The sequence below is a fragment of the Miniopterus schreibersii genome, assembly GCF_964146895.1.
Source record: "Miniopterus schreibersii genome assembly, chromosome: 1".
NCBI classification, from domain to species: domain Eukaryota; kingdom Metazoa; phylum Chordata; class Mammalia; order Chiroptera; family Miniopteridae; genus Miniopterus; species Miniopterus schreibersii.
In genome coordinates this window covers 150,226,519-150,370,697 of record NC_138101.1, presented here as the reverse complement: position 1 = coordinate 150,370,697, position 144,179 = coordinate 150,226,519, and the positions used below count along the sequence as shown (strand labels likewise).

The 144,179-nt window shown below is 37.9% G+C and overlaps 3 protein-coding genes across 10 annotated transcripts in view; 2 read left to right on the top strand and 1 right to left on the bottom strand.

Moving 5' to 3' along the window:
• The window catches only part of TRPM7 (transient receptor potential cation channel subfamily M member 7), a 97,827-nt gene extending 76,907 nt beyond the window's left edge, over positions 1-20,920 (top strand). For 2 of the 3 annotated variants that reach the window (XM_081146996.1, XM_081146997.1), the window contains 11 exons: positions 914-984; positions 2,883-2,917; positions 4,916-4,941; positions 7,178-7,228; positions 7,308-7,373; positions 7,985-8,268; positions 8,399-8,481; positions 8,641-8,846; positions 11,704-11,755; positions 11,852-11,958; positions 19,415-20,920. In XM_081146996.1, the coding sequence (XP_081003122.1) occupies positions 914-984; positions 2,883-2,917; positions 4,916-4,941; positions 7,178-7,228; positions 7,308-7,373; positions 7,985-8,268; positions 8,399-8,481; positions 8,641-8,846; positions 11,704-11,755; positions 11,852-11,958; positions 19,415-19,545 (1,112 nt within the window). In that variant the 3' untranslated portion in view covers positions 19,546-20,920. Of the gene's footprint in view, positions 1-913; positions 985-2,882; positions 2,918-4,915; positions 4,942-7,177; positions 7,229-7,307; positions 7,374-7,984; positions 8,269-8,398; positions 8,482-8,640; positions 8,847-11,703; positions 11,756-11,851; positions 11,959-19,414 lie in introns of those variants that run through there. The other variant, XM_081146998.1, reaches the window with a different exon arrangement.
• Positions 20,921-33,366: 12,446 nt separating this feature from the next.
• USP50 (ubiquitin specific peptidase 50) lies at positions 33,367-76,060 on the top strand (the record flags this gene model as incomplete). The annotated part of the gene is made up of 7 exons (XM_081137755.1): positions 33,367-33,424; positions 33,761-33,955; positions 34,228-34,423; positions 38,283-38,492; positions 39,938-40,080; positions 43,662-43,794; positions 75,869-76,060. The coding sequence occupies exons 2-7, from the start codon at positions 33,870-33,872 to the stop codon at positions 76,058-76,060; spliced, it is 960 nt and encodes a 319-aa protein (XP_080993881.1). The 5' UTR covers positions 33,367-33,424; positions 33,761-33,869.
• Positions 76,061-76,786: 726 nt separating this feature from the next.
• On the bottom strand, positions 76,787-130,113 carry USP8 (ubiquitin specific peptidase 8). Of its 6 annotated transcripts, XM_081134409.1 has the most exons (21): positions 129,947-130,101; positions 121,573-121,618; positions 116,460-116,628; positions 114,159-114,303; positions 106,964-107,049; positions 105,501-105,663; positions 103,890-103,932; positions 101,315-101,459; positions 97,365-97,527; positions 95,035-95,179; positions 94,289-94,512; positions 88,912-89,493; positions 86,874-86,960; positions 85,592-85,669; positions 84,919-85,181; positions 82,505-82,717; positions 81,877-82,087; positions 80,272-80,508; positions 79,437-79,579; positions 77,850-77,982; positions 76,787-77,685 (listed from the first exon to the last, which is right to left on the bottom strand). In XM_081134409.1, the coding sequence occupies exons 3-21, from the start codon at positions 116,561-116,563 to the stop codon at positions 77,500-77,502; spliced, it is 3,351 nt and encodes a 1,116-aa protein (XP_080990535.1). In that variant the 5' UTR covers positions 116,564-116,628; positions 121,573-121,618; positions 129,947-130,101; the 3' UTR covers positions 76,787-77,499. The 6 variants fall into 6 exon arrangements, 4 of the variants coding, with proteins under 4 accessions (XP_080990535.1, XP_080990534.1, XP_080990537.1 ...); XM_081134408.1 differs by lacking the exon at positions 121,573-121,618 and having other exon boundaries at positions 129,947-130,113; XM_081134411.1 differs by lacking the exon at positions 88,912-89,493 and having other exon boundaries at positions 76,789-77,685.
• Positions 130,114-144,179: the final 14,066 nt, after the last annotated feature.

Here is a 144,179-nt window from a genome sequence, read left to right as displayed (position 1 = left end):
CCAGAATTACAAGTTGGTTTAACATTCAAAAATGTAATTAATACATGATAGGAACAAACTAAAAGAGGAAAATCATGTGATTATCTCAGTAGCTTCAGAAAAGGCATATGAAGAAAATCAACATTCTTATTCATGATTAAAACACTTAGAAAAGTAAAAATAAAATGGAGTTTCCTTAATCTCAGTAAAAGATATCTACAAAAAGTTATCACAAATATTATACTTCATAATGAAATATTGAAAGCCCTAAATGAGGGACAAGACAAGAATTCTGGCTAGAGCAATCAGGGAAGAAAAAGAAATGGTAGAAAGACTAGAAGGGAAGAAAATAAAACATTATTTTCAGATAACATGGATGTTATTTCTAAAGTTAACATGCTTATAATTTTACATCCTCATATTTCACTTCTAGGTAATAACTATTCACCATTCACTAAAGAAGGCAAGGCTTGAACTCCTTTTTTCCCCCCCAGCTCTCTGTTTGCCAAAACATTCACACTCCCTTGCCCTTTTCCACCAATATAGTTATATCATAATTTGAGTTAGATGAACACACGATTCTCTGCTATTTGACTAAATTTCTTCAAGGTATTCTGTCAGCTTCATCATCTTGAAAAACTTTTGCCCATAGTCTTCTAATATATTTCAGTCTGGTCTTTTTGCCCTTGGAATACAACTTTTATTCTAAGATTTCCCATCATCATTTATCCAGGTGTTTTCATTTATTGTATCATAAAGTTGTCAATTCTCTCTAAATTAATTTATAACTTAACATCCTGACTGTTCAGCAGAGTTAGGGAGAGGATAAGTTCTCCAATGAAAGTTATATTATGCCTAGAAACACTTTAGGTTTGGTTAGTTGGTATTTAAAAAATTTTAGTTGTATAACTTTTGTTTTCCAATTTTATTTAAGTGGAAAGTAGCAGTAGAAGGCCATCTACAGAAGAAATTCATGAAGTAGATTCCAAAGCAGCTTTACTACCGGTTTGTACATTTCTTTCTTTTCTTTTTTTTTAAATCCTCACTTGAGGGCATTTTTTCCAATGCTTTTGAGAAACAGTGGAAGGGAGAAAGAGACACACACATTGATTGGTTGCCTCCTGCACATGCTCTGACCAGGGCCAGGGATTGAGCCTGCAACCGAGGCACGTGCCCCCAGCTGGAATCGAACCTGGAACCCTTCAGTCCATAGGCTGACACTCTAACCACTGAGCCAAGCCAGCTAGGCCTGGTTTGTGCATTTCAGTTAAACAGTGCATATTTTTAAATATACACATATTAGAGAAGAGCTAAAAGATGGTGATACTTTAGATTATATCTGGCTTTCAGAAGAATTTTTATCTGAGAAAACTGACATCTGCATGGTAGTTTTAGAAAAGAGTTTCTTCCTGTAGTGAATAGCCAGGAATTTTTTAAGAAAAATTTATGCAGAAGAAAGTTAGGAACCTCTCTTTGAATTGAAACTTATTATATGAAGTCATTCCCAGCCAGTTGAGGTAATACTTGGTTTTACAAATCCTCTTTAAAAGCAGTCTCTGATAGAAAGCAGAAAAATTGTGTCTTTATAGTTAAGTATAGAAATCAATGCTCTTAATTATGATCCTGGATTGTCAAGAATATTATTAACTTTCTGCTGTAAGGAGATAGATTGTATTATTAAAATTCATGTTACTGAAAAAAATTACATCAATGGGGAAAGGGGTTTAGGTGAACACAATTTCACAGTCATGATTACTCTTCTCTGGAAGGACCCATCTTGAACTTAAGCAGCACAGTATTGCCCCAGTTACAGTGAAAATGACCTCACAATGCCAAATTAAAAAGCTCATGGGAGTCAGCCCTGGCTGGGTAACTCAGTTGGTTAGAGAGTGGTCCCAATATGCCAGGGTTGTGGGTTTGATCTGTCAGGGCACATACAAGAAGCAACTTAATAAATGCATAAGTAAATGGAACAGCAAAGCTCTTAGGAGTCAATTTATACGGATAGTATTAGAATTTTAATAACTGAAGATAGAATTATTGGTTATAGGTTATAAAGCAATTAAAGCCATAAAAGAAAGTGTTACAAATATGAAAAAAAGAAAAAAACTACTCGAAAGACTGGAAAGTTTGAAAAAATCTAGAAATAACTCATTGGGGGTGAAAATAATAGATCAGGCACAACAGAACAGAGAATTGATAAATTGGACCAGAATGTAATGTAAAATTATAATTAGGTGGAAAGTGTATTAAACAAAGAGACATGGAAAACACCTCTAAATTGGCCTTGAAAGAATAGACAGAATTTGTAGAGATTATAAATGGCCTAGAATTTTGAAAAATGCTGGAATATGTGAAGATTTGAATTCAGGAAGCATAGCCCAAACTGGGGACGTAAAAATAAATCCACAGCTAGAAATATCATTATAAAACTGCAGAATAAAAACTATATGCACATATACATGCAGAAAAAGACTTCAGTGAAAAGTGTCTAAATGTTACTAGTGATTTCTTTGTTCACAGTTTGCATGATTTTAATTTTTCTCTTAATACTTTGATTTTTTGATTTTTTTTTTTTTTTTTAGGCAAGGGGCACATCTTATCTTTGAAGTCACAGAAACAAATGCATATTTAAAGAAAATAAAATAGTTATCAAAAACTAGACTATATGTTATAGGGTATAACACTCATGAAATTCTTTATTCCACCTGAGGAATGACATTATGGTAGTTATATCCATTTATTATTTTATTAATTCAGTTGTATGAAACAAGGACTTTATATTATTTTTCAGCCCTTCATTCTTAAAACATATTATGGGAAACAAAACAGTACTAAACATTTATGCTTCATCTAGAGATACTTTTCTTTAACTTTTTGTTTATGTTTGTTTTTGACTACAGGATTGGTTGCAAGATAGACCATCAAACAGAGAAATGTAAGTAAGCCTTTTCTTATCATTAGCCTATAAAATATCATAGTCTTTTTTCTGTTCTTTGCATCATCCATGTAACACTCTTATAAATGGGTAATGATTATGGTAGCATCTCCTGTCTTTACATAGAAGAGTTGGGGTAACTCATTCATTATGAGTTAATGTATTAATTTAAATTTATAATTTTTATATAATTACACTATAATTATAGTTATAATATAATTACAACTCTACTAAAATCATCCTTATGATACAATTATGATTTTATTATTTAGTATTGTTTTCAACTTAATCTTGAATAAATTTGTTCAAAGACCTCATTTGACACTTCAGTTTTGCATTTGCATAATTAGTGTGCCCATCATTTTAATCAACAAACCTTGCACCGGTTTTGGAAGGCACTTCAGTAATTAAGAGCAGTAATACACAGTGTGCATTAGAAAGCCTCCATACTAGATCCACTAGAGAGCTAATGTTGTAATTCAGAACCAATAGTGGAAACAAAAGGCAATCTGACAGGCAGTCATCCCCAGAAAGGAAAAATTTTTAGTATAGATTACACATAAAGATAAAGAAGAATCAAAGATAAATTCTGTGTTTCCAGCCTGGGAATTAGTATTTTAGGACTGCAAAGAACATTTTAAAAGTCTTTTGACATCCATTTGATACTGGAAGTATGTTAGAGTTACACTCTGATATGGACTACTTGAGAAGGGAAGCCAGTTTGATGGAAATTATTATATATTCCACAGTGTTTTTCTCATTTCCTTCTGTGCATTAGAAATAGATGTGAATATATACAGAAGAAAATAAACCAAATGCCACATGGATATGCAGTTGAAATTCTTTGGGTATTCTGGTCCTGAATGGCATTTGGAAAACCTATCTATATCAGATCGCCTCAAAGAATACTATCTTTTATAACCAAAACCATAGAATGTGAATACAGAATAGGCACTTAAAGTTGATTTATTATTATTTTTAATCCTCACTCAAAGATATGCTTATTGATTTTAGAGAGGGGAAGAGAGAGAGAAATACCAATGTGAGAGAGAGCATTGATCACCTTCCATATGTGTCCTGATAGGGAATTGAACCCACAACCTTTCAGATATGGGACAATGCTCCTACCATCTTAGCCACACTAGCCAGAGCAAAGTTGATTTTAATTTAGCTAACAAGAGAACATTGTCTTACAGATGTTGACCCTTAGAAGTACCCAGAAAGGTGGAGCTGGTCAGCACTGTTTGGGTGCTGAGAAAAGAGTGGTTTATCAGCAGCAGACAAAGAAGATGCTAGGGTCAAAATACTTCTTATAAAAACTGTTTATGTTATTACGGTGAAAATCAACAGGAAACATCAGGATCAGATAGACTGGAAAAGACTGCAAAGGTCCTCTACTCTGGCATTCCTTTCTGGTCTAGTTCTTTCAGTCCTCACCAAGGCACATAGCTGTATAATGGGAGAGCTAAGCCTCCAACCCATTTTTCTTTATTTCCATTTCACTCCTTTACACCGATTTCTCTAATTTGCACTGGAAATTGCAATAATTGATATGAATAATACATTTGATATTGGAAAAATTTTGTTCAGCATTAGAAATTGAGTTTTGCAAAATGACATCTATTTGCTTTTCTCTCAGTTCTTTGCCCATCAATTCTACTGAAGTGTTTTTAGAATCCAACAAAGTCATTTCAAGGCATTGTTGTATTGGAATGAGTCTCTACAAATAGAGACGTCATGGAATATTGTAATCTATTAGTATTGAACTATCAGTTTGGCATAAATTGGAGGTGCAAGTTGTTGATAAAGCATATGCATATGTATATATACATATTATGTATGAATTTGGCTTTGGCTTAAGGAAAATGGCAAATATTTAAACAGAAGTGAATCTGAACCTCAGAATTCCTTAGTAACGTATTTAATCATAATAACTTCATAAAATAAAAAATTATGGGTAGTTAAAGTTATAACTTATATTTTTTGGTATTTCTTTAGACCATCTGAAGAAGGAACATTAAATGGTGAGTCCATGTGGTAGATTTAATGTGAAAAAAGTGAGGATCATGTATGATTTATTATAGCAAATACTACATTATCCTAGAAATTTTATACTTTATGTTTTAAAAAACCAATGTATTACAAAATTTTCCCCTCAGTTAGTTTTTCTTCATTGTAGATGTTTCAGAAACACATGAAGTCACCATGTGAATGATGATCTCTTTACTACCACCCTTTCCCCTTCATCCCTGCAACCCACCTGCTCCTTTTCTTATATTCCCTGTTTTAGTGAATGATGCTGTTTCAGTTAGCTAAAACCTGAGAGGGAGCTGTACTTCACCCCCTTGACCTTGCACTCACAAAGGCCTGTTTTAGTTACCTCCTAAATATCTCTAGAATTCATCTTCCGCTGTTGCTTTCAGCCTACTGCTGCTTTCAGTTTATAACTTCATCATTTTTTAAACCTTTTATTGAAATGTATAATATGTATTACAGAATACTGCTGATAAACCTCCATGTCAGTGAATTCTCACTAAGTGAGCATACCTACCTATGTAATGGGCCCCCAGATCCCAAAACAGAATATTGCCATATTCCAGCCTCTTGTGTCCTCTTCTTGTTAGAACCCCTGCCCCAAAATAACACAGTAAGTTAGTTCATGCGTGTGCGTGTGTGTGTAGTCTGTAAATGGAATCATACAATACGTATTCTTTTGTGTCTGGCATCCTCCTAGTATATGTTTTATGAGATTCATCAGCACTGCTGTGTGTAGTGGTATTTTATGCATTCTTACTACTATATACAGTTTTCTTGTGTGAAAGGACTGAATTTACTTTTCCATACTACTATTTGATGGGCATTTCAGTAGCTTCCAGTGTGTGGCTGTTATGAATAGTGCTGTTAGGAGCATTCTTGTTCATGTTGTTTGGGAAATATATGTAGGAGTGGAATTGCTAGGTAGTAGGGGATGCATATATTCACATTTAGTAGTTGCTGCCAAATAGGTTTCCAAAGTGGTTGTGCCAATTTGTCCTCCCTTCTAGTCTGTCTTCTATTCTGCCTCCAAAATGATTCTTCCAAAAGACCTGATCTTGTCACCCCTCTACTTTATATTTTCCCCACTGTCATTGCACAAAACCCAGTGTCCTTTCTTAGCATGGCATATTTGGCCCTTAACAATTTACTTTCTTTGTTTCTGTAGCTTTACCTTCTATAGGTATGCCCATAGTCTTGCTCATTAATTTGCAATCTTGTTTGCATATCCAAATACTTGTAAGGAATCATTTGTATGATGATACATAGCTACAGCATTAGAATAATTTTGAGTGAGATCTGAGTAAGTGTATGTTGCAAAATCCCCACAGGTGATTCTTATATTAGCTTTCAACTTCTTGTGGTTGGTATAGAGGAGGTATTTGGTACCCCCCTCCTCTATAGTCCTACACTGTTTGTGTGTGTATGTATGTGTACATATGTATATACACGTTATGCTTATCACACAGCATTAAAACTTTTGACTAACTTCCTTCTGCAAGACAATAGGTTCTTTTTCATTTATATTCTAGAAGCTTAACACATAGCATATTCCACTTATTCTCCATCTTTCTCACTACTGTTAAAAGGTAAAGTCCTCAATTATATTTAGAGATGGAGGAGGGTTTTTTTTCATGCTTCACATTCCAGAAGTTTATCTTTTCATGGTCAACCCACTAAAATAGTTACATGACTACAGGCCCCAGCCCCCAAAGATCCTAAACTAAAAGATATTTCTCTCTCTTTTTTTAATGTTCTTACTGATTTCAGAAGAAGGGAGAGATAGAAACATCAATGATGAGAGAGAGTCATTGATCGGCTGCCTCCTACACACCCGCTACTGGGGATTGAGCCCACAACCCGGGTGTGTGCCCTGACTGGGAATCGAACCGTGACCTCCGGCTTCATAGGTCGACGCTCAACCACTGAGCAGTGCCAGCCAGGCTATCTTTCTCTTTTTGAGTAGGAAGCATGCATTTATGACAGGATAGTGTGAAACCTGCTTTTTTCCTCTTCGAGGTGTCTGAGTGCTCACTTACCACTAATCTGGCATAATGAAGTGGGGTAATATGGCACAGGATGGCCATGTTTTATGATTTTTTCTGTTTTTTGTGAAGAGAGCTTACATGAAGGAAACTTAAGATGACTGTATGAGAATGTCTGAGCAGAAATTTATGCTGCATTAGTGCCTTTAAAAGGGTCTCATTTGTTTACTTGATATTTTAGGTCTTGCTTCTCCATTTAAGGCAGTTATGGATACAAATTACTATTACTCAGGTCAGTAATATTAAAAACAAAATTTAATGATATTTTTAGCCTTTAGGGATTTCATTATTTCTCTCTCATTTTTATGCAGCTGTGGAAAGAAATAACTTGATGAGATTATCCCAGAGCATTCCATTTACACCTGTGCCTCCAAGAGGTAAATCCAAAAAATAAAGAAAAGTGAAAATAAATCTTTTATTAATATATGATTTTTGGGTGTAATATAGAACAGGGGTGTTGACAGAAAAAGAATGGCATTAAGAAGCATTGATTTCATATAAATTTAATTAGCCTGACTACTACAAGAGGGGTATGTTTGTAGAAGAAGGAAGTATCAGAAGTATTGAATTTCTCTGTTTCTTGAATATCCAGAAGCAGTAGTGTACTCGAATTCAGAAAAACTCTTAATCCATTGTGTAGTAGTGAAAGCATAGGTGAATCAGCATCGCAGGGTTTGTGGAATAGAGATTTCTAACCTCCTGCCTAAAGAAGTGTATAGAAATCTAGTCGCTTTCTAAAAATTTTTCTTGGAAATTTTTACAATTTTAAAAATGCTTATCATTACTAAATACACACGAATTTAGAGATATCAGTAGATTGTTGGTTTCTGAGCAATTTGTTGCCCTTTAACTTCTTTTATAAAACTACAACTTGGCTTATTTCTTCTATTCCTTACTTAATCTTAACCAAAGATACCTTTCAGTTTTTATTCTACATTTTCATTTTTAAAGTGTCATAATTTGACCTTAATATGTATTCATGTTGCAGGTGAGCCTGTCACAGTGTATCGCTTGGAAGAGAGTTCGCCCAGCATATTGAATAACAGCATGTCTTCTTGGTCACAGTTAGGCCTCTGTGCCAAAATAGAGTTTTTAAGTAAAGAGGAGATGGGAGGAGGTTTACGGAGAGCTGTCAAAGTACAGTGTACCTGGTCAGAACATGATATCCTCAAGTCAGGGCATCTTTATATCATCAAATCTTTTCTTCCTGAGGTCGTTAACACATGGTCAAGTATTTACAAAGAAGATACAGTTCTACATCTCTGTCTCAGAGTAAGTGCTAGTGAATGCTTAACAGTAGAACATTATTTAAGCTTCATGTTTTCACCTCTAAAGTATCATAAACCAAATAAAAATCTTAGTTTTAGTGATGAACAAGGGTTTGTTTTTTTCTGTTCTGTAGGAAATTCAGCAACAGAGAGCAGCACAAAAACTCACATTTGCCTTCAACCAAATGAAACCGAAATCCATACCATATTCTCCAAGGTAAATCTTTAAATTTTTCTGGGATCTATTAGTATTATGTGGATAACATTCTCTTTTAACCTTATTGATGCTGAATATGTAATTATTTACTAATTTTAAAGATCAGTTAGAATTTTATTAACAAAACTGCTAGTAATATCTATAACTATTTTTCATAAGGTTCCTTGAAGTTTTCCTGCTGTATTGCCATTCAGCAGGACAGTGGTTTGCTGTGGAAGAATGTATGACTGGAGAATTTAGAAAGTACAATAATAATAACGGTGATGAGATTATTCCAACTAATACACTGGAAGAGATCATGCTAGCCTTTAGCCACTGGACTTACGAATATACAAGAGGGGAATTACTGGTACTTGATTTACAAGGTAAATTTATTAAAATATTGTTAAAATGAAATTGTGCAGTAGGTTCTCACCAATCATGGGCTATGAATAATGTACAGAAACCTGTTAATTTATAGGTAGGTAAAATCTTAGGTCAGTAGAATCTATTTTAAAAACAAGTCAATAACAGCCATAGCATATAACCATCCAGGCCCTGAGTCGTGGGATATGTCTATCTTAATTGTTATTTAGGTAATGCAGATGTTTTGATAAAAATACCCTATTCTACTCTTACATGTGTAACCTTAGTCTTTTAAAGGTATGAAGACCATTTCTCTAAAACCCAAGTATCTCTGCTGTTCATAGTGTTTATGTTTTATCTCTTACTGTGAACCTAAACCAGCTAAATATTTAATGAATTAAACTAATCATTTTATTTGCTTATAGTTCTTTGGTTGGGGAATTTGGATGGAGCCTAGTGGGGATTGCTTATCTCTGCTGTTCCCTTAGAAGATTTAACTGGCTGGATACTAGCTTGCACAGCTTCACTGGAGTCAAATGTCTGATGTCTCTGTTCACTGACAGCTGAATTCCTTAGTTCTCCATCAAGTAACTAGCTAGCTTTTGCTTTCTCATAGCATCAGAGTTTCAGGTAGCTAGACTTCTTACATGGTAGCTGGCTTCTTCCAGAGAGAAAGCAGAAACTCCTAGAGCCAGGCCCTGAACTGGCTCAGATCCCTTCTGCCACATTTTACTGGTCTGGGCAAGTAATAAGGACAGCCCAGATTCAAAAGGTAGGGAGGGAATAGATTCCAGCACTTGGTGCTGCATGTTACAAAGAGCAGCATGTTACAAAGGAGGGGAAAACTGATCATAGCCATTTTTGTAGACAGAGTGTGTCATTCATATAAAATAAAAATAAAAAAGATTGCGGCTGGGAGAGGGCAGATTTGCTTAGCCTAATGTCGGTGCCGCTTCATGGCATCATCAGAGAAAAGTAAAATTGAGCAAGTTGCCAGCTCTGCCTGGATGATACTTTTACATTATAGCTTTCATAACTTTTTCCTTAAAGAGCAGTCTTAATTTCAAAAGTCAACACAGACCAGATTTCAAAGTCACATAAGAACAATTACTCAGAATGTTTATCACTTGATGACTTCTTTCCTTATATAGATACAAATATAAAATACTTGTTGAAAAGCAAACAGTTGGTATTGATTTAGCTTACGAATGAAAATCTGTGTAAAAATAACTATTCTTTTTTCAGTAATTCATCATTTTACATAAATGATTAAATGGTGTACATATGTAGTGAAAAGCTGGTGTATATTATTAGCCCAATCTAGTTAAGTAGAAAGGATCTTAAAGCATATTCTTAAATATGTGTCATTTCATTATCTCCAAACATGTAGGAAGTAAGGCTAAACAGATTTTGTCTGAACCATTAATTAGAAAGATGTCAATTATTTTCAGTAATTGAAGTAGTTGTGATGTTCTGTACATAATTAACATGTTCATGGAGCCATTTTTTTCATAGAAATATTTTAGATGATTACTACAAACAAGTTAAACAGTGGAGAAAAATACAAAGAACAGAATGTTATCATCTTTACTTTTTTTTTAACCTCTGTGCAAACAAATATACAAATGGAGGCACGATTTTTCTTTAATCGTTTTGTGTTGTGATTTTTCTTCAACTAAGAGCATGGGTGTGTGTGTATGAGAGAGAATTTTAGGGGAGGGCTAAGAAATTGTATTTTTTTTAGTTACTCTTTTTAATAGCTGCATGATAGTCTCTAGTATGGAGCTATGTATAGCATGATTTATAGCATCTGTTGAGAGACATTCACCCTATTTTTAGTCGTCTTGATTTGGGTGGTTGTAGGGCTATTACAAAGAGGGCTGTAACAAACATACTCATGTACTGCCTCTTTTATTTCCATAGATTCCTAAATTGTCTTAGCAAGAAAAGATAAGTGCAATTTTAATAGGTACTGCCAGGTTACTTTCCAAAGGTTCTAGGAATTCATATTAAACACTGTGTGTGAATACCTATTTCTCCCCAATCTCTCCAATCTGATGAGTAGAAAGTAGAATCATGTTTTAATTCTGGCCTTTTTAAATTGTAAAATGTAACCATTTTATTAGATTTCATTCTAATGGGCTAAATATTTGTGATTATACATGTCAGTTGATGTTTTTTATTTATTTCCTTAAATGGAGAGATGAGAGAGACTGAAAAGATTTTACCACATTTTAAACACCTCCAGGGAGGGCTGGAGGTAAAGGAAGTTGTTCACAATCTTATCCTTGGTGTCATCTGTGTCTTTTTAAAGAAGATATATTCGTACAGGGTAGGCAAAAGTAGGTTTACAGTCATGAGGACACAAAACAGAGTTTATTCCTACATCATTATTTATTAATTATAGTATTTTCCATACAAACAACTGTAAACCTACTTTTGCCTCACTCTGTTATGTTTTTAAAAAATCCAAAACACTTATTAAATGGCCTATAGATTATGCCTTTATGAACCTAGTTGTTCTTTGCTAACTGAGGTGAGACAATGGCAGATTGTGTAGACCTTTTACATAAGCAGATATTTGCTTGCAACCTTGGCCTTGTTGCATCAGAAGCTAGTGCCTTTAGGAGCTCACATGCATACCTACCAACTCTGACATTTAACTGAGTCATATTGCAGGAGCTGTGTTCCTGATGCAGCCTTGAAGTCATAAGTCAAGTTGTGAAATATCAAGAGAGAAAAAGTACACTCTTGAATAATTTAACATTATGTAAATGTTGATGCTGTTATAAAATTTCTCATGACTTGTTATTATGTAAATGTCAATGTTTACATCAATCATAATACAAATTATCTTTTTTACATATACATATAAAGGTGTGGGTGAAAATTTGACTGACCCATCTGTGATAAAAGCGGAAGAAAACAGGTAATAAGTTTTAATAATTTTATTAAGATAATTTCAGATTCTACATTTCTACTTGCATAAACTAACTTTTTTTAATTTAAATTACCAATGCCATAGATCCTGTGATATGGTTTTTGGCCCAGCAAATCTAGGAGAAGATGCAATAAAAAACTTTAGAGCCAAACATCACTGTAATTCTTGCTGTAGAAAGCTTAAACTTCCAGGTAAGCATTTTCTTAATCAGTGTAATGAATAAATTGTTACTAAAGTTTGTTACTGCAATACTCTGTAAGGCCAGGGACACAAATACATATTGTTGTTATAAATGGATCTATGCTTTCTCTCATTACTTACAAAAACACAAAGCTCACTCATTTAATATATATTATGTGTCTGCTAGATGTTGAGAATACAGTAGGGAACTAGTCAAACATGATCCCTGCCCTCAATGGAGTTCAGTCAAGTCTTGAAAACTGACAAGATTAACAGAATTAGTTATAGGACTATCATTAATGCCAAGCAAAAAAAAAAAAAAAAATAGAACAAGTAGATCACTTAACACAAACTAAGAGGTCGAGGAATGCTCCCTGGGGAACTGACAGCTTTGCCTAAAACTGAAGGATGAATAGTCTTTCAGCCTGTCAAAGAGTTAGAAAAAGAGTATTCCATGAAGCAGGAATAGGAACTACAGATACTTTCTCTCATGATAGTAACTTCATCTTTGTATTTGAAGAATTACAAGTTACAATTGAATTGTAAGTTACAGCATAAACCAGTGGTTCTCACCTTTTGGTGTGCATCACAATTTCCTGTGGAACTTTTTAAAATCACAGATTGCTGCCCTGGCTGGTGTGACTCAGTGGTTAGAGTGTCATCCCTCACACCAAAGGGTCGCCGGTTCCATTCAGGTCAAGGGCACGTACCTGGCTTGCAAGTTCGCTCCCCAGCCCTGGTCAGTCGAGTGGGAGGCAACCAATTGATGTGTCTCTGTCACATATCTCTCTCTCTCTCCCTCTCTCTGTCTCTTTCTTCTTTGCCCCCTTCCCCTCCCTTCCACTCTCTCCAAAAATCAGTGGAAAAAATATCCTCAGGTGAGGATTAAAAAAAGAATTACAGATTCCTGGGATTCATCCTTGAGCTGTATTTTTATTTTTATTTTTTATTTTTTTAATCCTCACTTGAGGATATTTTTGCCATTGCTTTTCAGAGAGAGTGGACGAGAGAGAGAGAAACATCAAAGTGAGAAAGGCACATCAATTGGTTGCCTCCCCCACTCACCCCAGCTGGGGCTGGGGATCAAGCCTGCAACTGAGGTACATGCCCTTGACTGGAATAAAACCCAGGACCCTTCAGTCCGCAGGCCAACACTCCAACAACTAAGCCAAACTGACTAGGGCTTGAACTGTATTTTTAAAAGTTCCTCTCATTATAAGCAATAATGTAGTAGTTAAGAGCTTGGACTTAGGAGCCAGACTGCATGGCTCCAGAAAATACCTATATCATAGAAGCTTTTTTTTTTTTTTTTTGGTATGCTGACCTTGTATCCTGCAATCCTACAGCCTTGCTAAACTCACTTAGTTCTTTTCAGGAGGTTGTTTTCGTTTTGTAAGCTTTTGGGAATTTTCTATGTAGATACTGCGATATCATTTTATTACTTCCTTTCCAACCAGTACTCCTTTTACTTTATTTAAATAGGAATAGTGAGAACAAAATTGCTTTTGTTCCTGATCATAACGGGAAAGCATTCAGTCCTTACCATTAAGATAATGTTAGCTGTAAGGATTTTGTAGATGCACTTTATTAGGTTGAGGAAGTATTCTTCTAATCCTTGTTTCTTGAAAATGCTTATCCTGAATGGATATTGAATTTTGTCAAATATTTGACCATATTTGTCAAATGGTCCACTTATGTGACCATTTGGTTTTTCTTCTTTAATTGGTTAATATTACTTGGTATTACATGGATTGATTTTTGAAATGTTGAACCAGTTTTGCATTCCCAGGACACACACTACTTTGTCATAATTCCTTTTTTATGTACTGCCAATTCAGTTTGCTAATATTTTCTTGAGGATTTTTAAAAAATATATATCTTTATTGATTTCAGAGAGAGGAAGGGAGAGAGAGAGGGAGAGAGAGAGAGAGGAACATCAGTGATTTGAGAGTCATCATTGATCAGCTGCCTCTTGCACATCCCCAACTGGGGATCCAGCCTGCCACCCAGGCATGTGCCCTGACCAGGAATCAAACCACAATCTCCTGGATCCTTGGTCTTTGCTCAACCACTGAGCCACTCCCGGCTGGGCTCTTGAGGATTTTTGTGTCTTTGTTCATGAATAATATTGATCTGTGGCTTTTTTATTTTCTTGTACTGTCTTTGTCTTGTTTTGGTATCAGAATAATACTAACCCTAAAAATAAGTTGGAAATGTTCACACCTCTTCTGTTTTGGGGAATAGGTTGTATAGAATTGATTTTATCCCCACTTTAAATGTTTGGTAGAATTGTCTAGTAAAATCATCTTAGTCTGAAGTTTTCTTTGTCAGATGGGTTTTAACTAAGATTTTATTTTTTTCATAAATGTAGGACTGATGGGGCTATCAGTTTGTTTTTTAGTGAATTTTAGTAGTTTGTGTCTTTCAAAGAATTGGTTATTTAAATTGTCAGATTTCTGGACATAGAGTTGTTTATATTAATATCTTTTTTTTTAAATATCTGTGGGGTCTGTGGTGAATTATCTCTTTCATTATGGTAATGCTTTTGTTTCTTGGTCAGTCTGGCCTAAGGTGTATCAATTTTATGATATTTCAGAGTACCAGCTTTTGTTTTCATTGTTCTACTGTATTTTCTGTTTTCAATTTCATTGATTTATTCTTTTTATTATTTCCATCTTTCTGCTTGCTCTGTTTACTTTGCTTTTCTCTAGTTTTGTTAAGGTTGATTATTGTTTTGAATGGGCTTGGCTTGGATTATTGGTTTGAGACCTTCTTTTTTTAACAAAACATTTAGTGCTATAAATTTTCCTCTAAGTGTTGTGTTAGCTGTATCCCATAAATTTTGGTATGTTTTATTTACTTTAAAATATTTATTTCTCCTGAGGTTTCCTCTTTGACCTATGGGTTATTTAAAAGTGTCTTTTTTAGTTTTCAAATATTTGTGAATTTTCTAGTTATCTTTCTTTTACTTACTTCTTGTTTAATTTCATTATAAGAGAACATACTTTATATGATTGTAGTTAAAAAATCCTTAACCAAAGATAGCCTCTCTGGTGAACATTGCATGTGCACTTGCAGAGAATATTTTATTGTTGGATGGTGTATCTATAAATGTTAATTAAGGAGCCCTGGTTGGGTAGTTCAGTTGCTTAGAGCTTTGTCCCAATACTTCAAGGTTATGGATTCTCAATCCCCTATCAGGACACATACAAAAAACCACCAATAAATGCATAAATAAGTGAAACAACAAATCATTGTGTCTGTCTGTCCCCCACCTTCTCTCTCAATCACTAATTTTTTTTTTAAATGATAATTAAGGAAAGTTTTGGGGGTTTTTTTGCCAGTGTTCAGATTTTTTATATCCTTGTTGATTTTCTGTCTAGTTGCTCTATTGATTACTTAGAAATGAGGTATCTAAGTATAATTGTGGATTAATCTGTTTTGCCATTCAGTTCTATTAGTTTTTCCTTCTTGTATTTTGAAGCTTTGTTCTTAGCTGCATACACATTTATAGTTCTTATCTCTTCTTGGTGAGTTGTTTCTTTTTATCATTATGTAATGCCGTGGTAATTTTTCTTGTTCTTAAGTTTACTGTGTTTGATATTAACATAACTATTCTAGCTATCTCTTGATTAGTGGTTTCATCAAATGTCTTTTCCCATTCTTTTACCTATATATATTAATCATATTTAAAGTGGGTTTCTTGTAAACAGCATATAGGTTCTATGTTTAATTTGTTTTTTGAAATCTGAAAATTTCCATCTTTTAATTGGTGTTTTAGAACCTTTATATTTAATGTAATTGTTGATGTGGTTAGTTTTAGACCTTCTGTGGTTTTTTTTTCTGATTGATATCTGGTTTGTGTTTTGGGGGTTGGGGTCTGCTTCTCTTAGTATTCTATTTTACCTTTACATTTAGTTTTTTACTGGCTGCTTTTATTTTCCTTATCTAAAAATGTGTGTATTTTTTGCCTTCATTCCTATAGGTTATTTTTACTGGATCTAGAATTTTAGGTTGGCACTTCTTTCTTTTTAAGCACTTAAAAAATATTCTGCTGTATTCTGGTGTCTGTTATTTCTGATGAAAACTTCAGTCACTTGAATTGTTCTTTCCTTATATGTGATGTGTCATAATCTAGCTCCTTTCAAGATTAGTTTTGGTCTTTGGTTTTCAGCAGTTAGATTCTGATACATACTGTTGTAGCTTTCTATGTGCTTGTTCTGTTTTAGGTTTATTTAGCTTCTTGAATTTGCATATTTATGACCTTTATTAAATTTGGGGAGTTTTTAGCTGTTCTTCAAATACTTGTCCTTTTTTTAATTTAATTTTTAAAATTTTTGTTCAAAATATTACAGATGTCCCTTTTTCTCCCCAATGACCTATTTCAACCTGCCTCACCCCCCTCCCCAGTCCCTCTCCACACCATTGTTCATGTCCTTGGGTTGTACATATATGCGTATAAGTTCTTTGGTTAATATCTCCCCATCCACCCACCGCCCCCCTCCATCCCTCTGAGATTCGTCAGTCTGATCCATGCTTCCATGTCATTGAATCATTTCTGTTCATCATTTTATTAAGTTCTTTAGATTCCACATATGAGTGAGGTCAGGTGATGTTTGTCTTTGTCTGCCTGGCTTATTTCACTTAGCATAATATTCTCCAGGTCCTTCCATACTATTCCAAACAATATGAGATCCTTCTTCTTTACAGCTGCATAGTATTCCCTGGTGTAAATGTCCCACAGCTTTTTTATCCACTCATCTACTGATGGGCACTTGGGCTGTTTCCAGATCTTAGCTATTGTAAACTGCGCTGCTGTGAGCATAGGGGTACATATATTCCTTCTGATTAGTGTTTCAGGATTCTTAGGATATATTCCTAAGAGTGGAATCACTGGGTCAAAAGGCAGCTTCATTTTTAATTTTTTGAGGAAACTCCGTGCTGTTTTCCATAGTGGCTGTACCAGTCTACATTCCCACCAGCAGTGTACTAGGGTTCCCCTTTCTCTACACCCTCGCCAGCACTTGTCATTTGTTGATTTGTTGATGGCAGCCATTCTGACAGGTGTGAAGTGATACCTCATTGTAGTATTAATTTGCATCTTTCTGATGATTAGCAGCGTTGAGCATTTTTTCATATGTCTCTTGGCCATCTAAATATTTGTTCTTCATCAGTCTCTTTCCATGTTTTTTCAGGGTCCCATACTAAGAACATTAGACCTTTTGATATTGTCCCCCAGAAACTTGAGACTTTTATTTGCCCACATTTATATTATTAATTAACATTATCAGGGCTTGAATTATAATTGTGTTTTTCTCCACTGTTCTTTGTGTATAGTACAGCTACAAATACCTTCACATTCCCTAAGTCCATACTAATATAGTCTTGATTGCAAAAATTATTCATGCAGTAGCAAATATATACTTAGATTATTGAATATAGTCTGTTACTCAAATTAAAATTAACAATTCATATTCTAAATGTCAGTTCTATTTTATATGGAGAAAAAAGTATAGGGTATATTTATGACTATGATTAGTTTAAATTATAAATTTGATATTATTGCATTCAATTTTCCAGTTCTACAACTGTTGTATTATGTGTCTATAACTTCCTAAGTGATTTCATCCTATCCCAGAGCTATAAATGCAGTCTGCATACTGATAGTATCAAACTTAACTGAAGCCTTAACCTCTTTCTTGAGCTTTTGTTTCTATATTCATTTTCCTACATTTTTAATTTTTAAAAAAATATATCTGTATTGATTTCAGAGAGAGGAAGGGAGAGGGAGAGAGAGAGAGATAAAAACATCAATGATGAGCCCGGCCAGGCGTCTCAGTGGTTGAGCGTCGACCTAGGATCCAGGCGATTGGGGTTTGATTCCCGGTCAGGGCACATGCCCTGGTTATGGGCTTGATCAATGACTCTTTCATCATTGATGTTTCTCTCTCTCTTTCTCCCCCTCTCCTTCCCTCTCTGTGAAATCAATGAAGATATATTTAAAAAACAAAACAAAACATCAATGATGAGAGAGTCCTTGATCGGCTATCTCCTGCACACCCCCTATACTGAGGATCGAGCCCGCAACCTGGGCATGTGCCCTGACTGGGAATCAAACCACAATCTCTTGGATCATAGGTTGATGCTCAACCACTGAGCCACGCCCAGCTGGACAGTTTCCTACATTTTTAGTTGGATACCCTAAAGCATCTTTATAAGCAACATGTTCGTTCCAGAACTTTTAACTTTTATTTCCCACCCTTACTTACAAAACTCTGCTTCTACATTTAATTAATGGTAACCCAAATTGCTCAGGCTCAAAACCTAAAAATTAGCCAATTCCTTTTTTTTTCTCACCTTTCATAGCCAACCTGTCAAATTCTGTCTACTCTAATTCTGAAATCTCCATTGAAATTATCAGTTTCTCTTCATCTTCATTTGCCACCATTTGTTTCCTGGATTCTTGCCATTTGCCCCCTAACAAGACTTCACATGACAATCAGAATAGTCATTTGAAATAAATCTGATTATGTTTCTCCCATAAGACTGCTTAATATCTTCCAGTGGATCTTCATTGTAATGTCTACTCCTTACCATAGTTTGTATCCCATAAATCTAGAGTCAGGAAACTTCTCTGTGAAAGGCAAGCTAGCAAACATTTTAGGCTTTGTGGGACATGTGGCCTGTGTCACAGCTACCTGGCTCTACCATTGTAGTGCAGAAATAGACAGTCTATAAACAAATGATTGTGGCTTTATTGCAATAAAACTATTTACAAAAAATAGTCAACCAGATTTGGTCCTCACACTATAGTTTTATAACCCTTGGCCATTAACTGCTGCTTGACCTCATTTTGTACTAGTCTTCTCCTCATTCACTACATGCAAGCCATACTGTTTTCTTGCCATTCTTTGAACACACCAAGTTCACTTCCTTCTTACAGTCTACAGTTACCTTCCCTCTGCCTAGAACACTCCTCCTAGAGCTTTGATAGTCACTTCTCAATATTCAGGTCTTCACTCAACTGTTACCTCCTATGGCGTTTCTGCCCAGCCCTGTCTAAAAAAATTGCCTCATCTCTCACCTGGCCCTCATCACACTGTTTTCTTCAAAGCATCTGTAACTACTTATAATTCTGTCATTTTTCTATTTCTTTTTCTTGACTCACTAGAATATAAACTCCATGAGAACAGAAACCTTGTCTGCCTTGTTCATTGCTGTGTCTCCACCCTCAGATGAGTTATTGACTCATGATCAGAGCATAACAATTATTTGATGAATGAATGAATGAATGAATGATTTTATTTTTATGTGTATAAATTTTGTGACTTTTGCATTTATAACAACCTGGTAGGAAATAGACCTGGCATGTTTAGATGAAAACTGATGTAGACATGTTCTTAATTTTCCATTTCTAAGAAATACTGACTTTTTTCTTTCTTTTTTTTGTTGGGGTGGTGAATATAGACCTGAAGAGGAATGACTATACACCTGATAAAATTATATTTCCTCAGGATGAGCCTTCAGATTTGACTCTTCAGCCTGGAGATTCCACCAAAGAATCAGAATCAACTAATTCTATTCGTCTGATGTTATAACTTAATCATTGGTTTTGCCTACACCTCACAACAATGTTACTGTGTCACTTTTCGTTCAGGAGGAGATTGTTTGGTGATATAGAAAAGTGTCTGCAAATTGAATATGCTAGCTCTGGAACAGTTAAAAGGTCAAATCATTTTTTTGTTTTTTTTTACCTGATTAGTCAGTCAGGAACTCCCTATAAGATACAGCTAGTAGCTGTTAAAATTTAAAGGTAAAGGAAAATTAGTATTTGTAACTTCTTAAAGGGCTCTTTTTAGCAGAGGACTTCATTTGACTTTGTTCTGATGAGGGTGGTAACTCTCTCATGTGGTGCAATACCATTAACCAAAGCTAGGTGTCAGTGCAGATGTCATTGGCAGCTACTTGACTGCCATCCAGCTAGCGCAATGAAGCAATCACCCAACCTTTGGGTTAATTGGCAGTCAGACATCTTCCTCAGTGTGTTTTAGTGTGTTCAGTGACGGTGTCACTAGTCCCAGCTAGATGCTTGTTGGCCACGGGGAAGGTGATGACTTGTTATAATTCTAGATTCACAGGGATAGATAAGAAACCTGAGCTGAAAAGCATTTTCTAAGAGGGACTTTATGAATCAGGGTTAGGCTCCATATTTAAAAATAGAGCCAGTTTTTTGTTAAATAGAGCCCAAATTGTGCAAAAGTATTAGTGGATTTTTTTAAACATTGTTTTATCAAGTCATTCTAAGTAGAAGAAAGCCATGGTAGACTTATATAACCTAAATATATCAAAGAAGAAACTTAACTCATTGTTCAAGAGAGGTTACCTTGTGAGAAAAGTTAAAGTACTTTTTTCCTATCTATCTTTAGTTGTAGTGACAACCTGGAAGTTACATATTTCTCCAAAGATTATGTTGACCAGTATATAAAATCAGAATGTAAACATGAACTCTTGCATATATTTAAAACTGTGTAGGAACATCTGAACATGAATTTTGTTTGTGGTACTTATTTAAGAAATTGAGTTGAATTATCATGTCGGGATATTGCAATGCAGCTTTATATAATAAAATGTAATTTAACTGCCCCAGATATTGTTGAATACTCAACAAGAAAAGCTTTTCCTCTAAAGTTTTATGCTTTGATTTTTTTTTTTTTTCATTTTTGTTTGTTTTCCTAGGTACTAATTTTTATTTGGGAGGGAGCAGTGTAAATCTTACTTGTATTCAGTAGTGTATCTCATAGATACAGATGAGGCAAGAAGAGAGAGAAACTGTTTAAATAGTGTTTAATATTGATGAGAAGAAAAATGTATTAAAGATATTATACTATATACATTTTGTATATCATTAAATCTTTAAAAGAAATTAAATAAATTTATTCTTGTTTACAGATGTTTAGTGAGTTTAATCATTCTGAAAAATTATCAGTTTTCAGTGTTAATTTGTTTTCAGAGTATGATTTTTTTTTTAATGAACCGTTTGTACACCTGTGCTTTTTGATCCCTGTCCTGTACAATGTTTAAGGTGTTCTTGGTTTCCTACGGTGGTGGTGGTGGTGGTGTTTTAATTTGCTTCTTGTTTTGTCAAAAAACAGGGATATGGGTTATCTATTGATTAACATTATGCTGATTATTTTTACAAGATAACTGTAATAGTGAACATTTATTTAGTACTTAATATGTGCCAGGCATATATTAACTCATTTAATCCTTATAATAATCTTCTGAAGTAGGAGTAGTTATTATCCAATGTTGTCAATTAGAAAATCAAGGCATTAGGTAACTTTCCTACGATTCTTACAGTTAGTAGCAGCACTAGGATTCAAACCCAACTGGCTTTTATCTGTGATCTTAAGCCCCAGGCTGTATTGACTTAGAACATACAAAAAAGGTTTTAAAATGCAAGGAAAAACATAAAAACTACCCTCCTTTCCCACCTTTAAGTTGAACTGTGTTGCTTTCTGACTTTTTACCCCGCTAGACTACACGCTTTGCGGAGGAAAGGACCCTTAGGATATTTCGCCACTGTAACACCAGACACCTTGCATAGTACATGGTTTATGATAGGCATACCGTAAAAAAAAAAAAAAAAAAATGATTTTTAAAATGTTTTATCTGAAAAAAATAATAAACATATCCTCGGGTGAGGGTGAGCAAAAGTAGATTTACAGTTATAATTCAAATAAGTAGCACAGTAATAGAAGAATAAACTGTTTTGTGTCCTCACAACTGTAAATCTACTTTTGCCCAACCCTGTATGTCTACACCAAATCTTGTACATGAATATTCACAACAGCATTATTGATAATAGCCAAAAAGTAGAAACAAATATCCAACAGATGAATAAGGGGTTAAGTAAAATATGATATATTCACACAATAGAGTATTATCTGGCAATAAAAAGTACTGATGATACATATATTCTACAGCATCTTATGTGCCTTTCAATTCTGTAGTTAATCCAAATACACTGCAATGCAGAGTGAAGCTGGATAGACTTGGACTCTCTTTCTTGCCCTGCCACTTATTCCATGAGTGACCGGCGAATCAACGAAGTCTCTCGGACTATACTACATACTGTGAAGGTGCAGTGCAGTAAGTGTTAAGCACATAAAGGCACTCAAATCATAGGTGTCTGTTACCTTTTTTCCTTAGAAGTTTCAGTGAAGAGAGGGGAGCATGATAGAGAACATTCTGAGTAATTTTTCTCTTTGCAAAGGAATTTATGATCTTGTAGCTTCTTCCATGAGCACAAGCTTAAGAAATAGGTAGGTGTGTATAATGTGTGTCAAATTGTGCAAGTCTGCTCCATATTTATCTCAACATTTGAGGGCACTTTTAAGTTACCCTTTAAGTGTGAAATTTGGGGGATGGAGTGTAAAAAGTAACCACAAGCACAAATATAAAACTAAAACATCAACCAAAGTGACCGTACAGTGCTCAATCATATTACAAGTGCACGTGTAAAAAAGTCAAAATAATGGAAAAAATGTGGGAAGAGTTGGAAGGGAATAAGTCCAAGTAATCAGTAGGGTATAAGCTATACGAAGGTAAAGACTTGTATTTTAATCACTGTTCAATGTCTAGCACAGTGAAATGTACAAAGTAGATACACAACATTTTCTGGATTAATGAATGGGGTAGGAGTTCCAAAATGAAAGCCCTAGAAAGAGAGAAATTTGAAAAAGAAAAAAAAAGACCTACTTAATGGCACAATTTGACTACTGCTAATAAAGAGCAAAAAAAAAGTTGACAGAGGAAAAAATCAGATTGGCTTAAGAATTCTCACCTATTGTATAGCATCTAGGAGGCAGCAAAGCAATATTGTTAAGAAGAGGAGTTTGATGAGATATCACTTCACCTGTCAGAATGGCTGCATAAATCAAACAAGTGTTGGCAAGATTGTGGAGAAAAGGGAGCCCTTGTGCACTGTTGCTGGGAATGTAAATTGGTGCAGTCACTATGGAAAACAGTCTGAAGATTCCTCAAAACATTAAAAACAAACCTAACATATAACCCAACAATGCTACTTCCGGGAATTTATCTGAAGAAATCCAAAATACTAATTTAAAAAGACATTTGCACTCCTCTGTTCATTGCAGCAGCATTTACAATAACCAAGATACAGAAACAACCTAAGTATCCTTCAATAGGTGATTGGATAAAGAAGATGTGATACAGATATACAATGGAATATTACTCGGCTATAAAAAAAGAATGCAGTCTTGCCATTTGCGACTACATAGACCTAGAGGGTATTATGCTAAGTGAAATCATACAGAGAAAGATAAATACCATATGATCTCATATGTGGAATCTAGTAAAAAAATAAAATAGAAACAAAACTCAGATACAGAGAAGAAATTGATGGTTGCCAGATGGGAGAGATGTTGAAGGGGGTGGTGAAAAAGGGGAAAGGATTAAGATGTACAAATTGCCAATTATAAAAAAGTCATGGGGATGTAAAATTCAGCATATGGAATATAGTTAATAATATTGTAATAACTATGTATGGTGCCAGATGGATACTAGACTTTATAAGGGGATCACTTCTTAAGTTAAATGTCTAACCACTATGCTGTACACCTAATATAATACTAATATGATATTGAATGTCAACTGTAATTGAAAAAAATTAATGAAAAGGAAAGAGTTCAGATGCTATGTGATGGGATTCTCTGAAAGTTTGTCATTTTCTTGGAAAATATTAAGGATATACTAGAGCAAAGAGAAAGATAGGATTTAAACAGGAAGACATGAGATAAAAGATAGGTGAGCACAAGTTTGTGAAATATACAAATTTAAATATTTGCTGACAAATAATTATACATGTTGTAATTTTTTAAGTATTTTGGAATAAAATAAATAAATATGAAAAAGGGATTCAGGGGAACCTGGTAGTAAAGCATACTAGCAGTGTTATCTACTTGGGTAAAGTCATAGGTACTGATTCTTGACATTGATTGTAATGTCAAGACATTGATTGTAATGTGCAAATACGCTGACTTGCACTATGTGACCTTAGTAGCTAAATAAATTAAAATTTCATGCAAACTCATTACAAGCAGTCCAGAACTTAGAAACCAAATAGGTTGAGATAATGTGGTATCCCTTGCTATCCAAACCTTGGAACTAAGTAGCTGCTTGTATATTTGTTGAAATATTTAGAACAGAAGAATACAGGTGGGACAAAAGTAGGTTTACAGTTTTGAGTACTCGAAACAGTTTATTCTTGTATTATTTAAATTTTTAAAAAATTTATTGATTTTAGAGAGAGAAACATTGATTTGTTGTTCCACTTATTTATGCATTCATTGGTTGATTCTTTTAAGATTTTTATTTTTATTTTTTTTAGTTTTAAATATATTTTTATTGATTTCAGAGAGAGGAAAGGAGAGGGAGAGAGAGAGAGAAACATCAATGATGAGAGAGTCATTGATCGGCTGCCTAGCCTGCAACCCGGGCACATGCCCTGACCGGGAATCGAACCCCGATTGCCTGGATCCTAGGTCGAAGCTCAACCCTTGAGCCACACCTGGCCGGGCTTTTTTAAGATTTTTAAAAATTGATTTCTAGAGAGAGAGAGGAAGGGAGAGGGAAGAGAGAGAAACATTGATGTGAGAGAACATCGATCTGCTGCCTCCTGCATGCCCCCCACCAGGGATCAAGCTCACAACCTGAGCCTGGGCCTGGGCCCTGATGGGGAATCGAACCAGAAACCTTTTGGTGCATGAGATGATGCACAACCAACTGAGCCACACTGGCCAGGGCTGTTGGTTGATTCTTGTATGTGCTCTGACCAGGGATCAAACCCACAACCTTGGTGCATCAGGACAACACTAACCAACTGAGCTACCTGTCCAGGGTGTATTATTATTTGTTAATTATTGTATTACTTTTCATATGAACAACTGTAAACCTACTTTTGCCAACCCCTGTATTAAAAAACAACATACAACTTCTAGACAATGAAAGAAAGGGTCTGGGGGAGGAGAGGGGAAGTCTAAAAAATAATAATCCACTGAAGAGAGAAGCAAAAAGTTAACAAGGAGAGCCAGATTCCTTTCTTCTTTTCGTTCATTCACAATGTAAGCCAAAAGCCTTTAGTCGAAACATCTGGGTAGGCCTCAGATCGCTGTGCAGCAGTGACCTGGCAAGCGGTGTCAGAGAAGCAAGGTGAGGCTGGGGTCTGCGTGGTGCGATGGGGTGGGCTTTGGGTGGCAGCAACAGATTAGTTACATGCATGATCAAGTAAGGAAACCTTGAGCATAAGGGGACACTGACACTAACAGGATGAGTGCACCTACCTACCTGCCAGAGCTTTGTTGCTAAATACTGTTCTCCTAAAACGAACCAGGGCTCTAGAGAAATGGCTGACTGCAGGACTTGGGCAGGGGTGGTACAGGGTGAGCCTGGAAGATCTTGCTGTGCCCAAAAGTAAGGAAGTCCTGAAAGAATGATGGAGACATGCCAAACGGGTACAGAGAACATGCTGAAGACAATTTGTGCATCAAAAATAACATTATAATCCATTGAATAAAGTAGGCATCCATGGGTCCACCCAGATTAAAATAAAAGAATAAGTAAGTGGGGGAAAGAGAAAACTCTTTCTAGGAGAGTACCAGCTGATGAATGTGGTCGGAACAATGGCATTAGAAAGTTATCACGTAGCAACGGGTGTGTGAAAGTTTGATCAGGAACAGGCCGTTTGCATGGTCTCAGCATCCTCCCTACAAAATGCTGACTACAAAAGGGAAAGGTCACTGCAATGCAGGAGCTGGGCTGAACCCGCTTTATTTTAGTGATTACAATTAGCATCACCATGGTAGGGACAGATCAAAATTGTGTAGCACCTAACACAATCCAGTATGAAAACACAGGGCACATCACACAAATCCAAATTGAGGTATATTCTTTGAAATAACTGGCCAGTAATCTTCAAACGTGTCAAGTCCTCGAAAGTCTAGGAGATACGTAGAACTGTTTCAGGTTGAAGGGCACTATGGAGACGTGACAACTAAGTGCAACATGTGATCCCAGCTAAGCCGCACCTGGACTCTGACCTACAAAAACTATTAGGTAATAAATGTGTGTTGTTTTAAACCACTAAGTGTGTGGTAATGTGTTACACAGTTCAGAGCATTAATACTTAGGTCATCTGACTCATGATCATATATATGAAAATCCTAAACAAAAGATTAACATATAGAATCCAGCAATTCTTGAAAACCTACATCGTAAACAAGAGAGGTTTATCCAAGGAATTGAAGGCTGGTTTAATATATGGCCATCATCAGTAATTAAGAATAAAGAAAAAATCTCATGGTTATCTCAAAAGACAGAAAAACCTGATCACACTTGAGATCCACTCATGATTACAACTCTCAAAAAACAAAACTGTCTTTAGCAAGCTTTCTACTTGGTGGTGAATTATTCAAAACATTTCCTCTTCTTCCAGGAATGTGCCAAGGATACCTACCACTCCCACTCCTATTCATTTTTTTTCTGAAGATGCTAGCTGGTTCAAAAGGGAAGAAATAATTCACACGGATTGGAAAGGAAAAATAAGACTGATATTTTTGTAGCTGATTTAAATGTGTTTGTAGAAAATTTAAAAACTATATAAAAATTAGACAAGTTTAGGAAGTTTTCTAGACACAAGATAAATACATGAATTGTGTTTTTACCTACTAGTATCAAACCTAAAATGAAATTTTAACAAGTTTCCATTGATTAGGAGAAACTGAAGGCCTTGGGAGAACTTCACTGACAGAAGGAGCAGGATGAGTCTGGCCGGGCGTGGCTCAGCAGTTCGATTCCCAGTCAGGGCACATGCCCCGGTTGGGGCTCTACCCCCTCGGGCATGCAGGAGGCAGCCAATCAATAGCGACTCTCTCATCATTGATGTTTCTCTCTCTCTCTCCCCCTTTCCCTTCTTCTCAAAAAAAAAAAAAAAGGCAGGATGATAGGATTCAAGTCCTGCAGAACCACCCCTGAGGTGACTCCAAAAAACACCTTTGTAAATAGACCACAAACACCAAATATCAAACAGCTGCAAGAGTCAGCACCTCTAGTTGCCAGGACCCCTTGTCCAGGTGTCAAAGAATGACTGTTCTTAATGTCTGTGTAGCCTGAGCGTACATGTGTGTTTTAAAACCATTTGGACATAAATGGAGTGCACACTATAGGCAAACTCTCCAGCACCTTGATTTTTGGACTTACCAGTAATGTAGTCAGAGGTAAATCCATATTAACAAGTATGTCAACTACATTCTTGTTTTTTTAAGTTTTTTGTTTGAGATCATTTCAAACTGACCGAATAGTACAAAGAACTCCAATATACTTTCACCCAGGTTCACCAATTGCTAACGTGGCTGTATTTGCTTCATACTTCTTTATCACTCCCCATTCCTTCCTTTCCTTAGGTGTGTCTGTGTCTGTCTGTGGGGATCCTGAACCATTTGAGAGCAGGCTGCATATATCATGACTCTAAATCCATCAGTGTGAATTTCCTAAGAACAAGGACATTCTCTTTCTTAAACAGTACAATTTTATAAAATTTATAAGATTCACTATTGGTATAAAACTATTCATATGTAATCCATATTCAGATTTCATCAATTGTATCAATAATGTCCTTTTATAGTATATTTTTTCCTGATCCAGAATCCCATCCAGGATTGGGTATTTGTCTTGTTTCTCTAGTTCTATTTGATCTGGAATAGTTATCAGCCTTCTTTATCTTTCCTGACACTGATATTTTTGAAGTCTTTTTTTTATTACCTCCTTCATTTTACTTGCTTCAGAGTTGAGAAAAGACAAATTGGATTGGCCTTAAAGCCAGTTTCTTTATCTACTCCCTACAGCAAGGATTTTTAACCAGTGTGCCACAAGAATTTTTTTTTTTTAATGTATCTTTATTGATTTCAGGGAGAGGAAAGGAGGGGGAGAGAGAGAGATAGAAACATCAATGATGAGAGTCATTGATAGAGCCCGCAACCTGGGGCATGTGTCCCGACCGGGAATCGAACCCCTATCACCTGGATCCTAGGCTGATGCTCAACCGCTGAGCCATGCCCGGCCGGGCCACAAGAATTTTTAAAACATGCAATACCTGACTATTTTAGTCAGGGGCACTGACCTCTTTTCCCTTAGACTGTCAAATAAAAAAATGATAACAGCCAACAATAGTCATTCAGTGGGAAGGATCAAAATTATACCTATTCTTTTGTCAGATCGGCAAAGAATATATTATTTAATGTGTCGCAGAATTTTAGTAATTAGTGTGTGTGCCATGAGATGACAAAGGTTGAAAATTGCTGCCGTACAGGTTCTGAGTTAGTGGGAAGGAAGAACAGGGTGGAATCAGTTATGGAGCTTCGGAGGCTCCCTGTTCTAACAAGACCACTTCCTCGCCCAGGCTGCTTTCATGCCACAGGACTGCATACGTCCTCTGACCCCTTTCCACCTGCACAGAGCATTGGAGCGGGCGTGGGGGGTCCCTCTCTACTGAAGCGCTTTCTTGAGCAGTTCTCTATGAAGAAACTGAGCACTCAGGAGATCGTTGTGTACTCCGCTGTTTTTCAGCTTATAAATTCTATTATGATAAACCCTTTATATTTTCCCTTTGTGGCACTCATGGGATTATGTGTGTGTGCGCGCGCGTGTGTTTGCGTCATTTTTGGAAGCAGCAAAATCCAACTGCCTCCCTCCCCAGGGCAAGAAACAGTCCCTCCGGGTGGAGTGAGTCATGGGGAGGGTGGATGAATGGCCCTAGCGGGCAGCGTCACCATGGTGCCCACAACTCAGTGAGGGTAAATCTTCTCTGTGCGTATAATTTAATAAAAATACACAGGAGAAACTGAGTGATAGAGGAAGAGATGTTATATATTTAGTTCATTCTTTAAAACCTAATCTGCTAAAAGTTTTTAAGCAACTGAGTACCAGTATCTCACGGCAACGTACTAGAATACTGAAGATGAATGTAAAGGATTATGATGCGTAGAAAATCCAAGTTGGAATGTACCTGAAGTACAGATAAAAATCAGTTTGCAGCTACTGAAAGGTGGGGGAGGAACCTATAGATTGTTTATTACAGACAAAAAGAGCCAGGGTAGCAAGCTCGGAGAAATGAAGTTGAAAGGATTAGGTGTGGCTCCTGAATGGAAGTGAGAAGTCCAAGGTGGTTTCACTAAAATGACTTCAGAGCGGCCCTATTCCACAGATGACTTCGGCATATACTATGTCCTGTGAGCCTCTGTCTACTACAGCTTTCTAGATTAGCTGACTGGGGGTGGGCGGGAAGGGGGAGGCCATGCTAAAGCAGTTATGGTATGTGCCACCTTTAGAAGGGTTTCCCCAGACTTGACCCATTGGAGGTCCCCAAGAAGGAAGGGAAGATCTACTTAATATTTAGGCAATTGATATCCCTAAGGGTGACTGTCCAGAGCCTCCCATGACATCGGTAAATAAAAGTGAGAACGACCCTCCACATAACAGTGAGCCCTTTTCAGACCGGCAGCAGGGTAAGCAGAGGAACTGAAGCGAGGTAGCCATCTCATAGACACTCAGTTTTAAGTACCGTAGATGGAAAAGACAAACCAAAGAGGACAAAGATGCCGGGCTGCCTGGCACAACAGGCAAATTACAGAAGGAAGCTGTGTGGAGGGAGGAGGACTCCTTTGAGCCCACAGATACCCTCCCCTGTGCAGGTCTGGCCGCTTAACATGGATGCTTTAATTCTATGGCTTGTTGTTAAGGATAGTCCAGATCAGTCTCTTCTTTAAAAATACCTTAGGTTACCACTTATTAACTATGTAGTCTGTGCCACATGCCTGCAATCATTTAATCTAATCCTCACAACAAACCTATAAGGTGAGTAGCAGGGCTCCTATTTCATAGATGAGGAACCCACATGAGAGTCCCAGACTGTGTAAATAGTAAGTAGCAGATCAGGATGTAAAGTTAGCTCTATTTCTTACAGAGTCTATACCCTAACTCCCTTTCCCTCTATGTATACATATGTGTGTTTTTATATGTATATATACATATATAATATGCACATACATATGTGCTTTTAATATATGTATATAATATGCTCTCAATATGTATATATGTCATATATATGTATGTGTGTACACACACCCACTCTTAATATATGACATATAAATCCAAATAACTCTCTTTTTTAATTTATCTTTATTGTTGAAAGTATTTCAGGTGTCCCATTTTTCCCCCCATTGATCCCCGCCACCTCACTCCCACCCCCTCCCAAGGCCTTCACCCCATTATTGTCTGTGTCTATGGGTTATGCATACGTACATATAACTTCTTTGGTTAATCTCTTCCCACCCTCCACCCTCCTACCCTCTTCCCTCTGAAATATGAAATTCTGTTGCATGCTTCAGTGTTTCCGGATCTATTTAACTTGTCAGATTCTTTTGTTCATTAGCTTCTTCTTAAAGGAGACTCTTCTACATTTCCTGTAGTGCTGGTCTGGTGGTGATGAACTCCTTTAGCTTTTTCTTATCTGTGAAGCTCTTTATCTGACCTTCAGTTCTAAATGATTGCTTTGCTGGGTAGAGCAATCTTGGTTGTAGTTCCATGTTTTTCATCACTTTAAATATTTCTTGCCACTCCCTTCTGGCCTGCAAAGTTTCTGTTGAGAAATCAGCTGACAGTCATATGGGTGCTCCCTTGTAGGTAACTAACTGCTTTTCTCTTGCTGCTTTTAAGATTCTCTCTTTGTCTTTAACCTTTGGCATTTTAATTAGGATGTCTTGGTGTGGATTTCTTTGGGTTTCTCTTGTTTGTGACTCTAAATGATTGGAATTGTAAGTCTATTTCTTTCCCCAGGTAGGGGAACTTTTCTGTCATTATTTTTTCAAATAGGTTTTCAATTTCTTACTCTTTTTCCTCTCCTTCTGGCACCCCAATAATAAGAATGTTGGGCCTCTCGAAGTTGTCCCAGAGGCTCCTTATGTTATCTTCATATTTCTGGATTCTTTTTTCTTATGTTCCAAATTGCTGATTTGATTCTCAGCGTCCTCTACTGTTGATTCCCTGTAAATTATTCTTTTTTTTTTTTTTTTAAATATATCTTTATTGATTTCAGAGAGAGGAAAGGAGAGGGAGAGAGAGAGACAGGAACATCAATGATGAGAGAGTCATTGATTGGCTGCAGCCTGCAACCCAGGCATGTGCCCTGACCGGGAATCGAACCGCGATTGCCTGGATCCTAGGTCGACGCTCAACCGCTGAGCCATGCCCGGCTGGGCAAATTATTCTTCATTTCAGTTCGTGTAGCCTTCATTTCAAATTGGTACTTTATTACGTCATCAATGATCTCACTAGTTTCCTTAATAGTCTTACTAAGATCCTTGAGCATCCTTATAACCATTATTCTGAACTCTGTGTCTAGCAGCTTGCTTGGTTCTATTTCATTTAGTTCCTTTTCTGGAGATTTCTTCTGTTTTTTCCTTTTTGACATGTTTCTTTGCCTCCACATTTTGGCTGCTTCCAGGTGTTTGTTTCTATGTATTAGGTAGAGCTGCTATGTCTCCTGGAATTTGTATGAGTGGCTTTGTGTAGTAGGTGTCCTGTAGGGTCCAGTGGCTCAGCCTCCCCAGTCACCTGAGCTGGGCCTTCTAAATGCTTCCCTGTGTGGGCTGTGTGCACTGTCCTGTTGTAGTTGAGCCTTGGTTGCTGTTGGCATCACTGGGAGGAACTGACCCCCCCAGAGGACCAGCTGCAACTACAGCCAGAGAGCTGCTGTGCTGGAGACACCCCTATGGATCAGGATTTACTTCAGTGGAGCTTTGTGTTCACCAAGTGTGCCCCTTGAGTATGTCACTCGTGGATGTGGTAGGGTTGTAATCCAGCGTGGTCAAGTCTGACCACCAGGTGCACTGTCTCTGGGGCCTCCCTGGAGATGCAAAGTCAGCCTGTGCCAGTGCCTTGCTCAGGACCACCCAGCATGAGCTACACAGCAAACCTTAGTTGGCTGCTACTTGTGCTGGGCTTTGCATTGTCCAGGAGAGGCCAAGCTATGAGCCAATGCAGGCTGCCGCTAGTGCCAGGCCTGGGGCCGCTTATCAAGCTGTATGGGGCCCGCTGCTGCTTGTTTGAGAGATTTTAGGAAAGTCCTAAGCGTGAAGCTCGAGAGGCCACTTGCATAGAAAAGCCCCTGGAAATGGCCTGGATGAGCTGCAGGTGGGGAGGGGCGGGGCCTCCGGGAATCACGGGGCGGGGCCAAAGGTGTGAGTCAGGCGCTGGCGATTCAGGTGCTGGCTGTGTGCCGGGAGGACTCGCCAAAGGAGCCATGGCCTCTGCCAGCCCTTCTGCCTGGGAGGAAGCCGCCCCTCCACCTCTCGCCCGGATCTCAGGCAGGTTAGTTCCTCCCCGAGTGTCCCGGGTCCTTTCAGGCTGCTGCCCGGCGCTGGGCTCAGAGGGAGCGTCCGAGTGAGTCCGTGCCGGGCCCTTTAGAGGAGCTGCTGGGGCTCCGGCAGCCTCCGAGACCCTCAGGGACAGTCCGGCTGGTTTCACAGCCCGAAGTTGTGGGGACATCTCTTCCTGGCCCTGGAGCCCTGGGCTGGGGGCCTGCTGTGGGGCTGGGACCCCTCCCTCCTCCGGGAAACCTCCACCACCAAGATTCCCACCCGGGTTTCACCGCGGCACCGGGTGTGGGCCTGTGGCCGTGGCTCTGGGATTTAGCCCCCATTTGCCCGCGTCTCCGCCCCTCCTCCCGCTCTTGGTGCTCCTTCAGTTCCCTGGTTGTAGGGCTTCTGTTCAGCCAGATTTCAGGAGGCTCTGAGTGACGGTGGTTCTGTATTTTAGTTGTGATTTTGATGTGGTTGCGGGAGGCGGCGGGTGCAGCTGTTCCCTACCCCGCCGCCTTGTTGTCCAACTCCAAATAACTCTTGGTAGACACATGGTAGGTAGGTAGGTAGGTAGGTAAGCGTCCCTTCTCTCTACATATCACTGCACATCCCTCAATATACTGCCATGGGCAAATGACTAAGCCCCTTAAACATGATACCTCATCTATAACACAGAATTTTAAAATAACTGTGCCTACTCTATAGAAATGTTGAAAGAATTAAATGGGAAAATACGTGTTGAGTACTTAACATAGTGCCAGGCTCAATTCATGATAGCTATTGCTATTATTAAATACTATATTATATCACTACTAATAATAAATTACTTGCCCCACAAAAAAGGGCAACATTTTGATATTTAGAGGGATAATGTTCATTTTTAGCCAAGCAATTCTAGGATTCTGAAAGGACAATATGTTCTGTCCTCCTGCTTTGGTTATAGGGAGAAATTTTGTCTGCTTATTTATCTGCAGGCACTGTTCAAAGAGTTCTGGACTAAGCAATGCAATTTTAGACTCCAAGTTTGAATACTTCTGTCCTTGTGAGGGAATTTATTTGACAGAAGCTTTTTTAAGATCTCTTCTTGCCCTGGCCGGGTGTCTCAGCTGGTTGGAGCATCAGCCTGTACACCGAAAGGCTGCAGGTTCAATTCCTGGTCTGGGCATACAGGAGGCAACCGGCCGATGTTTCTCCCTCACATTGATGTTTTTCTCTCACTCCCTCTCTCTCCAGAGGGAGTGACTTACCCTTATTGAGGGTAAGTCAATAAACTTACCTCAGGTGAGGATTAAAAAATAGTTCATCTTTGAGTCATGAGGTCGAGAGAGACTTATTGTCATTTGTACGTATTTTGTTTCTTTCCACGTGGCACCAACAGTGCCGAGTGTGCAGATCACTGTGGCGCCTGTCCGGCTAACAGGGCTGACGAGAACCAGCCCCATTTTCAGGGTGTGACTGGCCTGCGGAACCTGGGCAACACATGCTACATGAATGCCATCTTACAGTGTCTCTGCAGCATCTCGCCGCTGGTGGAATACTTTCTCTCCGGAAAGTACATCACCGCTCTTCAAAAGTAAGACTATTTGTGTTCCCTGCAGTCCAGTCCCTTCTCCCTGCTCCCCCCAAGGCGAAGTTAGGGAAGGAACCTTCTGGAATCCCTACTAAGGGCTAAACAAGTCAGGAGAAGCTGCAGCGCCCCACATACCATTTCTAGGGTGAGTAAAGTGGGAAGGTCAACCAAGAAATTAATGAGGCTTCGTTTGTGGTCTAGTGGCCACATGCTTGAGTGTTTAGGTGCCCTCTTTTATTAAAGCAGCCAGAAACATTCCCCTTCCTTCTTCCCAGGGACTGCAGTAAGGTGGCCACCGCTTTTGCCTACGTGATGACAGACATGTGGCTTGGAGACTCAGACTGTGTGTCACCAGAAATATTTCGGTCAGCTCTTGGCAACCTCTACCCAGCGTTTATGAAAAAGACACAACAGGATGCTCAGGAATTCTTGATTTATGTCCTGAATGAACTTCATGAATCTCTGAAAAAGGTAAGTAGAATGAACAGCCTTGAAATAGGATAGACCTTCAGCCCCATCAGGAACTTTCATTTTTCATTTCTTTGTCCAGTCAATATTGCCTACTCTGTGCCAAGCACAGGTGCTAGCAGAACATTCAAATTAGTATTAGAATATGTCTGTATTTACCAAACTTAGCCAATCATCAGAATCACCTAGGAAGATTTTTTTCTTAGTACTATATTGATAATGTTTTATATTCTTTTGCTGATTAATACATTTAGTTGTAAGGCAAGAATTCCTGAGTTCTAACTTCTCTTTCTACATTTTTAAAAATTTATCTTTATTGTCGAAAGTATTACAGATGTCCCCTTTATTGACCCCCTTCACCCCGCTCAGCTCCCCCCCCCAGGCCTTCTCCACACTATTGTCTGTGTCCATGGGTTATGCATATATGCATATAAGTTCTTTGATTAATCTCTCCCCTCCACTTCTCACCCTATCCCCACCCCTGCCTTCTCTCTCAGATTCATCAGTCTGTTACATGCTTCTGTTTCTCTGGATCTCTTTTGTTCATCAGTTTATTTTATTCATTATATACCTAGGAAGATTTTCATGACAGCAATTCCAAGGCCCCCACTCCAGTGTTATTGAGTTAGAATGTCTGGAGCTGTCTTCTGGGAAAGACCAGTTGGTATTTCTAGTGATCAGAACATGTGGGAACCACTAAAATAGTTTCCTTTTCAAATTACATCCGCATGGACTATTTTTTAAAAGTGAAAATCACATTTTTTATGAAAATATATTATTCCTCATGAGATATATTGAACTTTACAACTTACAAACCCAAGAAACGATTAAGTTCAGTATTAGATTACAGGACAGGTCTATATACTGCAAAATTTCATCTTCATACCAAATGTGCCTAACCTGAGTTCTTCATTCAGTTAGGACATGCATGTAATAAAACATGAAATCACCACTTACTAAGAGTTTTTGCCTTTATTACAAGACTCACTGTCTTTGGCCTTGATCGGAAACCCACAATCCCCAAAGATATGTCCTTGACTTTAGGAGATGTCCTTGTGATGCCAGCTTATCTCATGGCTAACATCCAAGAAATACTTAGCATAAAAGATCACACTATAGCCATTGACCATTCTCATCTGCAGTCCTCGGTTCCATTTTTCATTTTTACTCCTAATAATGTTACTGAACAGCCCCCTGAGTCAGAGGGGGAGAACTCTCCCCTCCTCGGTTCTTGCCAGTCTCACAAGAAAGATTTCAGACAAGTGACAGACAGCAGGGTTGAAGCAAAGCAAGTGAATTTATTAATGAAGCAAGGCAAACAAATTTATTAAAAACACACTTGGCATGTAGGACAAGCGGGCACCCAGCTAGTCTGAGCATGTGCCTGGTGGGGATTCAAGGGGTTTTATACCCTTCCCCCTATGGGTTTCAAAGCTCCCCTGTGGGATATCTTGGGTAACAGACTAGATTTCAAAGTCCCCTGCTACAATGTTGTGGCTTATCTTGGGATGTTTGTACATACATCTGGTCATCTTGTTTGGCAAGTCCTAAGACAGCTGACTTCTTTGTTTATTGGGTGAGATAAACTTCCCTGTTTTTCTCCCCCTTTCCCCATTCCTGCCTTAGCAGTTCCAGGGTAATTTAAGCTATGTATTCTCTGGTTAGGGAGGAGAGGTATTAACCATTTTCTCTCAAGTGTCCTTTGTTGGGGACGACAAAGTTTTGTGATTCACAAGCTGGCTACAAGCTGCCTAAATTGTTTGGCCTTGTTTAATTTTTTTCTCAGTTCCTCTATTCCATTTCCCCAGGAATTTTCCTAGCTTCTTATTATCCAACAACAATAAAATATTCATGGTAGGACTTTTTTAGCCAGAGGGGAGGGTAGTGGTCTGTAAAATCATGTAGGTCCTCACTGTCAGCCAGTCTGAAATAAAGAACGTTCTGGTTTCCAAGACCAAACTTGGAATTAGGGGCATTAAATTCCTGTCAGGGTAGCAGACCTGAGAAGCAGGGTATGATGAAAGAAGGAAGCCAAGGTGGAGTGGTGTGCACAGCTGCAAAGTGGAGCTCACTGGAGCTAATGCATCTTCCAAGTGTGTAAAGTCCCTGGCAAGTCAGGGCGTGCTCCCAGCCATGCTGCTCCTGAGCATGAGCTAGGTTCAAGTCAGGCTCGAGGCCAGTTAAATCAGGCTGCCTTAGAGATTTAAGATTTGCTCTTTTTAGGAAGTATTTTCTCTGAATAGACACTTTTCCAAAGCGGATATACGGATGGCCAATAGACATATGAAAAGATGCTCAATGTCACTAATTATCAGAGAGATGCAAATGAAAACCACAATGAGATATCACCTCGCACCTGTCAGAATGGCTTCATCAACAAGTCAACTAACGACATGTGCTGACAAGGGTGTGGAGAATAGCGAACCCTAGTGCACTGTTGGTGGGAATGCAGATCGGTGCAGCCACTATGGAAAACAGTATGAAGTTATCTCAAAAAATCAAAAATGGAGCTGCCTTATGACCCAGAAATTCCACTCCTAGGTTTATATCTGAAAGAAACCAAAACACTAATTCAAAAGAATATATGCACCCCTATGTTTATTGCAGCATTATTTACAGTAGCCAAGCTGTGGGACCAACCCAAATGCCCATCGATAAACAAGTGTATGAGAAAGCTGTGGCACATATATACAATGGAATATTACTCAGCTATAAAAAAGAGTGAAATCTTCCCATTTGCAACAGCATGGATGAGCCTAGAGTGTATTATGCTAAGTGAAATAAGTAAGTCAGAGAAGGACAGACACCATGTAATTTCACTTATCTGTAGAATCTAAAGAACAAGATAAACGAACAAGCAAAATAGATAGACTCATAGATACAGAGAACAGACTAACCGTTGCCAGAGGGAAGGGGGGGGGTTGGAGGACAGGGTGAAAAAGGTGAAGAAACTGAGAAGTACAGACTGGCAGTTACAAAGTAGTCACGGGGGTATAAAGTCCAGCCTAGGGAATACAGTCAGTAATATTGTAATAATTATGTAAGGTGCCAGGTGGGTACTGGAAATATCAGGGGGAATACTTTGTGAAGTATATGATTGTCTAATCATTATTCTGTACACCTGAAACTAACACAAAATAATATTGAATGAATACTGTAATTTTTAAAAGTTTTTAAATTAAGAAATAAAAATAATTTAAAAAATAAAAATAAAAAGTGTTTTTGAACAAAAGGAGAAGTAGCTAGGAGCATAACCTGAAGGCACTGGCGGAGAGATAACGTTCCTTGGTTTTACCTCTAGATGGGCCGGCATGGCTGAAAGCTCGTTGGACAGCTAAACTAGGAACTCTTCCCAGGGAAATTGCCTCCGGGACCCAAGGTCACATTAGCATTAGGCTGTCAACTTATGGAGCCATGGCCGTGTGTTTTACCAGGTCAGGGTATTGCCTTTCCTCAGCTTCACTTAAGGAGGGAAATAACTGAATTATCAGAAGTCACACATGCCCTGGCTGGGTAGCTCAGTTGGTTGGAGTGTGGTCCCCATGTGCCAAGGTTGCAGGTTCAATCTCTGGTCAGGGCATATGCAAGAAACAGCCAATGCTGCATAAATAAGTGAAACAGCAAACTGATGTCTCTCTCTCGCTCTCTCCCCCCTTCATCTCTCTCTCTCGAATCAATACATTTAGAAAAAAGTTACAAATAATAAATGCTTTTAAGAAGATTGTACTCTATTTATTGACTGAATCCACCATATGGTTTCTGGCAGCAATGTCTCATTCTGATAGAAAAAAAATCAAGTCATTCTATTTAAAAACTATGATAGCCACTAGCTGATTTGGGGCCAATTTGTCCCTTGATTTAGTGCCACCGAAGAAGATCCTGTGAGAAACGGCCTATCCCCAGATGCTGCAGGAAGACAGTTGCCAGTGAGTCCTCCATTGTCACCCGGCTGTTTGAGGGGCAGCTCAATTACAGCATCATGTGTTTGAAGTGTGAGAACTGCACCTACAGGAATGAAGTCTTCACGGTCCTCCCCCTCCCCATCCCATCAGAATGCAAGTGCTCTCTCCAGGTAGGGACTCTTACTCCTGCATTATCTGGTTCTCTCCCAGCCCTGGATTTTCTTAGGGCGGTTTCCTATATTTTCTAATCTGAAAGGGGCTGAGTTATAACTTTTAAAAGTTTGGAAGCCATGATGACAATATTTTATAAAAAAGCAACAGCCAGCCCGGCCGGGCGTGGCTCAGCGGTTGAGCGTCGACCTAGGATCCAGGCGATTGGGGTTCGATTCCCGGTCAGGGCACATGCCCAGGTTGCAGGCTCGATCAATGACTCTCTCATCATTGATGTTCTATCTCTCTCTCCCTCTCCCTTCCTCTCTCTTATATCAATAAAGATATATATTTAAAAAAAAGAAAAAAAAGAAAAGCGACAGGCAGCCAAAAGTTACTGTAAATTCAGTTGTATTTCTATGTACTCAATAAAGCAGTCTTGTTGTAAAATTGAAAAGATAAATGAGGCTTATTTGAGCTATTATCATAGTTTGGTGCATATAAGGAATTTATACTTTCTTACAAAAATTTTATGGCCCTTTTCTACCTCAGAGGTCTGTAGGTCCATTTTGGGAACCAGATGAGCTCTTGTATTTTAGACAAAAGCTGGGGAATGTGCTGGGAAAATAGAATGGAATCTAGTGCCTTAGTTTACCTCTTGAATTTTCTTCACCATGATACCAAGAGTTAATGTGTAAACAGAGGGGGCTGGTGGTAGAAGGCAGGGAACAGTTTGGAGGCAGGGAGCAATGCGTGTCCTTGCAGAATGATACACATTAACCAGAATTGGAGAAAAGAATCTTACTGCTTATTCAGAACTGGATTTGTTCTCAGATCAAACTGCTAAAGATTGCTGGAAACGAATTCCAAAGACTCGGTGTGAGGTGCTTTCATTTCTACTGAAAACAGAATCTGTGCTCCTCCCCTTCTTGAGGTTAACTGTTTGCAGAGCTGGGGTACCTGGCTACACTGAGGAGTCTCCTGTGGGCGTGGGATCTCATCCCTCGGTTCTATTGGCTTTATTATGGGCCACCTTGAAACACTGAGATGTGGTCATTGTCCAGCCAGCCCCTCAAAACACTGAGACCTGGTCATTGTCCAATCACCAGGCCACTTTTGTGATAAGACAAACAATGTAAAACAGCTGCCTGACCGGTTAGAGGAACCTTCACAGTCAATATTATTCTGAAGTAAATCAGAAACATTAACATGCTGATTAAGAGATTAGAAGGGAGGTGAGGACTTGGATCCTTTTCAGTGACTGAAGTGAGAAGGAAGCACCTGCTTTGCAGGTAGATTTTGCACCTCTCCAGGCTGCAGCTTGTGACACTGGCGTTTCCTGAGCCTGCTGACACTAAGAAGGGAAGCCAGCGTCACAGTTACGAAGCCCTTCCCAAGTTCTAGTGGAAACGGTCTGGGTTGCAGTTGATCCAGTTTGGTCACCCAAAGCTTTTTATCTCGACAGGACTGTCTCCAGTGTTTTTTCCAACAAGACACACTGACCTGGAACAACCAGATTCACTGTTCCTTCTGTGAAACTAAGCAAGAAGCGGCTGTGAGGGCCAGTATTTCCAAAGCACCCAAAATAATGATCTTTCACTTAAAAAGGTATGGATTTTGACATTTTGTGGGCAGATTTTTTTTGAAGAGCTTTATCAAGCAAGATATAATTCAATACCATGCAATATACCCATGTACAGGGTACAATTCAATGGTATCCAATATATTACATTCTTTTTTTTTTTAATTTGTGGTAAAATATATGTAACACAAAATTTGCCATTTTAACCATTTTAAGTGTTGGCATTAATTACATTCACAATGTTGTGATTGTTGCATCACCGCTATTTCCAAACCCTTTCATCACTTCAAAAACTGTGTACCCATTAAGCAATAACTCACCGTTCCTCATCCCCCTAGCCCCAGGTAACCTCTACTTTCTGTGTCTATAAACTTGCTTCTTTTAGGTACTTTGTGTAGGTAGAATCACACAGTGTTTATTCTTTCTGCTGGCCTATTTCACTTAGCATAATGTTTTCAAGGTTCATCCATGGGTAGCAGAAGTTCGTTCTTTTTTATGGCTGAATAATATTCCACTGCATGTATATCATATTTTGTTTACCTGTTCATCTGTTGATGTACACTTGGCATTCACTTTAAGTGCTTTTAAAAAATAAATTCCCTGACCCCACCATCGTGGATTCTGATTCCACAGGTCTGAGGTGAAGTCTAAGCATTCCTATTTTAATTTTAATATCCCCTACCAATTTTTATTATTTATGATTTATCTTTATTGTTGAAAGTATTACAGATATCCCCAGCTCATCTTCAGTTGCAGTTGATTATTCAGGATGGTTTTTGTATATTTTAGTTATAATTCCAGTTTGGTCCCAGGAGAGTGTCAGTGTAGTTTCCACTCAGTCCGCTACCATCTTTAATGTCTCCCCAATTTTTATTTTAAAACTTCCAAATCTACAATGAAGTTGAAAACTATATAATGAATACCCATATACCCTAAAATCTTCATTAGTTGGTGGAACTTTGCCACATTTTCTTTCTTTTCTCTGTCTCTCCTCCCTCCCCCCTTCCCTCCAAGATGCAAACACCGTGGCGTTTCATGCTCAAATACTCCACCACGTACCACCTGAGAACAGGCTCATTGTCCTACATAATCACAGCACCATTATCACTCCTAAGAAATTTGACAACAATTTTATATCACCCAAGATACAGTCCCTACCTAAATTCCCCCATCCCAAAAATGTCTTTTATAACTTTTATCTAATTTAGGATCCAGTCAAGGGTCATACATTGCATTTGGCTATTTCTTTAAATCTAGAACAATCTTTCCCCTTTTTTATATATTTAACCATTTTTTCCTCATATTGAGCCTTTGCAGAGTCCATTGTTTAGATTATATCCTATTCTGGATTTAGCTCATTGGTGTTTCTCCATGGTTAGATTCAAGCTAAACTTTTTTTTTTTTTTTAAGCAATAATCTCGCATAGGGGACGTGTGTACTTGTCATCACGTTGCCTCAGGAGGCACATCATACAGTTTATCCCACTATTGATGATGTCAGGTTTGATCCCTTAGGTAAGGTGGTGACTGCAAGCTCTCACCATTTCAAGGGGTAGTTTCTTGCTATAATTAGTATCACTCTGGACCTAGGGATACTTAAACCTAATGTGTTTCATATCCATTGCTGTTATCATTCTTCTTGATGTTCAAATTGTTTAAAATTGGCCAGTGGGAGCTGGTTCAAGCTCCTGTTACCTCATTAGTTAGTTTAGGTTTAGTAAAGAATATTTACATGTACAACATTCATCCTTTGTAGATGCACAGTTCTATGAATGTTTAAAGATGCACACAGCTACCCTAGCCAGTTTCACTCAATGGTTAGAGTGTCGGTCTGTGGACCGAAGGGTCCCAGGTCTGATTCTGGTCGGGGGCACATTCCTCAGTTGCAGGCTCGATTCCCAGGCCCGGTCAGGGCGAGTGCGGGAGGCAACCAATCCATGTGTCTCTCTCACATCAGTGTTTCTCTCTCTCTCTGTCTCTCTCTCTCTCTCCCCCTCTCTCTCCCTTCCACTCTCTCTGAAAAGCAATGAAAAAAATATTCTCCAATGAGGATTAAAAAACAAATTTAAAAATTTTTAAAAAATGCACAGTCATGTAGCTATCACAGCCAACATATAGACTATTTCCATTACCCCAAAAAGCTTTCTCATGCTTCTTTGTAATCGATCCCTTCTCCACCTTTAGCCTCTGAGAACTTCTGGTCTTATTTCCATCCTTATGTATACCATATGCATCCTTTTGAGTTTCGCTTCTTTTACTTAGCCTGGTGTTTCTGAGATTAATTGATGTTGTGGTGTGTTGTAGGTTCCTTCCTTTTTGTTGCTGTGTAGTATTCACTTTTATGAATGTACCACGTTATTTATCCATTCACCAGTTGATGAACATTTGGGTTGTTTCCAGTTTGAGGCAGGTGTGAATACAGCTGCTATAAACATTAGCATATAGATTTTATGTGGATACAAGTTTTCATTTCTTCTGGGTCATATGATAGTCCCTTAGTTTTTGCAAACAAGATTTCTTGCTTTCTGGCACAAGACTATCTCAGGCTCACCCAGAACTCACCCAAGGATAGTTTTTCCATTGTTTTTTTTTTTTTTTTTTTTAGAGAGTGGGAGGAGGGAGGAGGAAAGAAAGAGAAACATCCATGTGAGAGAGACACATTGATTGGTTGCCTCCCTCATGAGCCCTGACTGAGGCCGGGAATCAAACCTGCAGCCCAGGCACATGCCCTTGACCAGGAATTGAGCCCGAGCCCTTTGGTGCGTGGGCCGACACTCTAACCACTGAGAATGCCAGGCAGGGCCGAACCTAACTTATTTTTTAAGGAGCTCCAGGGTGATTCTGATAGGGGCTCAGCTTTGGAACTGCTGATGCAAATCAAGAATGTGGCAAGCATTTCATGAAATTTCGTCTTATTAAAGATATGTTAAAACCTCAGAGCTGGAAAGGTGGACACCTCCAAGACAATGTGTGCTGAAATCCAGGCAAGGGGAGCGGAGGCAGCGTGCTTAGAGTGAATGGCATTGCTGCAGTGAGGTCTCCAGGAGGTTTCAGTGTGATTTCTGGTGCCCTGGGGCTGCGGTTGGCTTATCCCTTTCTTCCTCTCACACTGGATTGACTCTGCACTGTCTCATACCCTCACTCAAGCTCCTGGCCCTCTCCAGGCTCAGTTTTGGCAAGGCCTGTGGACGTGGAGATTCTAAATGTATGTAGATAAGAAAAAAAATTTGTGTACAGATCTGCACTGAATAATCTTTCCAAGAAATTACAGTGGTACCTTGATTTTCAAATGTAATCCATTCTGGAAGACCGTTTGAGTTCTGAAATATTTGAAAATTGAGGGATCAACAGCCAACAGCTAGGCCTCAGGATCTTGCCCTCAGCAGAAGCCGTGGGGCATGTTCCACTTCCGAGGCGTGTTGGACAATGGAAGCATTTACCCCGGGTTTACGGTGTTGGTAAACCCAAATGTTCGTCAGTGGAGACACTGGAAAACCAAGGTACCACTGTACTTTGAACCATACTTAGCACTGATCGAGGTATGTGGACTTCATTCATGAGTGGTTCACAGACTCATTCTCTATTTCACACATTTATTATCGCTCCAGGTTTGACATTCTGGGTACAATGAAAAGGAAGCTGAGAACAGATATTCATTACCCACTCACTAACTTGGACCTTACTCCTTACATTTGTCCAGTTTTCCGGAAACATCCTAAATATAACCTCTGTGCAGTGGTGGTGAGTAAAATATACAACTATTTAACACAAATTTAAAGAAAACTGTAGAATTACCTGCTTAAATGCCTATTCCCTGACTTCTATATGTTCTGTTTTAAAACAAAGTACAGAGCCTGGAAACTCCCTGCTTTGACCTTGAGCAGTGAAAGAATAAAATGTCCTGGTTGCTGCCTCCTCACTTTCCCTCCACTCAGTGGCTGTTTAAATCTAGGGACATCAGCAGATTGTGCTCTGGGGCAGCAGAAGTTGGTTTCAATAGCTTTATGTTGAATAATCGTGAGCCATTCTATGGCCAAAGCCCCCAAAAGCTAAGTATGTGATAGTTGCACACTCATTGTCTGTATACAACCCAGGGACCCCTTTGGCTTTATGTCAACTCTCATCATTGAGGATTCCCAGAAGAGGAGAAAGCATGGGGTATAATTCAGACCAAATAATCTACAATACAGATAGTAGTTAATAATAGCAATAGCTATCATGTATTGAGCCTGGCACTATGTTAAGTACTTAACATGTATTTTCCCATTTAATTCTTTCAACAATTCTATGAAGTATGTACAATTATTTTTAAATCCTGTGTTATAGATGAAATATCTTGTGGTTTAGTCATTTGCTCATGGCAGTATATTAAGGGATGTGCAGTGGTATGTAGAGAGAAGGGACGCTTACCTACCTACCTACCTACCTACCATCTGTCTGTCAAGAATTATTTGGGCCCGGCCAGAGTGACTCAGAGGTTGAACGTCGACCTAGGATCCAGGAGATCATGGTTCAGTTCCCAGTCAGGGCACATGCCTGGGTTGCGGGCTTGATTCCTAGTGGGGGACATGCAGAAGGCGGCCGATCAATGACTCTCTCATCATTGATGTTTTTACTTCTCTCTCCCTTTCCCTTCCTCTCTCTGAAGTCAATAAAGATATTAAAAAAAAGAAAAGAAGAATTATTTGGATTTATATATCACATATTAAGAGTGGGTGTATGGGCCCTGGTTGGGTATATCAGTTGGTTAGAGCACTGTCCCCATGCATCAAAGTTGTGGGTTCAATCCCCAGTCAGGGCACATACAGGAGTAAACCAATGAATGCGTGAATGGGTGGAGCAACAGAGTAGTGTTTCTCTTTCTCTGTCTGTCTGTCTCTACCTTCCCCTCTTTCTCTAAAATCAATAAATTAAAAAAGAAGAATGTGTGTGTGTACATGCATACATATATATAGCATATAGACATTGAGACCATAATACATACACATACTGTATACATATATTGAGTACATACACATGTGTATATTATATATGTATACATACATATAAAAACACACATATATACATAGAGGGAAAGAAAGAGTATAAGAGCATATAGACTATAAAAAATAGATCTTAATTAAAATCCTGACTCTGCCACTTACTAGTTACATGACTGAGACTCTTATGCCAGTTTCTCATCTATAAAATAGGAGTACTGCTACTTGCCTTATAAGATTGTTGTGAGGAATAGATTAAATGATGCAGGCATATGGCATAAGTTACCCTCCCCAGAGATCAGGAAGACATTCACCTATATTATCATATAAAAGCTTAGTTTTACCTTAATACAGTTTTCAAAATTATACTTAAAATTGTCCATTTTTTACATTTTCAAATGTATTGGTAAATGTCACTTTTTTTTCTTTCCAATTATTACATCTCTTATTTCTTTTTCTTGTCTTACTGCTCTGACTAGGACCCCCAGTATGTGTAGAATATATTGTGTTACTCCCATCTAGACAGCAAAATTTCTGCTGAAAAGTCTGTTGATAGTCTTAGTCAATGGGGTACGGGAGTGGGTGGGCAGATTCCTTTGTAGTAACAAGTTGTTTTCTTCTTGTTGCTTTTAAGATTCTCTCCTTGTCTTTAATTTTTTACTTTTTAATTATAATGTGTCTTGGCATGGGTCTCATTGGGTTTGTCTTATTTGGAACTTTCTGGGCTTCCTATATCTTTTTTAAAAGAAATATTTTAATGTCTATTTCCTTTCTCAAGTTAGGGAAGTTTTCAGCCATTATTTCTTCAAGTAAGTTTTCTGCCCCTTTTTCTCTTTCCCTTCTGGGACCCCTGTAATGCAAATGTTAGTCTGTTTGGTGGTGTTCCATAAGTCCCTTAAGCTATCGTCATTCTTTTTAAATTCTTTTTTCTTTTTGCTACTCTGATTGGGTGAGTTCCATTGCTGTCCTTGAGTTCACTGATCCTTTCTTTCATTTCATCTAGTCTGTTGAAGCCTTCTAGTGTATTTTTCAGTTCAGTTTTGTATTTTTCAGCTCTATGACTTCTCTTTGGTACTATCTTATATTTTTTATCTCTGTTGAAGTAGCTCTCACTGTTCTTTTCCTGAGTTCAGTGACCATCTTTTTGACCATTACTTTGAACTTTTTATCAGGTAAATTACTTATCTCCGTTTCATTAATGCTTTTTGCTGAGGTTTTATCATGTTCTTTCGTTTGAAACATAGTCCTTTGTTTCTTCATTTTGCTTGACTCTCTGTGATGGTTTCTATGTATTAGATAAAACAGCCACCTCTTAGCCCTGGTGGGGCTAAGATTTGGGTTCAATCCCTAGTCAGGGCACATAGAAGAATCAACCAAAGAATGCATAAATAAGTGAAACAACAAATCTATGTTTCTCTCCCCCTAACCCCCTTCCTCTCCCTCTCTAAAATCAATAGGTAAAAATTAAAAAACAAAAAACAGCCACCTGTATGAGTGGCCTTTTGTAGGAGATGAGCCTTATTATTCAGCTCTGCCCTAGTCTTGGTTGTCTTTCAAACTTTTGTGATTGTCTGAGCAGGCTATTGTTTTTAATAGCTCCCAGTAGCTGAGGCTGTGACAAAACCTATCATTGTCTCAAAGGAGAAGAGCTCAGTCAGCACCAAGAGTTAGGCTGCTTGGAAGCCAGACCCTAAGGCAGCAGGTTTTAAAGTATGCAAGTCTATGCTTCCCAGTGAAACTGCAAGTGTCAGACTGCAAGTGGGAGACGCCAGTATGCTGTATAAGGCAGAGGGAAGGTGCAAAGATGGTGTCCACCAGCCTGTCTTCCCTGAGAGCACTTCTGTGGGCCCCTCACTGTGTGACAAACCAGAGCCTGTCCCTCGGGCTGAAGCTCCAAGACAAGCAACTAGACCTCTTTCACGGAAAGATGGGGTGTGTTTCACTCTACTATCTGTGCAGTGCCCTGGGGGTGGTAGCCTGTCGGGAACTCTCTCTCCATTTATCACAATCCCATGAGACCCAGGAACACAGCTCTCCTTGGCCACCTTGACCAAGCAGTCAAAGGAATCCCCTGGGCAGCAGCCACAAAAACCAGGGTACGAGGTACATGTAAAAGCTCCCCTCAGGTGATACTGCTCTAGAGCATGGCCAAGGGGGAGGGAGAGATAGTGTCTATCTCTGAGGTCTCTGGAAAGGATTACAATCAGCCCATAGTCATGTCTTCAATTAGAAGCCTGTCCCTCAGGCAGTTACGAGGATAAGCTAATAGGGCACTTTCACAGAAAGAGCTCCTGGGTCTGTTGCCTCTTGCTGTGTCTTGGGGGTGGTAGCAGTTTAAGAACTTTTCCTCTGTGGCTGAAGCCCTGTGAGAACCACAGGTGTAAGCCCCACGGGCCACCAGAGCCAGGCAATGTAGAAGTGTTCCCTGGCAGCGGCTGCCAAAAGGGAGCCCTAGAGGAGGGCATAAGCTCCTTTCTGGGAGATACTAGTGAGCTGGAGAAAGGCAGAGGGAGAGCACAGAGATGGTTTGCGGCAGCACATGTTCCCTGAGAGCCCCCCATAGGTCCCTAAGCAATGTGCCAAACCAGAGCCTCCCTCTCAGGCTGCAGCTCCTGGAAGCAAAGTGGCCTCTCTCGTGGAAAGACTCATTTACAACAAATGAGACAAGAACATACAATGGGGAAAGGAAAGTCTCTTCAATAAATGGTGCTGGGAAAACTGGACGGCCACATGCAAAAGAATGAAATAGAACTCCTACACGATATACAAAATTAACTCCAAGTGGACTAAGGACTTGAACATAAGACCTGAAACCATAAAATACATAGAAGAAAACATAGGCAGTAAGCTGCTTGACATCAGTCTTAGGGATGTTTTTGTGGATTAGACTCTAACAGCAATGGAAACAAAAGCAAAGATAAACAAGTGGCACCACATCAAACTAGAAAGCTTCTGTACAGCAAAGGAAACCATCAGCAAAAGGAAAAGGCAACCTACTGAATGGGAAAAGATACTTGCAAATCATACATCTGATGGGGTTAATATACAAAATACAGAAGTCATACAACTCAAAATTGAAATCACATTGAGGTATCACTTCACAGCTATTAACGTCTATCATCAAAAAGACAAGCACTCAGAAGCATGGGATAGGATGCAGAGAAAAGGGAGCCGGCGTGGACTGTTGGTGGGAGTGCAAGTTAGTGCAGCCACTATGGAAAGCGGTGCGGATATTCCTCTTAAAATCAAGAACTGCAGTATGGTTGTTATCCCACCTCTGGGTATTTATCCTAAGAATACGAAACACTGATTTAAAAAGATACACGCACCCCTGTGTTCACTGAAACTTCATTCGTGATGGCTGAGATATGGAAACAACCTAAGTGTCCACCGATGGATGAATGGATAAAACAGATGCGAACACACACACACACACACACACACACACACACACACACACTGGAACGCTACTCAGCTGCTCAGCCATGAAAAAAGATGAAATCTTGCCATATGTGACAACGTGGATGGATCCTAAGGGTGTAATGCTAAGGTAAATAAGTCGGACAGAGAAAAACAGATACTGAATGATCTCAGTTATATGTACACTATAAAAAACTCCACAAACAAGCAAAGAAAGAATCACAGAGGAAGACAACAGATTGGTGGTTACTAGAGGGGAAATGCTGGTGGAGGGGAGGGGGCAATGAGCAAGGGGTCCATTGTAGGGCGACAGATGGAAACCAGACTTTTGGTGGTGAGCGTGATGTAGTACACACAGGTGTCAAGTGATAATGTTGCACACCTGAAACTTATATGATGTTATAAACCAATGTTGGCTCAATAAAAACAAAAACTCCTTCCTTCCCGTCTGGGAAATACCCGCCCTCCGGAGCAGGGCAGAGGGAGGGCGCTGCCAGATGGCACCCACAGGCTGGGTGAAGCGCGGGGAGAAGAGGGAGGGTGAGGGCGAGGAGGTGGGGGAGGAGAGGTGGGGGAGGCCAGGTGGGGAAGGACAGGTGGGGGAGGAGGTGGGGAGCAGGGAGATGCTGCGGCCCTGGCCCGCGGGCCCCAGGCCCCTCCACACCTGCTAAATCAGAGGCGTGCACCTCAGGCCGACGCTTTAAAATTGGCCAATGACCCTCCTCACGGGCCAGCTGCCTGCGTAGCGAGCAGCAGGGCGGTGAGTTCGAGCTCGAGCTCCCCGGACCTTCGGCAGCCCTTCCTCACGGCCTTGTAAGCCTGTGGGTCTCGGGAATGTGACCTGGAGCCCTGTTGGGGTTTCCGTGTTTCCCGGGAGGAGGTGAGTTCAGATTCTCCTAAGTCACCATGTTGACTCTCCTTTTTAACTCTTGATTTTGAAGGAAATAATGAAGAGCGATGCTTGCTGTAAGCTTTGAGTAGCTACGCTTTATCAGGTTCTGAGTATTTCCTTCTGTTTTCGTTTTGCTAACAGTTTGTGTGCGAAAGTTTCGTAAAGGTGTTAACCTCTGTTAAATCCCGCCCCCCCCTCCCCAAATAACATAGATGCTAGGGCTCTCTTGAACCCTTGTCAGCCTGTTAGTACGGTCAATTACATTTATAGTTTTTCTCATTTTATTACTCTTGCACTGCTGGGATAAATACAATTGAGTCATTACTTTTTACCGTAGATATCTGTATTTTGCTGGATTTGGTTTACTATATTTTAGTATTTTTACATCTTTCTTCTCCAGTGACAGTGATCTGTGCTTTTTTCCCTTGAATTGTCTTTGGTTGGTTGGGGTTATACTGACTTTATGAGCGAAAGGAGCTTTTTTTCCCCCCTTCTATAGAAATTTGTGTAGTTTGCTAATGAAAAGTTTCTTGAAGGACTGATAGAACTCACCTGTAAGCCCACGTGGGCCTGCTGTTGCCTTTGAGGGAAGACTTGCGGGGCAGGCAGACCTCCTTTCATTGCGCTTCACTTTATTGTGCTTCACAGGTTTTGTGTTTTTAGAAACTAAAGGCAGACCCTCCTCCACCAGCAGAAAAAGATTATGACTTGCTTTGTTGCAAGACTTAGACCTTGTTGTTGAGGTTTGGAACCAAACCTACAAGATCTCTGAGGCATGCCTGTCCTGATGTAATTACTTTAATATTTGTAGGTCTGTTTAGGCTTTTTATTTTCTTCTTCCGTCAGTTTTGTTAAGTTATAATTTTCTGATTATTTCTTGGTTTTTATCAACGTTTTCAGTTTGCTGGCAAAACTTTTTCAGGGTATTAAAAATGTTTTTAAATTTTGCACCTTATTTCATTTCTGATTTTATTTACATACCATTCATTGCCTTGTCTTTTTTGGGGGGTCACTTATTATTAATGTCCATATTATGTATTTAAGACTTTTCAAAGGACTAACTCGTCTTTTTTTTTTTTTTTTAAGTATATCTTTATTGATTTCAGAGAGAGGAGAGAGGGAGAGAGAGAGATAGAAACATCAATAATGAGAGAGTCATTGATCGTCTGCCTCCTGCTCGCCCCCGACTGGAGTTTGAGCCCGCAACCTGAGCATGTGCCCTGACCGGGAATCGGACGCCGATCGCCTGGATCCTAGGTCGATGCTCAACTGCTGAGCCACGCCCGGCCGGGCCTAACTTGTCTTTTTGATCTTCCTTATTGCCTCTTTGTTTTTTGCTTTATTAGTTCTCATTACTTCTTTCCCCCTACTTTCTTTAGGTTTAATTCCTTGTATTTTAAATGGGATGCTTAGTTTACTAACATTCAGCCTGTCTTTTAAATGTAAGCATTAAAAACTATATTCTCTAGACACCACTTTCACTGCCTACCACCTTTTAAGTTATAGAGCATGTCAAACATACATAACATACAGGGGACAGCACAGTAAACTCTCGTGCATCCATCAACCAGCTTTATAGACGAGCTGTCAGCTCACCTGTACCACTGACCCTAGTCCCCTCCCTGCACCATATTATTTTAAAGACAATCACAGACATCACTGAAGCCCATGTTTTGATATAGTATTTTTATTACTGTGTATTTCTACGTTTTTATAACTTACATTATGATTTCTTATTTGCCGTAAAAAGTTACTTAGAAGTGTTGTGTTTTTTATTAATTTCTGAAAGTATAGGAATTTGGAGGAGGTATATCTTTTTGTATCGACGGCCAATTTTATTGTATTGTGTTCAAAGATTATGATCTGTATGAAAGTAATTCTTTTACATTTGTTGAGACTTGTGTATTTCTATCTATTAGGAGCCAGGTTGAAGTTAAGCTTCTATTATTCAAAACTATCTCTATACTGGGGTGTTTTTTTTTCATCTGTTTGGCTAATTGATAGTTGAAAGAAATGTGTTGATATATTGTTTTCTTGGTTTTGAAGTGAATAATCAAAAATGACACTCACTGTAAATTTTTAGTAGCTACACTTTATCAGGTTATGGATCCTTCCTTCTGTTCTAGTTTGCTAGCAGTTTTTGTGCATGTCTGTAAACGTGTCGAATTTTATTAAATCTTCTTTTGAGATGCTATGGGTCCCCTGAATCCTTTTTAATGTTAGTATGGTCAATTATATTTATAGGTTTTCTAATTTTACTACCCTTGCATTGCTGGGATGAATACCATTTGGTCATTATTTATTATCTTAACATAAATATATATAATACTATATAATATAATAAATATATGTAACTGCATAGAAAGAGTGTATACCATTATGATGCTAGACTTGTCAACATTTCCCTAAAGTTCTCAATGTTTTTAAACAAAATTTTAAACAAATTTGTTTAAACTGCATAGCAGTTTAGAATTACAAATTTTTGGTGTATTAAACCCTTTTTTATTATACAGTGACTCTATCATTTATAATACTTTTTGTCTTTAAGTTCATTTTAATTGATGCTTTCATAGCTTCCCCAGCTTTCTTTTGGTAGTATCTACCTACTGTACCTTTTCTATCCCTTTAAATTCAATCTTCCTGAGTTCTGAATGATAGTGTAGAATATAGAACTGGATTTTTATCTGTCAATCTCTGTAGTAAGTTAAGTACATTTCCATATATTTCAACTGGTAATGAATTTGGATTTGTTTCTGGTGTCATCTTGTGTGCTTTAAATTAATCTGATTTCTCTACTCATGTCCTCCTTTTTTTCTTGCCTACTACTAACTTGATGGTGTTTTTTTTTAATCCTCACCTGAGGATATTTTTTCCATTGCTTTTCAGAGAGAGTGGAAGGGAGAGGGGGGGAGAGAGAGAGAGAGAGAGAGAAACACCGATGTGAGAGAGACACATTGATTGGTTGCCTCCCGCACGTACCCAGGGCCAGGGATCGAGCCTGCAACCGAGATATGTGCCCTTGGCAGGAATTGAACCCGGGACCCTTCAGTCTGCAGGCCAATGCTCTAATCACAGAGCCAGACCAGCTAGGGCTAAATTGATGGTTTTCTTTAGTTTATTTTCCTTTTACAACTTTTGAGATTACACATTTTATTTAGATTCTTTTGCAATTACTCAGCTTCCATACTTGATTTAAAGCCTTAATTAAGATCATATAAGTGAAATTTTGTGGTATTAGTTTTTCTGTCTGACTTATTTCATTGAGCAGAATACCCTCTAGATCTGTCCATATTGTAGCAAATAGCAGGATTTCATTCTTTTTTATTACTAACATTCCATTGTGATATATATGTGTGTGTATATATATATATCACATATACATATATAAAAAATTTTCTTTATCCACACATCTATTGATGGATAGGTTGCTTCCAAATCTTGGTAATTGTAAATAATGCTTTATTGAACATAGGGGTGCATATATCTTTTAAGCTTTCCCTCTGCCATCTTGGATATCACATACATGTTTTCAAATTAGTGTTTTTTATATCTCCAGGTAAATATCCAGGAGTAGAATTGCTGGGGCATATGGCAGCTCTACTTTTAGTTTTCTGAGGAATCTGCATGCTGTTTTCCATAGTGGCTGCACCAATTTACACACCTACAAATGGTGCACAAGGGTTCCCCGTTCTCCACATCCTCGCCAGGACTTGATATTTGTTGGCTTTTTCATAATAGCCATTCTGACTGGTGTGAGGTGGTATTTCATTGTAGTTTTGATTTGCATTTCCCTGATGATTAGTGATGTTGAGCATGTTTTCATGTCTGTTGGCCATCTGTTTATTCTTTGGAGAAATGTCTCTTCATGTTTTCTGCCCATTGTTTTTTACGAGATTGTTTATTTTTTTATTGAGTTGTATGAATTTCCTATATGTTTTGGATATCAACCCCTTATTGGGTGTATCATTTACAAGTATCTTCTCCCATTCAGTAGGTTGTTATTTTCCTTTTGTTGATTGATTCCTCCATTGTGCAGAAGCTTTTTAGTTTGATGAAGTCTCATTTGTTTATTTTTGCTTTTGTTTCCCTTGCTCAAAAGACATGATGTCAAATAGATCACTACCTATGTTTTCTTCTAGGAGTTTTATGGCTTCAGGTCTTACATTTAAGTTTTTTATCCATTTTGAGTTTATTTTTGTATATGGTGTAAGAGAGTGGCCCAGTTTTAAACTTTTCTTTTGTTTTTGCACACCACTTGTTAAAGAGACTGTTGCCCCGGCCAGCATGGCTCAGTTGGCTGGCGTGTCGTCCTATATCTACACCAAAAGGTTGCGGGTTAGATTCCTGATCAGGGCACATACCTAGGATGTCAGTTCGATCCCTGGTTGGGGTACATATGGAAGGCAACCGATCAATGCTCCCTCTCACATCTATGTTTCTCTCTCTCTCCCTCCCTCCCTCTCCCCCTCTTCCTCTCTTTTCCCCTCCTTCTAAAATCAATAAGCATATCTTCAGGTGAGGATTTTAAAAAAAAGCAAGACTGTCATTTCCCTATCATATATTCTTGCCTTCTTTGTCATAGATTAACTGACCATATAAGCAATGGTTTATTTATGGGCTTTCTATTCTGTTCCATTGATCTGTGTGTTTTAATGCTGGTACTATACTGTTTTATAATAACTTTGTAATATAGTTTGAAATCAGAGAGTATGATACCTCCAACCTTTTTTTTTTCCAAGAATGCTTTGGCTATTTGTGGTCTGTTGTGGTTTCATATAAATTTTAGAATTATTTTTTCTAGTTCTGAGAAGAATGTCATTGGTATTTTGATAGGGATTGCACTGAATCTGTAGATTGCTTTATGTAGGATGGACATTTTAACACTACTAATCCTTCCAGTCTATTAGCACAATGTGTTCTTCATTTATTTGTGTCCTCTTCAGTTTTGTTAATCGGTGTCTTACAGTTTTCAGAGCTCAGGCCTTTCACCTCCTTGGTTAAATTTATTCTGGGTATTTTATTCTTTTTGATGCAATTATAAATGGGATTGTTTTCTTAATTTCTCCTTCTTGGTCATCATTAATGTACAGAAATGAGACAGATTTCTGTATATTCATTTTGTACCCTGCTACTTTACTGAATTCATTTATTCTATTATTTTTTGTTGGATTCTTTAGGGTTTTCTATATATAGTATCATGACATCTGCAAATAGTGATGGTTTTACTTCTTCCTTTCCAATTTGGATGACTTTCCCTTTTCTTGTCTGATTGCTGTGATTAGGATTTCCAATACTATATTGAGTGATAGTGTGACAGTGAGCATCTTTATCTTGTTTCTTATCAGAGGAATAGCGTTCAGCTTTTCACCATTAAGTATGTTAGCTGTGGGCTTGTCATATATGGCTTTTATCATTTTGTGGTAAGTTCCTTCTATGCCCATTTTGTTGAGAGTTTTTATTAAAAATGGATGTTGAGTTTTGTCAAATGCCTTTTCTGCATCTATTGAGATGATCATGTGTTTAATCCTTGGTTTTGTTGATGTGGTATGTCACATTGTTTTGTGGATATTGTACCATTCTTGCATCCCTGGTATAAAACTCACTTGATCATGGTGTATAATCTTTTTAATGTATGGTTGAATTCAGTTTGCTAGTATTTTGTTGAGGATTTTTGCATCTATGTTCATGAGGGATATTGGCCTATAATTTTCTTTTTTTGTTGTATCTTCCTCTGGTTTGGGTATCAAGGTAATGCTGGCTTTATAGGATGAATTTGGAACTGTTTCCCTCTCTATAATTTTTTTGGAAGAGTTTGAGAAGGGTAGGTATTAATTCTTCTTTGAATGTTTGGTAGAATTCACCTATGAAGTCATCTGGTCCTGGTCTTTTGTTTAAAATTACTTCTTCAATTTCATTGCTAGTAATAGATCTGTTCAGATTTTCTGTTTCTTCCTGGTTTAGTTTTAGAAGGTTGTGTCTTTCTAGGAATTTGCCAGTTTCCTCCAGGATGTCTAATTTGTTGGCTTATAATAGCTCATACTATTATTCAATGATCATTTGTATTTCTGTGGAGTCAGTTGTAATCTCTCTTTTATTTCTGATTTTATTTACTTGGTCTCTCTACTTCTTCTTGCTGAGTCTGGCTAGAGATTTGTTGATTTTATTTATTCTTTCAAAGAACTAGCTCTTAGTCCCTAGCCAGGTAGCTCAGTTGGTTAGAGCACTGTCCTGATGTGCCAAGGTCGTGGGTTCGACCTGTCAGGGCACATACAAAGAAGCAACCAATGAATGCATAAATAAGTGAGTGGAACAACAAATCGATGTTTCTCTCTCTCTCTCAAAAATCAAATAATTTTTTTTTTTTTTAAAAGAACCAGCTATTAGTTTCATTGATCTTTCTTTTTATTAGTTTCAATTTTGTTTGTATCTGCCCTTTTCTTTATTATATTCTTTTTTCCACTGACTTTGGGCTTTGTTTGTTCTTTTTCTAGTTCCTTTATGCGTAAAGTTAGATTTTTTAGTTGGGGTTTTTCTTGTTCCTTGAGATAGGCCTGTATAGCTACGGACTTCCCTCTTACAACTTTTGTTGCATCCCGTAAATTTTAGAAAGTTGTATTTTCATTTGTATCAAGTAGTTTTAAAATTTCTGTTTGATTTCCTCTTTGATCCAATGGTTGTTTAGTAGCGTGCTGTTGAATTTCCACATATTTGTGTGTTTTCCAGTTCTTCTTGTAGTTGATTTCTAGTTTCATGCCATTGTGGTTAGAAAATATGCTTGATATAATTTTCATACTCTTGAATTCATTGAGGCTTGTTTTTGTGACTTAATATGAGGTCTATCCTGGAAAATGTTCCATGTGCACTTGAGAAAAATGTATACTGCAGTTTGGGGGTGAAATGTTCTAGAAATATCTGTAAAGTTGATCTGGTCTAACGTGATATTTAAGGTCATTATTCCCATATTAATTTTCAGTCTGGATGACCTATCCATTGAGGTAAGAGGAGTATTAAAGTTCCCAACTATTGTTGTATTACTATAAATTTCTGCCGCTATGTCCATTAGGTGCTTCTATGTTAGGTGCATAGATATTTATAATATTACATTCTCTTCTTGGATATGTGTTGTCCTACATTGTCTCTTTATATTTTTGTTTAAAAGTATATTTTCGCTGATGTTAGTATTTCAATACCTTCTTTCTCTTCATTTCTATTTGAATGGAATGTTGTTTTCCATCCCTTCACTTTGTTTGTGCCTTTCTTTTTTTTCTAGGTAAGCCCAGACGGAAAAATTTTAATAATGGATTTCAATGTTACGTAAATCATTTGATCCACCATTTTTTTGCATTAAAAATTCTGATCTTCAAAGCAAGGAAAAACATTCTTCCACCAGACTTTTTATAATTAGCTGAACAGTTTTAAATATAACTTAGTTTCACCACCTACTTAGCTTCATTACCATTGTGCTCTGTGTATGGTCCATTTTCCTGGGACTTTTATAAACACAGACAGAGAATTGAATCAGTTTACAAACTTAATTCATTCTAATTAGGACTCTAAGGAACTTGAAGACATGACTGAGCTCAGCATTCCTGGAGCCATTTTTGGGGGGTCATAAGGAAGGGATTTTGGAGTCATGTTCTGCATGGCCACCTCAGTCATCTTGCTTCTCTTGAGCTTGCTCATCAATGTCCCCACTCCATGCCCCAGTCACCAAGGACATTTGTTGTTGTTTTTCTTTCCTATTTATTTTTATTTTTGTTTTTTTATCTTTATTGTTGAAAGTATTACAGATGTCCCCCTTTTCCCCCCATTGATCCCCTCCACCCTGCATCCATCCCACCCCCGGTCCTTCCCCATACCAATGTCTGTGTCCATGGCTTATGTTTGTAAACATGTAAGTTCTTTGATTAATCTCTCCCCTCCCTACCCACTCCCCCATCCCCACCTTCCCTCTGAGATCCCTCAGTCTGTTCCATGCTTCTAAGTCTCTGGATTTATTTTGTTCATCAGTTTATTTTGTTTATCACATTCCACATATGAGTGAGATCATGTGATATTTGTCTTTTTCTGACTGGCTTAGTTCACTTAGCATAATATTCTCCAGTTCCATCCATACTGTCCCAAAGGGTAAGAGGTCCTTTTTTACAGCTGCATAGTATTCCATGGTGTAAATGTACCACAGCTTTTTTATCCACTCATCTGCTGATGGGCACTTGGGCTGTTTCCAGATCTTAGCTATTGTAAATAACACTGCTATGAATATAGGGGTGCATAAGTTCTTTCCAGTTGGGTTTCGGGTTTCTTAGGATATATTCCTAGAAGTGGGATCACTGGGTCAAATGGTAGTTCAATTTTTAATTTTTGAGGAAACTCCATACTGCTTTCCATAGTGACTGCATCAGTCTGGATTCCCACCAGCAATGTACTACGGTTCCCTTTCCTCTACACCCTCGGCAGCACATGTTGCTTGTTGACTTGTTGATGGAGCCATTCTGACAGGTGTGAAGTGATACCTCATTGTGGTTTTAATTTGCATCTCTCTGATGATTAGTGACTTTGAGCATTTTTTCATATGTCTCTTGGCCATCTGTGTGTCCTCTTTGGAGAAGTGTCTATTTAGGTCCTTTGCCCATTTTTACATTGGATTGTCTTCCTTTTGTTAAGTTTTATAAGTTCCTTATATATTTTGGATATTAACCCTTTATCAGATGTGTCATTGGCAAATATGTTCTCCCATACAGTGGGCTCCCTTTTCATTTTGTTGATGGTTTCTTTTGCTGTATAGAAGCTTTTTATTTTGATGTAGTCCCATTCTTTATTTTCTCCTTTGTTTCTCTTGCCCTAGGAGATGTATCAGAAAACATATTGCTACGAGAGATGTCTGAGATTTTGCTGCCTACATTTTCTTCTATCATTTTTATGGATTTGCATCTTACATTTAAGTCTTTTATCCATTCTGAGTTTATATGGTGAAAGTTGGTATTTTTTTTTTTTTTTTTAGTTTCTTTTTCTGAGAGTACATTATTGGTGTATAAAAATGCCATCGATTTCTGGGTGTTAATTTTGTGTACCCTGCTATCTTGCATAATTCATTTATTAAACCTAGTAGTTTTTTGGTGGAGTCTTTAGGATTTTCTATGTACAATAGCATGTTATCTGCAAATACTGACAGTTTTACTTCCTCCTTGCCAGTTTGGATGCCTTTTATGTTTTCACCTTGTCTGATCGCTGTGGCTAGGACTTCCAGGACTATGTTGAATAAGAGTGGTGAAAGTGGACATCCCTGTCTTGTTCCTGTTCTTAGGGAAATGGTTTAGTTTTTGCCCATTGAGTATGATGTTGGCTGTAGGTTTGTCACATATGGCCTTCATTATGTTGAGGTATGAGCCCTCTATTCCCACTTTGCTGAGAATTTTTATCAAAAATGGGTGTTGGATTTTATTCATTGCTTTTTCTGCATCTATTGATATGATCATGTGATTTTTGTCTTTTAATTTGTTTATGTGATATATCATGTTTATTGATTTGCGAATATTGTACCAACCTTGCATCCCTGGAATAAATCCCACTTGGTCATGGTGTATGATCTTTTTAATATATTGCTGGATCCGATTTGTTAATATTTTGTTGAGGATCTTAACATCTATGTTCATTAGGGATATTGGCCTGTAGTTGTCTTTCTTTGTAGTGTCTTTACCTGATTTTGGAATTGGACTAATTCTGGCCTCATAAAAAGAGCTTGGAAGTGTTCTTTCCTCTTGGATTTTTTGGAATGGTTTGAGGAGGGTAGGTGTTAGTTTTTCTTTGAATGTTTGGTAAAACTCCCCTGTGAAGCCATCTGGGCCAGGGCTTTTGTGTGCTAGGAGCCCTTTGATTACTGCTTCAAGTTCATCATCAGTTATTGGCCTATTCAGGTTTCCTGGCTCTTCCTGATTGAATTTTGGCAGGTTGTATTTTTCTAGGAATTTGTCCATTTCCTCCAGGTTGTCCAGCTTGGTGGTGTATAGTTGTTCATAGTATTTTCTTACAATCCTTTGTATTTCTGTTGGGTCAGTTGTTACTTCACCTCTTTCATTTCTGATTTTGTTTATTTGAGTCCCCTCTCTGTTTCTTGATGAGTCTGGCTAAAGGTTCATCAAACTTGTTTATCTTTTCAGAGAACCAGTCCTTGGTTTCATTGACCTTTTGTATTGTTTTTTTAGTCTCTATGACATTTATTTCTGCTTTGATCTTTATTATTTCCTTCCTTCTACTTACTCTGGGCTTTTCTTGTTCTCGTTCTAAGTTTTTAAGTTGTAGGGTTAGAGAATCTATTAGAAGTTTTTCTTGTTTCTTGAGGTAGGCTTGTAGTGCTCTGAACTTCCCTCTCAGGACCGCTTTCATTGTGTCCCATAGATTTGGAGTCATTGTGTGATCATTTTCATTTGTTTCCAGGAAGATTTTGATTTCTTTCTTAATCTCTTTGGTAACCTATTCATTGTTTAAAAACATGCTATTTAGCCTCCATGTGTTTGAATGGTTTTGAGTGTTTTTACTGTAGTTGATTTCTAATTTCATGCCATTGTGGTCCGAGAAGATGCTTGATATTATTTCAGTCTTCTTGAACTTGTAGAGACTTGTTTGTGTCCTAACATGTGGTCTATCAAGTCCTGTGTGCACTTGAGAAGAATATATTCTGAAGCTTTGGGGTGGACTGTTCTGTAATTGTCAATTAAATCCATCTGATCTAGTGTGTCATTGAGGGTCACTGTGTCCTTGTTCATTTTTTGTCTGGAAGACCTATCCAGTGAAGTCAGTGGTGTGTTAAAGTCCCCTAGTATGACTGCATTGCTGTTGATCTCTCCCTGAAAGTCCTCTAGAAGTTGTTTTTTTTAAATAAATTTAGGCGCTCTTATATTGCGTGCATATGTTTATCAGGGTTATATCCTCTTGTTGTATCAATCCCTTTAGTATTATGTAATGACCTTTCTTGTCTCTCATTATGGTCTTCATTTTGAAGTCTCTTTTGTCTGATATGAGTATCGTTAGCCCAGCTTTTTTTCATTTCCATTTGCATGGAAATTTTCCCCCCCAATCCCTTCACTCTCATCCTGTGAGAGTATTTTGTTCTGAGATGGGTCTTTTGTAGACAGCATATATTTGGGTCATGTTTTCTTATCCATTCAGCCACCCTATGTCTTTTTATTGGGGCATTTAATCCATTTATATTTAAGGTTATTATTGATAGATACCTATCTATTGTCATTTTAATTCTTTATGCCTATGTTTCACTCTCTCTATTTCTACTTCTAATTACAGCAGTCCCTTTAACATTTCCTGCAGTGCTGGTTTGGTAGTGATAAACTCCTTCAGCCTTTTTTGTCTGGGAAGCTGTTCATTTCACTGTCTACCTTGAATGATGGTCTTGCTGGATAGAGTAGTCTTGGTTTCAGATCCTTGTTTTGCATTACCCTGAATACTTCCTGCCATTCCCTTCTGGCCTGTAGATTCTGATGAGAAGTCAGCTGACAGCCTTATGGGAGCTCCTTTGTAGGTAACAGATTGCTTTTTTCTAGCTTCCTTTAAGATTCTCTCTCTGTCCTGAATTCTTGGCATTTTAATTATGATGTGTCTGAGCGTGGGCCTCTTTGGATTCTTCTTGCTTGGGACTCTGTGCCTCCTGAACTTGTGTGACTTTTTCCTTGACCAGGTTAGGGAAGTTTTCTGTCACTTTCTTCAAACAGGTTCTCTAACCCTTGCTTACTTTCAACCTCTTCTGGCATTCCTATGTGAATATTGTTACATTTCATGTTGTCCCACAGTTCCCTTAGACTGTCCTCCTGTTTTTAAATTGTTTTTTATTTTTAAATCTCTGATTGAGGGATTTTTTCTACCCTGTCTTCTGATTTGCTGATCTGATCCTCAGCTTCCTCTAATCTGCTGTTTATTCCTTCCAATGTATTCTTTATTTCTGCTATGTCATTCTTTATTTGCTTTCTAGTTTCCATATCTTTTTTCATGCTGTTCAGCATCCTTACAATCGGTATTCTGAACTCTATATCTGATGGATTGCTTATCTCCATTTCATTTAGCTCTTTTTTGGAGACTTTTCTTGTTCTTTCATTTGGGACTTGTTTTTTTGTCTCCCCATTTTGCCTGTTTGGGTTTGTTTCTATGTATTAGGTAGATATTCTAGGACTCTCAGTCTTTTTGGAGGGTCTCTGGTGCAGGCCAGTGTCAGACATTGTTTGTGACTGGCCTTGAGTACCATGTTTGGAGCTATCAATAACCCTCAGCTTGAGGTCTTCTCTGCTGGGACCAAGATGCACACCAAAGTCTGCTTTTCCAAGGCCTGGGTCCAGAAACAGATCAGGCAAAGACTTAAAGCACTCTGAGGTCTGCCTCTGCCTTGCAGACTGATTAATCTGATTCTCTTAATGAGCCTCAGGCTGTAGAAACTCCACAGGGCAGGGTGAGAGATTTTCCTGCAGGATGGGGCAGTTGCTCCCCACTCAGGCAAAAGCAGCAAATTGTCTTCCTGAGAAAGGTGTCCTCTGCATTATGGGGAAATGACTGGACAGAGGAATCCAGATGGATTCTGATCTCAATCTCCAAAGCCCACATCCCTAGATTTTCCTCACACAGCTCCAGTCCATTCTGCCCTCCTCCTGCTGGAGCCCAAGGTGAGTGGCTGCACATGAAACTTTGTGCATTGGCTCTTTAAGAGGGCCCCTGTAGTTCTAGCAGTCTCTCCCTTGCAGACAGAAACCCTGCTGCTTTTCACAGCCGGATGTTATGTGGGCACCTTTCTCAATTCTGGTGCTCTTGGCTGGGAAGCCCAGCCTGGGGTTTAGGCCCCAGAGTCCTCAGTGCGAACCCCCCACAGCTGAGATATCCCTCCTGACTTTCAGCTGCTGCCTGTGGGAGCCCAGCCAGCCCTCTTGTGCCTCTGCACTTCCTACCAGTCTCTATGCAGTTCCACTTTTTCTCCTTTGTTTTGAGGGTGCTCTGGAGTTCACTTTCAGTTGATTATTCAGGAGGGTTTTTCTGTATTTTAGTTGTAATTCCACTGTGGTCCCAGAAGAGTGCCAGCGTAGTTTCCACTCAGTCATCTGCTATCTTTCCCTCGTGTTTGTGTCTTTGAATCTAAAGTTAGTCTCTTGCCCTGGCCAGTTTAGTGTTGTCCCATGCATCAAAAGGTGGCTGGTTTGATTCCTGGTCAGGAATGTGCTGTGGTTGCAGGCTTGATCCCTGGTAGAGGGTGTGCAGGAGGCAGCAGATTGATGTTTTGCTCTCACATCAATATTTCTCTTTCCCTCTCCTCTCCTCTCTCTAAAATCAATAAAAACATATTTTTTAAAAAGTCTCTTGTAGGCAGTATGTAGACGAGTCTTGTTTTTTTCTGTTCTGCCAGCCTATATCTTTTTTTTTTTTTTTTTTTTAAGACTTACGGCTTTTATTTTTATTTTTTCTTCTTTTTAAAAAAATTTTCAATTACAGTTGACATACATTATTAAATTAGTTTCAGGTACACAGCATAGTGATTACATATTTCTATAAATTACAAAGTAGTCAACCCAATAAGTCCAATATTCATCTGATATCATACATAGCTATTACAATATTATTGACTATATTCCCTATGCTGTATATTACATCCTTATAACTTTTTATAATTGGCAATTTGTACTTCTTAATCCCTTTCATCTTTTTCACCCATGTCCCCAACCCCCCTCTTATTTGGTGACCACCAATTTGTTCTCTGTATTTATGAGTTTGTTTTGTTTGTTCTATTATTTTTAGGTCCCACATATAATAAGCGAGATCATATGATATTTGTCTTTCTGTGTCTGAATTATTTCACCTAGCATAATACCCTCTAGGTTCATCCATGATGTCACAAATAGTAAATTTCATTCTTTTAAAAAAAAATATGTTTTTTATTGATTTTGGAGTGAGAGGGAGGGAGGGGGAGAAAGAGAGAGAGAGAGAGAAATATCGATGTGAGAGAGAAACATCGATCGGTTGTCTCCTGTACACCCCCTGACTGGGGATAGAAACCAAAACCTGAGTATGTGCACTGACCAGGAATTGAACCTACCACCTTTTAGTGTATAGGACCATGCTCCAACCAACTGAGCCATACTGGCCAGGGCTGTAAATTTCATTCTATGGCTGAGTAATATTCCATTCATATATCAATGAACACTTAGACTGCTTTCATATCTTGTCTATTGCAATCAACATAGGGGTTCATATATCTTTTCAAATTAGTGTTTTGGATTTTTGGATTTCCTGGAATAAGTACCCAGAAGTGGAATTGATGGGTCATGTGGTATTTCTACTTCTAATTTTTTAAGAAACGTTTATGTTGTTTTCTATAGTGGCTGCACCAATTTACAATCCCACCAATAGTGCACAAGGGTTCCCTTTTCTCCACAATCTCACCAACAGTTGTTGTTTGTTGATTTATTGATGATAGTGATTTTGACAGATGTGAGATGATATCTCGTGTGGCTTTAATTTGAATATCCCTGATGAATACTGATATTGGGCCTCTTTTCATATGTCTGTAGGCCACTGTATGTAGTTTCTGGAAAAATATCTACTAGGTCGTCTGCCCATTTTTAAATTGGATTGTTTGGGGTTTTTTAGTATTAGTTTGTATGAGTTCTTTATGTATTTTGGATATTAAGCCCTTATTAGATGTATCATTGGCAAATATCTTCCCCTATTTTGTAGATTGTTGATGGTTTCCTTCACTGAGCAAAAACTGTTTGGTTTCATGTAATTCCATTTGTTTATTTTTAATTTTGTTTCTCTTGTCTGGGGAGCAATATCAAAAAAATATTAATAGCAGTGATGTCAAAAGTTTACTCCCTATGTTTTGTTCTAGGAGATTTTTGGCTTCAGGTCTTACATTTATGTCTTTAATCCATTTTGAGTTTATTTTTGTATATGGTATAACAGTAATCTAGTTTTACTTTTTTTGCATGTGGTTGTCCTTTTCCAATGCTACTTGTCTTTATCCCATTGTATATTCTTGCCTCCTTTATCATAGATTAATTGACCATATAAGGATGGGCTTATTTCTGGGCTATTTTTATGTGTCTGTTTTTATGCCAGTACTATGCTATTTTTATGACTATAATATAGTTTGATATCAGGGAGCATGATACCTCCAACCATTTTCTTTTTTCTGAATTGCTTTGGCTATTCATGGTCTTTTGTGGCTCCATATAATTGCTAAGAGTACTTGTTCTAGTTCTATGGAAAATGCCATTGGTATTTCATGGGGATTGCATTGAACCTATAGATTCCTTTGGGTAGTATGGACATTTAACAATGTTAATTCTTTCTATTCTTTGTTTTCTTTTTAATATATCTTTATTGATTTCAGAGAGAGGAAGAGAGAGGGAGAGAGAGAGACACATCAATGATGAGAGAGTCATCATTGATTGGCTGCCTCCTGCACACCCCCAACCGGGGATAGAGTTCACAACCCAGGCATGTGCCCTGACCAGGAATCGAACTGCAGTCTCCTGGATCCTAGGTCGATGCTCAACCACTGAGCCACACCCGGCTGGGAAATTCTTTCTCTTCTTAAGCATGGTATATTTTTCCATTATTTGTATCTTCTTCAATTTCTTTCTTCAGTGTTTTTTAGTTTTCCAAGTATAGGTCTTTCACCTGCTTGGTTAAATTTATTTGTATTTTATCCTTCTTAATGCAATTGTAAGTGGGATTACTTTCTTAATTCTCTTTCTGATAGTTCATTATTGGAGTATGAAAATGCAACTGATTTTTGAAGGTTAATTTTGTATCCTGGTACTTTGCTAAATTCATTTATTTTAATAGTTTCTTGGTGGAATCTTTATGGTTCTCTATATAGAATCATGGCATCTGAAAATGACAGTTTCATTTTTCTTTCCCAATTCAGATGCCTTTTCTTTCTTTTTCTTGTCTGATTGCTGTGGCTGGGATTTCCAATACTATGCTGAATAAAAGAGGTGAAAGTGAACATCGTTGTCTTGTTCCTGGTCTTAAAGAAAAAGCTCTAAGCTTTTCACCATTGAGTATGATGTTAGCTGTTGGTTTGTCATATAGCCTTTATTATGATGAAGTACTATATCCCCACTTTGCTTAGAGTTTTTATCATAAATAGGTTTTAGATATTGTCAAATACTTTTCCTGCATCTATTGATATGATCATATGACTATTATCCTTCATTGTATTTATGTGGTATATCACACTGATTTGCGGACACTGAATCAGCCTTGCATCCAGGAAATAAATACCACTTGATCTCGGTGTATGATCTTTTTAAAGTATTGCTGAATTCAGTTTGCTAATATTTTGTCAAGGATTTCTGCATCAGTATTCAACAGGGATATTGGCCTATAATTTTATTTTGTTGTAGTGTGCTTCTTTGGTTTTGGTATCAGGGTAATGCTGGCCTTGTAAAATGAGTTTGGGAGCCTTCTCTCCTCTTCAATTTTTTTGATATAGTTTAAGAAGGATGGGTATTAATTCTTCTTTGAATGTTTGGTAAAATTCAGCTGTGAAGCTATCTGGGCCAGGGCTTTTGTTTGTTGGGAGTTTTTGGATTATTGATTCAATTTCATTAGCAGTTTTTCGTCTGTTCAGATTTTCTGTTTCTTCTTGTTTCAGCCTTGGAAGATTGTATGTTTTTTGTAATTTATCCATTTCTTCCAGGTTGTCCAATTTGTTGGCATATAACTGTAGTATTTCCTTAAAATCCTTTGTATTTCTGTGGTGTCAGTTGTCACTTCACTTTTATTTCTGATTTTATGTATTTGGTTCTCTCTCTTTTCTTCTCGATGAGTCTGACTAAAAGTTTGTCAATTTTCTTTTCAAAAACCAGCTCTTGGTTTCATTGATCTTCCCTGTTTCTATTTCATTTCTTTCGGCTCTGATCTTTATTATTTCCTTCCTTCTACTCACTTTGAGCTTTGTTTGTTCTTTTTCTAGTTTCTTTTGGTGTAAGGCAGCAATTTTCAACCTTTTGCATCTCATGGCACACATAAACTAATTACTAAAATTCTGTGGCGCACAAATTTATTTTTTGCTGATCTGACAAAAGTAGGTATAATTTTGATTGATTTACCAAAAAATAAAAATAAAAAATAGTAATTACCTACCCTTTTTGCTCCAAAGTGACATTTTAAAAAATCAGGTGCCTATCCTTGTATATAAGGATTTCTGGTACCAAGAATTAACCAATCAGACACAACCTTATTATGCAACATGACCAAAAAGATGAAACTATTATATGACCTATATATTTATGGTTCAAGACAGGGAATTCACACCAGGTGGATATTGTTGTTTGGGCCTTTGTCATTTTTTATTTGACAATCTAAGGGAAAAAGATGTCAGTGCCCCCTGACAAATAGTCAGGTATTGCACTTTAAAAATTCTTGTCGCACACCAGTTAAAAATCACTGGTGTAAGGTTAGATTTTTTTGGTTTCTTGTGATAGGCCTATATTGTTATATTGCTATACATTTCCCTCTTAAAACTGCTTTGGCTGTGTCCCAGCTTTTGGATCATTGTGCTTTCATTTTCATTTGTCTCAAGGTACCTTTTGATTTCTTCTTTGATCTCATTGTTAACCTGTTTATTGATTAGTAGCATGTTATTTAGCCTCCACGTATTTTTTTAGTTTTCTTCTGTAGTTGATTTCTAGTTTCATACCATTGTGTTCAGAGAAGATGCTTCGTATGATTTCAGTATTCCAAAATTTATTGAGACTCATTTTGTGGCCTAAAATGTGGTTTATCCTGGTAAATGTTTCATGTGCTACTTTGGGGTGAAATGTCCTAAAAATATCAATTAAGTTCATCTGGTCTAATGTGTCATTTAAGGCCACTGTTTTCTTGTTGATCTTCTGTCTAAATGATTTATCCATTGATATCAATGGAGATATCAATTAAAGTCCCCTACTACAACTAAATTTCTCTCTCTCCCTTTAGGTCCATCAGTACTTGTTTTATATGTTTTAGGTGCTCCTATGATGGTGCATAGATGTTTATAAGAATTATGTCCTTTTGTTGGATTGATCCCTTTATTATAATAAAATGCCCTTCTTTGTCTCCTGTTACAGCCCTTGTTTTATTTTTTTAATTATTAAAAAAATATATCTTTATTGATTTCAGAGAGAGGAAAGGAGAGGGAGGGAGGGAGGGAAAGAGAGAGAGAGAGAGAGAGAGAGAGAGAAACATCAATGATGAGTCACTGATCGAGCCCACAACATGGGCATGTGCCCTGACCAGGAATCAAACCCTGATTGCCTGGATCCTAGGTCGACGCTCAACCACTGAGCCACGCCCGGCCGGGCGCAGCCCTTGTTTTAAAATCTATTTTTCTGATGTAAGTATTGGTACCCCAGCTTTCATTTCCATTGCATAAAATATATTTTCCATCCCTTTACTTTTAGTCTGTCTTTCAATCTGAAGTCTCTTGTAGACAGCATATGTATGGCTTTTATTTGTTTTTTAATCCATTCATCCACCCTGTGTCTTTTGATTGGAGCATTTAGTCCATTTACATTTAAAGTAATTATGGATAGGTATGTAGTTATTGCCATTTTATTGTTTTCTATTTTTATAATTCTTCTCTGTTCCTTAATTTCTTGTTCTCGTCTTTTGTATGTTGAATACTTTCTATAGTGTTGTTTGGATTCCTTTATTTCTTGTATATCTCATGTAGATTTTTGGTTTGTGGTTACCATGTGTTTCCTGTACCAAGGTATGTATATAGCACTTTATTTTAAGGTGATGGTTGCTTAAGTCTGAACACATTCTAAAATTACTACAATTTTTACTCGCTCCCTGCCCCCCACGCTTTATTTTTTACCTCTTTGTGTGTGTGTGTGTATGCCTTGATTTATTGTTGTAGTTGCACGATAGTCCTACTTTTGTTTTTTAACCTTTATACTAGCTATATAGTTGGTTCATCCATTGCTTTTGTTATGCTTGTCCTTGTGAGAATTTTTTCTTTCCTGTATTTTCTTATTAATATTTTTTATCTTTTCTTCTTAAAGAAGTTCCTTTAACATTTCTTATAGTATTAGTTTAGTGGTGATGAACTCCTTTAGCTTTTGTTTAGGAAATTCTTTATTTCTCCTTCAGTTCTAAATGGTAGCCTTGCTGTGTAGTGTAATTTTGGTTGTAGGTCTTTGCCTTTCATCACTTTGAATATTTCATGCCAATCCCTCTGACCTGCAAAATTTCTGTTGAGAAATCAGCTGACAGTCTTATGGGATGTCCCTTGCATGACTAACTATTTTTCTCTTGCTACTTTTAAGATTCTCTATCTTTAAACTTTGGCATTTTAATTATGATGTGTCTTAGTGTAGGCTTCTTTGGGTTCATCTTATTTGGAAATCTCTGTGCTTCCTGAACTTACGTGTTTATTTCCTTCACAAGGTTAGGAAATTTTTCCATCATTACTCCTTCAAATAGGTTTTCAATCCCTTGTTCTTGCTTCTTCTTCTGGTACCACTATAATGCAAGTGTTACTATGCTTGATGTCGTCCCAAAGGTTTCTTAAACTATCCTCATTTTTTTAAAAATGTTTTTATTGATTTCAGAGAGCGGGAGAGGGAGAGACATAGAGATAGAAACATCAATGATGAGAATCATTGATCAGCTTTCTCCTGCTTGCCCCCTACTGGGGATCTAGCTTGCAACCCCAGGCATATGCCCTGACTGGGAATCAAACTGAGATCTCCTGGTTCATAGGTCAACGCTCAACCACTGAGCCTCGCTGGCCGGGCAAACTACTCATTTTTAAAAATTCTTTTACTGTCTTGCTCTTCCAATTAGGTGTTTTCTGTTACTTTGTCTTCCAGATGAGTGATTCAGTCCTCTGCTGTATCTGCTGTTGATTCCCTGTAATACATTCTTCATTTCAGTTATTGTATTCATTTCTGAGTTGTTCTTTTTTATAGTTTTCATCTCTTTTATAAGTTCTCACTGAGTTAATCTATTTTTTCCCCTGAGTTCATTGAGCATCCTTATAACCAGTGTTTTGAACTCTGTATCTGGTAGATTGCTTGTCTCCATTTTAGTTCTTTTTCTGAACTTTTTTCCAGTTCTTTCATTTGGTATATGTTTGTCTCCTCATTTTAGCTGCCTCCCTGTGTTTGTTTCTATGTATTAGGTAGAGGTGCTGTGTCTTCCAGTGTTGGCAAAGTGGCCTTTTGTAGTTGGTGTCCTCTGAGGACCAGTGGCACAGTCTCCTAGTTCACCCAAGCTGGGTGCTCCAGGGGTGTCCCTTGTGTGAGTTGTCTGTGTTCTCCTGTTGTGCCAACAGCAATAGAAGCTTAACTACATCAGTGGGAGGGACTGATTCTCAGGCTAACCCCATGGAGCTGGAGTTGCTTTAGTGGGGCTGTGGTCCATTCTTCAGGTGTGTCATTTGTGGATCTGGTTGGTTGGTACTTGGGTGTGGTCTGAAGCTGACCCCACTGGGTATGTTGGTTCCGGAGCCTCTCAGGAGGGGCTCCAGTGCAGGCCAATTTCAGCCACCATTTGTGCCCAGCTTGGGGCCACCTGATGGAGGCTACAGTTGGTTGCCACTTATGCTGGACTTGGAGGTGCTTAGGGAAGGCTATACTTCGAACCAAGGCCTGCTGCTACTATTGCTGGGCTTGGGATCCTTTGGTGGGCACCATAATGTGAGCTGAGGCTAGCTGCTACTTGTGCCGGGCTTGTGGCCACTTAAAGCTACAGTTTAAGTCAATACTGGCCTCATCTTATGGGGCTACCTGATGGCAGTTACAATGAAAATCGTTGCTTGTGCTGGGATTAAGCCACTTAGCAAGAGGTACAGGGCACACCTAGGTCAGCCACGGCTTGTTTGGGGTTTGTGGACCTTTGAGAGAGTTTAGGAAAGTCCACAGTGTGAGCCAAGACAGGCTCTTCATGTGGGGAAGCTGCTTAAAGCACCTCATGCTGGCATACAAATTGGATGTGGTGGGATCTCACAGAATCACCAGGGTGGGGCAAACAGTGTTAGCCAGGTTAATGGAGAGCTGGGTGGGGATCAACAAAGGAAAAATGGCATGTGCCAGCTCTTCTGTTCCCTGAGAGAGCTCTCCTGACTCCTGCCCCTCCAGCCCTGGCTCTGAAGCTAGTCAATTTGGTTTCTCCTTTTATGTCCCTGGCAATTTTCAAATTGCCACCCCACACTGGAGCAAAGAGCGAGTGAGTCTGTGAGCTAGCAAGTCCATGCATGGTGCCTCCAGAAGCCCTTTATCTCATTCAGATGCACTCCCCACTGGTTTGCACAGCCAGATGTTATGGGGACTCCTCATCCTGGCATGATGCCCTTGGTTTGGAAGCCTGGTGTGGGGCTGAGACCCCTTCTTGGGGGGACTTCCACAGCTGAGATATCCTTCTGGATTCTTAATTGCCGCACTATGCTTGTGGGACCTGCATGTACTGTGTCATCACCCCTCCTACCAGTCCTGACATGGCTTCTTTATATTCTCTGTAATAGGAATACTGTACAGCTAGTCTTCAGATGGTTCTCAATGATGGTTATTTAATTTAGTTGTACTTTTGATGTGGTCATGGGAGGAGGCAAGCACAGGGGTTACATACTCCACCATCTTGACTAGAAGTCCAACCTGTCTTCTGATTGGAGCACTTAGTCCATTTACATTTATTGATAGGTATGTGCTTAATGCCATTTTATTAATTTTTTGTGGTGGTTTTTGTTGTTCTCTGTTGCTTTGTTCTTCTCTTGATCTCTTTCCTTTTATTTGCTGTTTTTCGTTAGCATTTTGTTTGGGTTCTTTTCTCTTTAGTTTTTGGTATATTTTTTGTAGGTTTTTGATTTGTGGTAACAAAGAGGTTCATATACATAGATCCATCTATAGCTATAGCAGTCTACTAATTGATAGGCATTTAAGTTCAAATGCATTCTTAAAGCACTACATCTTTACTCTCCCTTCACACTTTGTTCTTGACATCATGTTTTATCTTTGTTTTGTGTATCCCCTACTTATTGTATAGTTAATTTTGATACTTTTGTCTTTTAACTTTCATAATAGTTTAAGTGGTTGATCAATGTTCATTATATATTTGCCTTAAGAGTGAGATTTTTTCTCTTTTCCTGTATTTTCTCATTTATGGTTATGGCCTTTTCTTCTTCATAAAGAAAGCATTTAAAAAAAAAATATATATATATATATATATATATATACACACACCTTTACTGATTTCAGAGAGAGGAAGGGAGAGTAAGATAGGAACATCAATGATGGGAGAGTCATTGACCAGCTGCCTCCTGCACACCCGCTACTGGGGATCAAGCCTGCAACCCAGGCATATGCCCTGACAGGATCGAACCAGCAGCCTCGTGGCACAACGCTCAATCCACTGAGCCACACCAGCTGGGCAGACTTGTTTCCATTGTTTGTTGGAAACAGACTTGTTGCCTTCAGGATGTGTCTTAACTTTTGCCATTTAAATTACAGTATGTCTTGCTGTGGGCCTTTTGGGTTCATCTTGTTTGTAACTCTGAACCCTAGACCTGGATAGGAAAGTTTTCAGCCATTATTTCTTCAAATATACTTTCTGCCCTTTTCTCTCTTCTCTTTCTGAAATCCCTATAATGCAAATGTTATAGTGCTTGATGTTATCTCAGTAGTCCTTAATGGTATATTCAATTTTTAAAATTCTTTTTTCATTTTGCTGTCCTGATTTGATTTCCACATTTTTTTCTTCCAGATTGCTAATCTATCCTCTATTAACTAACCTGTTGTTGATTCCTTGTAATATATTTGAAAATTTATTTATTGGGGAGGGAGGGAGAAAGACATCAGTTTATTGTTCCACTTATTTATGCATTCATTGGTTGATTCTTGTATGGGCTCTGACGGGATCAGACCCACAACCTTGGCGCATTGGGACAATGCTCTAAGCAACTAAGCTACCCAGGCAGGACCCTTCTAATATATTTTTCATTTTGGTTATTTTCTTCATCTCTGACTGGTTCTTCATTACATTTTCTAATTCCTTGTTGAAGTTCTGAGTACCTCTATTCTACTGTCAAGGTTTTTGAACATCCTTATAACCATTTCTTTGAATTCTTTTTGACACATTATTTATCTCCATTCCACTATGGTTTTTTCCTAAGGTTTTTTCTTCATTTGGGGCATATTCTTCTGTCTCCCCATTTTGTTTGACTTTCTGTGTTTCTTCCTATGAGTTAGATGAAGTAGATATGTCTCCCAGTCTTGAAAAAGTGGCTTCTGTGTTGACTGTGTGCTGGATGACTTTGGTAGGCCAGCTGTAATCAAGGTGGGCATACGCAGTGCCTAGTATGCCTCCTAACCAGAAGGAATGGGTTCCAGGCATGGCAGTCTGGTGTACACACACGTGCGGTAGCTCATTATTGTTCTGGCTGTCCACAGCCAGAATGGAATTCAGGTGTGGCAGCCTTATGTGTGTGCCTTTCCTTGCCCTTCTGATCTGGGTAGGGTGCCTGCTGTGCATGACCTGCCCTGATGCTCTGTCTGTTGCCCAAGCCAGGTCTGACCAGGGTTTCCCTGAGTATGATGTGGCAGCACCCTACTACTTCCACTTTCTCTGGACAGGGCAGCTCTTTGTGCACTTTGCTCCTCTTGCGCTTTCTCTGGGCATGTCAGTCCTGCATGTGCTCACAGCAGCACCCCATTGGTTCCATACTTGCTCTGGATGGGGCAGCCCTGTGTGTGCACTGCAGTACTCTGCCAGTTCAGCACTTCCTCCAACGGGACATCCCTATGTAGTCATGCAGCAATGCTACCCAATCCCTGCATTTTCTCTGGAAGGGCAGCTCTGCACGCAGGTACTGCAGCACTTTGCTAGTTCTGCACTATGGCACCTTGCTTTTCCTGCTGGAGTGGCTGGGGATGTGCTATAGCAGTGCTTCAGGTCAACCAGAGCACCTGGCTAGAACTCCCATCCTCTATCCAAGCATAGGGGAAATGTAAACAATGGCACTCACTGGTTTCTCTGGTTCTGTAGAGTTCCCTCAGCTCCAGAGAGCTCTTGAGGTTCCCCTACCTTCTCTTTCTGTTCTCTCGTTTGTCCTGCAGAAGCTGTTCAATTGGCCCTCATTGTCTCTTAGGAGGAATGGCTGTAAATATAGGTGTACGTTCTGTGTGTTCTTGGGAGGTGGTGAGCTCAGCACCTTCTTATGCAACCATTTTGGCCTAGCCTCTAAACTTTTAATTTGAAATAGTACATTTTCAACATCGCTGGGGTTTTATATGTGGGTTATCTTGTGCAGCCTGAATTATGGTGCATCAATCCAGAAAGTAAGACTGTTTCTGCATGACACCCCAAAAATACTTCTCACATGAGATTCACGGGACTCTGAAACCACACAGGGTGTGTGGTAACAAATTCCTAGGAATGACTTTTATTCTCTGCACCCATAGCCTAAGATAAGACAAGCTCTAAAGAATGGGATTTTTATTGAGGGTGAATCTCTTTTAAGAGCCCTGGCTAGGTGTTTGGACCTCAATTCAACTCCTCACCTTGTTGGAACCTAAGACTTTATCTCCTGTCCTTGTGTGACCTTTAAAACTGAAGCACCTTGGTTACAGTGACCAGGAATAATCTTTACTCTGAGGCAGTCACAGGATCAACCCTACATCATGCTCCTCTGGTTCTGGCCCCTGGGGCTGACTCTTACTAAACAATCTTTAAAGTCAACCATATAGTTCAAAGGGTGTTTACCATGCTTTATTCAGCATTCCTTATAATTTTATAACTAAGGTTCTCAGCTAGCTAATTATCTCCTATATTTGCCGAAACTCTAGAAATACTTCATTGTCTTTTTTTTTTTTTTTTAATATATCTTTATTGATTTCAGAGAGAGGAAAGGAGAGGGGGAGAGAGATAGAAACATCAATGATGAGAGAACCATTGATCAAGCCCACAACCTGGGCATGTGCCCTGACCGGGAATCAAACCCTGATTGCGTGGATCCTAGGTCAACGCTCAACTGCTGAGCCATGCCCAGCTGGCTTCATTGTCTTCTGTGTCTTTTTTTTTCTTCCATTGAGTCATCAAAACTGAACATAATACTCCAGTTCTGTTCTGTCTAATCACTTCAGAACATTACTTCATCGTCTGGGCACTACTTATCCACCAGATGATTTGTTTTCTCAATCAAATTACATCACACTATTATGGGCACCATTTTATAAATAAGGAAACTGAAGCATGTCAGCTTAAGGTCACATATTGAGGACCAAGACTAGATCTTTTAATTGTCAGTTTTGGAATATTTCTCTAACGTGTCAGGGGAGAGTAGAAGATAAAGGTCTAAAGGGAACATTTAGTAAGGACTTCCTACGGGGTAGCTCTATAATATGAAATACCTAACAGTTAAGACTAGGTCTTATTACCCCATTTTAATAGATGGGGGAATTAAAGCTCAGAAAGGTTAAATAACTTCCTTAAGGTCCTTCCTTAGTATTAGAGCTAAATTCACAGTCAAAATTGACTACAAAAAAACCACTTCCTTCAGCACCAGGCATCAGCAACTTACTCTGTAAAAGGCCTGACAGTAAATATTTTAGGCTTTGCAGGCCATATGGTCTTTCTCCCAACTATTTTAACTGTTGTAGTATAAAAGCAGCCAATGAAAAACATAAAAGAATGAGCATGGCTGTGTTCCCATTAAACTTTACTTAAGGACATTGAAATCTGAATTTCATAAAATATTCACGTCACAAAATATTAGTCTTTTTATTTTTTCAACCATATAAAAATATAAAGTGCATTCTTAACAGGCCATACAAAAATGGGTTGCAGGCTGGATCTGGCCAATGGACAAAATGGTTTGTCAACCCCAGCTGTACACTATATCACCTTCTCTCCAATGTCTTTGTTTCAAACACTCCTTTAACTGGGTTATCAAAAACAAGGGACAAAGATAAAGGAACAGGTTCTTTTTGGACCCTTGTGGTTTAGGGGATTGTTGCTGCACAATCCCTTCACACTGTATGGCAGCACTATGCAGCTGAAGCTCAGTAAGTATTAACTGATATGATAATACTTGACTAATATTTATTTCATTCACAGATTCTGTTAAGTAGTCAATGGGTACAATATATAAGTAGTTCAATGAAATGAAAAACACTGTAAGCCCTGGCCAGGCAGCTCAGTTAGAGCGTGGTCCCAATAGACTAAGATTGCAAGTCTGATCCCCAGTCAGGGCACATACAAGAATCAACCAATGAATGCATAAATAAGTGGAACAACAAATCAATGTTTCTCTCTCTCTCTCCTTAAAAAAAAAAAATTAATTTAAAAAAATCTATTTTTAAAAAAACATCCAAAACAGAAAAACAATATAGAAGTCAGGCTATATGTATGATTCAATTGAACAAAATTATTTCCTTTTAATTTAGTATAAGGGACAATTATGAAAAATATTTCTTGGCCTTACCTTTTTTGTCCCAATAGAGTATTTGCATGTGAATACTAAGTCTGACATTCCTTCCTCCCCTAGAACCACTTTGGTGATCTGGATGGTGGCCACTACACTGCTTTCTGCAAGAACTCAGTGACCCAAGCCTGGTTTAGCTTTGATGATACACGAGTCAGTGAGATTCCTGATACTTCAGTTCAAACTGCTACAGCATATCTCCTGTTCTATAGCTGCCAGCCCTTTTCTATACCTATAGAAAAATGCAAGAGCTAGGAAAATGGTGTTTCCTGAAAGTTGCAGAACAAGCAATCAGACACTGGTACTTAAGTTTTGCCTTGTTATTAAATTCTTGCAACTTACTTTCATCACTGACATTTTTCTTTCTGGCATATTATGCAACCTTATATAAGGTAAGTCTATAGCCAAGAAAGATATATATATATCTCCAACAAATTATTTTCCAAAGACACTTAATGGAACAAAAATAACTTTTGTTCTAGTGGCTCTGTGAACTTAAGAATGTGATTGGCAGATATTTAATTGATCAGATAATGTAGCCAAAAAACCGATGTCTCTTAGACTAACTGCTGAACATGAAAAGCTGTCAACTTCACAATTCAAAACTCAATTTTTTCATCATCTCCTTGGGAGTCCACTGCTTTCAGAAGCACCTTTAGAATCTTTTTATATGGAGTGTTTTAACTGACTTCATGCATAGCAACAGTCCCTGAGGTAATTCACTTTGCAGTCATGCCTGACTTCTACTCCTCTTGATAGAATGAGTCTGGGTATTATATTTTACTATGACTCCCAACTCTGAGAATCATAAGTGCTATATACAGTTCTGGGTCAAGTTGAAGAGTGGAATTGAGTCCTGATGCTAACAGGGTAAGTGAACTAAATTTTAAGTCAATGTGAGATAAAGAGTGTGTGTATGTATAAAATCTATAGTTCTGCTGTCCTATATTTGATAATACAAAATTAAAGACAGAACACTTACAGGGTTTTAAATTATTTTTCTCATTAAGATTTTAATGTAGGTGTAAATGAAAAATTCTCATTTTAAAAAGTTAGAGAAAAGTTTCCATTTATTTTTTTTTAGAATAAAGATTTTAAGTACACAAATGCAGCCCAAAGCCAAAAGAAAAATAGCTTTGCCCTGTCATTTCCCTAAGAAAGCACTGCAGTTACTCAGAAAAGGCCAAAAGAAAAAAAGCAATCCCTTGAGTTCTAGATTCCACGAAAAGACCACGTGATACTATGTACATCGATTTGATGTGCAAGTGTGCAATAAATATATACATATACATTCCTATCTGCTTTGTATCGTTCTAGAGTATTCATAGGTCAAGCTGAGACTTAGAAATGTGAAAAAGGCCGTAAGAGTGAAAATGAAAATAACAGATACAATGGTTTTTAGACCGGCAGAATAATGCTTAGCTAGTTAATTATTTTAATTTTGGAACAAACTAAAAAAGTTATTATGAAGTAAATGGTACCGCTAAGAAGTGCTTACTGCAATACTTGTTACATGTTATTAGCCGGTTTTTTGATAATAGCACTGACCTGAAGTATATGGTGATAGTAACAGCTCTTGCTGTCTTAGAAGTCCTCTAAATGGCCAGGTATAGCTGTCCAGTAACTTTATAAGCATTTCAAGAGTTGTGTTGCTCGGCTTTTTAAAAGATAACTAGTTTATAACCTACTTCTTCTCATGTGGCTATATCAGTCACTCGTGATCCCAGGGAAGTATAAAAGAGGATATAAGCTGCTGAAGATTTCACAGAAGAAACGGAGATATCAGAAACTTCATGATCATCAAACTTAAACCACCGCTGTCTTGCTGCATTTTTACAATAGGCAGTATAGTGGCCTCCATCCAGCCCACCATAGTGATTCTGTGCCAAACAAAAGAGAAAATCAATTCAAATTGAATTATTTTAAATGTCAATAATTTCAAAGCTTTATGTTGTTCTACTTTCCTATGAGATAAGAAACCACTTGAAACATTATTTTTAGTTTGCTCTGAAAGAAAATGTATTTAGTTCAATGACATACTTACTGAAACAGAAAACAAGTTGTATTTCTTCAAATGGTTTTTTGGACCAATAACATACTGTGACAAGTCAAGATTTTCTAAGGGAAAGTCCACAGATGTCTGCAGTTTTTGCTTCCACCTGCCATCATAGGAAAACCTGCAAAGCCAAACATTACAGCAATTACATGACAGATGAAAGACATTAAACTGAACCCTAACTCATTTATTTAACAATCTAGATTTCAAGTCAGGACCACAAAATCCATTTCAATCACACATTCAGAATTTTAGTAGTGGAGGAACCTGTTAAAGACATTTGGGACACTTGGTTTCATTTCCATTTTACTTTACAAGTGAGGAAACTGAGGCGCATAGATATTAAATGGCTTATCCATGGTCAAACAGCTCAGAGTGGCAGAGGTAGGGCTACACCTTGATCCCTAGGCTAGTGGATTGTTAGATGCATCCTCCATAAAGGTAAACAGTTCTGAAAACCCACATTTATAATGCTAATCACTACTAAAGTACCAAGGAAAGACTGAGGAGAGCTGCTCTAGATTTAAGCTTGTACTTTTGGAGAAACTAGAGCCAGAAACTAGAACATTATCTTGGCATACTCTGCGCCTTTAATTACCAAAATACTGGTTTTTTGGTTGGTGTAATACAGTTATTTCAGAATTATTTTTTTAAAAACTGAATTCTGAACCATTTATAGTCTTAGATATTCTCCAAGAGTAATATGCAGCATTAAAAATTTTAACAGAACAAATGTGTAATTATTTGTGTTGTGTTTATCTATACCTCCAGTCCTCAAGAAGAAAAGGACAACTGATATAACCAGTTTTGTTGGGAAATTTACACAAGAGGAATTTGAACAATGTTAAAATTAACATAACTGCCTAAGAATCTCCAATAATAAAAGATGAAAGAAAAAAATGAAATAGAAATGCTTTCTTTGAAACAAAAATTAAAGCTCTCCATAAAAAGATGAAATTTCCTTCTAAAAAGTTTTTCAAAAAAATGGCTCAAAGTTACCACTCCACAGATGGATTACATAAAGACAAAAGAACCAGAGCAGAAGACCCAAGACATATTTTACAACTCTTCCACTATTCCTTCTACTACTATAGGCCAGATCTTTTTCACTGGCTGGAAAAATGTGGACAAAACTATGCCTGCACTCAACAATGCCATCCTTAAAATTTTACCTTTAAAAATCATGTATTTCATTTTTGGCACACGATTAAAGTCTTTTATGTTTAGTTTACTGTTTTAATGATCAATCTGCTAATATGTTAGACCTATACTATATAACATTTTAATGTATTTTCACTTATGTTCTGCAATGATTTAAAGTTTTTATCTTGAAATGCAATAATTTAGTTTTACTGGTTTTTAAAGACAGAATTACATGAAAGAGTGGTGGTGTCATTTTGCTCTGTTACTGCAAACACTAAGGTGAACTAGAGTGTCTCATCATTTCTGCTTTATTTCCCTGAAGATATCCTAAAATCTTCCTTGATTATGCATCCTTAGCAGGCAGTACAACAAAGTGACTTAGAATTCCTTCATCTAAACTACTAAACAGGTAGAAAAAGTTGTGCTCTTTACCGTTTCAGATGCACTAAAAGCACAGGTGGCAACTTCCAGATTTCTATCTTTTTTAGAGAATCCCTCCGAGCTCTGCAATGACTGCAGTAAAACCTGTTGTTATCTGTGAGTTTTTCTTCTTTGGAAAATAATCTAAGGCAATCCTGGAGGGCAAAAAATAGCAGTAGATACTCATTAATTCATTTCTTCAACACAGTATCATTGAACATCTATTCGGTAAGTTACTCTGCCTGGCATGAAGGACACAACAGTAAACTAGAACAGTTCCTGCCCTCATAGTTCATGATCTGGTGAGGAGTGAAGAGGAGAGAGCCTAACCTGACGACAGTGTAGCGAGGGCTGCTGTGGTCACAGGAAGAAGTACTGCACCTCCTGAGCGCACACACATCTACCTACATGAGGGCTCGGGGAACTCCTACTGGAAGAAATGACATCCTCAAGGAAGCTAACTCTAGAGATCAATAAACGATCTAAATCACATTGCTGTTGTGTGGAAAACAGGATATTTATTTGATATCCCTATGTAAAGCAAGTTCTTACAAAGAATTTAGACCTAAACTAAAATTAACTTTAAAAACTTCTTCAGAATACAAACTTTAAAAAAAACTATCAGCTCTAAAAGAATATTTAATAAGAAAATATCTTTTAAAAAGAAAACTTTTTTTGAGAAAATTTTTTTCTAATCTATATAAACCTAATTAAAACAATTTTTGAGTTTTACCTATAAAATGTTTGTGGGGGTAAGAAACAAAAATTGCTGGAGAAAGTATATCTCTATATGCATATAAACAGCATTTTTATTCAACAAAGCCTTTTCTCTCAAACATAAACTTACCTGTAATGTACATTTACTAGTGGACGCTAGTGGCAGAGACAAGTACATGAAGGCCTCAAATGTCCTAGACTTTTTGTGACAGGTGAGGCACTGTACTGTGGATTTGAACTGACCCTGGAAAAGTGCAACAATAATGGATTCATTGAGCTGCTTGTGTTTCTGCCAAGCACGTTCTGCTGCTCTGAAGTCATCAAGATTATCATTATTTTCTTCTTTATGTCGCTTCCGGTTATCAGCCTGGAAATAAGATTATTTAAACTCTATTAATATCTCAAAGTAAGCATTAAAAAATAAAATGAAAGAATATAGTAAATACATTTTGCAGATTTAGAAATACTGGATTCTTTTCATAAAGGAGTTCAAATCTCATTAAGTACTATAAAAAATTCTAAAAAAATTCAAGCCAGAAAACTCTCCCGAAAAACCAAAAACCCACTTTATCAAAAGGGTTCGACTTGCTGAAACTATTTAATAAATTTTTATTTAAAAAGCTCAGAAGTTTGGTTTTAAAAAAAGAAGACATGGTACATGTAGCTGGGAGTTGGGGCTACAACCAGACAGATGTTCTTTTGTTGTCCTAGTCTCAGGGACGAACTCTTTCTATACACGCACATTCATATTCTCTCACACACACACACAATATACATATACACACACACTATATATGTATGTATATGTGTGTATATATATGTATATAGGGTGTCCCCAAAATAATGTATACACAAACTTTGAATAATTATAAAGGCAGTGTTTATTAAAAGTTCATTTTCAAAATTAAGCTATCAGCTGTTAAAGTGTGTATACATTTTTGGGGGATACCCTGTATACAGAAGACAGCTTGGTTCTAAAAAGAAGCCATGGTATTTAAACAGATTGGTCATTTATGTAGAGATAAATGCTTCAGTAACAATCTTCACATGAGTCATTTGTGGTTACATGAAGTAGTTCTTGTTTTAGAAAAAAGTATAAGAATATAATAGTATATACAGAACATAAATACATACAACATGCAATAATATAGAGTATATAAATGTAATAAGGGTGTTCAGGCTGTCTGTAGCTAACCTTTTATAAAATCATGTTTATAATTTTCCTTTTACATACACGTAGGTCACAAACACAGTATGTCTAACAACTATTTTAACATCTATAAATTTCTCACAATAATACAACCCGATAACAGTTTAGTGAGTAAATACAAATTGTATATACTTCTTTTCAAATACTAGAGCTATCAGATGAATGTGTTTTATAGTTCCATGCCTTAGTACAAAGTCACTAGACCTGAACAAACTAGCACTTAACAATCACCAACTATAATTTTTGAAAACTATTTTAAAATATGTTTTTATTGCTTTGAAGGAGAGGAAGAAAAAGAAACATAATGGGCTGCCTCCTGCACGCCCCCTACTGGGGATCGAGCCCGAAACCGGGGCATGTGCCCTGACCAGAAATCGAATTGTGACCTCCTGGGGCATGGGATGAGGCTCACTAATTGAGCCACACTGGCTGGGAAATCAACTATAATTTTAAATTGCTATAAAAATGATTACAGTGTTGCAAACCTAAAGAGCCTTTGCAACTTAGAAAAATAAAAATTCTTACTTTATTTAGATCTTCATGGAGACCGTCCATTAGAAACAGAAGCAGTTCTTGTGAATCTTGCTGGCTGTATCCTGCAAACTGGTCATTGATCTTCCCAATGGTGATTTTAAAGTCTTTCGGACTGATATACCTGTACTGTCCTGTCCACAGTGCTTTCATGATTATGCCAAATTCTTCCGCCACTTCACCTTTATGCCCCAACAAATTTGACCTTGGCAAATAAAGTTACAAAAAAGCAATAAAGTCAAGGTACAGTGGGATCTTGATGTCAACATTAAGCTACTAACAAACTATGACCCTACACTAAAATACTATTCACAGGTTTATTACCAAATACCCATCTATTCTTACTTTGATTATACCCCTCCAACTGGCTTCGTTTTGGCTGCCAGCCCTGCACTGCCTCTCCTTCCTCATCAACAGGTTCCAGTTTATGGCCTTGAGGTTCTTGCCTCTGGCACTGCTCCTTTCCTGTCTGTCCTTTACTTATCAGAGGAGGCTTTTCTCTACATTTTTCTAAAAAATAAAGGTATTTTCCCCTTTCCTAATCTGACTTCTCTGGAAGGAGTTGGGTAAGGTTACATTACTCTTTTAATATTATATTGCAAAAAGTAAGAAATTTCTTTACCTGTTAATGTCTTCCTGATAACAGTTTCGGTTGAAATAATCAGCCAAATGTGGAGCATTACATAGGCACTGCAGTATTGAGTTCATGTAACAAGTATTTCCTAAATTACGAAGTCCGGTGAGAGCTGGTCCAGATCCTCCAAACACAGGATTGAGGTTCCGAATCTGAGATGCAGAAAGCCTTGTGATCTCAGCTTTAGGGTAGCACATTGGTCTGAGGAAGAAAAAGCATACAAGGTGTCTTAGAATGAACAGCAAGTGAAGATAAGGTTTAAATTACAAATGGCAACAAACCCCAGCATAGGACACGGTAATCTTGTAAAGTGTTAACAAGTTAGCTCATAAGGTACTAGGTCTTTGAGAACATTTACCATCTAGGCGATACATATTCTGTGAGCCTCCCATGAAATAAATACCTTTAACCTCTTTTGTGGGTCCATGGTTCTTACAGACATCCTGAGATAGATTCTCTGGCTTCTCATGAACAGGTAGAGTCTTCTAGTAAAGAAGGATCTTTCAAAAACTCCTTTAAAATGATCCTGGGAAGTTTAGTATTACCAAATGTAGAACTCAACAGAATGCCAAGAAAGGAATCACATACACACACATGCACACAGATGAGCAAAAGTAGGCTTACAGTTGTTCATATGGAAAATAAAATAATAATAATAAAGAATAAACTCTATGTTTCATGTACTCACAACTGTAACCTACTTTCTCCACCCTGTATATTACTGTGGAGTAGAACAACGGAGGGAAAGGTTATTTGGATACTATTCCCTAAAATTGAGAGCTGTGCAGACAAATATGGTAACTATTAGCCAGGGGTGCCTATTTAAATTAAAAAAACCCAAAAATACAAAACATTTCTATCATCATAGATATAGAAAATTTATATCAACATGCATACTGGACAGCACTGGACTAGCGAGTATCTGCAAGATACTGTTATTTAGGATACAGTATTTGATTTATATGTGGAACTTCTAGAACTACTATAGCATTAAGGAAACTCTTAACTGGTAGGTCTCTTATTATTGATCCTAATCAATACTTCCACCTGGAAAGGAATACTGAGAACACAATGAACTATTTCAATTGCTTTTCTTTACATGTGCTCAGATGTTGGCACTCATATACTCTTTCTCTGTTCAGTATATATAAAAATACATAAAGTGCATATGTAATAGTCTTTAAAACTGTCCAATTAACAAACTTTATTAAGAATGATGATGTAAGAAGGAATTAAATCTCACCAGTTTTAATGGTGAGCCCTAAAATCTGTAACTAGATATACAGATTTAAGAAGAAAAGTCTCCAAGTAAGTCCCCAATTGGCAGGGTAAGTTCTCACGGGGAAAATATATCAACTACATTTTTGGGAAGTATTACCAAAGGAACCAAAAAGATAGACAGTTGGAATTCCTTAGCAATTAAGAGGCATATATTATGAACAGGAAAACAAAGCTATTTATTTATACTTCCATCTATTCCCCTCCCCCAAAGGGTAAATATTAGAAGTGGCAAGTGGGCCTAAATTTTATCTCCTCACAACCCTATCAATCATAAGCCAGGAACATCAGAGTATTCAAAAGGGTATAAAGCCAGGAACATATCTAATGAGATGCTGTTTGGGGACACTTACAAGAACCTATGGATCACTATTTGAATACAGAATAGCAGAAATGCAATGAAGGAAAAGGGAAGAGAGTAAACACAAGGACCTGACACCCAGCAGAACACTTGTTATTTTAATACTATGTAAGTTTGCTCCCATATTACTGGCTGACTTAAAAAAGAGTTTAGAATTTGAGAGCTGCAACAAGGCAAACTCAACAAGCGCATAAATTATAGTCCTTCTAGGTAGCCTATAGCATGGTGTTTAAAATGTAAATGTAACCCTGGCTGGTTCAGTGGTTACTGTGTCAGCCCGTGGACCAAAGGGTCTCGGGTTTGAGCCCTGGTCAAGGGCACGTACCTTGATTGCAGGTTCCCTGCCCCCAGTTGGGGGGTGCCTGCAGGAGGCAACCAATCAGTGTGTCTCTCAGGTTAATGCTTCTCTCTCTCTCCCCCTCCCTCTTCCTCTCTCCCTTCCATTCTTTCCAGAAATCAATGGAAAAAATATCCTCTGGTAAGGATAAAAATATATATGTGTGTGTGTGTGTGTATATGTATAATAATGTATATACCTTTATATCTACATTAATACTTAACGATAGTCTTCTCTGACATATTTTAGTTAGCACTTGGGAGAAAAACCAAGGACATTTTAATCTAGTAATTTCCTTTTCCCTCTATGGTAAATAACAACAGCTGGTATGGCCATCCACAGAAATTTCTGACTCCCTGACATAAATAAGCTAGTAGTTTTCAAGATAGCAGATTATTCTAGCTTTAGGAGTTAGGATAAACTTACTTGTTTTCCCGATTAACTGCTGGAGTTACTGTTGGCTTTCTCTTCTCTTCCTCTTGGATGGCCTGGGTTATATCTGGGGAGGAGTAGGAGCGCTTCAGTTTGGATGGTTCCCTATCCTGCTCAGCAGGAACCTGTGGCTTGACTTTATGTGTTGGAGGAGTGGAAGGAGGTGCAGATGAAGGAGCCATTTCCGGTGGATACATATGAACAGAGTTGGTAGGTGAATGATAATAACGAAAAGTTCCAGTGATTGGGTCAAGAAACTTAATTGGAAAAGAAAAAACAAACAAAAAACAGGTCAAAAAACAGTGACCACTATATGAACAAAAAAATCATTCAAAAGTATTCCACTGCTAAATTTGCTTTTGGATTAAAATAATTTGAATAAAATGGTGATACTTCTATAATCAAACTTCCAAAAAAACTTTAGGTTTTAAAGTAATACCTTATTTCTAAACGACAAATGTCAGGAATGTTCATATATTATAGTGAGCATCTTAGATTGGATACTCAGAAATCTAACCCTGCTGTAATTAGGGAGATGAGCTAGATCCTCTATAATAAACAGAATTGAATACATTACAGAAGACGTACATTAGAATAAACAAAAAAACCTTTTTTTAAAGAATACAATGACCATGTTATTTATTTTTGTGCTAATTCTGAGTTTTACCTTGGCCCAGCCTGAAGGCAGTCCTGGTACGATCCTCCCCATCTCTTCACTTCGTGCTCTTGTCAAAGGCTCTCGAGACTAGTTTATTTAAAAAAGAAAAAGAAAATCTGATGTTTCAATTAAAATTTGTCATATACAAACTTAAGCTACTTGTACCAGAGAACCAAAAAGCCTTACGTTGGCTACCCTTTCCATATATACATATATATATGTGTGTGTGTGTGTGTGTGTGTACACACACACACACACACACACACACACACACACCCCCCCCCAAAATCAGTTGCCTCCTGAATGCACCCAGACCAGAGATTGAACCCGCAACCCAGGTATGTGCCTGTACTGGGAATCAGACCAGTGACCCCTCAGTGCATGGGACAATGCTCAACCAAGTGAATAATTGTTTCACAACTCTGAACTGAAATCACTGAACTGTACACTAAACTTGATGAATGTTATGGTATGCATACTAAAATAAAGCTCTTTTTTAAAAAAACAAAGGCAAAGATGTCTCATAAAAGGCCTAAATATTTAAAAAATTGTGATGAAATATAAAATTTACCATCTTAACCATATTTAAGTGTACAGTTAAGTGGCATAAGTATATTCACACTGTAGCATAACCAATCTTCAGAACTCTCTTCATCTTGCAAAACTGAAACTCCACCCATTTAAACAAGTGCCCACTCCCCCCATCCCCGGATCTCTGACAATCACCACTCTAATTCCTATCTCCATGAATTTGACTATTCTAGGTACCTATATAAATGGAACCACAGTTTGTCCTTTAGTGACTGGCTTTTTAACTTAGCATAATGTCAAGATTTATCTATATTGTAGCATATGTCAGAATTTCCTTCCTTTTTAAGGCTGAGTAATATTCTAATACCACATTTGTTTATACATTTATCTGTTAATGAATACTTGGGTTGCTTCCATCTTTTAAATACTGTGAATAATACTGCTATGAAAATGGATGTATAAATATCTCTCTGAGGCCCCGCTTTCAAGTCTTTTGGGTATATATCCAAAAATAGAGTTGCTGGATTATATAGTAAGGCCTAAGGTATTTTTTAAGTTCATGAAATGAATAGAATATACTGATATACTTTAAGTAGAAAGACAGCATATAATCATGTAAAAACAAATACACATAAGCTACCAGAGGTACCAAAGATTCCCTTAAGTAGATCTTAAGATGGAGAATGAATGATAGGTTAATGATAAACACATGATATATTATAATCCATGTTTTTCTCCCACCCAAGGAACTACTACTTACTTTATTTCTTTCGGTGTCTTCTGTATTCTCTTTAAAAATTCCAGTCTTTAGAATTCCACTTTCTGGCTGTCCTTTAATCTTAACAGGCTGTAAAATTATTAAAATTTCAGAAGTGAAAAAACACTTGAATTTCCCCCCAATATACACCTATCACTAGCAAATACAAGCAAATCCATCAGACTAAAAATGTAAAAGGAGAAAAAAACTGAGGCCTCTCAAAAGTTTATGCAATTTTGTCAAAGCAGATTCTTTTAAATTAAAGGTGGTGCAGCCCATGTGGCATTTCCTAGTACTAAAGATAAAGAACTAAAAAACTCTGATGAATCGGTAGGGTAAGAACACTGATGCAAGTCAGAGTGGGCTGTGAAGCACTGATTCATAATACATGGCTAAGTACAAGATGCTGGTCATTAGTATAACTCACCAAGGCCTCTTTTGAACATTAAATAAATATACTTTTATTTAAATCTCATATGATTTTGGTTACCTTGAAAGTGGCATGTTCCCCCTCAAAACAGTAATAATAATGTATTAAAAAGAAGAGATTATAAAATTTTATACAGAGTAATAATCAAAAAATGCAAAATCCCATTTTATCTCCTCTTGGAATCTATCATAGTAGTTTCTTTTAAAAATTCACTTTAATTTTATAATTCACTTAAAAAATAACTACAGTAAAGTAAAAAGTTAAAAATGTGTTATAATTTTAATAAAATTTATTCCAGGATAAATTACATATTTTGCTTACTTTTAAAAGCATACAATGAATGAATGCAATCTTAACTTTTTTCAATATGTTTTAAGAAACATCAAACACTATATATGTGGTAATCTCAAGGATATTTAGATCTGTAGGGATATCTGGCACCTATACTAAATGACCCCATAAATATGAATGCTTTAAGTTCTTATGACTGCCTACCTCTAAGTAGCAAGATAGAAAGGAAGTCACTTTGGAATCTCACTGCATATGTGATCTTAGGCAAATTACTTAACCTCTGAGCTTCAATTTCATTTGTAAATTGAATACCTCAAGGAGAATTATCATTCTGAGGAATAAGTAAGATAATGTAGGATAAACACTGGCATATAGTAGCTACTCAATGAATAATCATAAGTTCTGATTCTCTTATGAATAAAGTATTAGTATATGGGCTTCATTTCTCTAACTTCAGGTGTTTAGAAAGGTTTTGTATGGCAGCTATATTTTTGATAGCTAAGGTTACCAGATAAGAATTTCCTGGATAAGTGAGGCATTAATATGAATTGTTAATTTTGGTATATGCCTGAACTGCTGCCAGAAAAGTTTAGAAACAATCTGCAAATATGGTATTTTACCTTCTATCAAGTCATTTTTACACTACCAAAAATGTATTTCCATTTAAATGTACATAAAAAGGGCTGTAACTACTCCTGCAATTATAGAAACTTATTTCGTATTCAAAAGGGAAAGGCACTGTTAATTGCATAACAGAGAAAAAATTTTGACCAAAAAAGTCCCCAACAGTTATGGAAATCAATTTTGGGGGATAGCCCAGGGGAGAGAAAGGCAACATTAATAGCATTATTGCCAGTAATCTTGATTACATGAAGCAACAAACAAAATGGCAGAGCTGACCAAAAAAACACAGAAAACCATTGTACACAAAAACAAATGTTAGGCCATTTAGATGTCACTGATTTTGGACATATTCTGAACAGATACAAACTCTATCATATAAATATTGGGCACCTAATTCCTCTATACAGAAAGGAAGAGCGTATTTCATTCTAGTCTTTTGATATTCATACATCGAAAAAGAATGTAGATATTCATTTCAATTACTAAAAATATGTTGCATTTCACAGACACATAGAGCAATTCCATTCCCAACCAACCAAAGGAGAGTAGGTGAGCAAATGTACATGGATAGGACAAATCTATCACCCTCTAGAAAACTACTTAGAATACCTGCCCTGTTTATGGAATGCTCCTGGTATCATCTTTTTATGTACATTTTATTTTACTTAGTTGGCAATTTATACTGTTTCTGCTTACCTTGCTTGAACTTGAGTCTCCTGCCACAGAGGCATGGGGAACATCTCCCACTGACTTTTTCTGTACCTCGGGGGTTGGACACTTTTTCCCCCTATCTTCCACAGATTTCTTGGCATCAGTAGTTTCATGTTCACTTTTACTTTGTCTTTTTACTCCTGTTATTTCTCTGCCCCTTTTTGCTGAGGTTTCTTTATCCTCTTTCTTGGCCTGTTCACTTTCTCTCTTTTCCAGTTCTTCTGCCTTTTGTTGCTTCTCTGTGATTTCATTTTCTTCAGCTTCTTGGCTCTTTCTGGCTTTCTGTTCCTGTTCTTCTCTCCTCAGTTTCTCTTTCTGTTCCTCTTGTTGTCTTTCTCGAAGTTCTCTTTCTTGTTTGTTTTTCTCCATTAAAAGAGCAGTTTCTGCATGAATACGAGCTTTTTCTTCATCTGTTAACATGGCAGTTGGAGGGGGAAGTACTGGCTTTGTGGACCGATCAGGAACAACTTTTCCATTCTGAGGAAACTGTTGCTCATGATCTGTACTTTCAGATTTTATTCTATGATCTTCAGGCAATCTGACTGCTGGTTTTTTAGTACGATCAATCTATAGCGACAAAAACAGAACAAAACACTTTTGTAAAAATCCAGGAACTCAGTTCTTGAAATCAAGTTGTGATAAAAGAACCATCACTTTGTGGAGACATCTGCCAGAATATCTATTTGTCAAGGTTTCTCATAGGGCACTGGCACTTATTCTCTCCTGATTCCACACATTCAGTACACCCTGATGTGTTCTGTATATGGAAGAGTTGATTCTCAAACATAAAACCTAGACCTGGGTATACCTAGACTTAAGTTCCATTTCCACATATTCAATTGCCTACTCATTAACTTTATGAGTATCATATATAACACAAACCTAATATGACCGAAATTAAATTCCATGATTTCCCCCACAACCATGGTTATCTCATGGCAGTAGCTCAAACTAGAAAACTGAGTCTTGTATCTTCTCCCACACCCTTCTGCAGTCTGATGATTTTCCTCCTGTATTTGTCCCTCCATCTCCACTAGCAACAACTAAGTCCATGCCAACATTCTCTCTACATAGCTTCCAAATAGTTGCCTCATCCCTTTCTCTTGCCTCCCTTCTAATCTATTTCTCCACTTTTGGCCAGAATAATCTATGTTCTTCACCTACTTAAAAACCTATTTTAAATAGCCACTCACTGTACCCAGGTTACATATAAAATCCTTACCATGGTGGTCTCACCTCTGCCTATCTCTCCAATCTTGTCTCTCACCATTCAATACACCAGCCATACATTCCTTTTTGCCCCATTTTTATTGAATGTATTGGGGTGACACTGGTTAATAAAATTATACGCTTCAGGTGTATAATTCTACAATACGTCATCTGTATATTGTATTGTATATTCACCACCCCAAGTCAAGCCTCCCTCCATCACCATCTATCCCGCCCTTTACCCTCTTCTACCTCCCCCTCACTCCCTTTCTCTCTGGAAATCACCATACTGCTGTCTGAGGGTTTTTTTTCTTTGCTTAATCCCTTCACCTTTTTCACCCAGTCCCCCAATCCCACTCCCCCGTGTCCACCCAGGCCTGTTTCTATTCTGTTATTTTGTTCATTAGGTTCCACATATAAGTGAGATCATGTGGTACTTGTCTTCCTCTGACTGGCTTATTTCACTTAGTATAATAATCTCCAGGTCCATCCATGCTGTTGCAAATGGCAAGATTTTTTTTTTCCAGCTGAGCAATACTCCATGGTGTAAATGTACCACAGCTTTTTTATCCACTCATCTGATAGGCACATGGATTGTTTCCAGATCTTGGCGATTGTAAATAATACTGCAATGAACATAGGGGTGCATATATTCTTTCGAATTAGTGTTTTAGGTTTCTTAGGATATATTCCCAGAAGTGGAAGTGCTGGGTCAAAAGGCAGTTCTATTTTTTTTTGAGGAAACTCCATACTGTTTTCTACAGTGGCTGCACCAGTCTGCATTCCTGCCAACAGTGCACTAGGTTCCCTTTTCTTCACATCCTCGCCAACACTTGTTATTTGTTGATTTATTGATGGCAGCCATTCTGACAGGTGTGAGATGATATCTCATTGTGCTTTTCATTTGCATCTCTGATGATCAGTGACATTCAGCATTTTTTCATATGTCTATTGGCCATCTGTATGTCCTCTTTGGAGAAGTGTCTATTCAGGTCCTTTGCCCATTTTTAAATTGGGTGGTTTGTCTTCCTGGTGTTGAGTTGTAGTTCTTTACATATTTTGGAAATTAACCCGTATCAGATGTATCACTGGCAAATATGTTCTCCTGTGCCGTCGGTTGCCTTTCATTTTGGTGGTTTCTTTTGCTGCGCAAATGCTTTTTAGTTTGATGTAGTCCCATTTGTTTATTTTTTTCCTTTGTTTCCCTTGCCTGAGATGTACTGGCAAAAAAAATTGCTACGAGAGATGTCTGAGATTTTACTGCTTATGTTTTCTTCTAGGATTTTTATGGTTTTTCTACTTAAATTTAAGTCTTTTATCCATTTTGAGTTTATTCTTGAATATGGTGTAAGTTGGTAGTCTAGATTCAGTTTTTTGCATGTACTTGTCCGATTTTCCTAACACTACTTATTGAAGAGGTTGTCTTTACTCCATTGTATGCTCTTGCCTCCTTTGTCAAATATTAATTGACCATAAAGGTGTGGGTTTATTTCTGGGCTCTCTGTTCTGTTTCGTTGATCTATATGCCTGTTCCTCAAAGATGCTATGCTCCTTCCCAACTCAAGCCTTTGTATCAGCTGTCTAGATAATTCCCACCAACATTAAATCTTGGTGTAAATATCTCTCCCTTAGAAAAGACTTTGCTGAACCTTAAAACTAGTCAAGTACCCTGATATATACCCTCCTAATACCCTATTCTTTCCCCTAAGAGTAGTTACTGGAATTCTGATTAAATAACTATAATTATTTAAAATCTTCTTCCCTCCTATAAGTTCCAGAAGGGTAGAGACTATGCTGGACACGTAATAAATATATTGCTGTGAGAATGAATAAAATATTCCTAAAACATAAGATCCTAAATATAAGTAGAGTAGTAAACTACCTAAATTCCTAATTTAATGAGTTAAATGTTTATTACCTCAATTTAACTGCATACTACCCCTACAAAAGTGTTAGAAGCAATGCTAGCATAATTTTTTCAGAGGACAGTTTACTGAAACAAAAATGAGAACTTACAAGAATAGCTGCAAGTAACAACCTGCATAGTGTTCTTATAAAATGAATTGTATGTTTTTCCACTAGAAAACAATACCATAGGAAGAAATCAGTGAAGAAAAATATCATTCCTTTGTTTCTCACTTCTCTTTTTGCCCCCTCACTTAAAAAAAAAAAAATCTGCCCGGCCGGGCGTGGCTCAGCAGTTGAGCATCGACCTAGGATCCAGGCGATCAGGGTTCGATTCCCGGTCAGGGCACATGCCCGAGTTGTGGCCTGCAGCCGATCAATGACTCTCTCATCATTGATGTTTCTCTCTCTCTCTCTCTCCTTTCCTCTCTGTGAAATCAATAAAAATGTATTTAAAAAAAAAAAAAAATCTGTTCTCCCCTCTTGTTTTCTACATTTGCGAATGAAGTGGAAGGATCACTGTGAAGATGAGGTTAACTATAGGCTGGATAGACACCAAAATAGATGTTTCCATATAAATCTTGGTAATTTAATCAATTTTTCCCTCAACTTAAAAGCATAACTATGATAGTGTTACTTTCAGGTTTAAAATTCTTTAAATGATTTCCTTGTGTCTATAGGATAAGATTCCAATCTGATCCAAGTCTCTCTTGATGACTCTTGTCCATCTTTCCAATCTTACCTACTATCCGGTCACCTTTCTCCAACGAAGAGCTGGGTCCAAGCATGTCAAAACTACTCATTGGTCCCAGAGTACACTTTGAGCCTTCAGTCATAGAATTTTGTTTTCCATCCTGAAACCTTACTAAACTCTTAAAGCCCAGATAAAAACTCCCAATACCCTCAGTCAGAATTTCTTTCCTTGCTCTGTGTTCCAGTGACTATTAGAACAATTATGAAATTCTGCCTTATGCTATGGCTGATGTTGTACAAGTCCCTCCTTCTAAACACGAAACACAATCCATAGCTTAATCATATGTATAAACTTTCATGTTGTGTTTCATTCACAAAATCTTAAAATATATTGATAAACTGTGCATATCTCAAAGTCACAAAGGAACAGGGTTCAAATAACAGGGTTCAAATAACACTGAAAAAGTTGAATAACACAAACTTTAAAATTTTTCTTAAATTTACATTTTAAGTTGTTTAATCAAATACTATTTAATCTTAAGATTTAACCTGAAATGTTAAAAGATTTAAAAAACATGAATAAATGAACCACCTCATTTTATAAGTAAAAAACCCCACTAAGTTTTCTATTCATAGCTTGCTCCACAAATCAAATGTTATCCACTTCAAATGTGAAATACTGTTTTAAAACATATCTGAGGAAATGAATGCTAAAAATCTCACTGGGAAATGCATAGGGGAGAATGAGTTAACCTTTCCTTACATAAAATCTAATGAAGAGAAAAACGCTACAAATTTTTATTATAACATCTTGGTTATTTAAAAAATTTTAGATCAGTATTGTTAAAACATGCCTATTATTTATGTGCCAGATTCTAAGGAGATGGAACTAAAGCACTGTTTCAAAACCAAAATACTGACATTACATATTTATCATCTGTAAGTCAAACTATTTGGGAATCTACTATGGGTTAAATAATAATATAAAACACAAAAACAAAAAAATCAAACCAGAAAACTTGAAAGTATTGTTCAAGTTCACTATAGTATTAATATAATTTTTTATTAATATTGCCTGTAGTAAATGGCCCACCAGCTGGGTTTAAAAATCCTTCCAATTATCTATTTTAATGCTGCTATGACAACAGAACTGAACTATAATGAAAATATTTTATAGCAAAAAAGGTACCAAAACAGAGATTCTTCTCATTGATATTTTTCTTTCTAACATATTAAAGGTTATGTATAAAACTTCATTTTTATTCTATATATTTAATGTAATACTAAAAGAAGAGAGACAGCCCTGGCCAGTGCAGCTCAGTTGGCTGAGTACTGTCCTGTGCACCAAGAGGTCACCGGTTTGATTCTCAGTCAGGGCACATGGCCAGGTTGTGGGCTTGATCCCACCCAGGAAGGGGTGTGCAGGAGGCAGCCTATCAATGTTACCTCTCACACAGATTGTTTCTCTCTCCTCTTTTCTCTCTAAAATCAATAACAACATTTATTAAAAAAAAAAAAAAAAGACAATAAAGTTAAAAGAAAATCAAGAACATACCTGTGGAAAATTCTTTACAATAGGCACTGGATGAATTATGGGTGAAACATCAGACTTAAAAGTAGCAATTGGTTCAACTGGAGTTGAGAAAGTCAATGGTCTCATTCTCTCATCTTGATCATTTATCAATTCTATATTTTCATCTACTTCTACAGGAGGAGGTGGCATCTGTGCAGTAGGTTTAGAAGGAACTGGTTCTTCCAGTGAAGGATAAGTAAAATCCACTAAAATCCCCAAAAGAATAATAATAAATTGAAAGAACAGCAAACCCCATAAACAGTACTGACATAGCTCATGCACGTTATATCTGATAGTTAAATGTAAACTAAATGATGTGACAACAGTCTTAAAAAATTAAATATTAGCCCTGGCCGGTGTGGCTCAGTTGGTTGGGCATTGTCTGGTGCACCAGAAGGTTGCTGGTTCGATTCCCTGTGAAGAGCAGATACCCAGGTTGTGGGCTTGATCCCTGGTATTGCGCGTGCAGGAGGCAGCCAACTGATGTTACCCTTTCACATCAGTGTTTTTCTCTCTCTCTCTAAAAATCTATAAATTATTCTTTAAAAAAAAAAAAAGAATTAAACATTAACTTTCAGGTTATGGACATCTTCTATTTTGTTTTATGCCCGAAAATAAGTTGCTACCTAATAGAACAAAAGCACACACAACCAAGAACATTACTTTGAGAACATTATTAAAATTTATTTTACTGAAGGAACTGTAAACAAAAATTTTCACATACATACATGAGATAGACACCTCTTCATTCTTGCCTCGTGGTGGTGGAGTGACTTTAGCATTTGTTGTGTACTGGGGATAACAAAGGAGCCAGTTTTCATAGCCTCCTTCTAAAACCAAAGGCTCATTGCGCAGGACAGTTTTACTTTCCCACTATAAAATAAGGAAATAGTGTTTTTAATATGGTAGCTAAAAACACAACATTTTAAAATTGCTCTCTTGAAGATTCACCTAAATGATAAAAAACATGAGCGCTGAATTAAAAATTCAACATTAAATGAAATGAATGGGTAGACCAGGTTTTTAAAACCACACAAGTAAATCAATGATCTTAGAAGAAAAATAAATCTATATGCAATAAGAACCATCCATAACCTCACTGCTCAGAGATACCACATTAACACTTAACAGTTCTTAGTTTTCTACGAAGATACAGACTTTTTACACTTTATTTTTACAAAACAATGAAGCTTTTATGATGCTGCTTTTCTCTTACGACTATCTTTTATTAATAAAGAGCTACATATCATTTGTAATGACCAGCTAATATTCTATTTCATAAACACATGTACACACAAAAACACACACATCAAAACTGAATCCATCATTTGAACACTTACTATTATTTTTCCCACTTGATTATAAACAATGTTGAGATAAACACTGAAAATCCTTCCTTATACATGCACACATCCAATCAACTCCATTAGGGAATATCCCCAGAAGTGGAGTTGCCGAGCCAAGGCACAAGAACATCTTAATACACACTGCTAATCTTTGAAATGATCTTAAAAAAAAATTGTGTCTTTTTGTAGGATAATTTCTAGGAGTAGAACTATTGGTTTCAAGTTTGGTAGATGATGCCAAATTGCCCTTCAAAAGGACAATACCAATTTATATACTTACCAACAGTGTATGAGAATGCCCATTATAAATCTTTACAATTTTTCCAAACTGGTGAGCATAAATGGTATCTTCTTTTAGTTAGCATTTATTAGTGAAACTGAACATCTTTTAACATATTTATTGGCCATTTATATTATATGATTTAATCTCATCCTTTGCCCATTTTTCTAGAATTGACTATTTTCTTAAGTAAACAGCAAATATACTCTGAATATTTAGGAAAATAGGTCTTTGTCATATGTTACAAAAATCTGTCCTGATTTTTACCTCCTTTGATTTTTTTAACACAGCTATATTGACCTTCCTTAATGGTATCTTGATTTAGGATCAACAAAATAAAAATACCTACCAATTATTTTTCCTAATAGTTCATTGTTTCAATCAACATATTTATTTTTGACTCATCTGGAGTCTAATGTTGTCTAAGATATAAGGTACAGATACGCTTCCTTTTACTTACTGGTTAGCCTGCTGTCCCTAAACTATTCATTTCAATCCATCTTTTCCTCACTGATTTGTTATGTCACTTTTATCATACACTAAATTTTCAAATATCTTAGGTCAAACTTTATGGAATTGCTCCTTTTGTAGGTCAAAACTAGTTAAATATTGGCAGTTTCATATATCAACCTATCTTTGGGTATATTTCTAGATTCCCTATTTTAAAGCATGAACTGTTTCAAGGCTTTTAAGAATGCCCTCCTGGAAGGCAAGGTTCCATCAACTGACCCCTCCTACCAGCAGACTGAGTTTTATTCTTACCACATTCTCACCAGCACTCAGTGCTATCATTTAATAATTTAACGAATTAAACAGTATTTTTATCTTGGTTCATTTGATCAGTGAAAATGTCATTCATTATTTCAATTTGCACTTCTCTGATTAGTAGTAAAGCTGACCATTTTTATGTTTGTATCACTTACATCTTCTCTTCTGTTTATTTCTATCTGTGTCTACTGCTTATTTTACCATTTTATCTTAAGTAATTTTCTTATTCATTTGTAAAAACTTCAGATTTTAGGCAGCCTAAAATCACTACTATATTTGTTGCAGTTATCTTTCTGTTAGTCTCTGTCTTCTTACAGTTTTTCATACCTAAGTTTTTATTTTATGAAGTTAAATCTATCAATCTTTTGTTCCTTAGTAACTATCTTCCTTTGTCTTTGTTTCATAATCTAATTCTTAAAACAAAAAAAATAACACCTTTTTCAGACAATTTCTATCTCTGAAAATTCTAATATTCTATTTTATATAGAAAAGTTCACTGTTATTTGGTATTTCAAAATTAGTGTTCTAAATCTAAATTTAAAAAAAAAATCTAAAACCAAAGCATAATGGATCTTCTTTTCCTTAAGATAAACTAGTCAACATACCTTTCTAACAACCAGAGGCGGCTTGCAATTATCGTAAACCAACAAGGAAACTTGCTAACCTTGAAAAGTGCATCTTTCAGACTCCGTAGAGTTGTTCCAAGTTGTAAATCTTTTGTAGAACTAAACCAGTCAAGAAGTACCACATAATCCACATTCCCCCTCTTCTTCCATTTGTCTTTTGAGTCATCTGGGAGGTTTGCTTCAATCCAACTAGCAGTGACTCTGAAATGTATTAACATTTGTATTGGGGCAAAAGTAGAGGAGAGGTCCTTATATTCTAATATAAGACACCGAGTTTTGTCCTACAGTCTGTATCACACCACGGCAAACTTTAAGACAGATAGATTCCTTTCTAAGGTCAGACTGTGTATTAAGATATTAAATACCCTAAAATATTTAACATCACAAATGCGTAATATTGGAATATATTTTAGTATTAGAGACTAAAAGAAGCAGACTCAATTCTGACCCTTTACCAAAAAAGGGGACCAAAACTGAAAACAGAGGAGCCCATCTGAGTATCTCTCTCAGCCAAGTATAGACAACTGGGGGATCATCTAGGTAACATTATTTATATTTTAGTTCTCTTATACCGATACAGATAGTTAATAGTTAACCAAATATTCAAATATTTACTTAACAAACACATACAGCATTTACTATGTGACAGGTACTATTTTAATTGCTTTGTTCTGAATCTCACTGACTCCTCACAACAGTACTATAAAGTAGGCATTGTTATCCTCATTTTGTAGATGGGGAAACCGAGGCACAAAGAGATTAAGTAAACTGCCCAAGGTTACAGCTGCAAAGTGAAGCCAGAATTCAAACTCAGGCAATTTGGTTCATGTCCAAACTCTTTGCTGCTCTGTTGTGTGTGTATGGTATTATCAACTCTACAATAAGGCATGCTGTTCACTTCCTCTTTTCCTCACAGAAAAGCTGAAGTTCTTCCTGAAGTCCTTACAATGGGCCTGCCACATGGTCCCTCCTCCAAATCCTATTATCTCAATGTCCTCATCGCTAAAAGTACTTAGCCCCTTCACTCCACTCCTGGCACTGGCTTCCTTGTAACTTCTGGTATGCTCCTACCTATGGGAGCTGTCAACCTCTGTCTAAAACCCTCTTTGGTCAGTTAACTCCATCAGTCATTCCCTTCATCCCCTCAAGATCTGCTCACTAGCAACTTCTCCATGAAGCCTTCCTGGAATAAAATTTTAACACCCACCCCAACATACAAGCTTGACACACCCATCTCTAAAGCACTTATCAACAGTAAACATATATTTTAAGTTTTACTGTCTCACCTACCTTGTCTCCCTGTTAATAAAATATAAGCTCCATGAAGCAAAGATTTGTCTGTTCAACTGGATTAGTTCCAGTACTGAGAACCAGAGTAACCCAGCCCACAGTAAGTGCTAAGTAAATATCTGCTGAATAATTGAATGAGTAAAACAGATTTGCTCCTCCAGGTAAGAAACTCCAATAGTACTCCTAACAAAGAAGCTAGGCATTTCAATATTTAACTGATAATACTAGTAAGCGAGGCAGAACTGATGAAACTTTCATTCATAAGTAAAACTAAAGGGTTTAGATTAAAAAAAAATCCTGTATATAATAATGTTTACTGTACCTATTAGAATATAAAGAAAAAAAGAATATAAAATTTTGCCTCATAATAATTCTTACTTGATATACTGAAATCAGAAGGATGCTTAGTCAACAAAGAATGAGAAAAATTGAAATGTGATGTTCTTAATGACTATTTCTAACTGCAGGGATATACTTGACTAAACACTCTTTATATAAAAACTCAAGATTAGTATTCTGCAGAAAACACTTTGCAAAACAACAGTATCAACCAGTGTTTCCCAAAGTTCACTCTTTCATGTATCATTTCACACACTGCTACAACTTTGCTTTACCCTGTCTATGATTTAATATTTTAATTATTAGTTAATTTAATTGAAAGTGGTCCTTAAAGAAATTTAACAGGAAAATGTATATTCCTATATACATGTAAAAATAGCATCATATCCAATAAAAGAAAATCCTAAAAGTAAATAATTCTAAAAATAGATCAATAAATTATGCTATATTCACCCAATACATCACTATACAGCAATAAGAATAAATATATTGCAACTGCACACAATAATATAGATGACTCTCAAAAACATTAGGTTGAGTACAAAAGCCTGACATAAAAGACTATAGATTGTATGATTCCATTTATATAAACTACAAAACAGACAAAAATGAATCTATTAGAAGTTGGTTGTTTCCTGGGCAGATGGGGATATGGGTAGTAACTGACAGGTGGCATATGAGGGGTTTCTGGAGTGATGATAATGTTGTTTCTTGGTCCAGATACTAACTAAATGAACACATTGTTTCTGAAAATTCACTGGGCTAAATACTTACATAAGCAGTATGAATACTACACTGTTTAACATTTAAAAATAGACAATGAAAAAATACAATAATCACCATCAGGTAGCTGTAGACACTGTTGCCTACAGAAAGCTCTGAGGCCTGCTCTCTGGTAAGAAAGAGAGATTAACAAATATTAAAAAGTAATGCTAGCACCAAACTTAGAAAGACTGAAACAGAAATTAAAAGGGAATACTTTTCTTTGTATACAATTCATTGCTCTTTAATCTTCAACCTAAACTCACCTTGAGTTTCACAGTAGTCCAAATCTCACATTTTGGGAAACAAGTCAATAAAAACCATCAACTTTCTGTTAGTACAGAGTAGACTACCCAAAGATTAATTATAACTTTCTCTTTGCAAATCCTGGGAATATATTCACACCTATTTGATTAGACTAAGCACTCAAATCTCATGTTTAAATAGTGTACTTACTAACCTGTTTAATGGTTCAGGGTAGAGGAATGATAGAGGGAATGGCAGAAGACACCTAGTTTTATGAAGTAAATCATCAAGCTAAACTATTCAATTAAAAAAAATCAGATAAATAGCTAAATAGATACACAGATTAGACAGATAGATAGCATATTTACAATGCATGATGTTCTTCAGGTCAAACATTTAGCAACATCTGCAATGTACCAAATATCATGCTTTTTCTTACCTAACTGAAAAAATATATCTTCTTAATGTTAATTTAGTCCTAGAATGGACCATAGATTTTACCTAATCCAATTCCATAAACTAAGACCCAGAGAGGTTATATAAAAATATAACACTCAAAATAGTGAAAATAGCCCTGGATCTAGACTAACTGTCACTGTTGTGATAGTTTCTAATATATAATATATCAATGCATGTAACTTTAATTTTATAGATTAAAAGCCTTCTTATCAAAAAAGAAAATATTTTTTAGTTACAAAAATTTAGTCTTTGCAAATGTAAGCCACTGTGCTAAATGTGTGTGTATAAAATTTCTCATTTAAACTTCTCAAAACCTCTGAGATAGGGACTTTTATTACCTCCATTTTACAGATGGAAACATGGGCTTACTAGGTTAGGTCTCTACCCAGAAGTACTATAGCTAATAAAAGACATTTGTAATCTCACTATAGTCTTACTGTAGAGCCTTTACTCTCTCTAAATCACTTAGTTATACTGCTGCTTCTTCAAAAAAGTATCTGTGTACTTTTTTGCTACAGATAACAGTATGGGAAATTTCAAATTTAAAAAAAACCAATTAATTCACAATTTACTCCATTTGGTACATATGCTTCAAAAGCTCATACATAATAGCATGAGAAATTAGTCAACAAACACCTGGGAGGAGAGAGCACACAAGGGCAGCTTCATTTCTCTTCTAAGACTCCCAATGCCACAGATAGGAGAAAACAGCCTGACTGGAATGTCTTTTACAGTACTCTTCAGAAAGGGTAAGGTGTGCCATTAGGAGCAAAAAATGAAAAAGTCAATGGGAAAAGAAAACACTATTATATCACATTTAGATTGAATGCTAATTAGTAATATTTACTACTATCCACAGTTTATCATTTTATCTCAATACACAATGACCCACCCTGGACTGATGGCTTCTTCAGGAACACTGAGAGAATCTGAAATATGGGAACCCTGATAATCCTGCATTCTTCGAGCATCCATTATAATCAAGCTGATGTTTTCGTCCATCATCATTGTGTATAGTTCCTTTGCTGTGACTGATCCTTGGAATCAAGAAAAAATAATATTAATGACAAGTAACACCCAGTTCTTTGTGCTATGGTATCACTAAACACAAGACAAGCATAGTTTTTTTCTAGAAGAGTAAAGTGTGCTGGGTGTCACATACTTGCTGTTCCATCACACTATTTATTACCTTTTAAACTAACATTAACTATAACATGTTTTTGACTTATCAGGAAACTAATTCAATGTTCTGTCTAAAAGACTTAAATATTAAAACTTGCTGTTGAGTTTACAATTATTTCTGATGCTGACTCTGTTACTAGTTTAAAATAAAGGAAATTAATGTGTGTATCTCAGAAATATATTCTCTTTTAAACAATTAAGCCACTTAAAAAAAAAAGTAAACCAGAAGAAACATCTATGGCTCAAAAATTCTTGAAAGGGTCTAAATTCTTTAATGGAGTTTTATGGGGGCTATTTTAGATTTTCAAGTATTCCCAGAGCAACAAGCCAAAAACTTACTTGTGTTCTACTAGCCACCTGTTTTTACTGGAACACAGCTATACTCATTTGTTCACATATTGTCTATGGCTGCTTTCACACTACAATAGCAAAGACCACAGGGCCCCCCAAGCCTAAAATATTTACTATCTAACTCTTTAATTTTTAGCCAAAGTAAATATTCCCTGTTACTATTTTCCTCTTCCAGCTTCTACCATCTAAAGTAAAAGATCAAAAAGCACTACAAGGTGCCTGGCTGGCATGGCTCTGGTTGAGTGTCAACCTATGAACCAGGAGGTCAAGGTTCGATTCTGTCAGGACACATGCCCAGGCTGAGGGCTCGATTCCCAGTAGGGGGCGTGCAGGAGGCAGCTGATCAATGACTCTCTCTCATCATTGATATTTCTATCTCTCTCCCTCTTCTTTCCTCTCTCTGAAATCAATAAAAACATTAAAACGAAAAAAAAAAGCCCTACAAGGGAGCTTAATATGTCAAGAACTATTTTTTTGGCAGTGAGCTGTGAGAAGAATGTAGTCACATTCTCTCCTAAGCTAAAATATCCAGTTGCGCCCTGGCTGGTGTGGCCAGTTCATTGGAGTGTCATCCCTTACACCCAAAGGTGGCGGGTTCGACTGCAGGTCAGGGTGCACACTGAAGGGAATCGATGTATCTCTTTCACATCTATGTCTCTCTCTCTCTCTTTTCTCCTTTCTCTAAAATCAATAAAAAGCATATCCTCAGGTGAGGGGGGGAAAATCCAACTGCTAATAACCATCCTACTTCCCTTTCTAACCATCAAGATAATTTTGACAATAAAACAGTCTAAACAGGTTGAGAACAAACCACTGAGAAGGGTAATATCAAAGCAGGGTGAACTACAAAGGAAAATACAGGTAAAAACAAATCTTAGAATGAACTGGTAATAGCTTTTAGGAAGGTACCTTAACTAGGTTTATTTTTTATTGTTGTATGGCAATATTTTAAATAATTTATTTTAATGTTACACACAATTAACATTTAAGTTAAGCCTTTTCTGAGATGAAAACTTAGGGCAACTAACTAAGTCCTATTCTTTAGGTCATATATTTGTGACTAGAACATCCATACCACCTGTGGATAATATCAAAATTACTGGTTTAGATTATTTAAGGAAGTAAAGAAGACTTTTAAATAATTAAGTCTTCAACTGAGAGTCGTAAGTAGTAATAGCTAACACTTATATAAAGTTTACTATGCATTCTATGAGTTTCACATGTATTAACTCATTCAATCCTCATCAATAATCCTACAAAATAGGTACTATTATTATCCCCACTTTAAAAAGGGGAAATTAAGTTAAAGAGGTTAATTACATGTTTGAGTCACATGGAAATTCAGATAAGGAGCCAAAGTTCAAACCCAGGCAGTCTCAATTCTGAGAGTCCATGCTCTTGTTTTATTTTTAATCCTTACCAGAGAATATTTTTTTCATTGCTTTTCAGACAGAGTGGAAGTGTGTGTGTGTGTGGGGGGGGGACGACACATCAATGTGAGACACACATCATTTAGTTGCCTCCTGTACTTGTACCACCGGGGCCAGAGATCGAGCCTGCAACTGAGGTACATGCTCTTGGCTGGAATCGAACCTGGGACCCTTCAGTTCGCAGGCCAGACTCTAACCAATGAGCAGAAATGACTAGTGTGTGTCCATGCTCTTAACCACTAATGCTACACTACCTTGAAAAGAACACAATGACAAATACAAACTGTGGTTTTGATAGTTTCAATTACCTATCATAAATATAACCCACAATATATAAATTCAGGATACATTTTCAGTATATTTGTACAGGCTAGGAAAAATAACATAGCTTACATACAGATGAGACGCAATGTTAGAATCTCACTGTATAAAATCTGAAGCTAATTCTGATTAAAAGATCTGAGTAATAACCTAAAAGAACTCCCTCTTTCTGTACACACTTACCTTTCTCTGTGGTCTCATTTTTTTCACTATTTTCACCATTTATCTATTTCATAGAAAAAAAAAAAGTTTCAAGTTTAATAGAAACAAAAATTTTCAGAGGAACAAAAAGTTCAACTTTAATACTTCACTGAAACTGAAAGGCTAGGAAATGAAGGGCTTAGGGTACTGGCATTTATAAAAATACAGATGAACAGTAATGGCATCACCAAGTAGCTCTGGCAGTAGTTAACAGGTGAAATAACTAGCAGCATAACTGAATCATTTGACATTTCATCAAAATTTTCTTCAGTTATTGGCTAAATATATTAAAAGCACAGATTGTTACAGAAATGTATTGTTTAATTTAATGACAGAGTATTTCTTACAGCGAAGTAAAAATTGGGTTATTACCTGGCATGAAATATTCTAAGTGATAAAAGGGAAAACCTATAATCAAATCCTAGAAATAATCTACCCAGCAAGCTTATCATTCAAAATTGAAGGAGAGATAGTTTCCAAGACAAGCATAAACAAAATGAGTTCACCATTAAACCAGCAATACAAGAAATGTTAAAGAGGCTTCTTTAAGCGGAAAAGAAATGGCCAATAGTAAAAATTTTAAAATATGAGAAAGAAAAAAACTTGATAAGGCAAACATTTAGTAAAAGTAGGGATCAACCACATATAAAGCTAATATGAAGGTTAAAAGACAAAGTAGTAAGATCATGTGCAACTATAATAATTAAGGGATACATGCACACCCTCTCACACAAAAGGTGTAAAATATGTCAAAAACATAAACATTGGGGGTTAGTAAGAATGTAGGGCTTTCCAAATAGTATATGATTCCACTCAGATGAGGTACCTAGAGTAAGTCAAATGCGCAGGCACAGAAAATAGAATGGTGGATGCCAGGAAATAGGGGGAAGGGGGAGGGAGTGTGGGGAGTTACTGATTAATGGATACAGTTTGTTTTGCAAGATAAAAGGTGTTCTGGAGATGGATGGTGGTGATTGTTGCACGACAATGTGAATGTACTCAATACCACTGAACTGTGTACTTAAAAAATGGTTACGGTGTTCAATTTTATGTGTATTTACCACAATAAAAATTAAAAAAAAAAAAGTAGGGCCCCTACCCTCCCAGTCTCTGGGAGGGTGGGAGCCTAACTTCCATAATTGACAATCAGTAAACACAGGTGGCCTCTCACATTGATGAACCTCCCACACTAATATACTCTTAATACTTTTCCAGTAGCTAATTAGCATTTAAAAATCTACCTACATCTTGTTTAAGCATTGCTGAGTTCAATCTCTTTCCCATATTACAATATTCATGAATAGTCTTCATTAACATTTTTTAAAAAGAGCTTTTAAAATGCAACTGTAAGCAACCATCACCTTAAAATAGACTGCAATAAAAACAGTTTGTTAAATATGAGTCTCATGGTAACCACAAACCAAAAACCTGTAACAGAACCAACTGAAGCTAGAATATTTGATTCAATTTCTGATAAAAACACATCAAATTTTACCCTCACTGCATAAAAGAACGTTGTAGTGATATCTCAATTCTTCTTAAGCAAATCATCTGAGAAGAGTCTTTTTTTCTCACAGAATAAATTTTAAATACCTTTTGGGTTTTGTCTTTGGAATCCAATACATTTTCCAAAGAACTTTTAGCTGATGTGCCACCATCCCCTCTTCCCGCTTCCTGTCTTTTCTGTTTTTGCAGTTGCTCTTCCTCCTGCCTGTCCTTTTCTTCAAGTTTTTTCCGAACTTCAGCTTCTTCATATCTAGTTGAAAAAAGAAGTAAAGATGTCTTTTATTGCAATGATTATGAAAAGTAAAGGAGTTCCAGTTACATGATACTAGTACCCTGCCTTGGGTACGTACTTTCTCCCTCCAAATGAAATTCAATGCTACCATTGGTCATTACAAGTCACAACTTATAAATCTGCCCTCTTTAGATTTATATCCAATCACCCAAAAATCTTGAAAAGAAACTCTATACTCTCAAATTGAAATTGTTTAATGCTTTTGTTGCTCTTTCCCTCCCACTAATCTCAACCTTTTAATGATTCAAATCTGCTGCAATTTCCTTTTGAAAGGAATTACAATCCTAAAATTAACTATAAGCCTCATTCACTTATAAAGTGATTCAAAATATTAAAAAAGTATAGACAACAAATAAGTGAAAGGACCTAAAGCCCCAAAAAAGAGGATATAAAAAAAACATGATTATTGTAATAGTATGATTAGGGAAAATCTAGGTAAACCCAAAAGAAGTCAGTTAATAATGATGGGCAATCCAAAGATTAGGAGAAATTCTATTCTACTTAACTGTGTAAAGGAGAAAGAGAATAGTGATTCTAAATGATATCATCCACCTTAACATATTCTAGACCCAAGATTAGTAATTTCTAGAAAGGATGAAGTTCAGAATATAGTAGTTAAAAAAGATAATTTTTAAGTAAAGGTTATGATATATGTAACTATAATAGTTAATTGATCCAAGTATGAAAACCATTAAGAAAAAACACCGAACTAAAAATAGTTCCCTTTTTATTTTGTTATTTAAGGAATGAGTAAAAATGAAACATACTATTTTTTATTTTTCATTATAAGTCTGGTAAACCAGTCATGACAAATACCAGAATTAGACTTTTTTAAAAACATGTATAACTTCTGAAACCAGACAAATAAAAACTATAGTAAATAATTTATTCCCATAAGACCAGTGTCCGGTAGCACATTACAACATGGAGCATGGGAAGAATTGTATTTTTCTGAAGATCCTGTTAGAAACTTAGAAAAAAATGGGACCTGAGCTCTAAACTACTACACCAATGCTTACCTTAATAATCTATCATTCTAAGCATTTTAAAAACTTCAGCAAAGAATATTAATGGTAATACATGAACATAAGTTATACAGCAAAAGATTTTAACTTTTGTGTCCCATTAACACAGGACTTATTTTTAGGAATTGGGATTTATAAGCATGATCAACATAAACAGACAAATGATACATACTATTCTTTTTATCTTCTAAATTTACATTCTTTTAAAGATTTGAAAATAATAATGTCTGTACCTGAGTTTAAGGCTTTCAGAAAGTCTTTCAGCTTCTTCGATAGCTTTTTTGATGTTTGCAGGTCCAAGCATTGAATGAACATAGTCCTGAAATTATAGGAAAACCATCTTATACTGTTAGTACTAGCTACTGTACACAGTTCTAATGCTAAAAACATTAAAATCACAGTACTTAAAACAGGAAAGTTTAGATGAAAACATTATTATGATTGAATAAAGTATTTTTTTAACTTTTAACCTACATAAATGTGCAACTTATTCTCTAAATGTTTCAAATGTACCTTGTCATACCATTAGTATGGTAAAAAAAATTCCAGTAGGTGATAGTTTTATTTATTTGTAAGGCACCTTTTAAGAAGTGTAAATACTATTCTTTTTTGTTTATAAATGAGTGGCAAAAAGCAAAAGCTTTCAAGAGCATATTTTGCTATTGTAAGTAGGTTACCTAGTTTTATTTTTCTCTAGTCTCAGAAGCAGTAAAACAAATTGTGTGTCAATCTACAGCATGGGATTTGTTTTCTTTTGTTTTAAACTGAGATGTTTTGCTTCCATCTTTTTTATACAATAGCTACCTGCCTTCCAACACTTCAGACATAAAACAAGTTTTACATTTGAGGAAACCTTGAATAACTAAAAATCAAACTATAGAAAATAAACCATTAGAGAAACAAGATGGCGGCGTAGATAACAGCTGCACCTGCCGCCTCCCGCAACCAAATCAAACTTACAACTAAAATACAGAACCACCATCACTCAGAACCTCCTGATATCTGGCTGAACAGAAGCCCCACAACCAGGGAACTGAAGAAGCATCGAGACCGGGAGGAGGGGCGGAGACGCGGGCGGATCCGGGCTGAATCCCGGAGACACCACGGCTGGCCCACACACGGTGCTGCGGTTTAAACCTGGGAGGGAATCTCGGTGGTGGGGGTTTCCCAGAGGAGTGAGGGGTCCCAGCCCCACAGCAGGCCCCCAGCCTAGGGCTCCAGGGTTGGGAAAAGACGTCCCCACAACTCCAGGCTGTGAAACCAGCGGGGACTGTCGCTGAGGGTCTCGGAGGCTACGGGAGCCCCAGCAGCTCCTCTTAAAGGGCCCACACAGGGACTCACTCAGATGCGCTCCCTCTGAGCCCAGCGCCGGGCAGCAGCCTGAAAGGACCTGGGACACTCCGGGAGGAACTAACCTGCCTGAAATCCGGGCGAGAGGTGGAGAGGAAGCTTTCTCCCGGCCAGAAGAGCTGGTAGAGGCCACGCTCCTTCGGCGAGTCCTCCCCACACACAGCCAGCAGGCAGGCGCCACATCTGAATCCCCAGCACCCGACTCACACCTTTGGCCCCTCCCCACCTGCAAGCTCATCCAGGCTATTTCCAGGGGCTTTTCTCTGCAAGTGGCCTCTCGAGCCTCATGCTTAGGACTTTCCTAAAATCTCTCAAACAAGCAGCAGCATGCCCCATACGGCTTGATAAGTGGCCACAAGCCTGGCACTAGCGGCAGCCTGCATTGGCTCATAGCTTGGCCTCTCCTGGACACCTCCAAGCCCAGCACAAGTAGCAGCCAACTAAGGTTTGCTGTGTAGCTCATGCTGGGTGGCCCTGGGCAAGGCACTGGCACAGGCTCACTTTGCACCTCCCAGGAGGCCCCAAAGACAGTGCACCTGGTGGTCAGACGCCACCACGATGGATTACAACCCTACCACATCCACGAGGCGCACTTGGTGAACACCAAAGCCCCACTGAAGTAAAACCTGCTCCATAGGGGTGTTTCCAGCACAGCAGTTCTTTGGCTGTAGTTGCAGCTGGTTCTCACAGCTGATCGGTCTGAGGGTCAGATCCTCCCAGTGAAACCAACAGCAACCAAGGCTCAACTACAACAGGACAGTGCACACAGCCCACACAGGGGAGCACCTAGAAGGCCCAGCTCAGGTGACTGGGGAGGCTGAGTCACTGGACCCTACAGGACACCTACTACACAAAGCCACTCTACAAATTCCAGGAAACAGAGCAGCTCTACCCAATATATAGAAACAAATACCAGGCAGCTGCCAAAATGCAGAGGCAAAGAAACATGTCACAAAGGAATGAACAGAAGAAAATCTCTAGAAAAGGGACTAAATGAAATAGATCCAAGCAAGCTAACAGATACAGAGTTCAGAATTGTGGTTATAAGGATGCTCAAGGATATTAGTAAGAATATGATGAAAATAATTGAGAAAATCGATGACATAATAAAGTACCAATTTGAAATGAAGACTACATGAACTGAAATGAAGAATAATTTACAGGGAATCAACAGTAGAGTAGAGGACACTGAGAATCAAATCAGCAATTTGGAACATGAGGAAACAAAAAACACCCAACCAGAAGAGCAAAAAGAAAAAAGAATCCAGAAATATGAAGACAGCATAAGGAGCCTGTGGGACAACTTCAAGAGGCCCAACATTCGTATTATTGGGGTGCCAAAAAGAGAGGAAAGAGAGCAAGAAATTGAAAACCTATTTGAAAAAATAATGACAGAAAAGTTCCCCTACCTGGGGAAAGAAATAGACTTACAAGTCCAGGAAGCACAGAGGGTCCCAAACAAGAGGAACCCAAAGAGGCCCACAGCAAGACACATCATCATTAAAATGCCAAAGGTTAAAGACAAAGAGAGAATCTTAAAAGCAGCAAGAGAAAAGCAGTTAGTTACCTACAAGGGAGCACCCATATGACTGTCAGCTGATTTCTCAACAGAAACCTTGCAGGCCAGAAGGGAGTGGCAAGAAATATTCAAAGTGATGAAAAACATGGAACTAAACCAAGATTACTCTACACAGCAAAGCTATCATTTAGAATTGAAGGTCAGATAAAGAGCTTCTCAGGCAAGGAAAAGCTAAAGGAGTTCATCACCACCACACCAGCACTATAGGAAATGTTGAAGGGTCTTCTTTAAGAAGAAGCTAATGAACAAAAGAATCTGAAGAACTAAATAGATCTGGAGACACTGACGCATGTAACAGACGATCATATTTCAGAGGGAAGAGGGTAGGGGGGTGGAGGGTGGGAAGAGATTAACCAAAGAAGTTATATGCATATATGCATAACCCATGGACACAGACAATGACGGGGTGAAGGCCTGGGCAGGGGGTGGGAGCAAGGTGGAGGGGGTCAATTGGGGGGGGGAAATGGGACACCTGTAATACTTTCAACAATAAAGATAAATTAAAAAAAAAAAAAAAAAAGAAGAAACGATCAACAATATAACTGACCTTTAAAAAAACACAAAATTGCCGTGACTCAGTTGGTTAGAGCATTGACCCATATGCCAAAAGGTGGCAGGTTCTATTACTGGTCAGGGCACATACCCAGGTTGCGGGCTCAATTCCAGTCAGAGGCAACCTATCAATGTTTCTCTCTCTCTCTCTCTCTCTCTGTCTCTCCTCCTTCCTCCCTTTTAAAAACCCACAAAATTTTGGCATACAATTTACTAATAAGCATAATGAGCTTTAAAAAATCATTTCTGTAAGAGACCACTCATTACATCCTGCAATCAGAGATATTTTCAAATCAAGGTTAGTCCAACATGATAGTAGTACAGTTAGACTCAGCTAACTAATTATTGGATCTAATTTGCCACAACTTGTCAGTATGACTGCAGATAGAGCCTACTAGCATAGTTCCTCACAAATGATACAGTAATCAAAAGCAAGCAAGCAAGCAAGCAAAGGGAAGGAAGGAAAGAGGGGAGGGGAGGGGAGGGGAGGGGAGGGGAGGGGAGGGGAGGGGAGGGGAGGGGAGGGGAGGGGAGGGGAGGGGAGGGGAGGGGAGGGGAGGGGAGGGGAGGGGAGGGGAGGGGAGGGAGGACAGAAGTAAAAAATATGCATCTTTGGCTTAGAGAGAGAGTCACCAAAAGCTTTGGGTGGAAAAAACCTGTTGGTAACAGCTATCATGTATCTATGTAGCCTAAAAGTAGCTCATGTTTTGGTTGAGTTTATTCTTCTAGATTAAAGACTAAATAAAGAGGGCCATTCACTATGCAATTTCAATAAACATATACGGTTGTTCAATATTGATTGTGTCAACTGAAAATTACAGTGGAAACTATACTTACTTCAGTTACCACATGTCCTGGTGAATAATACTTTTTTTTTTTATCCTCATCCGAGGATATGTTTTTAAATTGATTTTACAGAGAAACATCTATGTGACAGAGAAACATAGATAGGTTGCCTCTTGTATGAGCCCCAACCAGGGATTGAACCTGCAACCTAGGTACATGCCCTTACTGGTAATTGAACTGGCAACATTTGGGGTATGGGATGACATTCCAACCGAGTCACCCGGCCAGGCTGATGTAATATTTTTTAATAGAAAATAAAATCTAATCATTACTATAAGGTTTCTCTGATAAAAACAAATTACAAAGTAAAACCAAAAACCACCATGACTTGTTTAATTAATTTTTAAAAAAATGTTTTTATTTTATTGATTTCAGAGAGACGAGGGAGAAGAAGAGACATAGAAACATCAATGATGAGAGGAAATCACTGATTGGCTGCTTCCTGCATGCCTCCTACTGGGGATTGAGCCTGAAACCTGGGCAAGCGTTCTGACCAGGAACTGAACCGTGACCTCCAGGTCCATGGGTGCTCAACTACTGAGCCACGCCGGCCAACCAAAGTTTCCTATTCTTAAACATACAGATTCAAGAAACTCTCATGATTTCCCAAACAAAAAGGTTTACCAATAATATTTAGGACTAATTATCAAGAATGCCACGGAGATTTACAGATATCATTCTAATATTATCTAGACTTTGCCATACTAATATTTTCAATATACTTGCCTTCCTCCCTTTTCAGATGGCCCTGAAAAAATTATCCACAAACTAATTTTTAAATGAGTAAACAATAAATGTAATGTGTTCTCTACTAGTGGGCTTGCTAAATTAACAAGTTTTATCTAAATCTTAAATATTCCCTAGTATAAAGTAAGAGTGAAAGATAAAGTTTCTGAAGACTGCTGACAACACATTCTGTCCCTACCTGCTTTAAAAGGTCAAAACCAAAAAATATTTAGTTAATGCCCCAAAAATATTTAGTTAATGGCCAGTGTGGCTCGTTGGAGTGTCGTCCCATGCATGGGAAGGTCTCAGGTTCAATTCCTGGTCTGGGCACATACCTAGGTATGGGTTTGATCCCCAGTCGGGTCTCAAAATTAATTTCTCCCTCTCTAAAATTTAAAAAAAATATTTAGTTAGTAAATCTAACATTTCATATACTTGAAGTACATTGGAGAGGTTGGGCTAAATAAAATAAAACACAAACAGGTCTAAGACAGAAGCAGATGTGGTACCCTAGACAGCAAATGAAAATAGTCTTTATATTGAAAACCAGGAACTGAATATGAAGTAACAGGGGCTTCCTAACCTGAACTGCCACTTTCAACTATATACTCCCTTTGGAAATGCCATAGTCTGTGGAAATGGAAAAAAATCTCATCAATTATAACTTACTCCCAACCTTCTCAGGTTTAAAAATAAAAAAGTAGCCACAAAAATACTCCCAATCTTGTCAAAGAAAAAAAGTAACTACTGCCCTAGCCAGTATGGCTCAGTGGTTGGGACGTCAGCCCACAGACTGAAGGGTACCGGGTTCGATTCTGGCCGAGGGCACATATCTCAGTTGCAGGCTCGATCTCTCACCCCTGGTCAGGGTGCGTGTGGGAGGCAACTAACTGATGTGTCTCTCTCACATTGATGTTTTTCTCTCTCTCTTCCTTTCACTCTCTCTGAAAAGCAATGGAAAAAATATCCTCAGGTGAAGATTCAAAAAAAAGAGAAAGAGAAGGAAAAATGTAACTACCAACTTGGAAAAATTTAGAAAAAAATTAAAAAGTACATAAAAAACTGGCCCTACGACAAAACAGCAAACACCAAAACTACCAATTACCCAAACCTGCAAAGTTTTGAAAAATATTTACACTTCTTTTCAAGCAGTTCCACATTAAGAGATACTATGAAAATCACCAAAGAGCATGCAAAACTTGTTTAAATTTGGGCAGGCCTCCATCTCTCTCTGCAGTTAGGTATGACCAAGAATGTTCCAGGGGCAGGACCAATCAGCCACCGGCAGGCAGGAGGATGAAGCTCTAACTACAGGGGGCCACCCTTCCCAAGCTAGCCCTAAACTCCACAACTCCTACTAGCACAGCCTTACTGGGAAGAAGAAACACCAGCAATGATTTAACACCATTAAGTAAAACAATGAGGTTATCCCTTAACCAACAACCAAAAAAAAATTACATCAATCACACTACTGTGGAGAAAAATAAGGCTGTTTCAATGAATAAAAGAACTTTTTTTAACTTCTATAAATGAATTTAAACCAGGCAAAGGAAACTCCACCACCAGTGAACAAAATAAAAATCTCATTATTAATTCAAGAATGGCTTCTCTACCAGGTAAGAAATCTATAGGCAGTATTTTGCTACTATTTATTGTCTGATAGCAAGATAGTTCCTAAGTAAAGGTGGAACCACCAACACAAAATTTTTCCCATTTCTTTAGTCTCCATGTTCTTTGCCTGTTTCTGGTGCATTTCAACTGCAACCATTTTCCCTAGCAACACTTATCTAGTCATCCGTTCTCTTTTTTGATTTACACCACACTTCCCTTTCCTCCCTCCCTGTCCATGGCTTCGGCAGAGTGGAAGAAAGGCACCTGCTCAAAGGATTAAAAGCAAAATAATATATAAAAATGGAAGCAATCAGCATTAATTTTACAAACTGAGATCTTTAATATAGAGAAATGTCAGTGATATATTAAAACGTGTCACATTAAAACAAGTGACTAAACCTTAAATCTTGAGAAAGTACAATCTCAGTCATATTTTCTTATTCAATGCATGAGTAAATGGAATAGTTCTATTTGATCTGGCAATTATCATAACAGAAAACTATGAGTCTGTATGTTCCTATAAACTTGTACTAGTCCAAGGCAAATTAAGAATGTGTATATAGTGTGTGTGTGTATCCACATATGTACACAGATGTTTGCAAATAATGAAACAAAATCTTCAGTTTGCTTTTTCTGTCTTCATAGGAGTTTGAGCTTGATGCTAATAATGTTATCTAAATTTCAGTACAGTTAAAACTTTTAGAGGAAATAACTCCATTGTGCAAAAATAACTTGGCAAATAAAAATGCAGAAATAAAAGGTACCTGCTGTTGCTTGAAATCAGGCTTTTTTTTAATAAGATTATAAACTGTCACATATTTCATATACAGTACGTAGGCCCTTTCCTCATCACGATCTAATCTGCTTTCTTCTGCTGTCTTGAAGATCTTCAGGGCACTCTGTACATAACTTAAAATTAGAGAAAAAACAACAACATTTGACATCTGGGGAAAAAGTCATACATAAAGTCCACAGAGAATCTCAATACAATAAATTTCAGAATTTAGGCTGCACTATTTCAGAATTGACACAAAATTAGATGTAAGTTTCGATGCAATCTGAAAATTCCCCTTATGCTACAAGTAAATACTTCTGTTTCATAACAGTTGTTTATATAACACAAACTGTTCAAAATGCATTCTGAGTCCAGTTTTAAAAGATCTGCTACAACAGATAATCCTGAGGCAAGTGGTCCTCAGACAGCCACATAATAGCCATACTCTATAATTAAAGAATGTACCATTTGTATTGAAGTAGGGAAGCTAAAATCTTTATTATTTTAATGTTAAAATGAGTATCTTCCATTCTCCTCACTCCTTTCTAACCATTATGTAAAATTCCTTCCACTTGAAAATCCAAGAAATTAAGGAAAGGAAAGGGGACATGAGTTCAATCTTTTTATTTGGTTATGGTTTTCTACAAAATGGCTGAACTACACCCTGATTTACTGGTCCTGGAAGAAAAAGAGACTTAAAGTCCAAAATTATGTCACCTTACAATTCCATTTCAGTAAAATAACTTGAGATTCCGTGGCATTAATTCTAAGGACATTTTCCTGGTTTAAGTCTTTAGAAAGCAAATAAATAAAACAGGTGTTTCTGCAAGAGGAATTTATTTACTGAGGACTAAAGTTTTGGCAACCAAGTTATAGTGCCAATTAATGCCTATATACAATATGCTTTATCAATAACTTATTTATAGAAAGCAGTGCATCCAAGATTGAGGCATGGATTAATGATAAAGGTGGTCAGGCCAAGGAATAGACCACCACAAAAGGAACAGGGACAAAATGGTATTTAGGACCAAAGATGGTCCTATACAAGGACCATTTCAGTCAGTGTGTGTGCTCTGCCTCATGTGGCATCATAGTCCTAGTATAGAGGTAAATCAAACCAAAGAGAGTAAGGAGATTCTCTAGAAATGTTCAGGAGTAAGTTCATTTGGGATCATACAAGTCATTTTTTAGAGCCTCCTATTTATCTCCAGCCATGGAACACATATTTTCCAGATTTCTAAAATCTGCTTGCCCAAGTCTGGTTTATTGCTGACTAGACCCATCTTTTCTTTCTTTTTCTTAATTGATTTTTTTTTTAAAGAGGGGGGGGGAGAGAGAGGAAGGGGGGCGAGAGAGACAGAGAAGAAGGGGAGAGAGGGAGAAAGTGAGAGGGAGGGAGAGACATCAATGTGTTAATCCACTTATTTATGCATTCAGTGGTTGATTCTTTTTTTTTTCTTTTCTCTCACCCAAGGATATTTTTTCCATTGCTTTTCAGAGAAAGTGGAAGGGAGAATGAAACATCGATGTGAGAGAGACACATTGATTGGTTGCCTCCTACACGCACCCCGACCAGGGCAGGGGATCAAGCCTGCAGCCGAAATACGTGTGCCCTTGACCAGAATTGAACCCAAAACCCTTCAGTCCGTGCGGGCCAATGCTCCAACCACTGAGCAAAACCAGCCAGGGTAGTGGTTGATTCTTGTATGTGCCCTGACCAGGGATCAAACCTGCAACCTTAGAGTACTGGGACAATGTACTACTCATCAACTGAGCTACCCGACCAGGGCCTACCTTTCTTTCTGGAACTCTTTTTTCCAACTCTGTATCATATAAAATAGACCATTAGCTTAAAAGTTCATGTCAAATTAATACTTTGATGAATATTGGATAAAAATATATCTCCTCTTTTATCAAAGAAAGACTATGCTAAGACCATCTCATATGTGAAATACACAAGGATAAAAATCTTAAATTATGAAGTATTTTTATACTATTTTAGGAAAAGATATTAACCGTGGCTGAATGAGTTTTGTAGAGTCCTTACAGTCTTTACCTCTTAAACTTAGGATCTGGTATATTTTCTAGAAAATAGATAATATGCATATTAGAAGATTATATATGTACTCTGCCAAGATAAAGTTAAACACTTCTCTAAGGAGGCCTTACTTTATTTCTGAGATGATGCCACCGTTTAAACAAACTTTACTGCTCACCTACCTCATTGAAGAACATAGAAATGAACTAAAAGTTAATATATGACTTAGTCAAACCAGCAATGGATACATACTTCTTAATGCTTGTTTTATCTGGTTTAATTTCTGTCTTCTTATTGAGGTCTTTTAGTGAAGAACTGAGGTAGAGTTCCTTTGGAACTGAAGCCACGGCAGGCATGATGAGTAATCCTTCCTTTTCCGCTTTCACAATGGATGGTGTACTTCATTAAAAGTAGGTCTTTTCTGAAACAAAATGAACACAAATAATTCCACTAGTTTTCCTCACTAACACTAAAATGAGTAGTTAAAAAAATTAAAACTGCTAACCTGTATCCTTTGCTAGCAGTTAATTTTAAATTATCTTGAATATATCTATTTTGGGAGTTCAAGACATACAGGGTATCAATAAACAATTTAATTTTCAAATTTCCATTTACTAAATGAATTAGTTTGTATCGTTTTACTTTAAGTATTAGGAATCTTTCCTGTCAAAGGAACTAACAGAATAAACAGGACTTCTATATTTTTCTTCTGTTAAATCTACATTAATGTATACATCAAAAACAGAAGTTTAATTTAGAAATATTTCTCTTTCTCATTGATATCTATTTATAAAAGAAAACAAGCAAGGGGGGTAGGTGATAGGTGGGCAGGGTCACTTTATCTGGAGCTGAGGATATATGAACATATTTTCTGGTACAATATACCCAAGAACTTTGGTTTACTCTGTAAAGGTCTTTGATGTTTCATGACATTCTTCACTTCCTTATCTGCTTTGGTAAATTCTAACTAGGGAGATGGAGGTGGTAGTAAACAAAATAAATAAAAACAAGAGGCTAGGTATGTACGAATTAAGTTGTGTGTGCGTATGTACATGTGCAGGGATGCATGCAGATGGGGCAGATCAGGGGAGCACATCAAATGGGGAGTCTTGGCAAGATCGTATAATGAAACAAAAACTTCAGGAATTTAATTAAATGTATACAAGGTCTTTAGCTGTGAAGAACTAATTACAGTTTGGATAATTAACCACATTAATACATTTAAAGATTACGACTCTTTTTCTATTACTTATTTCCACCATCTTAATGCTCTTCATTCTATCAGTTCACTATTATTAGATGAGTGGGCATCAATGAACACCTAATTCTAAAAAGCTGAGTAAGGTACAACTTAAGGGAGAAAAGGCTTCTGTCCATCTATGTGAGACTCCAAAAGCACCCCTATCTGCTTTGATTCTTAGCTACATTTTATATTAAATAGTAATACTTTCTAACTTCTTGATACTCATCCCTTCTAAACATGTGCCACTGACTTAGCAAACCTAGCTGTCTGTATCTTTCTGAAAGTCACATTTTTATAATTCTCAATTTTTTCCATTTATATTTGCTCTATGTATCTATAAACATGTTTAACCGAACACTTTAATTAGTATAGATCTATGCATTTAAAAACAATGAGCTCATATATATTTTCTACACCTTTCCCTCCATTCTGCATCTTTTTTTTTATTTAATATATCTTTGTTGATTTCAGAGAGAGGAAGGGAGAGGGGGAGAGAGAGATAGAAACATCAATGATGAGAAAATCAATGATTGGCTGCCTCCTGCACACCCCCTACTGGGGATCAAGCCCAAAACCTGGGTATGTGCCCTGACAGGGAATCGAACCACAATCTCCTGGATCCTAGGTTGATGCTCAACCGTTGAGACGCGCCAGCCATGCTGTGTTGTGTCTAAATCTAAAATAACAGAGGAGAAAGCCTCTGGACCACACCATCACTGCCAAAGGGATTAATTAACGTTAAAGATGTCCTTCTAGATATCTAATTCATCAACAATTCATCACCAAAACAGCTAAGAGCATCTATTAAGAATAAAGTATAATAGGGATCCCTTGGATTTCCTCATACTTTTAGAGACAACAGCATCATATGAGTATCTGACCTTGCAAACAAACACTATGCTATGTGTTAAAGATATAATTTATAACACATGGTCCCTGACCTCCCATGATACACAGTTGAGCCAGAAAACACCCTACCCTCCCACTCCCAAAATCTCCTTACCTCCTGCCTATCCTCCCAATGCTGAATAAAAAAGGAATACATATTACATGACATCATTTATGTATAAAGTTCAAAAACAAACTACACTGAACAATATATTGCTTAAGGATATAAAAGACGTAAGCCTATAAAGAGAAACAGGAAATCACAAACATAAAATTATATTTCTGAAGAGGCAGAAGTATAATCAGAGGCCTACACAAGTGGTACTAGGCAGGTTTTATTTCTCAAGTTGGGTGGTACACTGACAGGTGATCACAGGTGATCATTTTATTATCATGCTTTATAGAATATAAAAGAATTATATAATGTACTTAACGTATCTTTAAAGAAAGCAATTATGAGTATAACAATGCAAGTATGAATAAAAATAAGCAACTGTATATAAATATGAAAAGAATACCCACACAGATGTAAAAATTAGAAAGTTATAGGTGAAACAAGCAAACACAAAATAAATGTTTGCTAAACACCGATTAAAAAACACATATTTGGAATATCAGAAGAGCCTGATTTTATATATATATAACCTTGTGGGGTACAGCTTCCATCAGTGGTTTGAGTGGAGGCAAGAGCACGAGCATTAAGTAATAAAGAAATGGAAGTAGATTGTAGATAACTTTTAAAAAATTGGCAATGGGAGAGAGAATGATGGGATTGAAAGGAATAGTATTCTAGAAATATGATTTCTGAAACAAAAGCAGCAGTTGAGGACTAATACTTTTGACTAAGAGAAAACCAGGTCAAGAAACTAACTTTTGGGGGAGGTGCTTAAGGAAACCTGAGACCTTAGTGATACCACAACAAGACATGACTGTGGCAGAGGGCAGGGCATGCTGGAGTCTGGACTAGTAATGAGAACAGTAATGAGTTATCCCTGACTTTTCTGCTCCCAACTAGCTTAGCTAGGGTCTTACGCTTAACTCAGCCACAGAAAGCCAACATTTGTTCCCCTGACATAGGCCAGCTCTTGAAATATAATTCCCAAAAAGCCCAATCACTTTGTACTGGTGAAACTGCCAAGTGTACTAAATAAGAACTAAAGTCAGAGGTAAGCAGAGTAATCAAGTAACAGTCTGATAGCATCTTTTTTTTCCAATTCTATTCTCTATCTGGGTCATAAGTACTACTGGTCTAAGCATAGAATATATGTCCAAAAAGTCAGGAAGAGCCTGACCAGTGCTGCTCAGCTGGCTGGAGCACTGTTCCCATACCGAGAGGTTGTGGGTTTGATTCCTGGTCAGGGCACATGCCTAGGCTGCAGGTTCAATCCCTGGTCAGGGCATGTAAGGGAGGCCCCTGACCCATGTTTCTCTCTCACGTGTCTGTCTGTCTGTGTGTGTCTCTCTCTCCCCCTCTCCCTCTCCCTCTCTCTCAAATCAAACATATCCTTGGGTGAGGATTTAAAAAAAAAGTCAGGTGGAGTCTATTTTGTTGATTCACGACAATTAGGCTTCTTAGCTGGGAAAAGAAAGCCACTGATTTGAACCTTCCAAACAGGAGGTCTAAAATATGTTCTCAGCTACATCTGTTTCTCATGATTACCTTTAAAGCTTCGATCTTTAAAAGATAAAGATTATAAAAACTATATATGCTACCTAAGCAACTTAAAATCATAAATCATTAGCTATTTCAAAGTTAAATTCAATCATTCCCAGATATTCTGCTGTATGGAAGACACTGTTTCTAGGAACTCAAAAATCAGATGTGATCTACTTCTTTATAAAGTTTAAAAAACTAATGTGACAGAGAAAACTGTAAGCAGTGATAATACAACATAGTATGAGATCAAACTATAAAGAGTTACAAATAACGTACAATAGGAGAAATTAAGAAGGAAGATTAAGTATGACTAGAGGGATACTGGGAGGCATCATGGGGAGAGAGAGCATTTATGTGAGTCTTGGTAGGAGAAGGTTTTTGATAGAGATGAAGAACAGTATGAGGAAAAAGTCAAGAAAGTAAAGAACATCTTTAGGAACTAGTCAGTACAGAAAATGAACAAGGATCTACTGGGCACTAAAGCCTGAAAAAAACAGTCTAGGAACAGATAATGGAAGGCCTGGAAAGTCACAATAAAGCATTTATTTTTTTATTTTCTAAAAGTGACGGACAGCCATAGTAGCGTTCTAAGAACGGAGTTATGTGTCCAAACTGACAGTAGTCCAAAGCTTTAAAAGACTGTAGAAAAAGAACACACTAGTTACCTATCAGAATGATCCTACGGAAAGATGATGAGGGTTGGAACTAGGGCAACAGAGATGGAATAAAGGAGGCAGATACAAGACACTGCCAAGGTAGAATGACAGGACTTGGCAAATGATTAGACACATGGAGGGAAAGTACAGGGATAAGATTATGATGACATCAAAGTTTTTAGTGAGAAAAAAGAGAACTCATGGACATGGCCAAGTGTGGTGACTGTGGAGAGGGCGGTGGAAGAGGGCATAGAGGGGATAAATGGTGGTGGAAAATAAAATGCAAAAAAAGAGTATCTTTTCAGGGGGAAAAAAAGTCTTTATTGATTTTAGAGGGAGAGGGAGAGAAAAAAACATTGGTGAGAGAGAGAAACACTGAACAGCTGCCTTCTGCACAACCCCTACTGGGGATCGAGCCTGCAACCCAGGCATGTGCCCTGACCAGGAATTGAACCAGCGATCTCTGGGTGCATGGGACAATGCCCAACCAACTGAGCCACACCAGCCAGGGCTAGATTATACTTTTCTAGAGTTACCTTTTCTGTCCTTATTTGATTCTTGAAAACAGCTGAAATAAGTAACAAGTTTCTCTGATAATGTCATCAAAGGCCCACAGTGGTTTCCACATCCATTCACAAAATTATGTAAGTTATACTGTCCAATAAGATGCCTGGTGTTGCTCCAGCCAGGTGGCTCACTGGAGCGTTGTCCCATATATAAAAAAAGGTTGTGGGTTTGATTCCTGGTCAGGGCACATACCTAGGTTGTGGGATCGACCCCTGGTCAGGCACCTGATTGATGTTTCTCTCTCACATGGAGGTTTATTTCTCTTCCCCTCCCTTCCTCTCTAAAATCAATAAAAACATATCCCTGGGTGGGAATTAAAAAAAAAAAAAGATTCTTGGTGTTAAAAATACTTACAGCATTGCCTTAATTGCTATTTCAGCCTCCACAATCACATAGATTTCTGCAGAAGTAAAGAATAAGGTAAAGGGTTTTGTGACGGCATGGACTGACCTAGAGTTTATTATGTTAAGTAAAATAAGCCGGTCATAGATAGACTAATACCATATGATTTCACTTACATGTGGAATCTAATGAACAAAATAAACAAACTAAATAAAAAGACTCATAGATACAGAGAACAGACTGACAGCTGTCAGAGGGGAGAGGGGCTTGGGGGGACTGGGTTAAAAAGGTAGAGGGATTAAACAATAACAAAAACAAGACACAGACAACAGTATGGTGATTAGTAGAGGGAAACGGGTGGGGGAACATGGAAGGTGGTAAAGGAGGGATAAATGATGACAGAAGGAGACTTGAGTTTGGGTGGTGAACACACAATCCAATATACAGATGACGTATTATAGAACTGTACACTTGAAACCTATGTAATTTTATTAATCAATGTCGCCCCAATAAATTCAATAGAAAAAATAATAAAAAAGAACAAGGTAAAGGGTATTTTTCCCTACTAATCAAATGACAAAGCACAGAAGGATATATAGCCAACTTAAATCTATATGAAATTTAACATGTTAAATTTTTTGTCATTCTGCTGCATTATGCCATTAAAGAAATTTCAAAATAGACTGACAGAAAATAAATCAAAACCAGAATGGCTGAGTGAATTCACAAATGCCGTATTTTGGTCGCAATGGTAAAAACAAGGAAAAGAGCAGCAGCAGCTTGTTATTGTTGCAACAAACTAAATTTAACATATAACCCATCACAACTATGTTATACTTCAAAAAGGACTGTTAAGTAAAAAACAAAACAAAACTAAGTATATGTAAGAAAAATTAAAGTTCTTTAAAAAAAATTTTTTTTCTTAAGACTATAAACTTTATATAAAGATTAAGAATTCCAGCTTTTGTCAAATAGCAATGCTCCAAAAGTAAATTTCAGGCAATGCTGAAAATTAGTTAACAAATGGGGAGAAAATGGAAGGCACAGATATCCATTTCTTTTTGACATCCTCTGATCCTTCCAAAGAGAAAGAGTGGAGATTAGGTGGCTTAAATCACAGAGTGAAGACTGAAAAATTTAAAAAGTGAAGACTGAGGTGTGTGGTCATTCAAACTGATCCTGATATCTTCACCAGAGTTTACTGCCAGCCACTGCGGATGTCCCTGGCAATGATGGAAGGAAAATAAAGTCTGTCTTCATTGGCCACTGGTCATCTCGCTTCACCTCTGCCTTTCAGACAGCAACAGTATTCATTATATCTTCTGTCTTAAATTTCATATAATCTAGTCTATACTCATTCTAGTTAAAATGCCACAGATAAGTGAATATTGATGAAATAATCTGTTTTTTAAAGCAATTCTAAAGTATTAAGAAGGCTTACCGCTTTCAAGAAATATCACTGCTAAAACTTCTGGTATTTTATGAGAGTCTATTATGTGTCTAACACTGTGCTAAATGCTTGAGAGCAGTGTTTTTAAAATCCTTTAGATGGCCACAATCAGCTTTTAAAAACATAAAACTGAAGATAAAATGTGAGAGATGTTACACACAGTAAAATACTATTTCATGAAACTTTACTTTTGGTTATGTGCATGTATGTATGCTTATATAGAACACTGGGTTGAAATGTAAAATGTATTTCTTGGCCCTGGTCAGGTAGTTAAGTTGGTTAGAACATCATCCCAATGTGTCAAGGTTGAGGGTTTAATCCCAGGTCAGGGCACATACAAGAATCAACCAATGAATGCATAAGTAAGTGGAAAAACAAATTGCTGTCTCTTCCTCTCTTCCTCTCTAAAATCAATAATTTTTAAAAAGAAATGTAAAATATATTTCTTAGTACAATACGTTACAACTGAAAAAGTATAAAAGTTCTGCAAAGCAATGCTACTCTAAGTGTGGTCCACAGGCCAGTGCAGGTTGGGAAATGTTTTGTTACTAGTCTGTGATAAAATACAAAGCTTGTGACAGAATGTAAATCAATTAAACACACTGAACTTTTCATAGTAGTGACTTTCTCTATGAAGAAAGCAGTACACTGATTATATTCTAGCACAAGTTGCAAGCCTATAACAGGAACAAGCTACTTTGAGTAGTACTGCTCTAGGGGAAAAAGAGAGTACCATTATAGGGCTTCAGATCACAAATATCTTAGTCTAGATACCAAAACCAAACCAATACTCATTAAATAATAAGCCAATAATTAATTGTTACACTATATATTAATATGTGACTCTAGTACCTGGAAAGTCAAAAGATGGGGAAATTCTATGTAGCTTGGGGGGTGGGGGGACTTCTTCCAACCCAGAGTGCACTCTCCTCTCTCTTGTGCTGGTCCCTCATCTTTCAAGGACCAACTTAAGTTCTACCTCTTCCATCCTTGATGGTCCCAGTTCTTGGAGTTCATTTCTTGGTCTAAATGCTTTAGTGCTTGTATATACATCATTCCTTTAGTACAGTATTTGGACCAAATGACAATTATGACTATGCTTTAAGATCCTCATACCTCATAAGCATGCAGTGCTCATGATGATGTGATAAGAGAGACAGAAACTGGCCCTAAGGAAAGGATATAACTATGAACAGAGAAAGACTGGCACTCCAGAAAAGGGAACCAATAAGAACAGCACAAAATGACGAATTAGTATGGGAAGGCAATGAGAAAAATAAAGAATGCTGTAGGGATTACTGGGAAATGATCAATTCAATCAAGGGATTACACAGATATGTCTTTACATGTCATTACTCGATCTGTAGCATCTGTCTCAGTAGTCCTTACAGTAAACACTTAACTGTTGGCTAATGATAAATTATATTAGGTAAGGAGATGGAGGACTTTTGAAGCCATCCAGAATTGCTTATATTTAATTCAGCAGGCAGTAAGAAGCCAGCTCTTCAAGGAAAAAATATCTCAGGGTGGATCAAAGTGGGGATGTGGATCAAAATGGGGATGTGCAAGACGGATTTGAAGGAAACAGGAACAAGGGAATGATACTTGGGTAAAGAATAACTAGCAGGCCTCTGTACCGGTGTGGCTCAGTTGGTTGGGTGTCATCTTGTGCACCAGAAGGTCAACAGTTTGACTCCCAGGCAGGGCACAAGCCTGTGCTGCAGGCTCAATCCCCAGTAGGGGGCATGCAGGAGGCAGCCAATCAATGTTTCTATCTGACATGGATGTTTTTTTCTCTCTCTCTCCCTCCTCTCTAAAATCAATAAAAACATATTAAAAAAGAAAAAAAAGAACACAAAAAGGCAGAAACATGCTAATAACAGACTGACTGAAACAGAATACTTTTCTTATGTACACACACACACACACACACACACACACACACACACACACACACTTTCTGCCCTGAGAAATGTGAAGAATGATAGTGCTGTTGACAAAAAGTTGTAGTTTAAAAAAACTGAGTTTACAGCAGTGTTTGGACTGGATAAAACGTTGTTCTTGGGAGGCTGCCCTGTGCATTGTAGGATGTTTAGCAGCATCCGTGGCCTCTAGTGTGCAAGTAATATCCACTCCCCTCCTCCCCCAGTTGTGACAACCAAAAATGTCTCTAGACATTGCCAAATGTCCCCTGGGGGAGCGAAATTATTCCCAAATAAGAACCACGAATTTACAGGCATTTTGAACATGCTGAGTGTACGCAAAAGGTACAATGATCTAAAGAAAGATGCCTTGGTGGAGATGTAAATATGTAACTATAGCTAAGATCTACAGAGGGACTTGACAATCCCTATTGTTTGGGAGATAAAGTATTGACACTGAAGTGACACATTCTCTAAATCATTTAGCACATGATTTTTTTCTGTGCTAAAAAATGATAGATTTATTGAAAGTATTTTTTAAAAACTATAAACAAAAGCTCTGTACATAGGACTGTGACCATGTCCACTATTCCTGGGTCAGCATCCCAGGAAAAGTAAAAACCACAGACATACACACCCCACATTCACACACACACATTCACTTAAGCACACACATACACACTCAAGAGTCAACCAAGGACGAGAAATACCAAGGGTTGCTGCACATACAAATGCCACCTTATTCCTGAGGCACACATGTTCTCCCAAGGCCATGGCTCATTACAACACACATTATAAGCACTTTGCATGATTCACTCACTGGGTCTGTCTTTTGTGGGAAGGAGAGGAGGAATTCGTCAAGGTCTCCTTCCCTGGGTGAGGAAGTGGGGAGTGAGTAAGGGTGGAGTGAAACAAGAGCAGAGAAAAGGGCTGGGAAGTTATTAAAGATCTGAGTCCCAAGCCCCCTCACTCCCCCAGCCCCTGATTTGCCATGCCCCTGCCTTGTAAGCTACCCATAAGACCCAGATGTCTCCAGGAGAAAGCCCAGAAAGGTGACTTCTACTTCCACCTTGGCACACCAAATTGGGGCAAGGCAGCAATGGGGGTTAGAGGTTAGGGGGTTCTCAAAAAATGTTAGCAAATCATCCCCTGAATAATCTAGGATATGATTTTAAATAATCCCATTTTTTCACTTTCATGTAAATTTTTAAACTTTTTAAGTTTTTAAAACACAGACATCATTTGTACTAGTAACTAAGATTTGGAACTAGAATCACCAAGGAAATGAAATTTTGTTTCTTTGAATCTAACAAGGTATTTAAAGGGCTCAGAACTTGGGGGAAGGGGGACTATATAAACTGGCTTCAATGTGGTATTTAGTATACTTACATCTATTCAAGGTACAGTGATGGGAGCTACAGGGGATACAAAGAATATACCTAACAAAGTTTCTACCTCTTAAGATGAAAGATAAGTACACAATGGTAATACAAAGCTAAATACCATAATACAGGCACTACCAAACCAGGCCAAAATCTATTGGTTTTATTGAGGAGGACCATTCCTAGAAAAAACAGAAGGGTAACTTTTCCAGAGCAGGTGTCTATCTACATTTATAACCTCAACCTATTTTCTATCTCCTCTCCCTCTTTAATCGCCTTAATTTTTTTTAACAGACGCAAAATAGATGAGTAGGGGTGAAATCAGAATTTCTGAGCATGGGATTTGCAAAGACATATTTTTATAAAGCTCCTCAGGTGAATTCTAATGTGCAGGTAAGACAGAGAACCATAGAAGAATAGATATAAGCATGTTACTAGAAGCTCTGAAATAATATGAAGATGACAATTAGTTTCCATCTGAAATCAACATCTAAAGTCATATGATTCCCAATCTACCAAAATTATGTAAAATCATTTTCATTTGTAAAAATTTTGTAATTGAGAAATTAAAATAAAACCCCCAGGATTTCTAAATCCTTAACTTTTTCAGGACTGTTTAAGAATTGGCATTATAATGTGTAAAAATTTCATTTCACTATATTGGAAAGACATGCAGGTTCACGTCATTATTGGTATGATTCAGAGAATTTAGTATTAAGAAAAAATAAACTGTAAGGTGTTAGAAGAGACAGAGTTTAGCTATTTTAACACTGTATTCACTATATATGAGTACTGTTTTACTTGAATTAATACGGTTATAAATATAGAATTCCAAGTAATATAGTATTTCATTATTTACTAATAAAAATTTGTATTATGAAAGTACTGTAGGTCTTAGTCTCACTTTCCATTTATTATCATATGACTTTGAGTAAATTCCTTAAACCCTCTCAACACCACCATGGCGATTCCTCAGTTTACTTTCATCTGCAAAATGGGAATGATTCATCTGCTTCTATAAAGTTCTCATAGGTATCAAATCTAAAAATATATACAGAAAAATGGCCTGAAGTTGTAATATGGCATAAAGATATAAAGCATTATGATTAAAGAAACTGGAAGTGTACCTTATTCTGCAACTACTAGTAAATCCAAACATTAGTCTAATACAACTTTGTCAACAAAATTATGATAGGCTAAAGATGGCCACAAATGCCCTGGCCCATTTGGCTCAGTGATTAGAGCATCAGCCCATAGACTCAAGGCTCCCGGGGTTCCATTCCTGCCAAGGGCATGTACCTCAGCTGTTTCTTTCCCACCTTCCCCTCCCCCCCACCAAAAACAAAGGAAAAATATCCTTGGGTGACAATTAAAAAAAAAAAAAAAGATGGCCAGAAATTATTTGACATTCTTTCCTTCAAAAAATGGGGACCTATAATCCAATGGGGGAAGGGCTCTGACTGCTATAACTAAGAGAGAATGTTGGAAGTAAGGCTGTACCAATTTCTGGGTCCAGGCTTTTTTTTTTAATTCTCACCAGAGGGTATTTTTTTCCATTGTTTTTTAGATAGAGAGGGAGACACAGAGAGAGACAGACAGACACATCAATGGGGGAGGAGTGCTGGGGATGGAGCCTGCAACCAAGGTACCAGAACTTGGCCTGAACTGAACCTGGGACCCTTCAGTCTGTGGGCCGAGGCTCTATCCACTGAACCAAACCAGCTAGGGCTCTGGGTCCAGGCTTTAAGAGGTGGCTTTCACTTTCTGTCTCTTCAAACCCTTGCTCTTGGAACTCAGTCTCCATACTGTGAGAAGTCCAAGCCACACAGAAAGTCTACATGCAGGCACTCCAGTTGACATCTCCAGCTGAACTCCCAGCCAACATCAACACTCATCCATGCAAATGAGCCATCTTGGATGTCCGGTCCAGCTGAGCTTTCATATGACTCTAACCCTCGCTGCTTATCTGACCAGAAGTGCACGAAACCCCAACAGAGAACCAACCAGCTGAGTCCAGTCAGCCCAGAGAAACAAAGGAAAATAAATTGTAGTATTAAGCCATTTTGTTTTGAAATGATTTTTTATAGAGCAATAGGTAACTGGAACAATAACCAAAATTTTAAAAAATTATTTCTTATTTCTAATATTAGCAAGTCACTTAATGGACACTTTTTTCCTTTCATGTCCACAAAAATAAGTATATTTTCATGTATAAAAAAGTTCATAATAAAATATAAAGCTAGAAATTTTATGGGGAAAAATCTGATATACTGGATTTATTTTCCAACTGTCCTTACAAAAGCCTTTTTGGTCCTTTCTCATTATGTTCACATTAATAAACAAATGACCATAATGATTAATAAAATTCAAGTAAATATATAAAAAATTAAGGCTAGAAAGACAGTTTAAAATATTTTTCTGTCAGTTTTTCTCATGCGTTGTTTTTCTTAAATACATACCTAAGTGCAATCAATTTACGTCATTATTGACAGGTGGTTGTTGTTTAATATTATAAGGTTCTTACTATCTAATTTTAAAGATGCACCTAATGTGTCACGAGAAAAATGCACATTTAAGGTAGTCAAATCAATATAATAAAGACATAGCACAACCTACATCACCTTTCATATAAACTGGCCCAGTACTGTGGAGTCATAAGAAAATATCTAAATCCATCACGAAAGACATTCAACAATGAACCTTAAACAGAATCTGTTGAAATGCAAAATCTGCTTACACAGCAAAGCCACTGAGCAAGCCTTGAACAGGAACACATCCTTAACAAAATCACCTGACATTTTCAACAGCTGCAGCAGGAAATATACAAAACTAAGGATGCTTGCAGATTCAGAAAGAGTAACATCCTTTAGCGCGGCATCCCTTTCATCTAAAACTCACAAAGCTAAGAGATATTAAATTCCTTTGGCTTCTGCAACACCTCTCAGGTAAATACTCTGTTAGTGATTAAGTGACTTGCTTCAAGGTCACAGAATGAACTGGTGGCACAAAATAAACCCAGAAGTATGGTGTACAGCTTTATGCATAAATGAACATCATTGCGATTCAGGGCTCTGATAATTTCCAAGGTGGAGTGGAGGTGAAATTCACTTGTCCTACAATTCTAGGAGACAGGCCAAATTTCAAGAAAGAAAAGCTTTTATTTGGGGGAAGTCACAGTTTCAACTCTGATGAGCTTTTATAGGTTCTTTAAACGCATACTTGGACTTCACTAAAAGCAAGTTTGGGAACGGGGAGGGACTGCGAAACACACCCAGGGGTTGTAGTAAGGCCTGGGATTGTAGCTCGTTAGCAAAAATTGAGAAAACGGAAGCAAGAGGTAGTAGGTCAAATTCGGGTCTGAGTGTACAAGAAGGAGTAGGAATGGTCAAGGCCACCTTGTAGGACCGGAAAACCTGAATCCACACGAAACTCGCTGGGCAACCATAGGTGGGCAGCGAGAAAAACTCGAGGCTGGGCCCTTCCCGCAAAAGCCGATTCTAAGTTCGGGGTTGTCCCACCCCCTTCCGTGGTCAGGGCTTGTCTCCCGAGTGACCAGCACTGGAGGGAAGGAAAGGGGGTTCACTGCAGACGGCTTTCCCCGAACAAATGCCAGGACCCAGACCCGCACTCACCTCGGCGCCAGGCGCGCTTCACTAACGCCGGCCTCCTCGCCCAAGGCCCATCTCTCACCACCCTCAGCAAGAAACAGCCTTCGCCATCCCGACGAAGCCAGCCCAGTTCTTCCCCCTTTCCCGATTTGCACTGCGTTGCGATGCGTCGCGCCTCTGACGTCACGGGGGCGGGGCTGCGCGCGCGCGCGCGGTTAAGACGGCCCGTTCCTCTCCAGCCCCGCCCCTGCAGGGAGGCGCGGGCGGGAGGCGCGGGGAGGCTGAGGAGCGTGTTTGCGGTGGGCGGCGGCCGCGGAGCGGGGCTGCGCTGACTCTGGCGAGCGCTCTGCGGCGCCTGCTCCATGGAGCCCGGCTTTATTCCGGCGTCGCTCGGTCGCCCTGGTGTTCCTAGCGTCCTGGGCCTCGTCGTGGAAGAAGGAGGACTCTTAGCTACGCATCTTCCTCCTCAGCTCGGAAAAAGAATGTGAATCTCACAAAATCTGGCGACAAGTTTAACATTCTCCGAAGCCGAGCCTCTGGTCAAAGAAGAACCGACAGGATCCTAAAGCACATTATATCCACACACACGTGATGCCCGTTAAAGGCCCAGATTTACAAAAGACGAGAGGTCTGAACTTTCCTCTGGAGGTGGTGACCTCTGTACTCTCGTAAAGGAAATGATTGGATGCTCCGGTTTTATAAGTCAAGTTCCTTGGGTGGAGTCGCCGTCCCGGCCAGGGACAGTCTAGGTGTCTCGCGGATGGGCACGCGGAAGGTGAGGTCTAGTGAACGCGTTAAGGGAAAAGTGCGCGCCAGATGGGTGTTCAGTGAAGTTGCCACGGAGAAATGAAAGCACCAAGTACAACCGGTCTTCACGTATAGCAGTCTTTCAATAAATGTTGATTTACTTTCCATCACAATGAAATTCCTGCAAAAATATAGAAGCTCTTTTGCTACCTAAGCTACACACTGTTTCCCAAAAGATTTTAAGACTGATATAATATGAAATGTACTGTACTTCCTGGAACTGCAAACCAGAAGCCTTCGCAAATTTTTCATAACTACGGGGGGGAAATGCATCTATCTTTTGAGGGTGCATCTTAGAGAAGAAGGAAGCTGGTGGGGGATTTTCGTTGTTTGTTGTTTTTACTTCCGAGCACCTTGATGAATTTGAATATGCGAAGAAAACCCCAGAGCTGAGTTTGGGAGTAGCAACCAAACAAAAATAGGAAGAATTTGGAGTTCTTTGAACACAATCTCAGAGACAGGATGGCAAGGAGTGGGAGGTGATAAAGAGAGAAGCCATAACAATGAAATAACCAATGAAAAGGATCTCCTATGGTAGGGTGGCAGAAAGGTTTTAGTAAATAGTACTCTTTAACATTTACCTGAAGTTATTTTTGTTGCTCTGATGTAATCGCCACAATCCCTCCATCCCAATAAGTGAAATTACCCCACTTCCCTAAAGCATCACCCAGGTATGCTAAAACACAAATCATTTACTTGAGGTGCTTTTGTTGTTGTTTTGTTTTGTTTTATGAAGAAGTTTCACATGTGCGTCAACAGGTTCAGAAGAGAAACCAGGCATAAAATGACAAGATGATTCCCAAACTGAACTAAGGTGGTGAAAACAGAAAAACACACACACAAAACTGTTCCTAGGAAATTCAAAGAAATCTGGGGACTGGCTTTGGGTTTTTCAAAATTAGTGGAATAAAAGTTTTTAAGGAGCAGGTTACCTAGATGAAACTATGCTCATTGAATTGCACCATAAACCCTAGCTCTTTTTCTTTTAAATTTTTTTTATTGTTTATTGATTTTTTTTTTTTTAGAGAGATTGGAGGAGAGAGAGAGAGATTTTGTTGTTCCACTTATTTATGCACTCATTGGTTGCTTCTTGTATGTGCCCTGACCAGGGATTGGGCCCACAACCCTGGCTCACTACGACAACACTCTAACCAACTGAACTACCCAGCCAGGGCAACCCTAGCTTGTTTGCAAATGTGTATTGTGACAAACCAGGCAGCGGTATCTATGGTACCTGTAATCTAATGGTCACTAGCTGTGTAGAAGGCATGGCCTGTATTAGGTCATAGCTTTAATTCTTGTGCAATCCAGCATAAGCACTAGTCCAAAACTTACTGAACCTGGTTCATCCTCTATCCGTTCAACAGATATTTACTGAATGCATGTTCTATACCATGTTTTAGACTTGGAATATAAAGTTCCTCCTTAACATAGAGCTGACGTACATTCTAGTGGAGGAGACAAATAATAAGCAAATACATCTATGTTATGTCAGGTGTTGTTTAGTGCTGAGAAGGAAAATAAAACAGGACAAAGGGCCAGCAAAGACAGTGGTATTTTTGATGGGATAGTCAGGGAAAGCTCTCTGACAAAGTGACATTTCCACAGAGCCTTTAGGTAAAGAGAGAGGGCAAGCTGCAGAAACATGTGGGAGAAGAGCATCCAGGCAATGGGAACAGCACAGGGGAGTGTGCTGGAGAAACAGCAAGAAGGATAGTGATCCCACTTTTAGGAATATATCCTAAGAATCCTGAAACACCAATCAGAGAGAATATATGCACTCCTATGTTCATAGCAGCACTATTTACAATAGCTAAGATCTGGAAACAGCCCAAGTGCCCATCAATAGATGAGTGGATAAAAAAGCTGTGGTACAGTTACACAATGGAATACTATGCAGCCGTAAAAAGGAAGGATCTCTTACCCTATGACACAGCATGTCAGGGACCTGGAGAGTATTATGCAAAGCAAAATAAGCCAGTCAGAGAAAGACAAGTATCACATGATCTCACTTATATGTGGAATCTAATGAACAAAATAAACTGGCGAACAAAATAGATCCAGAGACATGGAAGCATGGAACAGACTGAAGAATCTCAGAGGGAAGGGAGTGAGTGGGAAGAGATTAACCAAGAACCTATATGCATATATGCATAGCCCTCAGACACAGACGATAGTGCAAAGAAGGCCTAGGAGGTGGGAGTGGCATGGAGGGGGTCAGTGAGGGGGAAAGGAGGGGCTATATCTGTAATATTTTCAACAATAAAGATAAATATTTTTTAAAAAAGGCTCTATGGCTGACATAGAGTGAGTGGGATCATGATAGGAAATAATCTCAGAGGGGTGGGAGGGTATGGAACACAGATTATAGAGGCCTTGTAGGTCAATAAAACATGTTTAACCCAAAATAATGCAAGAAGTTGAATCACATGCTAATATTTAAAAAAAAAATTTTTTTGTTAATTCTTACCCGAGGATATTTTTTCCATTGATTTTTAGAGAGAGCGATGGAGGAAAAAGAAACATAAATGTGAGAGAGACACATCGATCAATTGCCCCCCACACACCCCAACCCAGACTGGGGATCAAACCTGCAACCCAGGTATGTGCCCTTGACCAGGAATCAAACCCAAGACCCTTCCATGCCAGGCCGATGCTCTAACCACTGAGCTACACAGGCCAGAGCCTGTGTATTATTTTCTATTCATCTGGTTTTTATTTCTTAATATCCTAATGATTACCAGATTGGGCCAATTGCATGGCCTATCAAACACTTCATTTCTAGGGGATACATCACCAGAGAAGGGATGGCAAGTCTTGGTTCTTCTGAATATCAGCTTCAAAGGTTAGGCATTCACCACTCTTTGCTCTTCACTGAGACTCTGTCAACCATTGGTTTATCTTAAATTGAAAAAATCTGTATCACCACTTAGGGGGATTCAAATTCCATTTTTTATGTAAGCTTATACTTCTATCTAATTGGCCTAAATTTACCTCAATAAAGTTTTAGAGATGCACTCTCATTCTATGATTTAAAATTTTAGTGAACTATGCTCACCTTTTTCATCCCTTTCTGATTTTATGGACTTGGGTCTTCTCTACTTTCTGCCTTTGTTTATTAATCTAAACTGGAGAGTTTATAACCTGGTTTTTATGTTCTTCAGTGGTTCCTCATTCCAGTTGTTACTTTGTCTTCTGGATTTCCCCTGTTTCTATTAGATTATCCTCACAGATACTACTCAAATAATACTCAGAATACAATGTTAGAAGTGCTGCACATACTTTTATCTTTTTAGAAATATGTTTTTATTGATTTTAGAGAGAGAGGAAAGGAGAGGGAAAGAGAGAAACATCAATAATGAGAGAGAATCATCAATTGGCTGCCTCCTGCACGCCAGAGATCAAATGGCAACCTGGGCATGTGCCCTGATGGGGAATCAAACCGGTGACCTTTTGGTGTGCAGGATGACACAACCAACTGAGCCACATTGGCCAGTGCTGACATACTTTTATCTTAACAAGAGCAAGTTTTCAGTTTGTTGACCCTATCACAAAATTTTCACCTATTTGACAGGTCATCAAAGGTTTGTGTAAACTTCTTAAGAATTCCCTCTGCAATTTTGTCATACTAACATTAAATGGCAAAAAAGAGACTCTAGTCAATAGCCATAGGAACTTTTGAACTATGAGAATATTAAATTGAGATCATGGAATCAACAAATATGCTTAAGCTGTTTCTACATATTTACACACACACAAGGGAAACTATCAAATTGTAGCTATGATGATATTTTAAGGAAGCATCTAATTTAAAAAGATACTTCTTTAAGTATAAATTCCAAAATATCCTTCTGCAATTTATTCCCATTTATATAACTCCTAACTATCTAAAGTAATATAATGCCATCTATGGGAATGGGAGTGCAATTTTTGATGGTATTCTTATTATAAATCATAGGTAAATTATTAAATAATATATGCCCAGTAGTTTTCAGACTTAGATATTATTGAGCAATACGCGGCTTGAATAAACACAGTAACACAGTGCAGTCTCCACGCAAAACTTTATAGACTCAGGGCTAGCCAAATTCACAGGATGCCCAGCTGTTCGCCTGCCCGTGGAGCCTTGTGCCTGGGCCTGGATGCACTTGGAAATGTTCCGGAAGAGGAATCCTGACTCCCTGCCACCTTACATACTAATGGACAAGTAGAGCGGGAGCAGGGGTCACCCTGAAGGCTTGAAAAGCTTTGAGCTCTTGTATGTGGGTTACAACTTTATTGCTTTAAAAACCAGCTTTCTGACACCAGTTGTCTGGGAGTTTCCCTTATCCACCCTGGTTTCTGCCTGAAGCCTGAAGCCTGAACCTCCCTATGGAGCCAGCCTGTTGCTAGGCTGCAGGAAGAGAACAAGCATGCTGGGTGATCCAGCAGAAAGACGAGTGTGTCTTTTAACTGTGCATAAGAACCAAGTTCAAGTTTCCATTCAGTGGGTAAGAGGAGGGAGCCACCAATTTGTATTTCAAGATGTCCATGGTGACTCTGATGCTGGCCATCATGGACTCCACCTGAAGAAATGTTACTTCACCCAGTCACGAGAAAACATTCTTTTCAATCAGAGTTTATTTTTAAAATAGCTGTCTGTGAGAAATCTTGAGGAAGATTTTTGAAATTTTAACTAGATGGTGAGATTCTTTATGCAGCTACTAGGGAGTTTATAATCTAGACCCTGAAATATTTTAAAATTCTAAGTCCATCAGTATGTCCTTCTATATTCTGCCTACTGCAGAGGTACAATGCCCAAGCGACTTTTTAAAAATACTGTTTTTATTTTATTTTTTTTAAATGTGTTATTGATTTTAGAGAGAGGAAGGGAGAGGGAGAGAGAAACACCCATCAGTTGCCTCCCGAACACCCTTACTGGGGACGGAACCTGAAACCTGGGATGTGCCCTGACTGGGAATCGAACTGGTGACCCTTCAGTGCATAGGACTACGCTCAACCAACTGAGCCACACTGGGCAGGGCTGCCCAAGCCATTTTTAACAGTCTTTTCTGTGGTAGAGATGTGTGAAAGTGGGGTGCTGTTCTGGTTGATGTTTCTTTGGTGGCCAGCTATTCTATTATAGCTTTATTACAGAGGTGTGAGTATATTACACATACAGATATGTAGATGGTATGAATGTGCATCCTCTCAGTGGGTCATATTAATCTATGAAGACGGTAAGTACCTCAGTGATTATGCAGTACTCTATAGAGAAGTGACAATATTTCAGAATACAGTAGAGTGTCTTTGTATAGTATATTCATGGATAAAAATGGAATGACTGGGTGAGCCTATTTAAATGCCTCTGTTTAGGAGTGTGATGATTTGGGATAAAAAATGTATAAGTAGATTTCCCTCCACTGCTTCATGATTGGACTATATGGAGTAGATCAAGTGATCCATATTTTTCTTTTGTTTAGGATAGATGTGCATAATGTCATTATAGATGATTTTCATTATGCCAATTCATGTTTCAATATGGGCAAACACAATACTTTCATATTATCTTTTTTTAAAAATATATCTTTATTGATTTCAGAGAGAGGAAGGGAGAGGGGGAGAGAGAGACAGAAACATCAATGATGAGAGAGTCATTGATTGGCTGCCTTCTGCACGCCCCTGACTGGGGATCGAGCACGCAACCCGGGCATATGCCCTGACCGGGAATTGAACCCCGATGACCTGGATCCTAGGTCAATGCTCAACCGCTGAGCCACACCCTGCCGGGCAATATTATCTTGAATATGAAAGAAATCACATGTTTATGATACAAAGGATTTAACTAATGCCTGGCATATATTAGGTGCTCAATAAATATGTTACTTGACTGCAAAGGTGGCTGGCATCCAGGAGGGAAAATTTGAGGGTTTAACACCCTTCAATGCACTCCATCAGCACCCTCATTCTTTAATGGGGTCAGTTAACATTTTTATCTTCTTTCTTTTTCTCTTTCTTCCTTTCCTTTCCTTTCCTTTCCTTTCCTTTCCTTTCCTTTCCTTTCCTTTCCTTTCCTTTCCTTTCCTTTCCTTTCCTTTCCTTTCCTTTCCTTTCCTTTCCTTTCCTTTCCTTTCCTTTCCTTTCCTTTCCTTTCCTTTCCTTTCCTTTCTTTTCTTTCTTTCTTTTTTTTTTTTTTTGGTAAAGTGCTATGTAAAAGCAACTTCCAGCCTGGCCTTCCAACCTGATTGGCTCTAGCACCCTTCTTATACACAAACTGTGGAACTGCTAATGGCTCTCTGACTCACATGTGTTGCCCTTGAAATAATCTTGCTTTCTTTCCACAACTTGTTTTCTACAATTATTTTGTTCATCCATTTAGTAGCAAGACTAGGCAGGCAAACATATAAGGTCATTTTTAATTCCTATGTCTCCAAATTTCTTCCTCTGCTTTATCTTCCTTAGCCTTTCTCTAGCATCTGCTGTGATTCTCTTGCTTTCTGAAAGTTCACACTCTTGGTTCCTCTCCCACTTCATGGACAGTTCCTTCTCAGTCTCGTACAAAGACATCACTTTCTTCACTCACCCCATTCCTAAGAAGCACCCTCCCCCCAGCTACTGTTCACTGCTGCTTAATTCTAGGTGACTAATGGGAATTAATTAGGAGTGCACTGGAGTATGGAGAGAAAGAGCTTTCCAGATTGAGGAAACATCATATTTGAAGTCCCTGAGGTAGGAAGGAGGTGTAGGGTGTTTGGGGGAACTGATAGGAGCCGAGGGGCTGGAGAGGTGGGTAGGAGCCAGACATTTGGGACCATGTAGACTAGGGATGGAGAATCTTTTTTCTGCCAAGAACCATTTGGATATTTATAACATCATTTGTGGGCCATACAAAATTATCAACTTAAAAATTAGCTATGTAAAAAGCTCCTAGATTTATTGAATTTCGAGTCCTGCCTGAAGTTGCCTTGGCAGGGCCAAACCAAATGATTTCCTGGACTTTTCCCACCTCTAACACATAGGATTTAGGATTTTGTTTTTACCCTAAAAGCCATGAGAAGCCTCAGGATTTTCAGCAAAGGGATGACAGGGTTCCATTTGCTTTTATAAGGGTAACTCTTCCTGCTGTGGGAGAAAATAGTTTAAAGGCAGGTAAGAGAAAATGTGGACAGATAAGGGGGGGTGGGAATGCTACTGCTGAAGTTTATAACTTGAGCCATTGAGTGGATGCTCGAGTCATTCATTATGATGGGGACACTAGAAGAGAATCAGGTTAGGGGAGGAAAGGAGAGGAGAAGACTCAGTATTGAACATATGGATTTAAAGTGGCTAGGAGACCTCCAAGTGGAGATAGATATTTAAAGAAATTAGATATATGGGTCAAGGCTTAGAAATCAAATGTGACTTTGGTCTCTCTTAATTTCAAAGAGTCAAGGTGAAAAAGGAAATTCTCATTCAAGTAGACAACTTCAGTTAGTGATAGAACAGTCATCAGCAAATAGATACACTTAGTAAGAGAGGAAAAACTTTCCTAGAGCTATTGACTGAAATACAAGGGACAATTAGTTTAGAAAGACTATATTTCAAGCAAGTGCTTCAGAAAGTAGCAATTTAACCTTTGATAATTGTCAAATGGAGAGTTTCTGTGTCTGGTTAAGAAATACTTTTCTGCTGCAGGTCAGAACTATCAACCAAGAATTACTAATCTTTTGAAAATTGAAAACTCTCACAGGCTTAAATTTTAAGTGGGTACTTAGGGTAAAGATAGTACTTTCTGGAGTTGGAAAGGCCTCTATTAATCTGGGGTAAGCATTCCACGTTAAATTAGCTGAGGCTTGTATTTGCTACATAGCTTTAAAGTCAATTTTTTAGAGACTCTTCAAGCATTAACCAAGTCTTTTAGAGACTTTGAGAACAAAGCTTCAATTATGATGAAAGCTATGGATTCACATTTTAACAAAGAACAGCCTATATAAAATATTGTGTCCATGAAGGTGTCACAAAAGATACTTTCTCAAACACCCCGAAAACTTGAGTAGTACCATGAAGACCCACGTACCCATCCCCCAGCTTCAACTACCATTAATTGTCTGCTTGAAAACAGATATATTGAAAAAATAATTTTTTATTTTACTATATAATATTATTTTATAATTCCCTAATTTATTTAAGTGTACATTGGATATTTACATTTCTGATTTAACAATATTATAAGAAGCGCTGAGTATAAAAGCACATACTCTATACATTTGTAAATGTTACTGTACATCCATGATAAACTCCTTAAAATAAATTTTCAGAAGTGACATTTCTAGAACAAATGGCATGGTAAATCCCAAGCTCTTTTATACCTGTTACTAAGCTGCCTTTTAGAGAGGCTGAACTAGCTAATACTCCCACCAGCTGTGTATGAATTTAGTTGCTCCAAATCCCTGCCAACACATTTTCTGTTCATTCTATCCATTTTGATAGGTAAAATGATGTCGTGTTTTGTTGTTGTTTTTAAAATATATCTTTATTGATTTCAGAGAGAGGAAAGGAAAGGGAGAGAGAGATAGAAACATCAATGATGAGAGAGTCATTGATCAGCTGCCTCTTGCACCCCCCCTGCTGAGGATCGAGCCTGCAACCCAGGCATGTGCCCTGACCAGGAATCGAACCGCGATCCCCTGGATCCTAGGCTGATGTTCAACTGCTGAGCCACGCCCGACTGGGCGTGGTTAGTGTTTTTTTGTGTCTCTTTTACGACATTTTTGCCTATTCTGAGATCATAAATGTATTCTGTTTTCTTTTAGAGCTCTTTATTATTTTTTTAAAAATTTCTCCCATCTGCTTATATTACTGAAGTAAAGGGGTTTGTTCACCTGCATACATCAAAGCCCAATCAAATGTGAACAGGAGTTCGCAGCCAAGAAAGCAAAACTTTATTTTTAAGAAAATGGTGCCAAACCTGGAGTCACAGGTGAGGCTGTGCTCAAAGACCTGGCTTCTCTTCTAGAGGCTTTATTGCCTTACTCCTGACTTTTAAAATGTCTGAGTTGGGAAAGTTTTGAAAATCAACATCTATCCAAATTGAAGAGCTATTAAAAAGAGCCAGTCACAGTGTACTGTGATATCAAATCTGAAGTAGTTGAGTAAGCAGCTCTCTGCAGCAGAACACTACGAAAGCAATTACACAACTCTCACTTTACTTCAGCAAAGTGTCTCTTACTAAGTAGGCCATGTTGCAAGCCAGTCAGAATATGGTTTAATTGCAAAAGGACTGAAATAAAATATTGAGATCATCTAAAGTAGAATCTGAGACTCTTTCTCTCTTATGCCTGGAAATTTTGTATTGTGTCAGGGAGTATTTTGTATCTTTCCCTCCACTAATCCTCTGATACCATGACCTTGCTGCATCCTACCCCTTCTGCTTTCACTTTCAGTTTTTGGTCTCCTCCTTCCTCTTCCCTTTCGAGTCACACATGAGTTTAGCCTCCCCAGTTCATGATACAGTAAAAACCCTCAACCTCTTTCCTCACACGCTCTTTCTCTTCATTGTTAAAGTTCACAAAAAAGGAGTCACAGTTGCTGCCGCCACGTCCTCACTTCCCATTTCCCCTTAACCACTTGCCCGACCTTATCTGTTGTTTTTGCCAGTCTATGGAAATTACTCTCTTGGAGAATCTCAAAATTAGTGTGAATTTTTTCACTTTCCCCGAGCTTTATCTTTTATGTTTATATCTGTTAAGGGCACACCATTCTCTCAGACACTCAGGCTGCCAATAACTATATACCCATGTCTATAAAACTACTTCCACTTGGCCTCTCCCTTCCATTCCTCCTGCCATTTCCTACATGATCTCATGACCTCTTACCTGGCCATTTTAATGGTCTTCTTATTGCCCTCCTTGCTCCTTGTGTGCCCTTATCCAAACTATCCTGTACAAAACCAGAATAATCCTCTTAATTCAAAGTTCTAACCTTGTCATGTCCCACTTTGAAGACAGTTTTTCCCATTGTCTTTAATCCCACCACAAACTGGATTCAATTCATTTATTATTTTTGCTCACCCATACTACAGTAAAAACTATTTCACTTCATGCTTTCTTCTGATTTCTTTACCTTTGTTGATGCAGTTCTAGATTCCCATTCTGAATGTCTAAATTTGTCCCATTTTTTTCAAGATGAAAGGTCAGCTCCTTAATGAATACACTTTCCTATCTTCTCTGTCTGGTAAACTCCTCTTCAGCCTTCAAGAACCAGCTCAAACATCATTTCTTCTTTACACTGCCTGTAAACTGAGTTAATTACTTGTTAAAAAAATGATTTGAGAGAGAGAGGGAGAGAGAAACATCAACTGGTTGCCTACTGTATGCACCCAGACCAGGGATCAAAACCACAGCCTGGGCCTGTGCCCTGACTGGGAATCAAACCTGCGATCATTCAGTGCACGGGATGACTCTTAACCAAGACACACCAGCCAGGGATGAGTTCATTACTCTTAATCTCTGTTTCTGAAGCACATTGAAAATAACCACTACAAAACAGGCCCTACCACATAATACTGCAATCATTTTTTTTCTGTGACTTCTCCTTAGTTACTAAGCTCCTCAAGAGCAAGTACAATATAATTTTAATCTTATCCTCAGTGTCTAGCCTAATACCTTACACAGACACATCTATGACACATTTTTTTCAAATTTACCTTTATTGTTGAAAGTATTACAGATGTCCCATTTTTTCCCCATTGACCCCCCCACCCCCACCCCAAGGCGTTCACCACATTATTGCGTTTCCATGGGTTATGCATATAAGTTTTTTGGTTACTCTTATGATAAATTTATATTGACTGAATGAGTGAAACCACTTTTGATCAGCTGGAAGTAGTTTTTCTTTATTAAATCGCTATGGCATTTTCTTTATATACCTCATGTCCTATCACTTTCTACAATGTGTAATTGTTATTTATGTAAATATCTTATATTCTCTGATAGGTGATTATTACCTAAAGGCCAGAGACTCCACCTTGTCATAAACGAGGACCTTGTGGAGCCTAGTAAGAGGGACCTTTACCTACCAACATCACTGGTCAATTTGACTTGGCCCTTGATCAGGGCGTACTATGACACACCTCAAGAGCACAATGTTCCAAAACTAAAATGCTAGAGACAGGCCAAGGCAAGCTACTGAGAGACCTGACTTGTTCCTGCCTTCAGAAAGTTGCAGTGCAGGTTTCCATAAATAAGTACTGCTGCTCGGCAAAGTTGTTCACTTGTTTATTCGTTAATTTGTAAACCACTTTGTGGAAAATAAAGAGGATGTGTCTATGGCAGTTACTCTATTCCAGGGGTTTTCACATGCCGTATCTCTAAATCACCATAACATTATGAGATGAGCATTATTATTCTAAATTGACAAATGAGGAAAACAAGGCTCAGAATGCTCTAGTGGCTCATTCGATAGCATGGAGCTGGTGAGTGACAGAACAAGGATTTGAAAACAGGTATGTGAGACTCTTAAGCACAAGCTCTTTTCCACCTCATCCTGCAATATAAATATACTCAGAAGGTTTCTTGAGAAATGACTGGAGAAACCCTTGAACCTAGGGGAAGCGTAACCTGCCAGGATTAGGGGTCAGGCTTGTATTGAGGAAGTCCTTGAGGAACACAGATACACTTGCCAAGTTCTATCTTGAGCACCAGGGAAACACTTGCTTCCCAGTAGACTTAGGGGTTAGGGAGTGTTTCCAGAAAGGCTAGAGGAAAGATGATAGTTATGGTTGTGGGAAAAGGGAATGGAAGCTACAGGATTTGTAGCTGGGAATCAGAAACATTAAGACAGACTAGAAATCAAGTGAAACACTCTAGTGGGACGCATATCGGAGGGGACACATTTGGATCTTAAGTACAGTGTGTGCATGGCCCTAGACATGCTTGGTTTAGTTCCACTAACATTTAAAGTGTGCTGGGTAGCCCTAAGCAGTCTTGCTCAATGATTGGAGCATTAGCCCTCTGACTGGAGGATCTCAGGTTCGATTCCCAGGCAAGGGCACGTACCTCTGCTGCAGGCTCGATCCTGGCCCTGGTTGGGGCAAGTGCAGGAGGCAACCAATCAATGTGTCTCTCTCACATCGGTATTTCTCTCTCTCCCACTCTCTCTGAAAAGCAATGGAAAAAATATCCTTGTGTGAGGATAAAACATAAATCAATAAATAATAAATAAATAAATAAGTGACGTGTGCTAGGCACCAGAACAGGTGCTAAGTACACAAGGAAACAAATGGTTCCTGTCTTTGAGAGACTAACAACCTGGTATGGGGCAGACTACTGATAAAAACAGGGTGCCAGGGAAGAGTCTTTTCTAGAAGCTTACTGAAAACCAGGAGTGATTCCATCCCCAGAAGTAGGATAGAAGGGAAACTGTAGGTTATCAACACCGGGCAGGCCAAAGGTTCTCTGTTTACCTAACACTGGCCTTGATCATCAGTAGTCTTGTCCACCTACTACCTACATATGAGCGGCAAAATGCATGCCACCCACTGCTTAGGCCCTTCCCCAAGACGAATAATTAAAGTAAACTTAAATATGGCTTTGCATAGGCAGTGAGTGAATTAGGGCTTTTACTGCCTTTATTTCAGTGCTTAGAACAAAGATTAAAACGTCTACCTTTACTTCCAGTATTCCAATCGACAGCTTGGAGACCTAACAGTGTGCCTGGCATTTAGTGTACAATCAATAAATTGTTGACTAAATGAACAAAGCAGTTATGGGCCAAACACTGTGTGAAGTGCTATGGGATATACAGAGGAATACCTTTAAAGATGTAAACATTTATGAGGAGAAATTGACACACGAACTAATGAGCAAACAAGGTGAGACATGAGTGAGTCAGTCAAAAGTGACATCAGCATGGTCCAGAGTAGACAGCACCTGTCATGAGACTGAAGAGGAGCACTCATCACCACCTGTATTCCAGTTCTGCAACACACTAGCTCCTGCAGAACATTTCTCCCTTATATGCCTTCTTTTTCTCACTTTTAAAATGAGGAAACTGTTTTAGGTGATCTCTGAAGGCCTTCCCAACTCTTAATTTTTATATTTCTATTCATAGATGGGGAAAGCCTTTATATATATATATTAAAATATATTTTAATATTTTATTTATATTCTAGTATATATTAAAAATGTATGTCAAGTAAATATGACATATTTAATCCATATTGTTTAAATAACAAAGCAATATCAAAAAATTACACTGAAAAGTCCTGTTCCATCATTGTCCCCATGGGCTTAACTATGTGTTACCACTTTTATTAGGATCCTTCAAAGGTTTCCTTATACAAATATAAGCAGATACACACGTCTCTTCTCTCCTTGTTCAAAGCATACTATATACACTTTCTGCACCTCCCCAGTAATGATGTAAGTTGACATTAAGCTGATATTTCCACCAGTGATTAGATCCTTATTCTCCGTGGTGCGCTTCATTCGTG

Excerpts from the sequence above, each read along its gene's own strand:
- USP8 (XM_081134408.1), bottom strand. The coding sequence starts at position 116,563 with ATGCCTGCCGTGGCTTCAGTTCCAAAGGAACTCTACCTCAGTTCTTCA. Across the intron at positions 95,180-97,364 it reads TGAAAGATGCACTTTTCAAG|TGGGAAAGTAAAACTGTCCT; the intron begins GTTAGCAAGTTT and ends CTTATTTTATAG. Across the intron at positions 82,088-82,504 it reads TATCAGGAAGACATTAACAG|GTCAAATTTGTTGGGGCATA; the intron begins GTAAAGAAATTT and ends TTATTTGCCAAG.